The sequence below is a fragment of the Pteronotus mesoamericanus genome, unplaced genomic scaffold, assembly GCF_021234165.1.
Source record: "Pteronotus mesoamericanus isolate MK-2021 breed Mesoamerican mustached bat unplaced genomic scaffold, CSHL_Meso_final scaffold_31, whole genome shotgun sequence".
Taxonomy (NCBI): domain Eukaryota; kingdom Metazoa; phylum Chordata; class Mammalia; order Chiroptera; family Mormoopidae; genus Pteronotus; species Pteronotus mesoamericanus.
In genome coordinates, this window is record NW_026555312.1 from 27175264 (window position 1) to 27319442 (window position 144179).

The 144179-nt window shown below is 39.9% G+C and overlaps 3 protein-coding genes and 1 pseudogene across 8 annotated transcripts; 1 reads left to right on the forward strand and 3 right to left on the reverse strand.

The window, feature by feature from the left end:
• Positions 1-10013: 10013 nt before the first annotated feature.
• On the forward strand, positions 10014-14809 carry LOC129085543 (tubulin beta-2A chain-like). Its single transcript, XM_054591963.1, is given in 5 exon segments — positions 10014-10183; positions 11577-11685; positions 12031-12141; positions 13578-14254; positions 14256-14809. Coding segments are annotated over 5 exon segments (1338 nt in total). The 5' UTR covers positions 10014-10126; the 3' UTR covers positions 14640-14809.
• An 89-nt stretch (positions 14810-14898) lies between these two features.
• Positions 14899-47916, reverse strand: BPHL (biphenyl hydrolase like). 5 transcript variants are annotated; one of them, XM_054591968.1, is made up of 8 exons: positions 47716-47846; positions 42676-42822; positions 37938-38041; positions 35428-35594; positions 33810-33963; positions 26093-26228; positions 22901-23020; positions 14899-15718 (listed from the first exon to the last, which is right to left on the reverse strand). In XM_054591968.1, exons 2-8 carry the CDS (start codon positions 42678-42680, stop codon positions 15631-15633), a joined length of 774 nt encoding a protein of 257 aa, XP_054447943.1. In that variant the 5' UTR covers positions 42681-42822; positions 47716-47846; the 3' UTR covers positions 14899-15630. The 5 variants fall into 5 exon arrangements, with proteins under 5 accessions (XP_054447943.1, XP_054447942.1, XP_054447941.1 ...); XM_054591967.1 differs by having other exon boundaries at positions 37929-38041; XM_054591966.1 differs by lacking the exon at positions 42676-42822 and having other exon boundaries at positions 47716-47916.
• LOC129085745 (protein SGT1 homolog) lies at positions 43230-44747 on the reverse strand (annotated as a pseudogene).
• A 3757-nt stretch (positions 47917-51673) lies between the features above and the next one.
• Positions 51674-84707, reverse strand: RIPK1 (receptor interacting serine/threonine kinase 1). Of its 2 annotated transcripts, none has more exons than XM_054591969.1 (11): positions 84612-84707; positions 76642-76871; positions 75699-75855; positions 73349-73486; positions 71831-72059; positions 69728-69877; positions 63910-63986; positions 57902-57992; positions 56477-57037; positions 55369-55515; positions 51674-53649 (listed from the first exon to the last, which is right to left on the reverse strand). In XM_054591969.1, exons 2-11 carry the CDS (start codon positions 76791-76793, stop codon positions 53363-53365), a joined length of 1989 nt encoding a protein of 662 aa, XP_054447944.1. In that variant the 5' UTR covers positions 76794-76871; positions 84612-84707; the 3' UTR covers positions 51674-53362. The 2 variants fall into 2 exon arrangements, with proteins under 2 accessions (XP_054447944.1, XP_054447945.1); XM_054591970.1 differs by lacking the exon at positions 84612-84707 and adding an exon at positions 80933-81054.
• Positions 84708-144179: the final 59472 nt, after the last annotated feature.

The following is a 144179-nucleotide window of genomic DNA, read 5'->3' on the forward strand; positions in this document are numbered from 1 at the left end:
TGGTTGTACACGGCTTCTCTATCCTAAAATAAACCCAAAGGCCTACCTCTCTTCTCTTGCAATGAACTTATTGCAACGAAGTTGTCCTTGGCCAGCATCCCTCTGCTGGCCAGTGAGGGGAAATGACTGATCCAAGACCTCACTCCATTCTTGATTTTTCTCTAAGGTAACTAACTGTACACACAACTGGCTCCTCCCTTTCCTCTTTCAACATTCACAGCTATGTCAAAACTCTCTCAGAGAATGCCTTCCCAACAATTTGTCTTCATATTTTCTAATCTCTTCTTTCATCTAGTTATAAAAACATTCTAATTATTTTCTTGTATCCAGAAAATGCTACTAATTGTGAATGATGGATGAAGCCAGTTTAAGAGCTTTGTAGGTCCAAGTTACCTTATTTTTGGAGGCACCACCCCATGTCATATCATGAATATTTACATTCCTATTTTGTATAATTTTTACATTAATTATAATTTATATGTTATGACCTGAAAGTTAAATTCCATTTGATTAATTGATGTGATATGTTCCATAGACATAATTTTAACTATTGCAGTTTTCATATTTTGGAGTTGTTACGGCCCCCATTCCCCTACCCCTGTCTCATCTCAAACATCTCCTTAGGTCTTGAAAACTAGTAAATGCTGTTCTTATAGTGCCTAATGGTAAAATTGACCTTGGTGATAAGATTAAAATGAGGAAGTATCACAGGTGGGCACAGATAACCAGGTTCTTGGTGATTGCGGACAAACCAGTGAACCGAATACACAGTTTATAGCAGAAAGTGAGAGAAAGCACATTTATTAAGCCACACAGAACATGGGAGCAGGCCAACTCTGTGCAGAGCAGAGCTGAACAGAGCCTAACAGACCCGACCTCAAGGGCTAGAAGGCTTTTATTCTCTTAGGGTGGGTCTCTCCTGGCTAGTTTTGGTGGGATTTTATTGTGCATGTAGAAGTAGTTATGTTATTTTAAAGTTACTGTGCATGCGGTCTCCCATGATTTCCTTGACTGGCTACTGGGAAGGGGGTCCCACAATGCTAATTTATTATAATGATATTATAATGAAGCAGGGGTAAGGTAGCATCTTCTGTGCAGGTGCGTCCTGATTTACTAGGATTCGGTGCTTTTCCAGATGCAGGAACTACTAGTCTTAGAACAGAGTCTCTGCTCTTTATCAAAGTTCTTTATCTTAGCCCTGGGGCACCTCTGGAGTTTCCTCCTTCCTGACTATCTCCTGCCTCAGAAGTAGCAAATGCTCCTTCTAATTAAGAGAAACAGAAGAGTATTGGCAGCATGTTACACAAGCATTAGACTGTGAGTGTTCAACAAAATTTGGTTTAATCATAAAATAAATTTAACAAAATCAACACACCAGATATTTGAAATGATGTCTATTATAATTTTTGTACTATATGACAATAAGGCATAAATAACTAATAACAAATATGCAGTAGTATTTCTACACAGATGAATCAAATATTTCCGGGGTTTAGATGGAAAACAAAGGAGGAAACCATGCACAAAAAACAATTCGGGGGGGTCCTCTGAGGGCTCCTGGCTGTACAACTGAAGAACCCCTGGGAAACTGGATCTTTTCATAGCTTTTTTTTAAAAAAAGGAAAGCCATATTTTGAGTGCACTTTTTCATAGGTAGTTGATGAGTTTGGTGGTTGCTGGTTGTTGCTCCCACCACAAAGACTATTCTTGAGAAAGCTGTACTGGCTATGCTGGTGGTGGAGCGGGTGGGAGGGGAGATGGGAAGATTTCAGTAACAGTTCTGGATGGGCAGAGATGAAGGTGGAAACCCTTTCAGAAGAGCAGTCCTGGGTGAGGGACAGTGACAGGAGACTGTGGGGGGGTGGGGGTGGGAGTAATGTAACCTCTGGGCAAGGCAGCTTTCCCCACTCCTCCTCCCCCTGCCCCTGCACCTACTTGCCATAAGCCTCTCCCAGCACTTTCAGTAGAAGACAATTGTTAGGCTCAGTGTAGCCTGACTGGCTTTCTCACCACGCAGAAGAAAATGCTGACGTCAACCTTACCAGTAATTGCCTTGAAAGAGAATAAAATCTGAGCTCTGGACCTTCTGTGAAAATGCCCGGCATCTTTTCGGTATGTGCTTGGCGGCTTGGCCCTGTGGAAGACAGCATGGTAGGCCCCACCCAGATTCTTTGGCAGCTCAGATTGTGGTGTGCAAAAAGCCTGTATGTAGAACATAGGTGGCAAGAAAGTCCAAACTTTGGAAAGGGGCAGCAACAGACTGTCTTGGGTGCCATGGCCCCTCTGGGCGCTTGTCCAGTCCTCCTGCTCTTGTGGGTGGCTGGGCTCAGAACCATCCTCAGGGTATGGGACCCCCACTGACCCTGCAGATCCTAGGGGTTCACGTGAGAATGACAGAGGCAGCACCAGCAAGGAACTAGGAAAATTCCTGGGCAAGTGGAATGGGGAAACTGAGACAAGAAAACTAAACAGGGCCAAACAGTTGAGCAGTGTACAGCCAGCTAGTGAATCGCAATACCTCATCTCCCCAAACCAAGGACACTTGAGAGTAAATAGTTTAAACTCTCCTCCCTAACCAGAGAATACATAGTCTCTCTGGCCATAAACCACAGGCCTCTGGGGAAGAGAGGAAGAGGAATCCTAATGCAAACAGAGAGGTACACCGGAACAAAGGAGCCAGCTTGGGAAGAAGCTTTGGATTTCCTTTTTGGCTCCTCCTCCCAAGAGAAACTGCACGTCTGTGCTCCCACCTAGAACTTTACCCCTCCAAAATTCCCGTACTTCCCCTATTAAATTTGCTTCTGAAAGTTCAAGTTAAGGCGGGTGTCAGGGTTTTAACCTGCCACCTTCTCAGGATGCTAGCCTCTGATATTAATAAAAGCACCATTATAATCCAATCCCTTTCTTTGCTTTTTGGCTGTGTGGTGACAGGAAACACAAGCCCTGGGCTCAGTTGCCCTTGGGTTTCAAGAGGAAGAACATTCAAACAGTGCCTCAGCTCGCTGCTTGGCAGTTGTGCTGCTTGCTCTGTTCCTTGCTGTGGGCAACCTCATGGGCCAGGGGTCAGAATTATAATACCAAGGTGTGTACATAATGTTATGGGCACAAAGGAGGGAGCATCACAGAGAAAGTGACATTAAAGCTGAGCCCTGATTTATGGAGAAGCGCTCCTGGGGTGGGGTAGGAGGGAAAGACTGGAAGGAAGACGAAGGGAGAGAAGGGAGGAAATAGTATTACTAATGGTAATAGCTAAAATTTATATAACACTTACAGTGGGTCAGGTGGTATTCTGAGTGCTTTCACATATTAATTCATTCAATCCTTGAAACAACCCCAGGAGATGCATTATTATTCCCACTTTACCGATGAGGTAATTGAAGCACAGAGAGGTTAAATAACTTGCCTCCGGTCACATAGTTAATAAGTGGCATAGTCAGGATTTGCTTCAACTTTGCCCAGGGTCTGTGCTCCTAACCAGTCAGGGAATGGGGCGGGGGAGTGGGGATGGGCAGGTGGGGGCTGAATGAGAGGAAATGTATTCCAGTTATGTGAACAGCCTCAGCTGTGTGAAGCAGAGACAGTTTGACCAGAAAACTGGATATGGCCCAGACACCCTACATTACAGGAAAACTGGTAGTTATTTAGAGAAGATTACATATATTTGAGAATTTGTAAGATTATGTCTGACTTAAATCATGGCATAATAAAAATATAGTATTTTCAGTCTTTATGTTGAAGGCAAAAATAATTGAATTTATGTTAAAAAGAAACAAAAACACCTGAACAGTCCATGAAAAGGAAGAAAAAGGAAGACAATACATCAAACAGGAATAGTGAAAAAAATACATTTAGAGCAAATGGGAAGACATACTTGTGTTCTTTAGTATTTTCTAAATCTTCAAATTTTGTAATCAGAAACTGTGTATATGTAAGTGTTCTTAGCATAATAAAGTATATTTGTATATACAATGTATGTGTATATTATACTCAGACATATATTTTCAATATTGAAATATCTAGATTGTCAATTCTAGTAAAAATAACGCATACTAGGACACGAGACATTCCAGAAGGTGGCTGAAAAACATTACTATACATTTACTCCAAATTATTATTGTGTGGTGCAAAAGGTTATAAACTGAGGGAGCTGACATTTTCAAAAGTAAATTAAACTGGAGTTCAGACTGTTTATGTTTTAGTCAGTCTTTTAAAAAAAAAAAGGGAGTGTCTAAAATGTTTTAAGCAAAATTCCTCCATATTCATACAGAGGTTTTTTAAATTAAATGCCTGAAAATGTGTGCTCACAATCAAAGGAGCAGGCAGTGCTGTTTTAGATGAGTTATATGGGAAAGAGAAATTGGGGTTCCTTATCCCCTGTGACTTCTATGAGGGCACAATCAAATAGTATGTGAGACTGTTCCAGAATAATTGAGACAATGTTATTTTTGAGATAGTTCTTGAGTTTTCATTATTCTACAGAGGAAACTGATGTCCTCAAATTTTCAGGACCCAAAACTAAACATATTTCAACTAGATCACATCTGTCATTTTAGAGATGGCATCAATTAACAGCATTAATTAGCAGCATTAATTAGCAGCATCATAATACTACATATTCAGATGGCAGTTTCACTAGAACCCAGTCACTGAAGGCAGCAGAAAAGGGCATGCAGCGAGAAGGATAAGATCCTGAGTCATTTTTTTTTTTAAAAAATTATTTTAATTTTTTGGATTTAATCTTTATTGTATTTTTTTCCATTACCACCGAGTCCCTTTATATCCTGCTCCCCCCAGCAATCACCACACTGTTGCCCGTGAGTCCTTTTTCCTTCTTGCTCATAGGTGGAGAGCAGGGTGACAACTAGTGGTGGGAGTTGGGGGGTGGAGGGATGGGGACAGGAAGGGGGTTTGAGCAAAAGGAAAAGGGACTGAGCCATTTTGTAAAAGGCATTCTGGAGCCTTGTTCCAGGAATGCACCCCTTCCCTCTGCTGTCTGAATTTTGTCACCCATCACCCCAAAGTGCCTTCAGGGAAAGGGTGGCTCAAACACTGTTGGTGAGAACAGTTCCAAAGCAGGAAATGAAATGTATCAACAGAATGTTTGTTCCTCTGCTCCCTCACCCTGCCCAGCAGAACCAGAAGAGTTGCTCCTTTTTAGACACAAAGAGAAACAGGGGGCAAAAAGAGTGGAGGGAAAACCACCCTTCTCCCAAAGCTCATCAAAAGCCTATTCCAGGGAAGGGAAGGACCAGTTTGCCTCATTTCCTCCTGCAATTACCTGCATGGGTGCCATGCAGAATAGCACTGCCGTGTGATGGCCTGGTGTCTGGAATAACCACATGGTGGAGGGAAGCAGGAGCTCACCACCCTCGGGTGAGCCACTTTAATTGGGGTGAGCATCACTTAAAAATCTGCCTGTGTGCCTCTGTTAGTGGCGAAATGGCACCAGAATATCACTGGCAATTGGACCTTAGGTCACCAAGCCCTGTTTGAGTTCTGGCTAAGAATTCAGAGCCAAGACTCAAACTATAAGAAAAACTTTATTTGGAAAGTCACAGGAGGTAGGAAATGTGAGCCAGTGGGGCATGGGCTTTGGAAACAAGTTACAGAGGCCAAAGGTGGGCACTTAGAGCTTAGGAAAGAGAGAGGTAAAGGTAATGTGCCTGGAGGGAAGAAGAGGTAGAGGAGAAGTGCTGCCCTGGGCCCTTCGGCTTGAGGGTATTTATCTGCAAGTCTTACCGGAGGATCCCAATAGAAATGTGCCTCAGCTTTCCAGCTGCATCCTTTCCGGGTCAAGGTCTCTGCTAATTGGTCGGTGCCAGGGGCATCATTAGTCCATGCAGGTGGTCCTGCTCTGAGCCATGACATCACTTGTCTGGTTTTGTTGCTTTTATGGGCCTAGAATTGAAACACAATTGAGGCCTAGATGTTATCCCTAGGGGCTAATGTTTAAAGGGGCAGTAGTGCAAGGGCCCAAATGGGAGTCCCATGAGGCCAAGCTTTGGCTGCTTGTTCCTCTTCCAAAGGGGCCTACCCCATGACTAGCGACATACAAAGGGAGGAAAGGCCAGGGAAGGGTGGGAACTGCATGACCAGTGATATGTCTTGGGAGGAAAAGTTACTCTTGGGGTAATGTCCTTGTTTTCCTAATTTTGCCCTTTGCTAAGCACCTGGGGCTTTCTGCCCTGGTCACCTTTTATACTTGGCTCATTGTCCTCGCTCTGCTCATGGCTGTCTTAGCTTCTGCCATACTCCTCTGATATCAAGGGCAGGTGATGCGGGAGGTGTGGGCAAACAAGTAAGCAGGCTGGAGTTTCGATCGAGTGGCAGGAGGAGGTAAACTTGGGACCAACATTTGCTGCCAGTAATCCACAGAGCAGGTAGTCCTTAGGTGCTTGGCCTGCTGTGATAAATGTTGTCACTTACTTATTGACTGCACATGCACTAAAGGTTCAATTCAAAGACATTGTCCCTCATCTTCACACATAATAAAAACAGATTTCCATATTTCAGATATAGTAAGAGAGGCTCTGAGAGGTTAGGTGACTTGCTTAACAACCTGATCAGGGTGCAGCAGAGTGGACACACTCCACCAAGGTGATCTACCCCAGCACAGGTGGGGAGATGCCCACCTGTTGGAGTCCTCATGTCCCCAGTATCATCCCTTCCTAGTCTTAGCCTCTGCTCTCCTTTGGTCCCAAATCCCTACCGTGGATGAAACCACAAAGGCCAAGAGGCAACTATCTCCAGAAAATCTTTGTGGAACTGTGTAATGAGTAGTTACCTGGAGCAGGGCCATTCTCCGAAGAGGCTCTGGAAGACTCCAGCTGGCCAGGAAGAGCCTAAGATGTGGGAGTTGGCAATAAAGGAGGAGAGCAGGTGGAGGCCCAACCCTAGGAACCTGGGAAAAGCACCCATGGGATGGGCTGTGCAGGACAGCCCAGCTATATGAGGAGGGGAAATAGGAGGAGAAAGTCTCGGAAACCCATATCACCCCGAGAGGAGGCCCCAGATGCTTACCTGTGTGCTGGGGGCACCCCAAAGGACTGGCTTTCAAAAGCAGGGGTGATGGAGTCATGATTTTGCCCACCCACCTCTGATATATGCTTATGATTAACAAGACAAATAGGCTTAGTATTTATGACAGCATCATCTTGAATTTTATGGGGCATTTTTGCTCCATTAACTTAACCTACTTTCATATGGGGCTTCTCATTTCCTGCTTGCAAAGCTGGTTGTGGGGTTCCTATTAATTATCAACATTTTATAGTTGGAGAAACTGGCCCCAGAGAGGAAGAGGAGGATGTGCTGGGAAACAAAAGTAGTTTTAGGTCCCTGCTCACCTAGCCCACTGTTAAGATCATCATCGAAAAGAATTAAGGTTGGGCCTTACCTCACCCTGACCAAGCATTTAAAACTCACCTGGTTTTCCCTTTGTAGAAGAAATCTAGGTGCCTTCATTTACTGGCTTTGTGGCTAGTCAGCTCTTTCAGCCTCCTTTCCATGCTAGGAAACTGGAATAGTAATAATGTTTGCTCTAGAACAGTGCTGTTTAATATAAATACAGTGTTGTTACTGGACAGGGACTGGGCTGGGAGTGGGTCTGCTTTGGCCAGCCTCCGGTGTGCGGGCTCTTGACTTGGAATCCGGGTGATTTTGAGAGCGCCTTTATTAAGGAATCCCTATCTTTTGTGACAGCATAGATAGAACTGGAAAATAATAGGCTAAGTGAAATAAGCCAGTCAGTGAAAGACAAATACTCTGTGATCTCACTTACAATGGAATCTAACAAACAAAATACACTAACAAGCAAAATTGAATTAGAGACATGGAAACGTGGAACAGACAGACAGTAGCTAGAGGGCTGGAGAGAGGGGCATAATGATGGAAAGAAGAGGAAGGGACTAGTCAAAGACCACGTATGAATGACCCATGGACATGGACAATGGTGTGGGGATTGACTGTGGGAACGGGGTGGGGTGGCGGTGAACTGGGCAGAAGATGGCAAAGGGAGAAATATTGGGACAACTGTAATAGCATTAGAATAAAAAATAATAAAGCTGGGGACAGTGAAACAAGGGAGGGCGCAGGGCAGAAGAAGCAACAAGAGAGAGACTAGGCAGGGCTGCGTTGACTCTCTAGGAACATTATGGAAAAGAGGTGAGCCAAAGCAGGGCTGCTGTCAGCTCAGTGGAGAGTCAAAGAAAAGCAGGCCTTAGGGACAGATTCAAGGATTTAGCCCAGGACATGCTGATTCTGCCTATTTCTCCCCTGGTTGCAAGTCTGGTGGGGTCCATTAGAGTTTAGGAGATGCATGTCTGTGAGAAGAGAAAGAAGGGGAAGGGAAAGGTGTGGGCGTGCTCCTGGGAGAGTGCGCCCTGTGTTGGTCTTGAAGGTTTTAAAGGCTGGGAGCTTAGGGGAGGTCTTAGAGAAAGATCTCAAGAGAATATACATCAGCTTTTCCAGGTGTGTCCTTTCAGGGTTGTGGTCTCTACTGATTGGCCAGTGCCAGGGCAGCGGGTCATTAGTCATCGCAGCTGGTCCTGGCATCACCTACCTGATTTTGCTGCTTTTCTGGGCCTTGAGTAGAAATACAGCTGAGGAGCTGAGGCCTAGATGTTATCTCTAGTGAGGAACGGGGACAGGCAGTTTAAACTGTTGGACCAGCAATATGCCAGGGAGGAAAGGCCACCCTGAGGGTGAGTGTCAGTTTTGCCCGTTGCTAGGCACATAGGGCTTTCTGCCCTGGTGACCTTCTGTTATCTGGCTTTAAATTGCTTGGCCAGTTTGTTTAGCTATCTGTGTTAGTTTCCCCGTTCCCCTTGCCAAGAAATTTTCCCAGCTTCTTACTGTCCTGCCTCAATGTGAACCACAGAAGTCACTGAAAATTTTCTGGTAGTCACTACTAGTCTAGAAGTCATTTAAAAAGTTAACAGAGACAAGTGAAATTAATTTTAAAATGTGTCCAAAATGTTTTGATATGTTAAATTAATATACAAAATCAGTAAAGGAATATTTTATATTCTTATGGAATCCATGGAATCCTCTGAGTATTTTACACTCAAAGCACATCTCAATTCAGACTATCCACGTTTCAAGTGTTCCATAGTCGTATGTGCCTGGTGGCCTTCGAACTGGACTGAACAAATCTGTAAGGTTGCTCTGAGGGTGCATGTAAGGAACCCGTACTTTGGCTGACTCGAGGCTTTTCACATTCATTCCCCTTCCTCTCTCTCTGACACACAGGCACGCAGCATTTTCCACATTTAAGTGGCTTTTACAAAGAACCAAGACCCAAAGTAGAGATGAGACAAATCCAGCACCTTGCCCCTTTTCCTTACTCTCCCCCAAACGGACCATTGTCCGTACATGTAGAGGCGAAAAGCCGCCCACCCTGCCATTCTCGCTTTTCTTGAAGACAGCTGCTTGCCCATCAGTTTTCACGGGGGAACCCCCACTCCTCTCTACCTTCAGGTCCTCCCGGCGTTCATATTGGCGGCGAATTCCCACCTGGAATAGACAGAGAACGAGGCCCAGAGTCCAGGGTCCTGCCCAGGATGCAGGAAACCTTAGCGAACTGCTGTAGACCCCCACTGAAAATTCTGGGTTCCGTATTCCGGAAGGGGGCTGGATGCCTCTCGCCCTCCGCTGGGAGGCAAAAAACTCTGATGGAGGCAGCTTTTCCCCCTGGTCGCTGGACCCAGGTCTCCAGCCCCTCTCAGGGATCCAGAATGAACAGGGTTGTGTGGGGATTCGCCTTTCCTTTACGACCCATTGCAGGGTAGGGCGGCACGGGTGAGTTGGAGAGAGAGCGGCTGGCTGGGTCGGAGGCCCTCGGGTGGCGGTTCTGGGTTCTCTCCGCCGACCTAGGTGGCGTGACTACCAGCCGGGGCGCTCCCCCGCACCTCGCACCGCGCCCCGGCTCCCCCTCGTGGTGCCGCAGTCTCTGGCGCACCTCCCCCCGCAGCTCCGCCTGCCATTACATCAAGGCAGGGCGGGCGGGTTCGTCGGTATAAAAGGCAGAGCTGAGGGGCGGTGAGAGTCGTCCTCGCTCCGGAGCTTGCCGGTCCGTGCTGCGCTCACAGTTCCGAGGCCCAGCGCTTCCACCCGCTCCGCAGCCGGCACCATGCGCGAGATCGTGCACATCCAGGCGGGCCAGTGCGGCAACCAGATTGGCGCCAAGGTGGGCGCGCCCCGACAGAAGGACAAGAAGGGGCCGAGAGTGGGCAGTGGGCCCGGAGGGTGTGGACCGGGGCTAGAGGTGCAGCGGGCCCCAAGGGTGCAGACCGGGAGGGTGGGGTGGGGTGGGGTGGGGTGGAGTGGAGGGGCAGCGGTTGCTGAGGGTGCGGCCGGGGCAGGGGGGAGGCGACGGTGGCCCTGGCGGCAGCCCGCGGCCCCAGTGGCGCATATTCGGCATGGCCGCCTGGGGGCCCAGAAAGCCACACCACCTGCTGCGATAGGCGAGGGGACGCAGCTGTATGTGCCTTTAATCAGGGCCCTTTGAAATTTTCTCGGAACCGACCTTTAATCTGCATGTGCTTGGCATTTCTCTGGGTGCATTAGCCTCTGAAATTCGGATAGACTCTCTGGCCATATTAATCCAGTGTCCTCATGTAGGACTTAATTTGAACGTTTTTTAAAATAGTTTGAATGGAAAAAAAAATGCAGTGTCATTGAGATGAGAGATATACAGAGACTACTTTTTGGGATACACAGACGAGAATGTTAATTTCCCTAGTATGTGCATCATCTAGACATGATAATATGTGACGCCAGTCTAGCTTCCAGTCTCCGAGGCGGCAGGTGACTGTGTGGGGGCTGCAATTACCCACCGCATTGGCGAGGATGGAGCAGTCATGGTGCATGGGTGTGGGCGAGGTCTGAACAAGGACGAGGTCTCTGTCAGAACCGCCATATTGCCCACCCCAACCTCCCCGCCCCCTTTCCTGCTGCAGATTCACAATGGAGCCTGTGCCCTCTCCAAGGCCAGCTCTGTTCACTGCCCCAGTCATCCTCCCAGGCTCCTTCCTGCGGTTCCCCACCCATGGCCTGCTGAGCTCAATTGCCAGAGGCCAATTTGGTTGTCAGTGGCATAAGACTGCACTGCATGGAGGGCTGGGTGGGATTTGTGCCAGGAGACACTGATTCCTATAAGGCAGCCACAGGGTGGGATCCAACTGGCTCTGGGTCCTCCCAGGACCCATCCATCAGCTCGGATGCCAGGGTGCCAGGGTGCTGGGACATCAGCCCTGCCTGGGGGCAACAGCCTCCCCAGCATCCACAGCCGCCCCAGAAGATCTGCTGTGCCCACCCTCCTCCCTCCGTGCCCCTCCCAGCTTTTCAGGCTGTCGCCATAATATGGCAGGTGCTCTGCCGATTTCCAAGCCCCTCAGCAGCCTCTGCTGGAGGAACGGGGCTGCACAGCTGCCTGGTCTGTCTAGGACTCCTTAACCGTCTGATCACAGTGGCCACTGTTCCAAGGACATGAGAGGAAGAAAAGGCCACCCTTGTCAATATTTATGATGCCAGGCCATCATGTGATGTGATATTGATACACACACATTTTCAATTTCCAGTTTTGGGAGGTCATCAGTGATGAGCACGGGATCGACCCCACTGGCAGTTACCATGGAGACAGCGACTTGCAGCTGGAGAGAATCAACGTGTACTACAATGAAGCTGCCGGTGATTACTTGAACGTCTCTTGCTTTTCTGTCAACCTTGCTTTCCATACTGTGGCACATGCAATGTGCTAGGAACACGCAAATGACAAAGAAATGCTGCTTGCATTCATTTTAAATGTCAACTGCTAAAAAAATACAGTGTAGTTCCTTAAGACTCCTGCATGTTTGCCATGACTAAGCATGCTCATTACCCGTTTTTAAAGCAGAAACGCTCCCCCGTTTTTGTACTTTTGTCTCACGTGCGGGAATTTCCCTAATGAATTCTGCTGGGAAAGGTGCAGAGAGCACTCCCTTGTCTGATTCCTTTGTGAACTGCAGGCCTAAGCCCAGCTCTTATTTCCTGCAGGTAACAAGTATGTGCCTCGGGCCATCCTGGTGGACCTGGAGCCAGGCACGATGGACTCGGTCAGGTCTGGACCATTCGGCCAGATCTTCAGGCCCGACAACTTCGTGTTTGGTATGTAGTCATGATCAAGGGAACTGGCCCAATGAGTCTTCTTCTGAAACACTGTGGAAATCACAGCTTATAGCATTGACGGCCAAGGTGGACACTATGTGCCCACAGGTAGCCCTGAGTCATGGCCTAGTTCCACCCAGCCCAGGGGCGGTGACTCTCTGGACAGCTCAACAAAGGACAGTGTCAAGCTGCAGAGGTCTGCTGTAGCCTGCCCACTACAGAGCAGCCTGTGAAGGGCAAAGAATAAAGGACAATGAAAAAGCTTCAAACAGGAGTTAATAGGCTACTGGTGATTTCAGAGCATCTCTGACGGTAGGTGGCCACTTCAAGAAGCAAAGGCCAAAGGCACAGGTTATGACCAGTAATCAGATCTCTTTCTCTCATTGCGCCTTTGCCCTTGCCTGTTAATGGGACCTAATTTAAGTTTTTATAGTGGGTTGGCCAAAAAGTCCATTTAGTTTTTTTCCATAAAACACAAGACACATTTTCACCAATAACTTTGTTGATTTAGATATTTTGAGGATGTGGGTTATCTCCCACTGTTGGCTTCTAATTGGTAGAGGCCAGGGATGCTGCTTAACATCTTAACATCTTCCAATGCATAAGACAGCTCCACAGCAAAGAATTATTTGGCCAGAATGTCAATAGTACCAAGAAACTTTACAAAGCACTTTTGACACGTTCAATCAGTTACATCCCTTTCTCTATACACTGCACAAATCTTTTTTTGTATTTCAGTTGTTTTTACCTTTCTTGAAACAATAAAGCATAAATATGCTGAAAATGTTGCCTTTCTTCTCCCATCTTCAATATTAAAATGGCTGCACAAAAATTCACTGATTTTGATAAACTTTTTTAAAAGATTATTTGTATTTATTTTAGAGAAGGGAAGGGATAGAGAAAGAGAGGGAAACATCAATATATGGCTGCATCTCACATGCCTCCTACTGGGGTCCTGGTCTGCAACCTAGGCATGTGCCCTACACAAAATTGAACGGCAACCCTTTGGTTTGCAGACCGGCACTCAATCCACTGAGCCACATAGCAAGGGTATTGATAAACTTTATTTTTAAATGCACACTGATGTGACAGCTGTCACAATTCAATCTAACGAAAGTGTTTCCAATGAAGTTAAAGGCAACTAAGCACTACTAGAGCCACTGTACAGAAAAAATGAACAGGACTTTTTGGCCAACCCAATAGAATGTTCTGTTCTTAAGAAGATAGTTTTGTTCAACTAATAACCTCCTTTGAACTAAACTTGTTCTGTTATGACTCCTGTGTTTTTGAGGGTCACTAATACAGAAAAATTTTCTATAAGTAGTAAAAAGTATCTAAAAGGCAAGAACTTGCTATTCTGAGTCTAGTGCAGAGCCACCATAACAACTTGAAATTTCTTATGTTTAGTGTCTAGTATTTTTCTTTCCCTCTGGCAGGCCAGAGCGGGGCTGGAAACAACTGGGCAAAGGGCCACTACACAGAGGGAGCTGAACTGGTAGACTCAGTCCTGGACGTGGTGAGGAAGGAGTCAGAAAGCTGTGACTGTCTGCAGGGCTTCCAGCTGACCCACTCGCTGGGCGGTGGCACCGGCTCAGGGATGGGCACCCTGCTCATCAGCAAGATCCGGGAGGAGTACCCAGACCGCATCATGAACACCTTCAGCGTGATGCCCTCGCCTAAGGTGTCCGACACGGTGGTGGAGCCCTACAATGCCACACTCTCCGTCCACCAGCTGGTGGAAAACACAGATGAAACCTACTCCATCGACAACGAGGCCCTGTATGACATCTGCTTCCGCACCCTGAAACTGACCACCCCCACGTATGGAGACCTCAACCACCTGGTGTCGGCCACCATGAGCGGGGTCACCACCTGCCTGCGCTTCCCGGGCCAGCTGAACGCAGACCTGCGCAAGCTGGCCGTCAACATGGTGCCCTTCCCCCGCCTGCACTTCTTCATGCCCGGCTTCGCCCCCCTGACCAGCCGGGGCAGCCAGCAGTACCGGGCCCTGACGGTGCCCGAGCTCACCCAGCAGATGTTCGACTCCAAGAACATGATGGCCGCCTGCGACCCGCGCCACGGCCGCTACCTGACGGTGGCCGCTATCTTCCGGGGGCCGCATGTCCATGAAGGAGGTGGACGAGCAGATGCTCAACGTGCAGAACAAGAACAGCAGCTACTTCGTGGAGTGGATCCCCAACAACGTGAAGACGGCTGTGTGCGACATCCCGCCTCGAGGCCTGAAGATGTCGGCCACCTTCATCGGCAACAGCACGGCCATCCAGGAGCTGTTCAAGCGCATCTCGGAGCAGTTCACGGCCATGTTCCGGCGCAAGGCCTTCCTGCACTGGTACACGGGCGAGGGCATGGATGAGATGGAGTTCACCGAGGCCGAGAGCAACATGAACGACCTGGTGTCCGAGTACCAGCAGTACCAGGACGCCACGGCCGACGAACAGGGGGAGTTCGAGGAGGAGGAAGGCGAGGATGAGGCTTAAGAACTTCATAAATACATCGTGCATTGTTAGTGAATTTCTGTTGTCCTCAGTCAAGCATGGTCTTTCTATTTGTATACTATGGTGCTCAGTTTTGCCTCTGTCAGAAATTCTAAGGTATCTATACTAATTATAAAGCATGTGTCTAAAATCTTGTGGTTTCTTTCTTTTTATTCTTTCACTAGACACTTCTTGAATATGTTTTTGGGTTTAGTAATTTTAACAAAACAGAATTTGTACATTTAAAAAAATTTTTTTTTAAATTTATTAGGGTGACATTGGTTAATGGGATCACATAGGTTTCAAGTATACATTTCTATGATACATGATATACATACTGCATTGTATCTACCACCCAAAGTCAAATCATGTTCTGTCACCATGTACTTAATGTTACTTAATAGTTCTATTAATAAAGAGATAAAAAATATTTTTTCCTCTTCACTGGCCCAAAGTGTGAAAGTAAAGGAATCCAGTAAAGGTAAGGGAGTGAATAGATTTGAGAATAAAGTAAACCTTCTTCTCTTTGCTGGAGTTTTATCAATCCTGTGAAAATCTAGAATTGAGGACCTTAGGCAAGGACTTTCTTCTATTTCTTTACCTGCTTTGTGCAATGATAAACAACTATAAAGACCAGTGACTGCTTGTACCTCTCAGATAAAAGGTATAGCATCAATTCACAGTGCCCTAAAATAGCAGGAGCACTGCAAGTGCTCATCTAACATTTATTTGCAAATAAAGTAAATCACCATAAGGAATTTATTTAAGACCATTGTACAGATTCACAGCTTAATGTTAGAAAATCAGATTTGATTTTCGTATGTATTAAAGCTAGAGGATGTTTTTAACGTCATTGTTCCTGCTGGATTAGGAACAGCTGTGGGGAGGAATAAAAGCCCGGGGGAAGGGGAGCTGAGGTGTGACATGCAGGGTGGGGGCCAGAGGCAGCAAGAGGCTGACAAGCCACAGGATAAAGAATCACCAGGTCACGTATTTATTTTAAGAAGTCTTCTGCTAACTTGTTGAATTCATCTGCAAAATGTAAGTGGAGGTTGTGTTTGCCTTCTGGCATCAGATGCAACCTGAAAAGAAAAAGTTCATGATTGATGGCACACCATTTAGAACCTCTCACCTCCCTAACATGACGTGAAAATCTAAAGTAAAAACTTGCCACATTTTTTTCATGACTGTGTTTGGGGAGAGAATGTAAGGTACATAGTATAACCTTTCCTGAATACTGAAGAGTAAAAGCCTGGAGTTTATGACCAACCTGGAAGTTGGCCTGACAGTAACAGAGCACACTCTGTACTTGGAATTGTATCATGTAACAAACAGTTTAACTGAACCTGCTAGAGAGTGGAGCATATGACAAATGATTTGGTGGTTACCTAAAAAAAAAACAACCCCAAATTCCATTTTAATAAGGTAGAGTTTTAAGAGAAGGTTGGAAAGATGGTAAAATAGAAAATGTCCAGAATCCACTGGGTTAGAACAGGAGAGTTGTTTGGGGCATCTATATAGTGGAAAAACCCAAATCGATCCAGCTACCACCAGACCCTTGTTCACGGTTCAAAATTACCGTCATTTTTGGAGAATTGAATAACTAAATACAAGCCACTAGACAAAGGGTGAATACGTGTTCCTTAGGGCTGTGTGGGCGGTGGCAGCCTGCATCAGCAACCCTTTTTTCTCCAGCTGTCACTACATGTCTTGAGACAAACCTCACGGTCCTCGTAAGGATTCTTCCTTTCAATAGGGTTGTGGTCAAACATGGCTGGTTGGCAATTTCTTTTATAAAGGCAGTCTTCTCTGAGTTGTGCATTTTACTTATTGGTTATAAAAGTACAGAAATAAAAGTTTTAAACAAATTAAAGCTTCTAGGGTATAAGTGCAAGCTTGAGCTGTGTCGTCCACAATGACAACTGGGCATTAAAAGGACTATATTGGTGCAAAATGCCAATTACCGCATTGGCTAATTCCCTGGTCTTTCATCACCTGGAGTCCAAAGGCTCTCAGAGCACTGGGGAGAACTTGGGAAAGGGCCCTGGGGAACAGAGCTGTCCTTGCAGCCCAACCACATGGGTGGGGGTGGGATGGAGGTACTGATATAATCAAGATCACTTACTTATAAGGAGGATAGGCTATATCGTTGGCATCTTTCTCAGGCTCTCAGGAAAGTTAATGACATTTACAGTAGCTAAAATGTTCCAAATTCAGTTTCAATGCTGTTCAGAAAAGAACGGCAGCCGCATCAACCCCAAAGACAGGATCCCAGTTGCCCTACATAAGGAACAGGGCTTGCAGGGACACTCAAGGCCTATCTTTTCAGGAGACAGAACCAACTGCCAAGGATGCTGAAAGGTCATAGAAGGGCATATCTGGGCTAACCTGCATGGTCTACACTAAGCTGGATTTGGAAGCAGAGACCCCAATCTGCCCAACCTGCAAGTTCTCCTTAGTGGATAGTCATGCTGCTTATCACGTGTCCTACCCCATTTTTAGGACTCATTCAGAATCCCTAATAAGGAGACACCAGCAGTAAATCCCTTCTTTTTAGCCTCAGTGCTGTCCGCATTCTTTCTATAGTAGTCTCTAGGTCTTAGAAAAAATAAAAACTAGGTCCCCTTCATTAAAAATATGGGAAATCTGTTCTGAGTCATCTACATTTGGACCTACATTGAATTATGGATGGATGAACACAGATGAGAATGTAAAGAAAATTGCTCTTCTCCTTGATACCTTCTGGGGGTCATTTCAAGTTCTTAAATACACCTCCCTTTAGGTCTGACACAAGAGTTGCTATACTTAAAGCCAAAGTGTGTTCCTCTTTGGGAACAGTACCACACTAGACAGGAGTAAATATATAAGCTGTGAAGGCAATGTAGCAACTCTATTGCTGACCAAGATTCTCACCCAAATAACAAAGGGGTCTAATCACATGATCCATGGAGAATGTTTTTTAAACAGCCACATTTCCCAGGAGAACTGGCAGGAAAATCCCTCATCACCCAACACATGGCTCAACTGGAAATTAAGGGGCCTCAAGGTGGTAAACAGAAGTTCCTATTTGCCAGGGCAAGTTCCTCATTGCATTTGGCACTTTTAGAAAAAGATGTGATTCTAGATCTTTTGAGAAATTAAAATGTCTAACCTTACAGTGTAAATTCAGTGGTCAGTTTACTTCTTGAAACAGTTCTTCCAGGATCTCACTCTTTACAGCCCAGGTAGCAAAGGAGAAATGATACTAGCATCCCTTCCTCAGTCGACCCTTCCTGTTTTCAAATTAAGCTCCAAGTGCTATAGATATGAACAAAGCCATAAATAATGTGCTGCAGCATTTTTCTCCACTTTGGATGTGATAAAACTCTAAATTAGTTATGAACCCATACAGTTTCCAGTAAGTCTGTGAGCATTTTTGTTTTAATTGAAAACCAAAGTAGGCTGTTGCCTGACTGCCTCCAAGAAGCAGCACGGGCTTTTTCAAGCCTTCAGACTCAAACTGAAACGTTGGCTCTTCCTGGTTCCCAGCCAATCAGAGTTAGACTGGAGCTATGTCTCATCTCCCCTGGGTATCCACCTTCTTGACTCTGCTCCAGTTTGCCAACTGAAGATCTGGTACTTCTCAACCCCTGTAACTGCGTGGTCCAATTCCTTATTCCTTATAGAAAATAAGTGTGTGTGTGTGTGTGTGAAAATAAGTGTGTGTGTGTGTGTGTGTGTGTGTGTGTGTGTGTGTGTGTGTGTATCCTATTGGTTCTGTTTCTCTGGAGAACCCTGACTAATAAATAAATCCACACTCCTCTACTAATGCTGAACATTGGGGCGGAGGGCAACTTGCCTCTGACCTATCAAGCCATACCCTGGTTTTCTCCTGGGCCCCCAATAACCTGCACCCACACCAGCATTCCATCCACAAAAGTGGCAGCTACTGTGTGCTGAGCTTTGTCTTAAATGTACAAATATGCACTCATTCCTCAAAAAAATATTTTAAATGGTGGATACTACCACCCACATTTTACAGACAAGGAAACAAGCACAGAAATACATGCTCACTCCCTAAATGAGTGACTGAGCCAGCATTCAAACCTGCCTGAGTCCTGCCGGCGCTCTTCACCACCACTGCTGTGAATGTCGCTCAGGATCCCAAAACACTGATTCTGCTGTCCAAGTGAGACTCCATTTTCCACCTCTCTCCTTTGGCTGACATTGGCCCCACATGCCACTCTCTGTGCACATGGGCGTTGCCCCTCATTCTTTCCCATCTGGTCTGGCTCTCTGGCCACAGCCCCAGAACAAGAAGTTTGACTCTATACCATTCTTTTTGGCCTAGAGCCACAAGTCAGTGATGCCTGGCCATCCACAGAGCCTCGGTCCCATGTGTCTCTGTTGTTCTCATATTCTCTTTCTTTCAACAGCTACTAGACTACATCCTGGGATAGGTGTTGATATGCTCAACAGGAGGAAAACTAAATTCACATGGTAATGTCAAAAGGTATAAAGGAGGAGCTATATGCCTTCAGATAGATAAGTAATTGGAGGAGGAGGAGAAAGTGGAGGAGGAGGAGACATTTGAGTTGCAACCTGAAGGATGAGTACACTTGGCCAGGCAACAAAAGAAGGTGAGCAGTAGAGGAGGATTCCACGCAAGGTGCTGGTCATTTGCAGCTGGGTCTCGAATGTAGACCCTGACCTCTGTTGAGCCTGTGAAGTCCTGAGATCTGAGCATGTCCTCAGAAACATACTATAATGGGATGAACTGCATCCTCCCAAAATTTGTATGTTAAAGTCCTAACCCACTGTACTTCAGAGTATGACCATATTTGGTCTTTAGAGAGGTAATTAAGTTGCCCTGGCTGGTGTGGCTCAGTTGGTTGAGGCAATGTCCCAGAACCAAAAGGTTGTGAGTTTGATTCGGGGCACATGCCTAGGTTGTAGGTTTGATCTCCTATCAGGGCACATATGGGAGGCAACCAATCAAGGCTTCTCTGTCGCATGGATGTTTCTCTTTCTTTGTCTCTTCTTTCCTCTCTCTAAAAAAGCAATGGAAAAAATGTCCTTGGGTGAGGATTAAAAAAAAAAAGAGGTAATTAAGTTAAAATGAGGACATTAGGGCCCACCCTAATATGACTGGTGTCCTTATAAGAAGAGATTAGGACACAGACACATAGAGATGAAAACCATGTGAGGACATAGGGAGAAGGCAGCTGTCTGCAAGCTAAGGAGAGAGGCCTCAGAAGAAATCACCCCTGCAGAAACGGTGATCTCAGACTTCCAGCCTTCAGAATTGTGAGAAAACAAACTTATTTATTATTTAAGTCTCCCAGTCTCTGGTATTCATTGTAGCAGCCTTAGCAGACTAATACACATAATGAGCAGACATGTGGTTCAACAAGCTATGTAGTCATAACCTCCTTTGAGATGTCAAAGCTCCACTGCTTCCCAGGGCCCATCCACCCTAACGCCAAAGAGTCTTATGGGTGCCAACCTCTGCTCAATGCAAATTCTCTGAAAACAAGCTGGGGCTGGCCTCATGGGTGATGCATGTCTGGTAAAAGGAGACACCCAAGCAGAGATGGACTAGCTAGACAGGTGGTGAGTGATGTCAGTGCTTTTCCGTCTCAGAAGGAGGGCTGCAGGGGACACACAGGGGCCGGGGCAGGACGAGGAGAATCAAAGGGGCAGAGTCTGCTCCCCATCACTGTTGTAATAAGAACAGCTCTTATTTAATAAGCGTTTGTTAGTAGGAAGGGTTCAATTGACTAAAAATAAATTTTAAAACCAGTAAACTTGAATGATCTCTAAAGCCTCTCTTTGCCTCCAAGAGATCCTATCATTCTTCTCCCACAGAGAGAGAGGAGAGACAAATTAACATGAGCAGGAAGCAGGCCTGCTGAACAACCCCACCCTTCATTAGCCTCCTTGTGAGGAGAGAAAGGAATTGGCTTCGTATATGCTATCTATTTCTTGGTAAAATCTTTGAGGGATAGACTGTGCCTTTAATTTTAGTTATAAATGTCCATGGCAAGGCAGTAAAATACTGAGTTCATCGGAGCTTGCTGCACTCTGAGCTGCTGCACCGTTGTTGACACGGGCATGGTGTACAGAATCACAGTACAACTTTGGTACCTATTGAATCCAACTTCCTTTTGTTGGTTCAAAATAAATCACACCTGTTTTAGGCAAATTGTGTCCAACATATAGGGCATTTTAGGAGAGGAAGGCAGTAGGCGTAAAATGCAAGCCAGTTTTAGATAATCACTGCTAATAACACTTTACCTTCAACTGATTTGTTCCAAAGAATATTGTTCTAAGGAAATGAACTTCCATAAAACAGTCCACGGAAACATTAATATCTAAACAGTAAGGGAATGTTTTTCTACCACTTTGATGTATTCTGCTGTTCGGAGATGGGTTTGGAACAGTATTCATACATTAAACTTTCTTGCAGACTGACTTTTATTGAACCTGGCTCTCCAAGGGAACACATGTCTTCATTATGAGAGTCAGCATACAAAAACCTGTCATCTGTGATGCTAGAAAACAATTAACCACATCAGTAAGTATATAATCCAGAAATCTTACCATGATATTAAAATAAGAGTATGTTTATCAGAGGCAGCTGTGTTGTGGGGGGAAAGCACTATAATAGGAGAAAAAAAAAAACCCCTAGGATTTGTCTTTAACAGGCTATGCAACCTGGGGCAATTACTTAGCATCTCAGCCTTGATTTTCTCATCTGTAAAATGGGGACAATATTTCTTTTTCATAAGTTAGTTGTAAAGTGTAATTAGATTTTACATGTAAAATGCCTTTTAAAATATAAAATGCTATATATAGAAATTATAGAGATTTATAATTATATTTTATTACAGAATAAGAAGCATGTCCCCCACACTTAAAAATTCTCTGGGAAATTTCTTTGTTAAAATATAGCATGGAATAGTATGATTAGGGAGTAGTGGAACTATTTCTGCATCTGCTTTCCTTGCTCAACTCTGGGAGCTCTCAGGGCAGCACTGGCCCATAGGCATCATAAATGGGTTCATGGAAGGAAAGGAGAGAGGGAGAGAGGGAGGGAGGAACAGAGGGAGTAAGAGGAGAGAAAGAGGAGAGAACGAGTGAGGAAGGAAGGAAAGATTTTTTAGGCTGCTAATGAAAGTCAATTTCAAAAGAACTCCATAGCAAAGACATCCTGAATAATGGCAGTATCTCTGAAATTAATACACAGTCTTTGAGGGCGTCAAGGTGCCCCTGGATGTCTATATTCCAGTATGATTGTTAAAAAAATGAGGTTACTATCTTCCAGTCACCCTCATTTCCTCTTTCAGGATACGTATCCATTGCATGTGAGGGAAATACTGAATTTATTCAACTTTGAATTTTCATCTTGATATAGCTGACTATCTATTTGGCTGGCAAAAGCTGGCTCCTGTATCAGCCAAAATGTTCAAAATATAAATTTCTGTTGACTCCAGACAAAAGTGTATGGAACTGAAAAACAAAAATTTTGCTTACATAGAAGTTTCCGTGATGTCCAAAGCTGGCTGGCAGAAACAAAGATGCAAAGAACAAGCAACATGTATCTACTATTTAATCAAGTGAGCCACCGACGTGGTTTGGCATATCTTGGTATTTTATAATTCTGAATAACAGGTTTATCATCTGGTATGTACATATTTAAGGCTAAAATAACAAAAAATTTACAACATAATTTTAAGTGGAAAAAAGCAACATCAGAGTTGAATATAAAATAGATTATTTCTATGTTATAAAAAAGGAGAAACACACAAAAGAGCTAGTAATAAAAGAATTCAAATGAGTGGCAAGGAAAAGGCTATTTGTTTCCTTTTTTGGGTTTTACAAATTTTCCTTATTGGGAAGGTAGTGCTTTTGTAATAATACTCTTAAAATTCCCAAATTATACAAAATTGTTTTAGTTAACAATGATTCCTATGAATGTAATTTGTTACCAGTGTTACAGAACTTAGTGTGTATTAGCACAGTTGCCTTTACAGCAATGACAAAAGGCATTTATCTGAGAATCCCCTTCCTTGTGATTACTGTTCCCATAAATCAGGGCTTTTTGTGTTCCCTATGTCTCTGGTACCCTGTATACAGTGGTACTGCTTATTGTCATTGGCAAATGGTGGTGGGGTACACTTTAAAAGACCCCAACCTTCATGTTTCTTTTCCTTACTAAAGCTTCTCCCATTTTCTTCAGAAGCCTTAGAGGCACAGAATGATGGAGCGGAGAATGGACTTACCGTGACCCCTTCACGTGTTTGTGTATGAAGTCAGCATGAAAACGTGGGACTAGAGGATCCTTTTCACCATGTATAATTAAGGTGGGGCACTGAACCAGGGGCAGCAAATGCCGGCAGATACTACCTGAAAAAACAAATGCGCGGAGAGTCGGCTTTAAGGTGACCATTTCACAAGGAAAGGAAAAGCTGAGAGCTGGGGCAAGTCGTACGTCCCTCCGGACCTCAGTGACCCAGCCTATAAACTGCGCTTTAAATTACATGGGGTGTGAGAGGCCTTCCAGCTCTAACATTCTACGGGTTTCCTTTTCTGTTTTTCTGATGTTTTTTAAAAATTTTATTTTAAAGCTCTATTAGTGAACGAGCAGTTTTGCCTGATTTAAATTCAAAATTCACGTAAAAACAGTAAGAAAAACAAACAAAAACCCACAACTCTTTCTATTACATAGAGGCAGTTCCAAGTCTGCACAACCACAGTTAGGTGCTTGGTCATCTGAAAAGCTCCTCCTGGGAACTAATGTCTTAAGCAGTCCTTGGGGTCCCAGCTTGCCTTCAAAGCTTATATACCCCACAATGAAGTTACAATTTACAGCTCCCTCTTCATCCCTCCTGCCTCTCTGACATTCCTGACTGATATACTTTTGAAAGATTAGAAGATTCACTCCCACACATAGGAACATTTCTAAGTTCCTGTCCCCTATCACCTCCCACCTGTGAAGTCTTAGTTGTTCCTCAGCCACCTGAGTTTTGGCCTTCTCCTTTGGTTGAATAGGGATAAATCATAGTTCTCTGGATGGCCAAGGGGCTAAAAAGAGAAGCCACGGTGCCGGCTGGCGCCCAGCAGGTACTCCACAGAGCCAGCTCCTTCCTCCTCCTGCCTTCCCCTGCCTGTGCCAAGAAGGAAGCACTGCAGCTCTCAGAAAGCTGGGAGCCAGCCCAGGGGCCACTGTCCCCTCCTCTTCAGTTGGGGGTTTAAATGAGATGACAGGTAGACCAGGGAAATACTTCTCTAGGTCTCTGACGCTTCCCCCTCCTGTCCCTGAGATGACACACATCTGCCAACTGTATACTCAGATAATTAAAGCTGGCATTACTGAGTGCTCACTATGTGTTAAGAACTGTTAAAATTATTTAATACCCATGAAACACTTGTGGTAGTTACATGTTTTAACTCATTCAGTATGTACAATTATTTGTAAATCAAGTACTTTTATTAAGCACTTACTCTGTACTTGGTACTCTACCAAAGTTGAACATACATAACTCATTTAGTCCTCAGAACAACTTTATGAGGTAGTTATTAGTATCCTTAGTTCTCAGACAGGAAATTGCAGCTTAGAGAAGCTAAGTGATTTGCCTGAATCCATTCTAACAGCAAGCCAAGTAGCAAAACCAGAATGCACACCCAGGCCTGTCTAACTCCAAACCTGTGCAATCAGTGCCTGCGCTAGGTTTCACACTGAAACCTGAGTACACAACCAGAAAAAAGGGCTCCTCTCGAATTAGGTAGTACAGAGGGAGGTAAGTAGTTCATTAACAATCTTGCTGTAAGATGATCGATACATTGCTAGATCCTCTGTATTATGACATTTTTCACACCCTCTCTCTCTTTTTAAAAAAATAGATTTTATTTTTAAGAGTTTTAGGTTTATAGGAAAACTGAGTGGAAGGTACAGAGATTCCCCACATATATGCTGCCCCCACACATGGCCTCCCTCACTACCAACATCCTCCAGAGTGGTACATTTTTTATAGTGAATGAACCTCCATTGACGTATCATCGTCAACCAAAATCCATAATTTCCCTTAGGGCTCGCTCTTGGTGTTATACATTCTGTGGTTCTCAACAAATGTATAATGATGTGTATCTAGTATAGTATCATAGAGAGAGCACTTTCACTGCCCTGACATTCCTCTGTGTGGCCATTCTAACAGGTGAAGAGTGGGATCTCACCTATTAGAGTGGTACCTTTGGTCCATTTTTTAATTGGATCATTTTCTTATTGTTCAGTTTTAAGAGTTCTTTGTATATCCTGGATAACAGTCCTTTATCAGATGGGTCTTTTGTAAATATTTTCTCCCCCTCTGTGGTTTGTCTTTTCATTCTTTTAACGGTGTCTGTTGCAGAGCACAAGTTTTTAATTTTCATAAATATAGGACATGTTTTTTAGCTCATATAATTCTGCTTCTACTTTTGGGCAATCTGACATTTTCCCTACTCTCTTAAGGAAAACATAAAGGTTTACATTTCACAAATTTGCCTTCTTTAATGGAGAACTGTCCGAGACATTGTTATATAGCAATTTTTTTTGTTTGCTTTAAAAGCCAAGGGAAACAGATTTCACGGACCTATTTCTAGGAGTGGATGCTGCATTTGAAGAGGACATATTTGCTCTTTTGAACTTAGGCCAAGAAAGTAACATTTCCAAATGTCCTGTTCATTATGAAGGTTTTGAAAGATGGCTCATTCTGGAAATTATTAGTTAAGAGATCAAACTGGTCCTTCAATCACAATGATTTTATGACTGAACGTGCTTCAAGATTAGATTTTAGCTACTCTCTATTCTTTCAGCAATTAAAAAAAGAAAAAGGAGACATTAAAAATGTAAATGTTTATATAAAATAATTTGGAATTTTTCTTAAGGATGTCAATTCTTACTGTAATTGGAAATCAAGTCAAGGCTACTGTTATGTAACTTAGTTCTGAAGATGGGAAAAGACTTGAACACTCTCTTCCTCATATTAATTCTACAGGGCTAAAGGTCATGAAAGAAAGTCCCTCCTTGTTTGTCCTAGGGTAACTTGTCTAAATGTGCAAAAAGAAAAAAAAAAGGTATATGTTGTAGCTTGTTTGTTTTCTAATTATTCTTTCTGAAATTAGAAAACAAAGACTATTTGAGGCTTCTGGAGAATTATTTTGTCATCACACACAAAGGATTAGAAGGAAAAAAGAACAGTCTGCTATTAAAGACTAAGCATTATAAACCTTTATACTACGTAAATCAATCTCTAGTTAAAGGCAGACTTAATACATAAGAACTTGTATTGTATAGAGTCACTAATATTCTCTGATCATATATCAGGGTGTAAGGATAGTGGTGAATCCATTAATCCCAGAGGAATTCTGGAACATCAGGGGAGGAACTCAAGCAACCTTTATAATCAGCAAAAGAACCATTAAATAGTTCATGTAACCTACCATCTGGAAGATGTTTAAACTGTTTTATGCCATCCACCCACTTTTCACAGGTTTTTGCAAAGTAGTCATACCCATATAGGGTTTCTAGAGGCTTTTTTATTTTTTCACTCCACTTAGAAACATCTCGGATACCTGAAAAATAAAAGTGTGAAAAGAATAGTTTTAGTGTCTTACTAAAGTTTATCTTTAAATATTCCAAGCACAGTCTGGCTCGGCGCCATTGCTTACTGCTCTGTCTGCCTAGAATGCTCCCCCAGGTTTCCAGATGGTTCTCTCCTCACTTCACCCAGGTCAATGAGGCCTGGTCTTCCTGACCACCCTCCCTCCAGCTATTCTGCTTAGCACGTACCACTACTTTGCAGTGTTTTCTATGTCCATGGCTGAGTGTCTGTCTCTCTGACTCCTCCCCCCATACAGAGTCATAACGCAGCCAAGTGGGTTGCGCAGCCCTGGCAAATACTTAAGGCTCTGCCCCTCACAATGTAACAGGTGTGCCAAGCCGAAGAAATATGACCCAAATGATAGAACAGATCAAAATTCCAGACAAAGAATTAAGTGACGAGGAGATGTCAACCTATCAGATGCAACGTTCCAAACACTGGTAATCAGGATGCTCACAGAAATGGTTGAGTACAGCTGCAAAATAGAGGAAGAAGTGAAGGTTATACAAAGCAAAATAAAGCAAAATATACAGGGAACCAAAAGTGAAGGGAAGGAAACCAGGACGCAAGTCAATGATTTGGAACAGGTGGAAGAAATAAACATTCGATGGGAACAGAATGAAGAAACAAGAATTTTTAAAAAAGAAGAGAGGCTTATGAAACTCTAGGACAACTTTAAACATTCCAACATCCATTTCCTTCTCTGCCAGAAGGAAAAGAGGAAGAACAAGAAATTGAAAGCTTATTTGAAAAAATAATGAAAGAAAACTTCCCAAATCTGGTGAAGGAAATAAACATACAACTCCAGGAAGCTCAGAGTCCCAGGCAGGTTGGACCCAAGAAGGAACACACCAAGACACATCATAATTAAATTACCCAAGATCAAAGGTAAGGAGAGAATCTTAAAAGCAGCAAGAGAAAAGGAGACAGTTACCTACAAAGGAGTTCTCATAAGACTATCAGCTGATTTCTCAAAAGAAACCTTGCAGGTAAGAAGGTGCTGGAAAGACGTATTCAAAGTCATGAAAGGCAAGGACCTACCACCGAGATTAATCTATCTAGCAAAGCTATCACTTAGAATGGAAGGGCAGATAAAGTACTTCCCAGATAATGTAAAGTTAAAGGCGTTCATCATCACCAAGCCCTTATTATAGGAAATGTTAAAGGGACTTACCAAGAAAAAGAAGATCAAAACTATGAAAAGTAAAATAACAACAAAGTTACAACTATCAACAACTGAACCTAAAAAAACAAAAACAGAAATAACCTAAGCAAACAATTAGAACAGGAATAGAATCACAGAAATGGAGATCAGTGGGGAGGGGGAAGGTGGAGAATGGGGGGAGAAGGTACAGAGAATGAGAAGCATAATTGGTAGGTACAAAATAAAAAAGGGGAGGTTAAGAATAGTATAGGAAATGGAGAAGCCAAAGAACTTACATGTACAACCCATGTACATGAACTAAGAGGGAGGAATGCTGGAGGGAGGTGGGGGAGCAGGGCTGAGGGAGAGAAAGGAGAGAAAAATGAATGGGACAACTGTAATAGCATAATCAATAAAATATACTTAAAAAAAGAAATAATATTAGGTATAGCAGAGAAGAAGAAACCCCAGTGGTTATAAACACATAGAAAGATTCTCAACCCTATTAGTAATAGAAAAATGCAAATTTAGACCTCCCCCAATAAAATAGCAAAATACCATTTTACAACCATATTACTGGCTAGTCTGGCTCTGAGCCAGATTGTGCTTGGAGGAAGTCTGATAATTCCAAGTTTTTTTGAGGATCTAAGTTAAGGTATCTCTTATGTTTCTGGTAGAAGTGTAAATTTATTACTTGCAAAACAAGCTATCAATTATAATGGGGTATATTTGCATTATACAATACTCAGCAATTTCATATACCCTGGAAAGACACTGTTACTCATATGCCTTGCAATACATGTACAAGAATGTTCATAACAATACTGGAAATAGAACTAACCATTGATAAAAGAAAGGGAAAATGAAATGTGACATGTTTGTTCAATGAAATGTGATACAGCAATATCATGAATGAATCTCAAAAATACAATGTTCAGTGAAGAGTGAGTCACCAAAGATGAGCTACAGTATGAAATCACTTTCTGTAGCTCAAAAACAAATTTATAATAAAATATATAATAAAATACATTTAATGTATTTGATTTATATATCAAATATATTACCATACATTAATTTAACATTAATATAATTTTAATATTTTATATAATATTTTAAATTTATACGTTTTATAAATTTTTACAAAATAGAGAAAGTCCCCTGTGCTAGGAAAGCCAAGACCTTTTAAGAACCAAATTGGCTGATATTCAGTATGGAGATATTTTTCTTGCTAAAATGTAAATGCCTCTACTTAGGACAGCAAGAGATCCTTAAAATGAATTAACTCATAGAACCAGGCATTTGGAGCAAGTGGAATCTATGGGAATGTAAAATCTAGGGCAAAACTTTAGACTCTGACAGGAAACATTACCTAAATGTCAAGGGACAGAGAAATCCAGCCACAGCTGAGGCAGGCCAGATGTTCATATCAAGCACTGTGCTCAATAACAAAGGCTTGCCTGGAAGGCATACTGCCCATTTGAATCCCAGGTCTTGCATTTACTAACTCTGAGACCCCGAGCAAGTTCCCTAACTTCTCTGTGCTATAGTTTCTTTATCTGAAAAATAGGAATTATAACAACACTATGGGATAAAAGCAAGTAAGTTAGACATGATATACATTAACAACAGTGCCTGGCATATCACAAGCACTCAAAAGTATTCTATGTAATACCCTGTCAGGGTAGCTCAGTTGGTTAGAGCATCATCCCGATAGACCAAGGTTTCTGGTTTGTTGTTCAACAACAAATCAATGTCTCTCTCTCTTCCCCTTCCTCTCTCTCTCTAAAATCAAAAATTAAAAAATATTCTATGTATTTATATATTTACTTCTGTCCTTTTTTTCAAGAGGAAGCCAGTTTACACCAAAGCATAATTTCCACCAAAATTTAGTAGTAATTATGTTTCATAATTAAGTTCCTAAAATAGCCATTTGAATCAAACTGTTTGCTGACCCAAAACAATTCTTCTTTCTATCCAAAAATAAACTGATATATTTCTTTTTGAGCATATAATTTGTGATAGGCACTAGACTCTTAATGAAGACAACATTCATTCGTCATTAATTAGTGAGTTAATCCAGTAAACATTATCTGAAGTCTGTTGTGTGTTAGTCACAACAGAGTCAAACTTGAGTAAGATGCAGTCACTGCTCTTCAGTCAAAGACTTACAAGCAACCATGGCATTAGAGGCACTAAGTGTCATGTGAGAGGATGTGGGATGACAGAAGACGGTTGGTGAGCTCAAGGAAGTGGCAGTGGTGGGGAGGGGGCTTCCTAGAGGATACACTGCTGTGTTTAAGTCAGTGAGAACAGAAATCAGCAAGCAAATACAGGAGCAGGAACAAATACGTGTGCAGTGACATGGAGGCTGAGAACCGTGGTACTTTTAGAACTTCAGGCATTTTCAGATGGCTGAAGAAAAAGATGAGTGTGTGGGGGAGGGGAAGACAAAAGTAGTAGGAGATGGACCTAGAAAGACAGAAGGTCCTGGGTCACTCAAACTCTGTGAGCAAAGCTGAGAAGTTTGAACTGACTTATCCAGAAAGCCATGGGAGGCCTTGAAGGATCTTTAAGTAAGATATAATGACATTTACACTTTACAAAATTCCTATCAGAGCAGCGTAGAAAGTAGGTTGAAAGGAGGTAAAAATGGGGACTGGTTAGAAAGGTACTGCATTGATCTAAGCTGAGACTGATGAGAGTGTGGACTTGAAGCCTGGCAGGAGGAACAGAAAGAGAAGATGGATGGCAGACAGAGCAGAGGAAGAGTGCAAGAAGAACGCAGAGGGCTAGATGACTATGTAAACACTCGGCCATTAGTCAGACATGAAGTGCCACCTCCCAGCTATGGCATCATAGGTTTCTTTACTTCTTTGATTATCTAAAACAGAGGCTCGGTAATAATTATTTTACAGGGACACTGTAGGGGTAAAAACATTAGTTCATAGCAGGTATTCAATAAATAGTAATTAAAAATATTATTTTGTGGGAAAAAATAGCATATTCCTTTGGGAACCATTTACCAAAATAAGAAATTTAGCAGGTAGACCAGCTTTGTGAAGGAAGACTGAGTCCAATTTTAGACATCCTGAGTGAAAGGTGCATGTGGGTCAACCAGATAAGAAAGTTGAATAAAAAATTGACTACCTGGGATTTGGGAGTTCAGTGAAGCCAAGAAATGACTGAAGTTACATGGGTTATTAAGAGTGAGAAGAAGAGCAGAGTGCCAAGGACGGTGTTTGGAAGACCCCAATGTCACAGCGCCCAGTAGAAAAGAGTGGACTTGTGTTAATATCCCCTCCAAAAAAACCAAAAAAACAAGGATAGGAGAAGGAAATTTAGAGATTATGGTGGCAGCAGCTTCAAGACAGAAATCTTCAAAAAGGGGTGAGATCAATATTATACACATCATATGTGTATTTTTAAATGCTGCAGAATGACCAAGGAACCAGAGGGCAATAAGTGTCCAATGGGCATCGTAGCACAGAAGCACTGTTTTCTCTGGACTGTGTTGGACGCCATCTAAGCACAAGTTAAGGAGAGACTGGGCAGACATAACAACATGTGTGCCACTGGAGTTCCAGAAGAAGAAAAAAATATTGACTAAGAAAAATATATCTGATACAATAATGACTGCAAACTTCCCAAATTTGGTGCCCCAAAATATACAAAGCAAAAACTAAAAGGAGAAAAAGACAAAAACACAATTATACTTGGAGACTGCAACATTTCTCTCTCCGTTACCGATAGAATGAGTAGAGAAAAATCAGAAAAGATATAGAAGGCCTAAACAATACCATCAGCCAACTTCACCTAATTGACATTTATAGAACACTCCACCAAACAGCAGCATAATACATACTATTTTCAAATGTACATAGAACATTTACCAAGCTAGACCATATTCTGGGACATAAATAAAATTTAAAAGAATTGAAATCATGCAAAGCATGTTTTCTGAACATTAAGGAATTAAGTTAGAAACCAATAACAGAAAGGTATCTGGGAAACCTTTAATATGTATAAATTAAATAATATTTCTAAATATCCATGGGTCAAATAGGAAATCTGAAGGAATATTAGAAAATATTTTAAACTGAATGAAAACACAACATATCAAAATTGGTAGGATGCAGCCAAAGCAGTACTTAGAGGGAAACTTATTGCATTAACTTTTTATATGAAAAAGAAGCAAGTTCTATCTAAATCAATAATCTAAGCTTCTACTTTGAGATTAGCAAAAAAAGTAAATTAAAACTCAAAGCAATCACAAGGAAGAAAATAATAAAGAGCAGAAACAATAAAATTGAAACCAGGAAACAACAGAAAGAAATTAATAAAACCAAAATTTAGTTCTCTGAAAAAAATCAATGAAATTGATAATCCTCTAGTTAAGCTGGTCAGGATAAAAAGAGAGATGATACAAATGATCAGTTTCAGGGAACAAAGAAGGGGTATCACTGTAGCCCTTATAAACTTTTAAAGAATAAAAAGGAAAAACAAAAGAGTAATGAGGAAATACTACAAACTACCCTAAAAGAATCCACTGGCTTTGACAACAAGGAGGTCATACTTATCTCAGTGAGAACAGTTTCAGTATGGGCCACAATGGGGGATGGGCCAAAATGCACTGGAGAAGGAATGAGAAGAGAATGTGTAGAAGCAGAGAGTACAAGCAACTCTTTCAATAAGTTGTGGGAAAGGACAAAGAATGGTAAGGTAGTAACTATAGGTAAGAAATACAATCTTTTGGAGGAGGAACCATGCCCAAATTACAGGCCAAGAGTAAAGATCCAGGGAGAGAAGTCAATGATGGGGGAGATGGAGAGAGAACCAGAGGCACCTTGTCCTAGAGGTAGTGGGAGGGAAAGGACCAGTGACAAAGTGGAAGCTCTTACTTTGCATAAGACAGACACGCTCCTCAGAACTAGGTGGGGATGCAATAAGGACAGGCAGGAGTACCAACTAAGATTGGTAATTAAATCAGACTTAATATTTAAGAGTTTCATTGTTCTTTACCAAAGAGAAGGACTGTCAAGAACTAAGATTCTACAATAAAACATGGCCATTAAATAGCTTACCTAAGTCATGTGAATTGCAGAATAGGTGAAAAAGACTATACTTGTGATATTCTAGTGCACAGGCCTGCAAACTATTTCTATAAATGACCAGAGAGTAGATATTTTAGGCTTTGTAGGCCAAGAGGCAAAATCAAAGATATTATGTAAATAAAGGAGAGAAACTTCTAATTTACCTTGCCCTGGTTGTCTGGAGTAGGCCATCTGGGAACCAAGAGAAACATACTCAGGACAAAAAGCTACTGGCCTGAAGAGAAGGGCCCTGGTGAGCAAGGCCAGCATGTGGTGGTGTTAGGGTAGCCTAGGTCCATTTCACTTTGTGCTTCAGGGACCCCCAGATCCTGATGCACCCTTCTCTCCTAAGAGCCCAGCAGTCTCAATGTGGCCAGCCTGCTAGAGGCTAAGCAACTCCTAAATTGCCAATGTAAACTCCATGCCTAGGTGCCTGGTTTTAACTAAGAGTTGCCAACATGTAGGCGGCCACCGGTACAGGCTCTGTCAGCAACACTGGGAGTGGAGGAGGAAATGGGGATGAAGAAAGACACTCAATATTGATCTCCAAAACTCACTGCGCGAGCCTCCTAGGCCTTACAGAAACAGATGGTAAGCTGGCTGGATTTAGTCCATAGGCCCCTGCTCTTATATCTTTAAAAACCTTAAAAATAAGACTGAAGGACAACCATAAGAAATGTGAATAGTACAAAAATTCTTTATCAAGATATAAAGTTTCATATTTGAATACAATGTTCCCTTTTGCATTTGCATTATTTTAAATGAGGTTATGTAAATAACACTTCACATCAAACCCCTCCTTCCTTGAAGTTCACTATCAGTAGTAGAAAATGTAAATACTAATTTAGCCCTTTCCTGAGTCACATATAAATATTGCTTCTGGAAAGAGAAAGCTTTTAAACACAGACTGGTTCAATTGTATTACTTTTCCGAGAAATTTTTCTGTCTACCTTAGAACTGAGAACTAGAAGAGGATGAGATATAGCCTCTAAGTAAGTATCAAAATGAGAATCAAAGGGGAGCCCTGACCCGTGTGGCCTGGTTGGGCATAATCTCAGCAAAAGTGAAAGGTACTGGTTCAATTCCGGTCAGGGTCCGTGCCTGGGTTGCAGGTACAGTCCCTGGTCAGGTGATGCATGAGAAGCAACTGATTGATATTTCTCTCCCACATCAATGTTTCTCTCTCTTTCTTTCTTCCTCCCTTCCCCCTCAACCCCAACAAGTAAAGAAATAAAATCTTTTTAAAAAGAGAGAATTAAAAGGGAGAGGGAAGAGGAGGATGTTACTTGTCATGACATCTCCAGTTCATGGAACCTACCCTGATAAATCATTTCATCTTCCTCAGTCACATAGGCATTGGCTCCCCAAATCACCATCTTGTGGATGTAAGACGGGTATTTTGCAGCTGCAATGAGTGCAGTTATACCACCATCACTCCACCCCAGCAAAGAGAACTTCTTAAACTTCAGTGTCTGTGATAAATACAAAATGCACAGCACAGGTTATTGCTCCTCTCTGTTAAAAGAGCCCAATAATCAATAATTAACAGAATCAATATAGCTGTGGGGTTTGGAGTATCAATTGGCAATTAATGAAAAATCCCAGAGTACACCATTTGATGTCAAAACTGTTTTCTCTCAATTAGTTTGGTGTAAATATAATTGTCATAAAAACTTAAGTCCATAGTATTGTTTCAAATTTTGAAGGAATTACTTCGCATTGGATAAAATCTCAAGAAACTGGAAATAATGGAGATCGGCTGTCCTTGGACATGACAGAGGACACCTGAGCAATGACTTTGAGAACAGCTGTGTAGATTAGAAAGGGAAACTGGATGAAATGAAGTCATCACATCTGGTAAAGTGACTAATTGCAACATTGTGAAGAAGTGGCTGGAGGAAGTCTGGAAGAGAATGGTGTCATGGGGAGGTTATGTGAGTCCTGGGGGGTGAATCATCCAGGCTCTGAAAACAGGTTTCACAGGGAGAATGAAAAAAGATGACATCTGAGAGATGCTGTCTAGAGGTAAAGGTTAAATAATTGGGAAAATTAAGTTAAAGAATTGGGATAACTACTATGGATAAGAACTTGGCACTGTCTTGTAAAATGAAGCTGTGCATCTTCTATAGCCCCACAGGCCATCTCCTGAATATGTATGGAACTCTTGCATATGTGCACCAGGAGACAGGTCCAGGATGTCCAAAGCAGCATTGTTATAGTAGCAAAAAAAATGAGAACTAAAATGTCCATGGACAACAGAATGTTCACTGCACCGCTGTTTATAATCACAAAAAAAGAGCAACTTAAAACTTAAGTTATTGCCCTGGCAGGCTGGCTCTGTTGGTTGGAGCTTTGTCCCGTTCACCAAAAGGTTGTGCGTTTGGTCTCTGTGGTTGGGGCGTGCACAGGAGGCAACTAAAGGATGTTTCTCTCTCACATCAAGGTTTCTCTCCCTCTCTCTAAAATCAATAAATGTATCCTCTGATGAGGATAAAAAAATTAAGTTATTTATCTACCATTAAAAGAGAGATAAAATAAGACACAGAACTTCCATACAATGAAAAACTATGCACCTATTATAATACTGCTGTAAACTTATATTTATTGACATGGAAGTATCTCCTTGAAAAATTGTTCAATGAAATAGTAAGTTGGAAAAACATTAGGTACAGTATCGTGCCATCAATATAAAAATGTGTATTTACATATGTAATAAGACTGGCCAGAAAGGCAGAGCCTCAAATTCTTCATGGTGGTATATCTACACAGTTGGATTGTGGGACATTTCTACTTTCTTTTTTATATGAATTTGAACTTTTAAAATTTTCTATAGGAATCACATGGTATCACCCTTGTAGAAATCAAAAACAAAAACAAAATAAATGAAGACATGCCCAGCCATCCTCCTCCCTTCGGCTCTTCTCTAAGAGACCCACCTTCATCAAATCAACAGCATCTTTTGCATCCCTTTCAAAAAAATCCCCTGGGAAATCTCGATCTGGGGGTCTGGAATGTCCATATCCTCGGGGATCCCAGGCAACCACTGTGAAAAGCTTCTTATTTAGGTTTTTAATCTGAGGTCCAAAATCAGTCTCTCCACTTCCTAAAAACAGTGACTTCATTAATTCAGGTGAATGCTTTTATTGTTTCAAACACATTACTGTAAAAAAAAAAAAAAAGAATTACAATCTTAAAACAAAGCAAATAGTTTCTACTCAAAGTTAGATATCAGATTGTAATCAGCTCAGGAGTCTTGCAGCCATCCAATCCATTCACTTCGCAATCCTTTCCCTGGGGAGCTCAGACCTGTCTCTTATGGCCCCCTAGTGGCTACTTTAAGAAAGACAGATGCTTTGGTCCTGTATTATTAAAGTCCCCCATTTTTGGCCCCTCTTCAGCTTCATCTTCCTTTAAAAAACAAATCATGAAACTGCGCAGAAATAGTCTTACTGATACGATATGCTTCTGGATTATTTTTTGCTTTTCTTTTTTTAAGTGACTGTTACAAGTGAGAGAGATTCCAATATCTTTAGAGAAATTTATGAGATTTGATCCAAGTTATTCAAAGTAGAATTCTAAATCCATAGATTTTTTTTTTACTAAGCTACTGTGAACAGCCCAGAAGATTTTTTATTTTTTGCGGGGGGGGCGGGGGTGGTTATAACTAGAAACTAGAAAGTTAAACACAGAAATGAATGAGAAGGGCAGGGTGTAAAAGAAACAAATCAGTTTATTGCACTAAAAAATTATAGAGCAGCATATGTTAACAAGTCAGTGGTGGACTTGACTGGCAGTTCCCAGCCTGCCCAGCAGCCATGGTCACTGTGGGCACACACACATAGAGCTCTCCTGTGCGCTGTTCTCACACCCACTCGGCGTGGTATGAAGGCCAGTTCCTCGAAGGGCCCAGTCCAGGGGCAAATCAGTACTTTATTTTTAAGGTCTGCTTGGTTTCTGAGGATCCATAGCTCAGACCACAAAGAGATACTCAACGTCTTGCTTGATAAACTAGCTATTATTAGAAACTGTCTTTCAAGATGGTATAGTATCATTTGACAGAAACATTGTTCTGACAAGATATACCTTTCTCACCATCAGGTAAACCCTTCAGAAAACCCAAGCTAAAAACATAGATGGCTCTCAAGCTCATTCCTACTGCTCTTATGGTTCCTGAACTGGAGGGACTTGCCCATGGGACTGCCGCAGAGGGGCAGGAGGTGAGAAGGCAGGAAAAGGAAACAGTCTCACTCAAGATCTATTTCAGAAATAACAACAGTTGCTTCCTGGCACACAGGTATGCATTTGAAGACTAGTGCAAAGAATACTAAAACCTGAAAGAATTTATTTTAAGGAATAGTCAGCCCTATATGACACTTGAGAAGGAAACACATCAACACTGGTTACCTGTAGAGAGGGAACTGGGTGCTGGGGACATGGGATTTGGAGAGGCAGTGTCACTGTTTGACTTTTGGATTTTTGAATAAGGTTAATGTTTTACATAAATAAAAATTAAATTGTCAAGTTTTTTATACCTGGATCATGACTGCAATCTGGAACAATGGAAATCCAACCTGATCAATTATTCATTGCTTTTCAGATAACTTTGGCTCAACATCAGCCATTGTAAGATTAAATGTCCTCCTTTATTACACAGCTTAAAGAAAAACAGAACATACTAAATGCTGTCTAAACAATGATGCCTCAGTAGCCACAATGGCACCATAATCAGCTGAGGCTCAGTCAAGTGGAACCATCAAGTAAATGAAAAATTTTAAGAGAAAGAAACAAATCATAAGAAAATAAGTATCAATTGGGATTATTAAACTAAACAAAACAACCCAATGCTAAAACCTGTAAAACCAAATTTGAGATGTCCTGAGATCACTGGAAAATTTCTTCCTGAACATCTAAACTATTTATCTGTAAAATAAGATAGAGATTCAGCTGGCTTTACAATACTCCATTCATACCAATCTAATTTTGATGTCCAAATAGTCTTCCAGCTCAGTTCCCCTCTTAGCTCTTACTTTGATGGGACACACAGTCCACCACGAAGGGCCATCAATCCATCTTTCAGCACTGAGAGTCTCCCATCTGGGAAAAGCCTTAAATCCAGGGAAACTGGAATGGCTGTCACCCACTCATCTTTTGTCTTCATCTAACCCTTCTTCCCACACCCCTTTCCTTGACCCCTAGCATCCTCCCAAACTGTAGGCAACGGAACTATATACTGTACTTCCATGGGAAAAACCAGGTATTTAAAGGAACTAAATAATACATATAGCAGAAGGTTATCTTTCTAAATCACCTAATATTAATTGTAGCAAACATTACTGAAAGCATTTCCATAAAGCACTAAAATTAATAACCAGTATCTGGCAACTATATCGTGAAAGCATCATCGATTACACAGCATGCAAGAACATTCCATTAAAACCTTCCAGACCCAACATTCCAGGAAGCAGCAAGACTGCATGCTCGCCCTCTCCGGTCCGCTGATAATGCAGGTGGACACCATTCACAGCCACTTTGGCGGAGGTTACTGAGGTGCTAGAAAAGAAAAACCCCATCCCCAAAGAAAAATTATTTAGCAGCGCCAATGTAATATCACAACACTGACTTTTTATAGACGTGAATCAGCTCCAGTACCCTTTTCAGGCTTCTCAGACTATTTTGATTTGCACTTCAGTTTTCCAAACCTAAAAAAAGGACGTGAGTTTGTATCTTTCCTACTAGACTGCAGATCTGGACTGTGTCTTCATGTCTGAATAGCCAACAGCGCAGCCCAGGGCTTACCAGCGCAGCCGAGAGGTTTGCTCAAATCAATGGCCCCACAGGCCCACAGGCACATGCCCGGTGAGCTGGAAGCCGGTGCTTCGAAGTGTAGGCTTTGATGTGGGAGCGGCACACAAGAGAATGTCAGGGCCATCACCTGAGCCTTTGCAGGTCTAGAGGAGCTACCTGCACCTGCAGATGCCTTGGCAGCATTCCCAAGGATGAGACAGATCTCACGGGTCCACAGGGATGGCCTTGATCTCAAGGCTGTCTTTTAGGCATATGATTTCTCACATTCTCTAGCCAACTACCTAAGGGCTCTAGTTAGGAATGCTTGTCTGCTCTGATATGGCCAAACTGTTTTTTAAGTTGAAATATTGAATGTTAATTGTTGAACAGCTGGGTCCATAAGCTCTCATCTCAAGAGCCTTTCTCTTGCCACTGGCCGTCCTTGGCCCCAAACCTCCCATGATGCAGCATCTAACTGTACATGCATAGCACAGAGAGCACCTTGGGCCAGGGCTACCACCAGGCTCTCTTCTGGCTGCACATGTGCCGTGCCAGGTTTCTATTCTTTCCTCTTTTTTTTCGTATACCAGTTTTTACTTTTTGAGGTTTTTTCTCTTTTTTATTTTCTTTTTTGCTCAATCCCACCACCTCTTACTCCTCATGCTATAAAGATTTTTGAGGGGCCCGAGTCCTTGCTTGTAAAAGTAACTTCATACAATGAGGATGTTATATACAATAAGAAGGCTGCCCCACCCTCACACCCAACTTTGTCAGTGTCCAAGCCAGTGAATTGCCATGACTGGGTGTTGCTATCTTCAGCCCTCTAGGGACCCAGGAGTCAGTTCTGAGGCACTGGCTTAAACAGGCTTCCCTTCCTTCAGCTTTTCTCTCTTTTTATATGTTAAAAAATAAACAACCCTCTAATTTCCTTCTGCACTTTGTTGTATCTGTGCTTTGATTCCCCATTCCAAATTTCTTTTTTTAAATTATTATCCCTATTCCATAGTCTTTTGGTTGCCTAATAACATAGAAATAAAACCAGGTAATTAAGAATTGGGCATGATAGCAACTCAATGTCAGAGAAGGGTTATTAAGGCAGAAGGCTTTGGAGGTAGCTCTAGAGAGACAGAGAAATCACATCAGGGTTGGGTAGGAGTATCTGGAGAAGACTGAGACAGTAGCATTTAAGATGAACTTCCAAGAATATGGTGGGAGGATCATTCTAAAAGAGGAAATAGCGTGATCAAAGGCACAGAAGCAAGGGACCTCTGTGAGGACAAGGCAGTGTTCAGCTTGGCAGGAGTGTGGGGGAAAAAAGAGGGAGCAAATTCGGAGGGTGAACCATGGAGGCGTTTGCAGCTAGGGGGAAAGAAAGTCTTTAGAGCATTGCCATCAGCACCCTGTAGGTGACTACACCACAGGCACCTGCCATTCTCATGGAGGCTGCCAAAACCTCTCATCAACTGTCAGTTTGGGGAAGCAGGACAGAGGACTGTTTATAAACAAAAGCAAATCAATTTCAAATATAAGAAAAAAAGTTTCATTTTAAGAAACAATATTTATCGAATGACCTATTTTCACATAAATACAATTGAAGTGGGCATAGCATTTTTCCTGCAGCTTATCAAGGGGCCACTTAGGTGGCAGGCAGGCCTCAGATACACGTGTGGTGGAAGAGCGTCAGCTGCAGACACCAGCCCTTGAAGGGCCCTGACATGTGCTTATTACTTGAACCACATTCAAGATACCAAATTTTCCAAACTCTCAGGTAGGAAAAAAAATAGAAAACTTCAGAAAATTTAAAGCACAAAAATAAATGCCTTTCCTTAGGCTGTCCATTTGTCTCTTCCACTACTTTCTCCTTCCTCATAATCACTCCTCTAACCCAGGTGTTCTTAAGCAGATATGTTCATTAGAATTACCTGTGAACAGTGAAAAATATACCTACCTAGGACAATCCTGGAAGACCATCATTCAGTAACTGGGGTAAAACCCTGGCATGTACTCAGATTATTACATATTAAAAGTACTGGTAAAATCAAGTATTGGCAACTGTGAAAGGAACTGGGTATTCATAGACTCTTTTTCTTCATCTCCTTAAAGCAGTCCCTTTAGTATATTTTGCAATGCTGGTTTGGTGGAGGTGTATTCTTTTAGCCTTCTTTTGTCTGGAAAACTCCTTATTTTGCCTTTCATTTTAATTGAGAGCCTTGCTGGGTAGAGCAGTCTTGGTTGCAGGCCTTTGCTTTTCATGACTTGGAAGATTTCTTGCCATTTCCTTTGGGCTTGTAGTGTTTCTATTGAGAAGTCAGCCGCTAGCCATACCGGGGCTCCCTTATATGTTACTACCTGTTTCTCCCTTGCTGCCTTTAAAATTCATGTTTGTCTTTGTCTTTGTGTTTGATATTTGCCATTTTAATAATGATGTGTCTTGGAGTGGGCTTCATTGGGTTCCTCTTGAATGGGACCCTCTGTGCTTCCTAGACTTGTGTGACTTTTTCTCTCCTCCGGTTAGGGAAGTTTTCCATCATTACTTTTTCAAACAGGTTCTCTATCCCGTTCTCCTCTTCTCTTTCTGGTATCCCTGTTACACAGATATTATTACATTTCAGGTTGTCCTGCACGTCTTTAAATGCCTCTTCATTCTTTTGGAGTCTTCTTTTCATTTTCTTGCTTTTTCTGGGAGCTTTTTTTTTACCTTGTCCTCCAGCTTACTGATTCGATCCTCTGCCTTATTTAGCCTGCTTTTGACTCCTTCTACTGTGTTCTTCAATTCAGAAATGATATTCCTCATTTCCTCTTCTCTCTTATTGATAGTTTCTATGTCCTTTTTCATGCTCATATAGTTTGCAGCAAGTTCCTGGTAGTTTCCCTATAGTTTTTGGTAATTCTCTCTGAGCTCACTGAGCTCATTGAGCTTCCTTAGAACCGTTGTTTCGAACTCAATATCTGATAGTTTACTTGTCTCTATTTCTTAGTTCTCTTTCCGGGGATTCCTTCTTTCCCTTTAACTGGGTGGTGTTTCTTTGTCTTCCCATTATTTGTGAGACTCTTCTTTTTTGCTTCTGCTTCCTAAATTGATCTGTCTTAATTTCCTGACTTTGTGGTGTGAACTTCTACGGTGAGACTGCTTTTTTTTTCTTTCTGGATCTGCCTCTGATGTCAGATGTTGACCCTGTCTGACCTTAGGCGTCTGTTCGAGACTTCCAGGAATCTACTATCTGTGGTTGTTTCCTTCAGCTGTTAATCTAGCCATTCTGCAATCCACAGGCCAGTTTAGAGACACCACCGGGTGGGGCATAGTCCTTTCTGGGGTTGGGGTTATTGGGTTCTCTCATGCTGTTGCCGCTCAGAGGAGTGGTCTGACTGAGCCAGATGGCTACCTCCGTATGGGGGAGAACTCAGCACTGGGATCCTGCTGGCTACTCTCGTCATTCTCTCCCCTAAGCCTCTATCCCCAGTCTCACCTCAGGTGTCTCCAGACCACTCTGTGCTCCTCTTAGCTGGGGATCTACTATCTGTGGCTGCCACTCTGTACTCAGCTGTCAGGCTTTAGCACTACTGGGCTAGGGCAGAGTCCTTCCTGGGGGCAGGGCTATTGTTTCCTCTCACTCTGTTGCCACTCAGGGGGAGTGGTCTCTGCCTGGGCATGATGGCTGCTGCCATATGGGGGAGAAGTCAGCACCGGGATCCTGCTGGCTACTCTCTCCATTCTCTCCCCAAAGCCTCCGTCCCCAGTCTCACCTCAGGCTTCTCCAGCCGACCCTGCCCCCGCCTCTGCCAAAGCCCAGGGTAAGTGGCTGCAAATAAAAATTTTGTGTTGGCCCTTTAAAAGGCTCTTTGCATCTCTAGCCGTCTGTCTCTGGCAGAGAGCAACCCTGCCATTTTTTGCAGCTGGTTGTTATCTGTGTACTTTTTGCACTCTGGTGCTGTAGGCTGGAGATCCCTGCTTATGATTTTGACCCCATTCTTCTCAGGGGGAACCAACTGGCTGTTTTAGTATCCTTCTGGTGCTCCCGCCTGTGGGCACCCCCCTCCCCCGCCTTTTAGAGTCTCTATTTTACTCCTTACCAGTCAGGTTGTGCTAATGCTGATTCTTCTGTCTGTCTAAGGTTATAAGGCTCCTCTCTCACTATTGTTCAGTTGTTTGTTCCAGGTGATTTCTCCACAATTTAGTTGTAATTCCAGGTTGGTCCTGGGAGGAAGTCAGTGTGACTTCCACTCACTCTTTTGCCATCTTGAGTCCATTTTTTTTTTTTTAATCCCCAAGAGATTCTAATAGGTAACCCAGTTTAAGAACTACTGGACTGAGTTCATTTCTTGGAGGAAAAAAATTCCTGTCTCCCTTTTAAAAACAGCCAGTGGAAAGGCATGCTCAGCTAAAAGAGCCTTCGTCTTACCTCATTTTTGTCCTTGACTCTTGTTGCTGGTTTTTTTTGTGGGAGGCTGTACAATTTTGAGAAACGGAAGAAGGTCAGGAGCAAAATAATGTCGATCAGTTCCTGACTGAGTGGGCTGAGCTACACCCCTCAAACAAGAAGAATTTTCTGTGGGTGGAGGTAAGAATGTGTAAATAATTAAGTAAGTTTAATTATTAAACTAAATAATGGTCTCTTTGCTAAGAGCTGTATCATATCATTCACTTTGCCATGTGATACACATTCTACTTACCAGGTTGTACCACTGAGGAACCTGAGGATTAGAAGGTTTGGGCAATTTGCCCCGGTCACACTGCTAGTAAATTGCAAAATCAAGATGAACATCTGAATGACACCACAGCCTTTGGCATTTTTTACACTTTGTTTAGAAATAAAAGTGGGGGCTATTAATAGTATACAGCTTCAGTTTGAAAGTTCTATATATTTTCTATATTTTATAGGTGTAGCTATTTCTTTTATATATTTTTTTTCCTAAGTAACCATTGGTTACAATAAAGCTACCACAGGACATGGATTTACATCACATTTTTTAGGTGAATATATGCAATACAGTGATAGCAAATTAATTTATTTAATATTTTTTTCCATTCCATATCATCAGGAGGATTGATTTCAACTTTCCTTGTACCTATACCAAACCAGATGGCACTCAAAACTGCACCACCAGACCCTATTAATGATTTTTCATGACATCTTTCATTTCAGCAGAACCATCTGAATAGATCTGCTGAAATAATCTGTTTGAAGTTGCATCTCCCTCCAACTTCTCATTCTTTTGTTCTTCTTTGACCTCTCCAACCAATTTATCCAAATTTCTTGTATGAGATGATGATGGATATGAGTTCTTTACAACTGCTATGAACTGTTTTGGCTTAGGCATGTCTCCCTGCCCCCCTAGCTTTCCCCATCTCACAGCCTCTGGCTTTTCATTTTAATTTCCATCTTTGTTGAAAGTATTTTAAATGTACTCTGTGTGGTATTATAGAATAAAAAAGTGTCAATTTCAAATTGTAATCCTCTCCAGTAGGAAATTTCACTAAAGTAGACAACTCTTTTTCTGAAAGTTCCACATTTACAATACATCATTCTTCTGAACATTCCTGATTGTAAATGTGATGATTACTTCAGATTCTGTTTGATACCAGTCATACTTGGTTTTTGACTGATGAGCCTCTGGGATACAGGCACCCTGGATTGTGACTCATTCTTAGCTTCTTGACATGTTTTAATCCAGACAATAAAATTAGCATCCACACTATTTAATTTGTGTCCTTCTGTAAAAGTTTCTAGACCAGCAGCATAGTTGTTTTGTTTTGTTTTTTATGGTATTCACATATCCCTCTTTCCAGCATAGCAGTGGGATTATTTGGATTAAGTTCAAGAGATTTCTCAATAGTATCACAATAATTCCCAAGATGGATATGACAAAAAGCTCTTTGACAATAATATTGTGTCATCTGGGTCCTGTTCCAAAGCCTTAGTTAGCTCTTCTAATGCCGCCTGGAGGTCCTCTTTAATCAGAGCATCTGAGAAGCCCTGAAAAAACCTCTGGGCTCTTGCAGGTCCTGCTGCTGCTACCACCATTCCTACTCTTGCTCTTGCTGTTGCTGGAGCTGCTACTACCAAGATATCCTCCATGGATTGTGATAACATACTTTTACGTCTTTTATATAGTGTATTACTATTCAGATATTCATATTTGTATCATTCCTAATTTTACCTATTAATTACTTAATTCTCATGTCCCTGGCCTTTTATATTCACTGTCTCAAATCCTCAGAACAATTCTGCAAGGCATGCAGCTCAGAGAGGTTAAGTATTGGGTTGGCCAAAAAGTCCATTTATTTTTTTCCATAAAATAAAGGACAGACTTTTCATTTTCACCAATAACTTTACTGATTTGGATATTTTGAGTATGTCAGCTAGCTCCCATGTGGTATAATGTTGATGGTTTTCAATTAATGTCTCAATTTGACCACTACTAACTTCAACTGGTCTACCTTACCACGGAGCACTGTTCAGTGAGAAATCTCCAGCACGAAACTTCACAAACCACTTTTGACTGTTCAATCAGTCACAGCACCTTCTTCATACACTGCATAAATTTTTTTTGCACTTTTACCTTTCTTGAAATAATAAAGCATAATATGCCAAAAATGTTGCCTAGTTTCTTCCATTTTCAACAATAAATGGTTACACAAAAATTCACTGATTTTGATAAGTTTTTTTGAATGCATGTTGATATGACAGCTGCCACAATACAATCTAACAAAATTGTTTCAAATGAAGTTAAAGACAACTAAGTGCTACAAGAGCTATCTTATGGAAGAAAGCCAGATAAACTTTTTTTGCCAACCCAATAACTTGCTTATGTTAATGCAGCCAGAAGTGGTAATGCAGTCATTTGAATGCCAGAGGCCCTATCTGTAACCTCGCAGCTGAAGAGGGCTCCAGCAGTGGGGCCACACTCACTCTTATGACTGCCAGGCCAATGGCGGTGGCAGGCGCCATGGGAGGGAGAGTCTCTGGATTTCTGGCAAAACATCCTGAGTGTGAACTTGCAAAACATTTTCCTCCAGGCAGGTTTTTGGGTTCTGTAAAGTATTAATATTGCAACTGTATGTAACATACAATTCTAGGTAAAAAAGGCTTTTTTTAATCTGACCCTGGGACAAACCACTTTATAGATTATAAAATAAGAAAGGAGCCAGCATTCAAAAAAACAGACTTAAGACAAATTTTTGGAACACCACTCAATCGCAGGTTGGGCACTGGCTGTTTCAGGAGTGCTTTTACCTACTTATACCAGGCTGCCGCCTTGTTACAGGATTAACCAATACCATTGCTTGTTTTCCGTGATTACATGTCATATTAATTTGTAACCACATTTATAAAATGGCAGTTCAAATTCCAGAGAAACTTGTTTTTCAGACATGGTTTCAGAAGAATGATTTGCAGTGCTAATGGATTGGCCTTCCTATCTGCAACCTTTAAATAACCTATCATAACTTTGATATTGGTAAACTCACAGTAACTTTATTTCAATCCCTTTCTGCAAACAGTAAATAGGATTAATCGCCATTTTTCAGTGTTAATTTAAATTGCCGAAGACATTGACATATTTTCCCATCTGTATCAAAACAGTTCTAAAAACCTTCTAAAATATCTAAAATAATAAAAAGAACCTAAATCAATTATGAAGCTCCTAGTCAATCACAACAGGAAAAATGTAAAACCAGTCAGATTTTTCCTCCTTTCTCCTTCCAAAAAGGTTTTCAAATGAGAAGTTTCCACATTACATAAAGTGAAGTTCTAAATGCCAGGTACCTATCTAGGACTTGAATTTTCTTCCTAGTCACGAATGGAACTTGCCCATATACACTCTGTGTGTGTGTGTGTGTGTGTGTGACAGAGAGAGAGAGAGAGAGAGAGGGAGGGAGGGAGGGAGGGAGGGAGGGAGGGAGGGAGAGAATGTAGGTAGGTATGGAGGAATAAAGTAAAGTAAGCTTCTTGTTTACCCACATTTTCTGCCTAGTATCTCTTGGGACCCAGGTCACCCATTTTTATGACAGCAAGTCAGAGATTGAGTTTTGATTTGTTTTTTGGGTATTGGTTTATCTCAAAATGTGTGTATGTGGGGGCAGGGATGTTAAAAAAGAGAGAGGTATATATCCTTGGGCATCTCGACAGGCCAACATCAGAACCTCTGGGAGTCAGGCCCAGGAATTTGCATTTTCTCAGTTCCTAAGGAGATTCTCCTGCATGAGGTCAGCAAAGAGAAGACTCAGGGACTTGGGCCCGTGATTCTGAAAGCTAACAGGTCACAGACATTCTCAGATTGGTTTTTGGCAAACGAAACATGAGAGATTATTGCCTCTTAAAAGACTGGACAGAGTAAGAGACGAAGGAAGGGGTTTGAGGTTGTAACCTCTGTCAAGAGCCTGTCTGTGACTAAACAAGTTATATTTCCTCCCTGGCTCCCTTTGTTACTGGAAAGGGGACCTGGCCCCGAGTGGGTCTGCCTCGGTCCTGCCTGCAGCCCATGGCTTCTTGACTTTGTGCAGTAAAGGTTTCACAAGTCCAGGTGATTCTGACAGTGTATTTATGGAAGCTGGGGACACTGACACAAGGAAGGGTTTAGGATAGAAGTAACAGGACAGCCTAGGCTGGGTGGCTTTGGCTTTCTAGAAAGTCAGGGACAAAGGGGGCTTTGGACACAGGTTCAGGGGGTTAGCCCTGGAGGAGCTGCTGCTGACCATTGCTCCCAGGTTGCAAGTCTCACTGGGGTCCCTTAGGGTTTAGAAGATGCCTGTGCCTGTTGGGGAAGAGGAGGAGGAAAGGGAAGGTGCAGATGTACTCCAGGGAGGAAGAGCATGTTGGGACCTTCATTTTAAAGGATTTTTAAAGACTGGGAGTTTAGAGGGGGTCTTAAGGAAGGATCTCAATAGAATATCCATCAGTTTTATGCTGATGTGCCAAAATGAGATTTATTCCCTCAACTTCATCTGTCTTTGAGTGTGGTTGGCACAAATGGCACTAACTGGATTTCTGCTATTATTTCCCGGACTAGGGTGATTTAAGCTATTTACCCTCTGGTTGGGGAGAAGTGTAAATCATTTATGCTTAAGTGTTCTTGGTTACAGAAGATAGGATTTTGTGATCTACTTTGGTATAAAATGCTTGGCTGTTTGGGTAAGCGTCACAGTTTCCCTGTTCTATTTGTCCTGGCTTACTACCTGTCTCATCTTTGGTCTGCATAACGAAGGGGTTGGGCTCTACCACTGCATCCTTCAAGGTTCCAGAATCCCAGAACGGAAGGCCCTGCACTGCTCCAGTGCTAAGGCCAAGTCAGCAGAGGGGAAGTCAGCTGCACCACACCCCCTGCGCCCGATCCCCCAGCCAGCTCGTGCCTTTCCCACAGAGTCCTCTCCACCCCCAACCCCCGCCCCCAGCGCGGGAACCGGGTCACGGGAGCTCCCGCAGGGGCGTAGGCGCCATTACCCGAAGGAGGCTTTCCAGTAGGTCAGGGGAACGTAGATATCGGACTTCAGAGCTGAGAGATGGAGCCGCAGACGGAGGGCACCCCAGCTGCCCAGCGCCATCGCCATCGCTGTGGCCTCAGGTGGCACCAACGCTGGGGAGCGCTTATGTGGAGCCCTACGGTCCTCGGGCACCCACAGCCTACCCCGCTGGCCAGGAAACGCGCATGCGCTAGGGCCGGCCGGGCAGCGCCGCGCCCCGCCCCGGCCGCCGGTGGCAGGCTTGCGTCTGGCTTTGCTTTCGCCAGCCGCCCTACTCCGCCCCCCGCCCCCCGCCCCCTCGTCTCCTCGCTCGCTGGGTTCTCGCAGGTCCCTGACAAGTAGGGGCTTGCGGTCCCTCGGGTACCTAGGACACAGATCCTATTCTCTTGGGTGCTAGCTCTAGCTGCAGAGGGCCCATCCCCATTGGGTCTGCCCGCCCCTGCGCTTTGCGGAGTAACCCGACCGGCAGTGAGGCGGGAAAACCCCACCACTTCAACCCTCACCCAGTGTGCTAGTAAGTGGAGGAGGGGTCTCTGAGCCTGGCTGTGAAGGTGGGGTGAAGTGTATTTGCTTCTTGATACGAGAATTAAAACATTTTTGTTCCTCATACTATCAGGAGCGTTAAGTTAGTTGGATATATTATTTCCTCTAAGTCAGCCAGGCAGCTGCTCAGCTCTCTACCGGCCGAACGGCCCAGCACTAAGGCATAGACAGGAGTCACGCACAGTAACTATGCTATTCACTCAGCTTTTATTGAGTGCAGGTTTACTCAAAGTAAAACATCAACATTAATATCCCACTCACACCAACAATCTTAAGAGAAATGTAACAAATACACAAGCAATCAATGGGGGATAATGAGCCCGAGCCCCAGAGTCTCAGTCTGCAGGTCCGGGAGACAGCACAGTGGGCAAGGGAGTTGTCAGCGTCTTGCAAGGAACGATCTCCAGAGCCAGGTGGGCAGCAGGACAGACGTTCCCAGTCCTGCAGGGCAGAGCCTCTGGCAGCTGATGCCAAGGGAGATCAGCGTGGCGCGGAGCAACACCCTGGTGTGTGGAACTTGGCTGTCCCTGCATTGGTCTGGAATCTGCCTCAGTTATACCTTGAACGTGATGTACTCCATCCTTCTGGGTCTTCTTTACAAACGTCTTGGCACCCCTGATGCCAATTGTGGAATTTCCCCAGGAGCACATCTATGGGTGGTCCCACTCTGTAGACATGACTATTCTGATCACATGTGCAGATATCTTATGTGTGTCTCTTTGCCAGACATGTCTGCTCTGACTTACATAGTTTCCCTCTTGAACCAAAGTGTCATGGCTGACTGACAGCCATTTTGATTGACATAAGTGACTACATTTTGCTCTATGTACTTTATGCTATTTTGATCAGCCTAATGCCATTTTATTGGTCCTGCTCTCCACACATACCACCTCACATTCATTAGAATGGCTATTAAAAAACAAACAACAAACCAGCCCTGGCTGGTGTGGCTCAGTTGGTTGGAACATTCCCCCCATAAACCGAAAGGTGTCAGTCTGGGCACATGCCTAGGTGTGTATACCAGTGGGGGTACCAATGAGAGGCAACCAATGGATAAAGAGACAACTGATAGATGTTTCTGCCCCTCTCTCTCTCCCTCTCTTACTCTCTCACTAAAATCAGTAAGCATGACCTTGGGTGAAGATTAAAAAAAAACAAAACAAACCCAGAAATTAATGTGTTAGGGAGGATATGGAGAAATTGGAACCCTGAACCATGTGTGTTGTTGGGAATGTAAAGTGGTACAGTGGCTATGGAAAATAGTATGTCCATTCATCAAAAAATTCAACATGGAACTACTGGACAATTCCACTTCTGGGCATATAACTCAAAGAATGGAAATCAGGGTCTCAAACTAGTATTAATACACCCAGTTCATAGCACATTATTTACAATAGCCAAAAAATGGAAGTAACCCAACTGTCTCTCAATGAATGAAGGTATAAATAAAATGTGTATACATATAATAGAATATTGTTTTGCCTTAAAAAGGAAATTCTGAAACTTGGGGACATGGTGCTCAGTGGATAAGCCAATCACAAAAGGACAATTACTGGATGATTCCACTACATAAGGTACCCAGAGGTGACAAACTCATAAAGATAGAAAGTAGAATGGTGGTTGTCAGGGACTGAGGGGAGAGAGGTAGTTTGTGTTTGATAGGGACAGATTCGGATGGTGGTGATGGTAGCACCGTGTGAACATACTTAATGCCACTGAGCTGTACACTTGAAAATGGTTAAGATGGTAAATTTACGCATGTGTATTTTGCTATGCTAAAATATTTTTTCAAGACCATATAATTCAAGCTTTAAAAAGGTTATAAACACCTGGACTTGAAGATTCAGTGGAGAAAGACAATACCCCTTTAATTCTGACTACCATTACACCTTCCCTTAACTGGCAATAATTTGCAGAGTGTTGGCTTGAATTAGTCAAGATGACAACAGCTTCCTTGCTTATTACATTATTTTTCCTCCAGGAGACCCACAGTGTTTTTAAATGTTACAGCCATGAAAGTTTCATTACGTGCAGTATCCTTACTGACCCACTGGAATTTCTTGAGTAATAAAGGCAGGTTTGGCTTAAGTATGGAATATACAGAAATATTTATGTTCTACATTCAACATAAATCCGTCATATCAAATTTCCTGCATAGAAAAAATATATATATATTTCAGCTGACTACTGTCATTTGAATTTCACAAATCTTTGGTGGGCCAACATTTTTTTATTTTTTCCTGAGATGTTGATTGGAATTTCTTTTCACAGATGACAAGGGTTAAAAATAATTGTCCACAATTTTAACACATCCTACTGGTAAGCAAAATGGTAGCACTATGAGATACCACAATTTGAAGTACACATTTTAGAACTAGTCTTTTATGTAAAATGCAAGTGTGCAGTTTAAAAAAGTAGCTACTATTTTTGCACCAGGCACCTTATGATGCATTATTTTATTTTATTTCTTACACCAACCATATGTACTTTGCCTTTTCTATTTATAGATGAGGAAACTAAGGCTAAGAGAGGTTAGGAAGCAGGCCCTAGGTATACAGCTAAAGAATGGCAGAGGGGAATTTAAGTCTGCTTGATCCTGTATGTGGATTACTACATATTATAAAATTCACTGTAGTAGCATTGCCCTTCGATGATTTGTTGTCAGAAGCCTATGCAATCACCATATAAACACTTGATTTTTAATATTAGAAAAACTGTTCTCTATAAATAACACACATTAAAATGTTCAGCAAAATACTATTTAAAACATTTTGTAAAAAAGTTTTTTTTGAAGACCCAACTTCATACCTGGACCCAAAGCAAAGATTATGACCATAACAAGAAGTGGGTAATCTGCAGAGTAAGACTGAGCTGGAAGTGTGTCCTATTTACCAGCGGTAACCTTAGGATCTAATGATCTCTTTTGGAACCAAGTATGGATAGTCTTCTTTTTCATTTTGTAGTCTGTGTCAACTCAGTTGGTTTCTGCTGAAGACTAGTGTTTTTGCAGTGCCTGAGCCTTGTCCTGAAACTCCTCAGATACAAATCCGACTGTTCTCAGCTCAGTTTTTAGAGTGTCAGGGCTGAAGCAAAGGCCTCTGAGCCACATCGGAAGGACAGCAGTACTGCAGGCTCTCAGTGCAGCGAGCTTTTCTACTGAGAGACAAAATGCTCTGGTCAAGACGCTTCTCCTCTTTTTACCATCTGCTTTTTCTCTTCTGCCAATAGCAGGCAGTGAAAAGAGGATTATGGATAGGAACTGCCAACCAAAGTGGTAAAGTCACAGTGGAGAACCCTAAACTGTCTCATTTATACAAACACATCATTTCAATAATTTATATTTAAGGTACAAAATTTTATTTTTAAAAAGTCAAAATACTTTTCATTTTTGCCAGTCATCATTGATCATTTAATCTCTTTGGAAGTTAAAGATTTTAGAACACTGTTAAGACAAGGTACACAGAATACATTTAGAAAATAAGTCATCCAGCCCCCACTAATAAGGCCTGGGACCCTTTCCACCTCCAGTCTTTCTTTTGGTCTTTTTGATGAACACTGTTTGGCAACTAAGTAGTGAGCCTGTGTATGGGCTGGTAACAAAACTGAGGTTCATTACTTTTTTAACAGAGCTCTTCTCAACGGGGCGGAGGGGGGGGGGGTGCGCAATTTGGCTTTCCTAGGGAACATCTGGCAATGCCTAGAAATAACTTTGTAACAACTGGAGATGGGAAGAGGGGAACAGTGCTACTGGCATCTCCTGGCTAGAGGCCAGGGTTATTTCCAAACATCCAACAATGCACAGGGCAGTCCCCCACAACAAAGTATTATCCAGCCCAAGATGCCAGTAGTGCTGGGGCTGAGTTCTGCTTGATGGCCCCACGTCAGGTGTGTGTGTGTGTTTATCTGCTGGGTTGGGCTGGAGGAGATTTAGAACGAGAACCAACAATTCTATTATCAGCCCACCCGACACTAGAATCCATTTGGACAGCCAGGCTGACCACACTGCACCACTCTCCTTCCCTCAGTGGCGTCCCTGCTCGCAAGGGCTGGCAGTGATGCTGGATGGCCCAGCTGGCTTCAGTCTTCGAGTTTCTCCATTTGTTCCTGAGTTTCATGTGGGCTTTGAAAGGCTGAGTGCTAAAGTCACAATTATCAGACTCTGAAGCTGTCCTTTTTTTTCACATTATAGCTCACAGAAAAAAGAGAAAATATTTCTACAGCACCCTGAGGGTAAACTGGAGAGATGTTTAACAGTGATCAGCCCTGAGGCTCCAGTCATAGCCAAGATAATATTCCCCACCTACCTGCTCCCTCTTCAAAGCACACAGGTTGGGAAAGTGCCTTAAGTGCCAGAATGCTAGGGAAGATTTCAAAAACTTAATCAAGAATTTTTGTGACTGTCACAATTAGTAGCAATTTCTTGCAACAGCTGCGTGGGAAAGTGATATTTTTATCTGTTTTTTTCCTCTTCTTGGTACACCATAAAATCCCTTCGGTTAATTTGTGGAGTGGAGGTTGCATTCAATTCTTGAAGCCTATAATGACTGATACAGAATTTGATACTGATGTTAACAGACCCTATAAATTTGGAATGAACTGTGGCTGTGATACCAAAAAACACCAAAATATTTGAAGAGAATTTAGAATTTTTCTGTACTTTGGTTATAACAGGAGCCTATGTGGAAAAAAGAGCACAAAATAAGGAAGTTACATTCTCTGAATTTTCTTTTGTTGCTCAAACAAAATTCCAAGAAACTGAATGAACAGCAGAACTGAAGGTTATGGGATAAAGTAAAAGAAAATGATCTTTTTCAAATATTTTTTCTTTCCATTTTCAAACCCACTTAGGCTTCTTTTTTTCATTGAGGCTTGGCCATTAATAAGTCTATCTGTTTAGTGGGTTGTTTGCTGTAGATTTCCTTCCCACTGTCCAGCTGCGAAATGCAGAAAATGATCTTTATGCATATAGACACAGGACCCGTATCTGTGAGCAAAGAATTCTGGATGATCTGAAGCAGCACACTTTCAGTGGATTACTCACTAAGTGAGGAGTTTATTTCATGCTGCCAAAGCTCCTTCTAGAGCTAGTTCTGGCTGATACATTTCAAAGTGTTCAGGAGGTCCAGTCTTGAACACTGATAGAGTGCATAGGCCAGCTTTCCCACTGTGGCCCCCTTATTGCCTTCCCTCATCAGCCACTTTTGAAGCATTTGGTAAACCTTTTCTTTTAATCCATCTCGCTCATAGTCATGGTCAATTTCATCAATGTGAGATTCAGTGAAGCCCAGTTTACGAGCACAGCTTTTCCAGCTCTTTCCTAGATTTTCCCTGACTGGGTCGAGGTGTTTATCAGTCAGACTAGTGGTATTATCTGCCAAAAAGAAAAGAGAAGAAGTCATCAAGCTGCAACCCATTTGAACATCCTACTTTCAAAAACCTGTATAAAGTGAAGAGTACCTAGAGTACAGTAGAAAAGATAACTTCTTAATTACATAGCTGTTGACTCATTGAGCGATGAGTCAACTAGCCCATTGGAGGAGTTTTTGTAAATTAGAATAGGGGAGCTCTTCCTCCTAGCAGATACATCTCTGGGCTACAGCTGATAGCTTTGGGATTAAAACCCCTGCCCAGCTATTAGGCTATTTTATACAACCTTAGCCAACAGCTCTATTTATAGTAGAGCTTTCTAATGTGAAGAGGAAAAAAACACCATTTTTTTTTCCTTTTGGGCATTTTCTACTTACATAAGGCCAGAATTAAGGTCACTCAACACCTGACCCCTTCTCCCAACAGTTCACTTCTACCTTACTTAATCAAGGAAACTGAGACCATCAAGTGCGAACCTACCTATTCAATTAAAATGCCTTCCCTGCCTTTTAAGGGATGAGGCATCTGTACTGTTCAAAGGTCTATTTCTGGATTCATCCCTCCCTTGCCCCAAATGATGTCTTCTCTTCTCCTACAGCCGTAACCTCTCTCTACTGGTTCCTCCCCCTTAGGCCTTCACAAAAATGACAAAAGGAAACAAAAGTATAAAATAACCACCAGAAAGTATATCCCGTGATCCTCATCCTACCTCAGTAAGTCGAATATAAAGGAAAAGGCATCTCATTTTTGCCCCTTAATTCACATTCTTTCCTTAGCTCCCCACAGCGCAGCTTTTATCATCATTATTGGATGTCACTAGTCCAAAAACCTCCCAAGATATTTGTCAAATTTTGTCAATACCTCTTTGGGAGAGGAAACCTTGGGTTTCATCAGATTATCAAAGATACCCTTGTCTCCCCCACATTTAGGAACCTCTGCTCCAGGTATTTTAAAGACTGTCGTTCAAAGGGACTAGATCAGGGATTGGCAAACTACAGCCTATGGATCAAAGCTGGCCTGCTGCCTGTTCCTGTAAACAAAGTTTTACTGGAGCACAGCCAGCTGTGTACATATTGTGTGTGGTCGCTATTGCACTACAATGTGAGTTGAGTAGTTGCAACAGAGACCTCAAGGCCTCTGAAGCCTAAGATACTTACTATTTAGACCTTAATATAAAAAATTTGCCAGTCCTAGGGTTAATCAGAAAGCTACGTTCTTAAATCGCTTTGTTTTGGCCTCATGACTGCTTTTCCCTGGTTCTGTTTTGAGATTAATATTAGGAGCCTGCATAGTGGAAGCCTACAAGAGAAAGTCTTCATTTTCATTACAGAGGTGCCATCGAAGGCAGTCTCCTATAGTTTACAAAACCCCTTTTGATGAGGACCTGGAGGAGCTCTCTCTCCTAGGTCTGAGTAGTAATATTAATGATGATGATTATGATAATTTAACATGTTTCTAGATCTTACTATGTGCCAGGCAGTATTCTGAGCTCTTTATACATATTGACTCATTTAATTTTCACAAAATTCATGAATTATATATTATAAATTTCCCCATATTAAACATAAAGAAATTACATGGTAATTACACAGATATTTTACAGAGGAAACATGGGAGAACCTTCAGGGAGAATAATCAGAAATTTTCGGATTCCATTACATCCCTCTCAACAAGTAAGAAAGTTGAAGGCTGTTAGATAATGGGCCCTTAAAGGGCATCTTACCAAACATATCTAGGTATATAAAAGCTGGCTCTTTCAAGTTCGTGTACATGTTGTCCTGTAACGGCGAACTCATTCCAACCTCCATATAATTCTTGTCTCCAATCTGAATGCCAGTACTGTTGAATATGGAATATTTTATAGACTCACCTGAATAGAGAGAAGCACACAGGTAAATACATCTAAATTGAAAGTAAGATAAGCCCTGTCTGGGTTGCTCAGTTGGTTAGAGTGTCAACCCAATACGATCATATGATCCAGCAATTCCACTTCTAAGTATATATCCCAAAGAACTGAAAGCAGGGTCACAAATAGGTATTTATACCCCCATGCAGCATTATTCACAACAGCCAAAAAGTGGAAGCCAATCAAGTGTCCATCAATAGGTGAATGGATACACAAAATGTTGGTGTATACATACCATGGAATATTATTCAGCCTTAAAAAGGAAGAAAATTCTGACATGTGCTACATGAACCTTTAGGACATTGTGCTAAGTAAAGTAAGGATATGTTGTGTATGATTCCACTTATATGAGGTACCTACAGTGATTAAATTCATAGACATAAAAGGTAGAAGGTTGGTTGCCAGGGCCTGAGAGGAGAAAGGAGAATGGGGATTTATTGTCTGATGAGTACAGAGTTTCAGCCTGAGAAGATGAAAAGAGTTCTGAAAATGTATGACGGTGAAGGTAGCCCAAAAATGTGGTTTTCATCACAAATGGTAGTTTTGTCCTATATAAGAAATAAAAATATTCAAGACTTACTTCTTATCTTCATAAAATAGCAAGCAAATAAAAGAATAAAGCAGATACCTTCACTTGCCTCAGAGATTGGGTATAATGGGACTATCATTCAGGATAGAGTAGGAGATGCCTACCAATTACAAAAACCTATAAACCAGCACTTAATAGACAGCTGCACTGAAACCTAACCAAACTGAAATATGCTCATGTCAAGTGATCTGATGGAGACTATTCCATGGTGGCAAGTTGCATCTGATAGCTGAAGACTCTGAACTTGGCCTTTGTTACCTTACAGTCTACAATAGAGCTGACAGTGTTTTATTTGCAGGAAAAAAAAAAAAAGATAAGATTAGACCTCCTGTTTACCTCTTGATGTCAGGGAGACAAATGGGATGGTGGGTGTGTTTTCCAGTAGGTTGGTCTCAGGCACTGGAGTTTTATGCAGGCTTGGTATATGGCTTGCATTTCGCCCATAACAAATTCTGGGACCTGCTGTTCCCAGATCCAATGGTGTTGTTCTAAAACCATGTGGATTATATGATCCATTGTTCCAATGTAGTCCTTGAGGTTGGCTGGTCAGTCCAACTGGTTGGTGTACTTCATTACCATGACTGGTTGCATTGGAAGAAGCAAGGCCTTTTACCCCTGGGTTCTGATACAGTTTTGGCTGTGCAAAAGGGTCATGGGAGACCCTTCGTCTCCTTTCCTCCTCTCTATTGTAACCCACATTTTGCCTGGGTTGCTGTTTTGTTTGCTTGTCCATGCGGCTGCCAAAAAGATGGTAATTGGCTTCCTCTTGGAGTTTACTCTGCAGTCTGAGGTCATTCTCCTCTTGCTGGTACTCTGGAGATGGAGCAAACCAGGACTCTTCCACTGGACCCATCCCGAGTCCCTGTGAACTATGCAGAGAACTGGGCTGTTCTGTGGCTGAGAAGAAATGATCAACATTGGAGTTTCATGAAACATTAAAAAGTAAAATGAAACCTGAGCTCCATGAGGTACCTCAGAGTAATATACTGTAAACTTTGAGAACAAGCAAAAAAGCATGTACTAGATGGCCCTCTTCTTTTATACATATTAAGCAGGAGCCCCTGCCTGGCAATGAGAGAGCACTAGGGAAGTCGTAAGAAGCAACAGAAGAGTGGGTGTTGCAGGAATGACCAAGGAAGAAAGGGACTTGTGATGCAGCAGAGAAGGTGGTTTCTCCTTGGTTGATGCAGGGTTGGAAAATAACAGCAGTGGCTCTATGCTAATCACTTTCCATAGATTCTTTCATTCTTTAAAAGCCCTATAAGAGTAGGAGCATTATCATGATATGATGGATGAGGTTTAAGAGGTTAAGTAATTTGCCCCAGAATAAACAGTTAATAAGTGACCAAGTAAAATTCTGTACTCTGCCCTCCCTTTTGTTGTAAGGAAAAAAGTATCCCTGCTTGAAAGTGAGACCAACCTCTCTGCTTATATGCTGGACCTCGTCATCCCTGACCTTCTCAAGGATTTACTCCTACATATATCCCCTTCTTTTTCCAGAACAATCACTTTCCCCGTATCAGATATATTAGGACTCTTATGTTCAGGATACTTTATCATTTTGGTGAATTCAATGTTACTTAACATTTTAAATATAGATATCTTAACTATTGAATATATTATAAGTTCTTTTAAGCTAGGTGTTAAGTTTTATAGCTTCTTCTGTTTCTCATATGGTTGTGATTAGTGTTTTAAAGTAGAGTGCATGAATGAGCAAACAAATAAGTGAATACACTGATTTCTAATCATAGTATAAGTTACCTGAATTTGACCTGCTTGGAGGTATTGCTACACAATCCATTTGGAGAGACTGCATTCTCTTCACAATTTCATTTTGGCCAGGATATTCTTTCTATAATAAAGAACAAAATACATACTTCAGTAAAAATCAGAAAAAAGTAAGTTCCAGAAGATTATTATAATAATAATGAATCTTTTCAGAAGGTAGAAATTTCACATAGCTCTTATGTTCAGTAAATATTAAAAACAAATGTTTTTCCCAAATAGCCAAAACAATCTTTAAAAAGCACAAAGTTGGAAGATTCAAACTTTCTTATTTCAAAACTCACTACAAAGCTACAGTGTGGTATAGCCTAAGGACAGACATATAGACCAACAAAACATATTGAAGAACCCAGAAATAAACCCATGCATATATGGTCAATTAATTTTGGACAAGGGTGCCAAGACCTTTCAATGGGGGAAACAATATCCACGTGTGAAAGAATGAAGTTAGATCCTTACCTTTAAATATACATAAAAATTAACTCAAAATGGATCAAAGACCTAAGCTTAAGAGCTAAAACTATATAACTTCAGGACATTGGATTTGACAATGATTTCTTGGATATGGCACTAAAAGCATAACCAACAAAATAAAAATAGATTTGTCTACATCAAAATTAAAGCCTTCTGTGTATTAAAAGACACTATTACAAGAGTAAAGAAAAGAATTCACTGAATAGGAAAAAAATATTTGCAAATCATATATATCTGTTAAGGAATGAATACCTAGATATTTAAAGAATTTACATAATTTGACAAAACAGCAACAGAACAACCCAATGCAAAAATGGGGAAAGAACTTAAAAAGACACTTCTCCAAAAAAGATATACAAATGACCAATAAGTACAGGAAAAGACTCTCAATTTCATTAGTTATTAGGAAAACGCAAATCAAATCCACTATGAGATGTACATGACTTCATACTCCTTAGAATGGCCATTATTTAAAAAATAAAAACAAAACAAAACCAAAACCCAGAATATAGAAAGTGTTGGTGAGAACACAGAAATTGAAACACTTCTGCATTGCTGATAGGAGTATAAAATGGTGCGGCCATTATGGAAAACAGTCTGATGGTTCCTCAAAAAGTTAAACATAGAATTATCATACAATCCACCAGTTCTACTCCTAGGTATATATGTGAGAGAAGTGAAAGCAGGGACTCAAAAAAATACTTGTATACCAATAGCAGCCTTATTCATTATAGATAAAAAGTGGAAACCCAAGTATCCATCAATAGATGGATGAATAAAGAAAATGTAATATGTACATACAACAGAATATAATTCAGCTTTAAAGAGGAAGTTCTGGTACAACCTACAGAATGGGTAAACCTTGAAGACATTATGCTAAGTCAGTGATTTTCAACCTCTTTCATCTCATGGCACACAAACTAATTACCAAAATTTTGCAGCACACCAAAAATATTTTGCTGATCTGATAAAAAAAAAACAGGTATAATTTTGATTTATTCACACTGATGGCTATTGTTGTGTTGGCTCTTGCCATTTTCTAATTTGACAATCTAAGGGAAAAGAGGTCAGTGCCTCTGACTAGCCAGGTATTGCATGTTTTAAAAATTCTGTGGCACACCAGTGTGCTGTGGCACAGTGGATGAAAACTGGTGTGCTAAGTGAATACACTAGACATAAAAAGACAAATACTGTGTGATCTCATGTCTGTGAGGTACACAGAGACAGAAAATAGAACAGAGGTTACCAGGGGATGGGGAGAGAAATGAATGTGGAGTTGAAATTTCTGTTTGGGATAAAAAACAATGGAAATGGATATTGATGATAGTTTCACGTTGTGAATATACTTAATGCCAGTGAATTGCATATTTAAAAATGGTTAAGGTAGCAAATTTTATGGTATGTATCTCATCACAATAAAAAAATTTTTCTATAAAAGTCATAATATTCATTATAGAAAATGTAGGGAATTATATTTAAAAAGAAACTTACACATTGTGCCTTCACTCCAAGGAAAAAATTAACATTTTGGTATTTTCCTTGGGTTTTTTTCCTAGTCATATTTACATTTTGCTCCTAACAGAGTACAAGCTACATAGGTATGTGGTCAAAAACATTCACTGAATGAACATATGAGTGATTTGGAGGAGAATGACAGAGAATATTAATTATGTGCATGATTTGTAGCATTTTGTATGTTGCTTTTTTAAGATAAGCCTTTTATTTTTAAAGTACATTTTATTGATTATCCTATTATAGTTCTCCCACTTTTTTCTCCCCTTTGTCCCACTCCACCCTGCACCCTCCTCCCTCCAGCACCCCTCCCACCCGCCTCCCCACCCCCTGGCTCTTAGTTCATGTCCGTAGGTTGTACCTGTAAGTTCTTTGGCTCCTCTATTTCCTATACTATTCTTAACCTCCCCTTGTCTATTTTGTACCTACCAATTATGTTTCTTATTCCCTGTTCCTTTTTCTCCATTCTCCCCCTTTCCCCTCCCTGCTGATAACCATCCATGTGATCTCTATTTCTGTGATTCTGTTCCTGTTCTAGTTGTTTGCTTAGTTTGTTTTTGTTTTTTTTAAAGGTTTTACTTATTTATTTTTAGAGAGAGGGGAAGGGAGGGAGAAAGAGGAGAGAAACATCAATGTGCAAGATATACATCAATCGGTTGCCTCTCACACATCCCCAACTGGGGACCTGGCCTGCAACCCAGGCGTGTGCTCTGACTGGGAATTGAACTGGTGACCTTTCGGTTCACAGGCTGGCACTCAATCCACTGAGTCACACCAGCCAGGGCTGTTTTTGTTTTTGTTTTTTAGGTTCAGTTGTTGATAGTTGTGAGTTTGCTGTCATTTTACTTTTCATAGTTTTGATCTTCTTCTTAGATAAGTCCCTTTAACATTTCATATAATAAGGGCTTGGTGATGATGAACTCCTTAACTTGACCTTATCTGGGAAGCACTTTATCTGTCCTTCCATTCTAAATGATAGCTTTGCTGAATAGAGGAATCTTGGATGTAGGACCGTGCATTTCATGACTTTGAGTACTTTCCAGCCCCTTCTTGCCTATAAAGTTTCTTTAGAGAAATCAGCTGACAGTCTTATGGGAACTCCTTTGTAGGTAACTCCCTCCTTTTCTCTTGCTGCTTTTAAGATTGTCCTTATCTTTAATCTTGGGTAATGTAATTATGATGTGCTTTGTGTGTACTTCCTTGGGTCCAACTTCTGTTAGACTCTCTGAGCTTCCTGGACTTGTGTGTCTATTTCCTTCACCAAATTGGGGAAGTTTTCTTTCATTATTTTTTCAAGCAAGTTTTCAATTTCTTGCTCTTCCTCTTCTTCTTCTGGCACCCCTATGATTCGGATGTTGGAATATTTAAAGTTGTGTCGGAGGTTCCTAAGCCTCTCCTCATTTTTTGAATTGTTTCTTCATTCTGTTCCTGTTGAATGTTTATTTCTTCCCTATGCTCCTATTTGTTGATTTGAGTACCAGTTTCCTTCCCTTCACTGTTGGTTCCCTGTATTTTTTTATTTCACTTTGCATAGCCTTCACTTTTTCCTCTATTTTGTGACCATACTCAACCATTTCTGTGAGCATTCTGATTACCAGTGCTTTGAACTCTGCATTTGATAGGTTAGCTATCTCTTCATCACTTAGTCTTTTCTTGAGTTTTTCTCTGTTCTTTCATTTGGGCCATATTTCTTTGTCTCAGTGCACCTGTAACATTGTAAGGGCCGGAGTCTTAGGTATTCACCAGGGAAGGTCAACCCACTTTGCGGCACTGTGGCGCTGTATGCGGGGGAGTTGTCAGAAAGGGAACAATGCCAGCTCTTGGGTGGCTTTCAGTCACTTCTCCTTATACCCACAAGCAAATTGGGCCCTTCTGGTGCTAGTTCCTGGGTGGGTAGGTTTGTGTATGTTCTAGGACCCTGTGGGTCTCTCCAACAAAATTTCCTGTTGAGGCTGGGAGTTTCTCCTGCTATCACAGCTCCCACGGGTTTTCACAGTTAGAGGTTCTGAGGCTTTCTTTTCCCATGCTGGAACCCTGGGTTGTGTGGTCTGTCTCACTCCCCAGTTGTTCCTCCCAATTTTTCCACATGCAGATGTGGGACCGTCCAGTCCTCCAGCCACCACCTTGCCTGCCTGGTCTATCACCTTTCCACACATCCTCTCGACTCCAGCTGCCCATCTCCACCCCATCTACTGGTCTGGATGAATGTTTCCTCTTTAACTCCTTGATTGTTGGACTTCCATACAGTTTGATTTTCTGGTAGTTCTGGTTGTTTTTATTTTTAAATTTGTTGTTGTCCTTCTTTTGGTTGTATGAGGAGGCAAAGTGTACTTACCTATGCCTCCATCTTGGCCAGATAATTTATGCTCTTGTCTTATTATTTACTGTTCTCTATTTGCTCCAGGTTTATTTTGCTATCTTCTCCAGAGGGATGCTTGGCTAATTAATTTTCAGCATTTCATGTATATAGACAATTTTTACTAATAAGTACTCCTTTGCAAATTCTGCAAGCTTTAATATGTAGTGCTTTGTTAGCTCCAAATATTATCTAAATTTCATTATTTTTTAACCCAAATGGTATTTAAAAATATATTTCTTAACTTCAAACCAATGGGATTTTCTAATTATCTTTTAAGATTAATTTCTAGCATAACTAAAATGTAGTCAGAGAATGCAATCATTCTTTACATGATTACAATCCTCAAACTGGTTGAGAGTTCTTTTATTTTCCAGCACATTGTCACCTTTTGAGAGTGTTCCATATGTTCTTGAAAAGCCTTAACAGGTGTATTCTGCATTTATTAGATACATTATTTTATATATTTCCATTAGGTCAAATGTGGTAATTATGTTGTTCAAATTTTCTATATTCTTACTGACAATTTTTTTCCTGACAATTAGAGGGAAGTGTATATTAGTATCTCCAACTATGATTGTGGATTTGTCTATTTCTTGAGTTCTGTCAATTTTTGCTTTCTGTATTTTGAGGCCCTGTTTTTATGAGAATATACATATTTGAAGTTATTATTATCATCCTGATGAATCGAACCTTTTATCATCATGAAATATTACTATTGTGATAATGCTTTTCTGCCTTAGTCGCTATCTTTCATGTTGTCCTTTTGATTGCTTTTTTGGCTTGCATTAGATCTCTCTTTTAAAGTATAAGAGCCTGGCAATTATTATTACTATTATTCTTATTTTTTATTTTTTGGCAATTCTTGACTGTCCAGGTTGTTTTCTTATCTTTTGTTTTTGTACTTTAAAATTGCTGTTTGCCTTAGTATTTTAATTATTTTAGTCTCCTTTTCATGATTCTATCAGCGTGTTGCTATAAGACTTATAATAGCAGCTTTTTTCCTGAATGTGTGTGTTGGGCTGCTATTATGTTTCTGTTCCTCTTTGTTGGTTAACTGGTAAAAATCTTTGACATACCTTTCTCACTCCAGACTTCAAATCTACTGCTTCAGATCAAAACAGACGCTGCTCCCATTTTTTGCTTAGCATAAGGGAATGAGGGTGAGAAGCCAACTTTAATGACTGGTATAACTGCAGATCCCAAATAACTGTCCCTGTCAGTGTCCCAGGTGACCATGATGTTTCTTTATATTAAGACTTGCTCCTCCATTTCTTCTTCAGCATTAAGTTCTAGGTTAGCTTTTCTTTTTCTGTAATATGTTTCAGCAAATATAATTCTGTTGCTTTTCTATCTTTCAAGAATTCCTCAAAATGATTAATCCACTTCCTATTTTATTCCAGAGTAGTTGCACTTTTGTTTTCATATTGCTATGTATATTTTCTCTATTTCATTAGTTTTGAAGGAGGAATGGGTCCAGAATGCTAAGTTGATATCTGCATAAAATTGTTAATTTTGTTTTATGTGGTTACCAAGCTCACTTACCTCAAATCTCAGTAACAAAGTATATTGCTTTTATTTTCATGATTCAAAATATACACTTTGATATGTTCACATTTTTAGCATCTGCTATGCTACCTACCTTTAAACTCTTCACATCCTCTTCTACATCTTCTTTTAAATGACGTAAATAAAAAGGTCTAAATTTTTCTTCAATGCCTATATAAGAAAAACAATACTTTAAACTTCTTAAATATTTTCTAAAATAATATTAAGTGAGCTATTGTCTTTGAATTACTTACCTTAATCTGTGGGAAAGCAGTAAAATACATTGTAAATGCCAAAACACTGACTTTCAGGAAAAGACTAACAAGATTAATAACTTGGTAGACAGAACAAGGGATAGTATAACATTGGAAATGAAGAGCTGCTGCCTAATAACATGTAGTGTCTCTGGTTACATAGCATAAAGCCCTATCTAATGTGAGTTAACCTCCAAGTGAACAAGGGTGGGTGGACTCTTTGTTTTTTCCCCTCTGGCAGATTTACCATAGGATGGAATACTCATAATAAGGATTTCATATAAAGAGTTAGAGCTGTTGGCCTTAAAAGAAAAAAAAGCAACTATCACTTTCTGGAAGATGCAATAGATGTACTTTTTCTTATTTCTCCCTCTAAGTAAAATACAAACCTTGAGTTATTCTATATAAAACAAACATAAGAAGACTCTGAAAGGAGGAGAGACAAAGGCAGATCAGCTAGGGACTTTGTGGTCCGAAAAAAAACATGAAAATGAGTTCACTGGGATTTCTTTTTTGCCTCAAAGAGTCCAGACTTAGACCTGAAGAAGCTGGCAACTTGACACCAAAAAAATCCAGCAAAAGCCTGCAATTTCTAGCCAGAGGACTAAGCAAGGGGCATCCTAGCAAGACAGAAAACCTTTAGGCAATAACCACACTCCAACTAAAGGACAGAAAAAAACTGTTGCTCCATCCCCACTCCTAAGCAAAGACTGACTGTGAACTGAGACTTCAACCTCATGAGAGAATAATAGGATGCCCTAACACGCCAAGTAGAGTGATGTCAGTAAGGTCTAAATAGGAAGCCAGGACTTTCCTTTCTGCCAGATGGTAATGAGCCCTCCACTCCTGTGGTGTAAGTGGACTACAATGGCAGACTGGACTTGACCCTCACCTTGCAGTAACAAAAAACCCCTTCTCCATCCTAATGGGGAAGTGTCAGACAAGGCACAGGAGGGAGTCAGGACTTTCACCTCCATTGTAGTGTCCATGGAGAACATGTGGACTCTGTGGGACCTTCCACACCTGACCAGTAGTAACAAGAAGCCCCCTACACCTCAGATGTTAACAGGGCTAAGTGGAGAATCTAGACTCCCCTCAACATGGAACTACAGGGTGGCAAAACCACTGCACTGCCAAAACCATGTCAGATAAAACTGAAGGCTGAAAGAAGATCCAGAATCTCATACCATAGTAAGAAAAAGCATAACTTTCAATAGAAAAACCACTCATCATACGAAGAACCATGAAGATCTCAAACCGAATAAAAAAGACAATCAAATGCCAACACTGAGATGGCAGAGATTTTAGAACTACCTGTCAAAGGCTTTTAAACAGCCACAATAAAAATGCTTTAATAATCAATTACAAACAAGCTTGAAACAAACAAACAAAAAAAACAGAAGGCATCAATAAACAAATAGAAGATATAAAAGAAATTTTGATAAAACTTCTTAACTGAAAAATTCAGTAAACCAAAATTAAAAGCTTAGTGGATGCGCTCAACGTGAAGGGAAGAGAGCAAAGTCAGGGAATTGGAAGACAAACTATAAAAATGACCCAGTCTGATCAAGAGAGAGAAGTAAACTAAGAGAAAAAATGTAAGGGATCAGGCACTTGCGAGACTATAACAAAAGTAGTAGTATTTCTGTCATCAGAATCTTGGAAGGAAAGGAAAAAAGAACTCTAAGTTGGCAAGAGACATAAACCTATAGATTTGAAAAGCTGATTAAAATTCAAACAGAATAAACCCCCCAAAATCCAAGATAAATAACAATTAAACCTCTGCAAAATAAAGAGAAAATAAAAATCTTGAAAGTGGTCAGAGAAAACAAATACCTATAAGGAAAATCACAATTGGAATGGCAAAGTAGATGAGTGGATAAAACAACTATGGAACACTCACACAATGGAATACCATTCAGCCATAAGAAAGGAGAAAATTTTACCCTTTGCAACAGCATGGATGGACCTGGAGAACATTATGCTAAGTGAAATAAGCCAGTCATGGAAAGACAAATACCATATGATTTCACTCATATGTGGAATCTAATGAACAAACTGAACTAACAAGCAAAATAGAGACAGACTCATAGAAAGAGAGCAGAATGACAGCAATTGTGGGAAGGAGGGTAGGAGGTGGAGGGGATTGAGCAAAAAGGAAAGGACTAATGGACATGGACAACAGTGTTATGATCGCAGGGGTGGGAAGTATAAGGAGGTTAAATGGTAATGGAAAAAATACAATAAAAAATAAAAGTTAAAAATTAAAATTTCAAAGAAAAAAAGAATGACAGAAGATTTCTCAGCTGAAGCCATGGAGGCCAGAGGAAGTGGCACAGTATTTTTTAAGTGCTGAAAAATGAGCCATCAACCTAGAATTCTACACCCAGCAAAAATATCCTTCAGAAATGAAAGGGAGATCAAGACATTCTCAAAGAAAAACTAAGAGAATTTTTCTCCAGCAGACATAGCACAGAAGAATGGCTAAAGGAAGTTCTCTACACAAAAAGTGATAAAAGGAGACACCTTGGAAAGGAGGAAGCAAGAAAATGTGCAATATGATAAAATAACACATATTTGGTCTTTTCACCAGCTCTTGTTGGCTCTTGGCAGGGAGTTCACCAAATCCCTGGAACCTCCTAAATGATAAAAATGTCTACATTTGCTAAAGAGATGGCCCCTGGCTGGAGAGGTGGGTGTGTGGGGGGGAAGATAGCTTCAGAATGGAAGCTCTCATCAGAAATGCCTCATCATAATTACAGAGTTGGAACTTTCAGCACTACCTCCTGACCTCCATGAAGGGAAGAAGGACTGAAGATTGAGTTCAGTCATCAATGATTTAATCAACTGGGCCTAGCCTATTGAAGCCTCCATGAAAATCTCTAAACAGAGTTTAGAGTGCTTTTGGGTCAGAGACTATATTGAGGTTCTGGAAGAGCGGTACCCACAGGTTAAGGCAAAGCTCTTAAGTATCCTTACCCCGCAAATATTTTGCTTTATGCCTCTTCCATTTGGCTGTTCCAGAGTTATATCCTTTTTAATACAGCTGCATATAAATCTATAGTTATCTCAGAATAAGAACATCAATTAAGGAAAAGTGAAAAAGAGCCCTGGCTGGTGTGGCACAGTGGATTGAGTGCCATTCTGTGAAATGAAAGGTTGCTGGTTCAATTCCTGGTCAGGGCACACACCTGGGTTGTGGACCAGGTCCCCAGTTGGGGGCATGTAAGAGGCAACCAGTCCATGTTTCTTTCACACATCGTTTTTCCCTCCCTCTCTTTCTCCCTCCCTTCCCCTCTCCCCCTCTTTCTAAAAATAAATAAATACAATTTTTTAAAAAAGTGAAAAAGAAGCGAGAGAAAGGAAACCTTGCCAGGAGAATATTGAAGCTGACTAAGCAAATAAGAAAATAGGCAATTATCAAAGTATCCTTCTAATCCTTCGGTGGTAAGTAGTAGGTGGAGCTTCATTTCTATTTTTTCATAGCAGAAATATGAGGGCAAAATGCTTTACATGCTCCTAAGTGCTTTTCCACTATTTATTTTTTCTTCATCTGATTTTCTTCTTTCCTCTTCCTTTAGGATCCTAGCAAGATCCTTGGTAACACAGGGGAATGGGAAGAGGTGCAAGCATGTGACAAACCCATATCCTTACCTTCTTTCTCTACTACAGGCCCAATCTAAATGACTATATACATATCCAAAGATGCCAGCTACACAAGGGGAGGGAAAAGAAATAAAAGAAGCTAAGGAACAAGAAGGCCAGTGCAAGCAACCCAAGTTGTATCCCTCGACAGATGAATGGATAAACAAAATGTGGCATTTCCATACAGTCAGCAATAAAAAGAAAATCCTGACATGTGCGCAGATTAATCCTGAAGCTACTATGCTCTTTGAACTAAGCCAGCGATAAAAGGACAAATACTGAATGACTCCTCTCATAATGAGGTACCCAGAGCAGTCAAATTCATATACAGAAAGTAGTATAATAGTTGCTAAGGGCTGGGGGAGAAGAGCACTGGGGAGTTAGTGTTTAATGGGTACAGTTTCAGTGGGGAAGATGAAAAGGTTCTGGAGATAGATGGTGGTGATGGTTGCACAATAGTGTGAATGCCACTGAACTGTACACTTAAACATGGTTAAAATGGTAATATACAAAGGTCTGTTCATAACGTATCCAGCCATGCATGATGAAAAGTAGAGACGTTTATTGAAGAAGGTACAAGATACAAGAAATATTGTACATAGGACAATGATGCCTCAGTCTCCTTCAATGTAGGCACCTTGGGACCTCACACAATTTTCCCAATCATCAGCTGCTCTGTCATATTTCCTGAATCTCATTGGCAGTCTGAAATCTCTTTCCTTTCAAAGGTGATTTTAATTCTGGGAAAAGACAGAAGTCGCAGGGTGCCCAATATGGGCCATAGCAGGGATAAGTCACCTGGGGGATTTGATTTTTCACCAAGAAACTCTGCAGGAGACATGATGCATGAGCAGTTCATTGTCATGATGAAGCTGCCAATCACCAGTTGCCCATAGCTGTGGCCACTTTCGTTGTATTGCATCTCTCAACTGATGAAGAACATTGAAGTAGTACTCCTTATTAACTGTTTGGACTGGAGAGGTATACTCATGGTGAATAACGTTTTCCTAATCAAAAAACACAGTTAACATGGTCTTGATCCTCCTGCAACTTTGCCACACCTTCTTTGGTCATGGAGAACCAGGCTACTTCCATTGGGATCATTTCTGGATCATAGCCGTAGACCCACAATTCATCTCTGCTTATGACCTTCTTGAGGAAATGTGGTTCATTAGTAGCACTTTGAATCAAGTCATTAGCAACTGCAGCTTGATGTTCCTTCTGCTCTGGCAGCAGAAGCCATAGAATGAATTTTGCCATGACACGTTCCATGCCAAGATCCTGCATTAAAACCTTGGACACCATCATATGAGGATTCCATAGTTTTTGGAATCCTCAGATCAGCTTTTAGTTCTTGCATTACCAGTTGCCCATCTTTGCTGATTGCAGCTCATACACAGGTGTTCTTGTTGCAGGACTTCCAGAATGCTGATCACTTTCAACAGATTTTCAACCATCTTTGAAGCATTTGTCTCACACTTTTATTTGTGCTGCACTCACCACATTGTCTCCAGAAGCCTTCTGAATCATCCAAATAGCTTCCACAGAAGAATGTTCAAGCTTAATGCAAAATTTGATGCAGAATCATTGCTCTCCTTGTTCAGTCATTTTGAATGCAATCGCCACACATGCTCATTCAAAGGATGTCTATTGCCCCCAGTGACTAGTACAAGTCATTATTGTTCACGCATGTGCATTCCAGGCCACCTTCCCTGGCTGCCAGGTTACATCAATGTCATGCAAAATTCTCTTTATATTAATAATGGCTAGACTTTTTCTGGACAGACCTCATATGTATTATGTGTATTTTAACAGTTTTTAAAAAGTTAATTTAAAAAAAAAACATGCTTTTGGCATGGATGGCATCTTTCCATTGAAGAAAATGTTTAAAATCTAGAAAAGCAGTTTGAAATCAAAAGTGAAACTCAATTTCCTGAAGATTCAAAGCAACTTCCTGATACTAAGAAAATGGTCACACTGATGACTGTGCTCAGTTATAAAAGATGCCCTTACCAGCAAACGTTGGCCGTACATCTGGATCCGCTTCCCAGCACTGCTTCATGAGGCTGATGATCTCCTTTGGGCAGTACTCAATGATGTCCCCCTCATCTGGCCTGTTCCCAGATTTAATGCACATTACCAACTGCTGCTCAGAGATAGCATCTATAAAGCAAAGAGAAGCTTAAGTTTAGACTTTCTTTCAGATCCTGCTCCTCTCAGGCTGGGAGGTGACAGAACTTGGACAATGCCACAAATGTCTCTCTGCCTAGGATATGCTTTTAGTAAAGCTGCCTTGTCTGGTTGGGGCAGAATGGCCCTGTGGCAAGGAGCCATAAAATATTTTAATTTCTGTAGATGAAAGAATTCACAAGAAAGCTGCCTCCTGGTAAAACAAATGGAATATTAATGAAAGTGACTTAAAATGTAGAGTGACAGTCAAGAAGTAAGTACAAGGGGCCTGACCAGTGTGGCTTAGTTGGTTGGGCGTTGTCCCTCAAAGCAAAAGGTTGCCAGTTCGATTCCCAGTCAAGGCACATGCCTGGGTTATGGGTTCTGTCCTCAGTCAGGGTGTGTATGAGAGGCAACCATAGAGTTTTCTCTCTCACATCGATTTTTCTCTCCTTCTCTTTCTCCCTTCCTGTATAAAAAATAAATAAATAAAATCTTAAAAAATAAAAAAGAAGGAAGTATAAGGACTTTTACTAGAAGGTCGGAGAAGGCTTTGTTGAGTCCAAAAAAATAAGGAGTTATCCAAGTAAGGAATGGGGAAAAGGACTCTGGGGATGAATGTGGGCTAGGGAAGTAGGATACAAATAGATTGGAGATTCCATAAATCATGATGTATCCCAGAAATTATGTTCGGTGTAACTGAGCACATTGACTAAGGAAAGAGAGATAGGGCATAAGGATAGAGAAAGAAGCAAAACCCAAATTAGATAGGGCCTTGCAGTCCATACTGAGGAATTTGAACTTTATCCTTAAGGCCACAGACAGTCTTGGACAGATTTTAAACATTTTAAACAGATGAGTGAGATGGCCATATTTCCTTTGGGAGGACAGCTGGGCTGCAGTATGAATAGTGGATGTATACGAGGAGCATAGAGCGGAAATACAGAGGGCTTGACTAAATAAAGTCCAGCGGTGACAGAAGTGGATGATTCAAGATGTATCTTGAATTATATGTATACTTTGAATTTGTAGGCTTCAATATCTGACTGGATGTGGGAAATGAGGAACAAGGCTGAGTCTGTGATGACAAGTGTTTCTGGTTGCACAAATTTGCAGAAAGATGGCGATGCCATCACTGAACATAAAAAGAGCTGCAAAGCTGGGTGGGCTACAGGGAGAGAAGGCAGAGGATGAATTTGTTTGGGGGGATGTTGTTTGGGGTTCCTCTGGTACATGTAATAGATCTGACTAACAGACAAGTGGGTATCTAGGCCAGGGCTAGAGATAAAAGATCTGAGAGGCATGGGCAAAGAGGTGATCATTAAACAATGAGAGCTAATTATCACCCAAATAAGAATGGATAGGAAAACATCCATTAGTTTAGGCACTTAACAGACTGAAGAATGACTACTTACGTATCTGTTCTCCTGCATGAACCATGTCTGTCTCATGTTTACATTCCCAATTCTGATTAAAGTGCCCATACATGTTCTGATATAATTCTTGAATGAAGGAGTAAGTGAATGGATCAAAGTATGACATGTATGCTTTGTAGTACAAAAGGGTAAGTCCTCATAAGTATAAGCAAGCAAGCTTTCTTGTCCAGGAAGAATCCTGAAATTTTACAGCACCTCCCAAGCTTAGATGCATCATCAAAGCTCCTATTTGTCCTGTGACCCCCAATTCCTAAACTGAGATTACTTATTCAGTCAATAAAAATTTATTGAGCACCTGCTATGTTCTTGGCACTGTGTGTGTAGATACTTGGGAAACAGAAGTGAATAAACCAAATGTGGTCCCAGCCCCTATGGAGCTTATAGTCTAGTGGGTAAGACAGACATTCAATGAACAAACAATTATAAATTTTAACTGACTTCATTGAAAATCATTATTTTGTTTAACAATTTTGATGAACGCCCAAATCCCACTTCTTTATAAGTGTCTTACTTTCATATGGCTCCTTATTTGCAAATATTGCCCAAAGTACTATGGCAAAGCTGTACACATCTGACTTCTCCGAGGGCCTTGCATTGATGTCATTCAGGTGCTCAGGAGCCATGTAGTAGAGGGTGCCGCCATTTTTCCTAGAGAGACTATTCACTTTTCGCTGCTCATTATGTTCCTCTTTAGTCAGCTTACTCCATGTCTTGAAGGAAGCAACACCTAGATCAGCTATCTGCAAGCAATAAAACCAATAGGATTGTTCTGTGAGGGCTATATGCAAATCGGATTTGTCTTTAAATTTGGGGTTTATCCAACAGATGTAAGGCACACTGGATAGGGTTAAAACAGCTACTTCTAAACACTCTTAGAAACTTTGTATTTCCCCATTCATCTAAAAAGCCTCCTCTAAGAAATGTCTATGTAAAATTCTGGAATCTCAATTCTTATGTAATTTTTTAAAACACAGGAAATTTGCGGGAGGGGTTGGTGGGAGGGGAAGAAAGGAGGCAGAACAGAAGGCATTTCTGACATGAACAACAAAAGGTGTGTTCTAATTGCTCATTAACTCTGCATGTTTTTCAGCTATTTCTGGAGCCAGGGAAAAAAGAAGTATTTTCTTCTCAGTTGACTTGCATAGCAGACAGTGACTAGGTACTGCACCTTCTTTTTCCCAAATGATGTCCAAAAGCCCATGGATGTAAGTTTCCAAGGATTCCAAAGCCACACTGAGGACAAGGGCTGGGGTGCTACTTGTTTTGAGTTGGTAGCCTGAACCTAAGAAAAGATGGGTCGGGGAGGAGGAGAAAAACAGACAAAAAGCAGAGAGAAAAACACGAAGGTCAGACACAAAACACAGAGAGAAGTGGCTGGGAAAATGACAGAAAACAGTTAAGGAGAAATCAAAGGTGACAGTTTCACTTTTGCCTCTAGGAATCCAAGCATTTGGGGATAAATTTTGGCATGTGGTTATATAAAATCCACAGACTCTAAGAGATGCGCTACTAATGTAATGAAGGAAGCTTCTTTTTAAGACAAGAATAAAAATCTGTCCAGGAATAGAATGAAGTGCTAGAGGCAGAGCCTTCCAGCAGAGTCGGACGCCCGTGAAGGCAGTCCCGGAGGCCTGCGCCCCCGCCCCCCCCCAGCTGCTTCCCCTTTCACACCTTGGCACTAGGATTCCTGCTGCGAGAGCCAGTCAGTTTTGACAGCCCCACCTAGTTAAACCTTGCTCTTGAGTGGAAAACAACAAAATCCCTTTCTTTTGTTTCCTTGTTTTCAAAAAGAAAGATTAAAAAATGCAGATGAAAGTAAATGAATACGTAAAAACTATAAACTCTTATCCCATGTGTATCTTCCTTTTCAACCCTTGGTAGAGCCTTTGGGCACCACAACCACCAATTAGAAACTGAGCTAGGTCTTCCTTTAGAGTCCCCATGTATGAAAATGGATTTACAGTGAAGAATTAAAGCTAAAATTGCCTCAATCTTCTACAAACCTTTAGATTACGGTTTAGTGGTTTACCTTAATGTGAAAGTCGTTATCAACCAGGATATTTTCAGGCTTCAGGTCCTTGTGTATTACACCTTCTCCATGTAAATAGCACATTCCTTCAATTGTCTCCAGAATTATCCTTCCTTTTACAGAAAGGGGGATACTGATCTAAAACAAATAACATTAAGCCTATGAAACTGAATGGTAATCAAACAGGCCAAAACAACTGTTTCATTCCAGAGTGGGGTCTGCACCCTAGGATACTTACCAGGTTGCCTTCTATCCTGCTCTGCAGCACTGCTGACATTCTAAGTCAAGACCCTTTTTGAGGAAAGAGTTCATCCTAGGTGCTAAGGGCATTAATGGTGTGTTTTTCAATGTAAAACTAAAACTTCCATGACAATATGGTAATATATAAAAATGCTAACAATTAAGCTCCTTGAGAACAAGTCATCATCATCATTGTAATTTAGGATGTATGCTTACTACTTAGCATGATGCTTGGAATGTTTGGTGAATGAATGGATACATAGACCAAAAAAATAACCCAGACATTCTCTATGGTACACTAATATGATGTTCTACTATGTATTAAATATGTGAAAAATGTCATGGAACTATGTGTATGAAATAATGTTAAAAGAAGAAAGAATACAAGGGAATGTGCTCACACTGGTTAGAAACATGTAAAGATTAATCTACAAGATAACACAATGTAGTTAATTCTGAAATGAATTTAGTATCTATTTTGTGATTTGTTATCAGGTACCTCAGGTCTTTGTAGAGTCTCAGGTCAGTCTTACAATTGGATTCTAGTTATATGAACATCTATGTTCATACAGAGATTTCCAGTTTCTAGTTAGAGTAGTTAAGCATTAGATTTGCTTAATATCAAAACATACTCTCACTCTGTGTGTACGCACACACAGTCTCTAGTTTACAAACAGGCTGTTTCCTAAAAATTTATGTGTATGTTGGTTGTTGGTAAACAGGAAAAAAATGTAAATGATGGAAGTCAGATTCCCAAGTCAACCCCCAAACCATATCTGACTCATAATGTAGCTGAACTACAGTATCTATACTGATCGCTGCCATACAAAAAATGGCCAGAGATTTTCCCATCTTCCATGGTATATCTGAAGACTTAGGAAAACATTCCAAACAAGCAAAGTAGATCCTCTTCTCATTTCTCTTTCTGCTTCTCTCCCTCCATCCTCCTGGCTTTCTTCTTGAGCTCCAATTAGTGCACCTTATCTTTGCCTGATCCCCAGAAAGTCTACTTAGTTCATGCAATTGATTTAGTTTTAGGGCGAGGGCAATCTGATCAAATGATACTACACTGTGTACAAGTGACTATCTTTTATCTGTCCCACAGGTATTTATGAGAGATGTCTGTGACTTAAAAAAAGAGCTGATACAGCTTCAGCAACTGTGAGGTCAGGGGAGAAGATGAGAAAAAGGGGAACTAAAGACAGTCATATCCCACCACTCCCACAGGCAATCTACGCTTTGCCAAACCCAGTTATTTGCAGTTTCCCAAATTTGGCACACCCTTGTTCTTTTGCATATGCCATTCTCTCTGCCTGGAACACTTCCTCCCTAATCCTCAGCTTCAAAACCTCTACTTGTCCTTCAGATTTTGGCTCAAACATCCTCCTTCCGGAATCATTTCCTATCTATCCCATGCTAGGGTGTGTGCCTCTCCTCTCTGTTCCCATAGCACATGATGAGGTTGTTTATCAAAACTTCGCACACCATTCCCTTACCTACGTGACCCCTTTACTTGTCTGTATATTTGCTACTTCCTAAGCAACTAGCACAAGGTCTGCTCCTTACAGAGACATAAACTTAAAAATGCTTTTGAGTTATTTGGTTTGGTAAACTTTTTATTTTCCTGTTTTAAGTCTCACTTATCCAGTGTTGTTGGCTCTAATATTGTATGCACATTTATGCTACACCTCTCTTAAACGGTATCGTGTGCAATCATTGATATTCCTTCTTCTCATACAGGCCTTCATAGGATACATTCTTTAATCAATCAGTCAATATTTAATCGTTACCTACTATGCATATACCCCACATCAGACCAAGTGCTTCATGAAGACAGGGCCTGTCTCTGAATTGTGGATCTTAGAGTAACTGAAAAAAGGGACATGGAAAACTGTCTACAGCGACTGAGAGAAGGGCAAGATCACCCCCTGAGCAGGGAAAGTCAGGTAGGACTTAATGAGGGATTGACCAGAAAATCCAAAATATCTAGCAATTCACAAAAGGATTATTTTACACCAACAAGCTACAAAAGAACATGAAGCAATAACCCTAACAGACAAGAGCACCCAAGTCACCATGCCTGTACCAGGCGTGGCAAAGGGCCCTGTACCTCAGCTTTCAGCACGTGCATCAGGTTGCCCTTTTCCATGTACTCCATCACAAGACAGTAGTTGCCTTCCTCTATGATGATGCCCAGCAGCTTTATCACCCGCTCATGTTTCAGCCTGTGCATCATCTTGCCCTCCTCCAGGAGGGACTCATTGTACCTGTGGGAGGAAAAGGTGCTGAGTTAGCCCCTCTTCCCTTTGTTCCCCCAACAAATGCAGTACATGTCTTCAAGGCATTCCTTTGCATGTGCTTTTCTCACTACTTGTTTGTGTACTGAGCTCTGCCAGGCACTGACTACAAGCTTTAGAAGGCAGAGTGGTTGCTCCTTCCCAGTGAGCGACAGTGAGTGTTCAAGAAATGTTAAATTGGTGGGCAAATAAGTGAACAGCAAAGCAGCAATGACACACTTGCATGAAATAAGGACTGTGCTGGACAATATAATAAAAAGTGCAGCCTTTCGCATAACCATTCTGGCAAGAAGAGAAAGAAGTAAAACGACACTACCAATTGTTTTCAAGAGAAGGTTCCTGGAACCACTAATTAATGGACCGCTTTTTTTTTTCTGTTCCATACTTACAACTAGTCTTTACCAAAGATGCGATGCAATTCTGTCTTTACCAATCCCTCCCATTTCCTTTTCATTGCCTTCCTTAGCGCCCTTGATCTCCTTCCTTTTCTCTATTTCCTTCCCTTTATTTCTCTTCCATTATTTACCAGCTGTAAACTTTCCACTAACCAGCCTCCAAATCCTTATTGGTAATACAGGGATAATAACCACCTTGCAGGGTTATTTGACATGAAGCCTGTATACTGAAACTTACACCATGGTCTGTCTGATTCTAAAGCCTGTGCCATCCTTACCCACTGCCTGCTCCTGCACCTCCACAAACACTGCTTCCTAAGGCCAGTCCGCAATTTGATCCACCGCCCTGTTCCCAACTCACTCTGTGCATTTCGGCCCCGTGTACACCTTTTTCAGTATTACGAGTCCATGGGATCTGTGTAAACACAAAGACACCTCTCCGAAGCCCCCACTGTCTAGATGCTCCTTCTCTAGGAAGTCACTGGATTTCATCTTAATGTCATCCAAGGACATGTCTGGTTTCCTTCCAGATGCTTGGAATGCTCAAAAATACACCACTTTTTTTTTTTTTTTCCACCTCAGAGCTGTTCCCTGTAAAGAAAACAAGAAAACATCTCAGTGCAAAAAATTCATTATTCAAAAAACCAGGTGTACCTTTATTTTTTGAGGATAGACTCACAGTCTCTATGATGAACTTTCTTTCATATTTCTAAGAATCACAGAAGACCACAATTTTTATTCCTTAGACTTTCATTTCTGGCAACAAACAGGACTAGAAAATTTTGAAAGCCCTCCTGATACAAAAGACCTATTATGTCAAGAAACATAATGCAAACATTTCAATGCACAGCTAGGTTCAGCGGAAAGGAGAAGCAGCACAGAGACTGAAAACGAACAGGGTACAGGGCCAATGCCCACAGGGAAGCTGCTATGGACTGAATGTGTCCACCCCCAAATCCCTATGTTGAAGTCCTATCTCCAATGTGATTGTATTAGGAGGTGGGGCCTTTGGAAGGTAATTAGGTCATGGAGGTGGAGTCCTCCAGGATGAGATTAGTATCCTTGGAAAAGAGAGTTTTTCTCTCTCTCCACTATGTGAGGACACCATGAGGGGACAGCCCAGGAAGTGGGCCCTTGCCACACGTGGATCTGCTGGCACCTTGATGGTAAACTCCCCGGCCTCCAGAACTGTGAGAACAATGTCCATTGTTTAAGCCACCTAGTCTGTGATTTGTTATAGCAGCTGACTGATAAGACAGTGGCTTTCTGGGGCACTCCTAACCTTACCATCCAGAGGTCAGAGTTTAAAGCCGAAACAGCGACAAGAGCTGAGGTCAGGGAATGCAAGAAAAGGGGGTTGAAAAAAAGATTCCCCCCCTTAATGTGGCACTCCTTAATGTGCTATCCTACCCTTCAAGGGAAGGATGGACTAGGAAAAAAAAGCAGTCCACTAGCAAAAAAACTTGTCTTAGACTGGGCACAGCATGTAAAAAAAAAGTCTCTGTGTAAATTCATAACTTTGGGCCTTCTCTTAAGTAGATTTGAGCTTTGCATCTAGACTCCTCTATAGCTAGGATCCCCCAAACTAAGAACTTTTACATATAAAGAGATCACAGATTAATGGCATCCCTGGATTATAAGGCTAAAGCAAACAAAACACAATCAAGCCAGGCCAAACAAAATTCCCAGAAATAAAGAATTAAGTTAACATGAACTCCCTTTCCAAAATTATAAAACACAAAAGAAAAAGTTCATCATGAACCAGACTTAGTAAGTACAACAAACAGCAATATTAGGCACCAAAGAATTTAAGGTAATTAAGCTACTAAATAGCTTTATATTAATTATGAACAAAAGAATTTAAAGAATATAAAAAGAACAATGCACTATATCAAAAGAATAGGGAGATGTAAAAAGGATGAGGATTTGGAGAATTTATACATCAGTACTATAAAATATACAATGTATACAATCTCAAAACAGAACTATTTGCTTGCTTCATTTTTCTCTTCTTTCATCAATTCAGTTTCCTAAACTGAAATGACAAATAAAAATCCATGGGGCAACACAATGAGATACTACTACCCACCCACAAGAATATTCAAAATTGAAAAGGCTGACACCACCAAATCCTGGTGAAGATATGAAACAACCAGAATTCCCATACATTGTTGGTGGGGATATAAAATTGTACCACTTTGGGAAAAGGTCTGGTAATTTCTTATAAAACTAAACATATACTTACACAATAACCCAGCAATTCCAATGCCAAGAGAAATAAAAACATATGTCCCAAAAGACTTGTGCAATGTTCATAGCTAATTTATTCGTAATAGCTCCACAATAGAAACAAGTGTCCATCAATAAGGGAATGGGTAACACATTACCTTCCAAAGGCCCCACCTCCTAATACAAGTGGAGAGAGAGAAAAACTCTCTTTTCCAAGGATACTAATCTCATCCTGGAGGACTCCACCTCCATGACCTAATTACCTTCCAAAGGCCCCATCTCCTAATACAATCTCTCTCTCTCTCTCTCTCTCTCTCTCTCACACACACACACACACACACACACACACACACACAACCTGTGGTATATTCATACAATGGAATACTGCCCAGCAATAAAAAGAAATGAACTACTAATAATACATGCGATAATGTGAAGGAGTCACAAAAACATTGTGCTGAGTAAAATAAGCCTTACACAAAAGAATATATACTGTATAACTCCAGTTATATGGAGTTCTAGAACACTCAAACTAATCTGTGTTGCTACAAGAACACTGGTTGTCTGGGGCCAGGGTAAAGATTGAGAGGGATGAGGCACAGGGGAGCTTTCTACGGGAAAGATAGTGTTCTAACATCTCAGTGGGGGGTTAGGGTTATACAGGCATAAGCATTTGTCAATACTCAGCAGGTAATACTCAAGAATTGCAGGTGAATTTTACATCAAAAGAAAAATCTGTAAACATACTGAACTCTAGTTAGGGGTATGCACGCTGAAATATTTAGAGGGAAATAAACTGACATCTCACATTTACTTTGCAGATACACTGGTGAAGAGAGAAAGGGATAAGTGATGGATGGTTATGTGATAAAATAAGCAGGGTAAAATGAAATGGTGGATATATGTGAGTTCACTGTGAAAACTTTCAAACTTTGCACTTTGAAATCTTCTGTAATAAAATGTAGGGGGGAGGGAGTTTTCAAAAGTCTGTGCAGTGGCCTGGGCAGTCGGGCTCAAGTAACCAACTTTCTACACCTTGTACAAAGGCTGTGGGTGGGCCCTGCCACCCTGACCACGGGCACCTATCAGCAGAGGCCTTTCTTTCTCTTACATGAACTCTAGCCCTATGATTTATTAGCCCTGTGACTTCAGTACTTTACATAAGCCTCCATTTTCTCATTTTCAAAAGGAAATGACTGCCTCACTGGACCAGTAAGTATTACATGAGAAAAAAATATTTGAAAACTCATTTGTTGCCGGCTTTATGGCTCCGGCTATGGTTGGCCCAGATGCCCACATTCATCCCCATTTCTCCCATTTTACTAGGCTTTGACAATGGCAATGTGCAACTGTGGTCCCTCTGCTCAGCAGTTCTCCTGACTAATCCTTGTGAGAATGGGCGGGGGTGGAGGATGTAAGAAATAAAACATATATTAGTATTTGCTTTAGGCCTCCTTTTTCATTTCCTATAGATTCCCTGCAGCATGCAGAGCCCATCTTATTAGGGCAATTTACCCCACACTCCCCCTGCAACCTCTTTAGGGTACACTCTCCTGGCTAGATGCTGCTCATCCTTCAGGTCATCCTTTGGCATATTTTCAGGGAAGCCATCCTAAGTCTTCCCGTTAGGTATTTTCACAGCACCCTTGAAACAGTTAAGATAGCTGTAATTTGAGAATTATTTCTAATTAAGCTCACAGAAGGCAGGAAACTCTTGCAGTCTCCAGTGCCTAGTATAGAACCTGGCACGAGGTAGTTAATCGTTAAATGAACTTTTAAAAGAACTATTTAATTGTCCCAAAATGAAGGACACAGTTAAATGAATTATAGTACATTCATAAAATGGAATATATAGCCATTCAAAATTGTAGTCTGTAAGTTACATATACATATGTACAAAAAAATGACATAACAAAAGATACCAAAATGTTAGCAGGATTATATATGGATGGCAGGATGATTTTTACTTTCTTCTTTACAGTTTGTATTAGAGTCCACAAATTTTCTACAATAAACACAATTACATTTATAATAAAAATTATTTTAAATCCTCACTTGAGGATGTTTATTGATTTTAGAGGAGGGGGGAGAAGAAGGTGGAGAGAAAGCAACCCAAAACCTTTTGGTGCATGGGATGATGCTCCAACCAAATAAGCCACCCAGCCAAGGCTAAAATTTATTTTTTAAAGGAAATAATTCCTTCACTCAAAAGTTCTTTATTCTTAGGCATCAAAGTAGAGATGACTGATGTATGTACAATGATGTTCCCAGGAACATTACAAGGATCAAAAAGCATATAGAACAATTTACATATCCAGAAGAAAGAGTAAGTTATGGCCCATCCATACTCTAAAATATATCTAGCAGGTTTCAAAAATGATGTTTTATGTGAATGCGTTATGCTGTATTTTAAAAATACTCACAGAATAAAGAACCAGAAGGAAGTACAACCATGCTCTTAACTATGCCCATCTGAGTATAAACCTCAGTTTTATGGGTTGTATTTGTTATCTCTCCATCAGCCCATGTCTTGCCTCCTCAAATCTGCCAAGACAACAAAAATAAAGAGCCTCCAGCAAGCATGATGGAGCTCAAGTGAAGACCTCCAGGTGGGTCTGCTGTACTTTGTGAGTTGGTTCCCATCCCAAATCAATTCTTACAGTCTTGCAATTTGCTGGTTTAGTCTGATCTTTCTTAATCTCATGCATCTTTTCTGTTGTTTCAAATGACTTCTTTTGTTTTCACTCTTTTTCCCCATGAACAATTCAACTTTATAAGCACTTAATATCTTAGGAAGGCCTTGTGAATCTAGGCAGGTAGAAACCACTTTATAGAGCCACGTTACACAGTAATCAATAAAAGCACACTGGCCTGTTACATCATGTAATGACACCTAATTTCAACTAATTGTGTCCATTTCAATGGGATAAATGGATATTAATTCAGGGACACAGAGAAGCAAATTCCCCTCACCCAAAAAAAATTGATTAAAAATTTCAAGAAATTTCACAAATTATCTATAAGGCAGGGGGAGTCTATATATCAAAATATGTAGATCTATATTCAAATATGTTGGTCAATTATGCCTCAATAAAACTGGGGGGAAATACAAATAAATAATTAATACCCCTCAAATAGACAGAACTAATTTATGATATTAACAGTCAGAGTAGTGGTTACTACCAGGTGGGAGCCAGGAGGCAGTGAATGAGAAAAGGCATAGGGATGGGTTTCAGGAGTGATTGCCATGTTCTAATTCTTAATCTGGGTAATGTTTACTTTGTGATACTACATAGAGCTGCACAGTTATGATCTGTGCACTTTTCTCTGTATGTTATACATAAATAAAGAAGTTCTTAACAGGATTTAAAAATATCCATATTTATCTTTCAGTGGCAGGGGATGATTTTTTCCAATTCAATGATGACATAATGAGCCTGACAGAAATGTTGGTTGCCTACCTATTATTGCCCCCTGCCCCGCTTTTCCCTGCTAATAGAACTCTGACTTTACTCATATATCTAACATGGACTTCTCTCATTTCTTTTGATTATGCAGCTTGATGTTTTACCTAGATAAACAAGAGTTCTGAACAAGGAAAAGCCAAATGATAAACAAAACACAAGACTGAAAGAGTTTAACTGCAGTATCTTGTACATTAGCAGGTTTTGATCCCGTGAAGTAAGTTTTAGTCTCATTATTGCAAATAAAGAAACTAAAATTTGGAGTTAAATGCTTCACCTAAAGTAGCAGATCATGGGAAAAACCTTTGACTCTTCACTCAAACTTCCACTATTAATTCACAACATGCTATTTTGTGTACATAGCAAACAATAATCTGTCTTTGTTAAAATCATATGCAAAGACCTAATCTGACAGTCCTGCTCACTTACATTAAATGAGTATGCTACAGTCAGAAACAGGGGGAATGTACAGACTAAATTTTAAAAACATGAAAATATATGGTTCAAAATCAATATTCTATGGGTTAATACAATCATTTTTGCCAGAGTATAATATCCAACCACAGCATGGAAAAGCATATTTTTCAAATTCCCAGGTCATATTGGTGGTATTAACATGTTATGGATTAATATGCCTCAAATAATAGCTTGCCATTTTGGGAGTTTGTATTTTAAGAATTTTTATCAATTCCACCCTGACTGGTGTGGCTCAGTGGGTTGGCCATTCTCCCTCGAACAGAAAGGTCACCAGTTAAATTGCAGGTGAGAGCACATGCCAAGATTGTGGGCCAGGTCCTATGTTAGGGGCATGTGAGAGTCAAGATGATTGATGTTTCTCTTGCACATCAATGTTTCTCTCCCTCTCCTTCTCTCTCCTTTCCCTCTCTCTAAAAATAAATATTTTTAAAAAATTTTTATTAATTCCTATTAAGATTCACAATCCTGAAAGTAGAACATATCTCCAGTGGTCAATATAGTGCAGACTGAGGAAAATGAAAATTAAAGTCATCTTTATTGCTGTTTTATCAGTAATACTAATGAGATGCCCTAAATTTTAAAGGCTTAGTCTTCACTTTTTGTTTGGAAGAGCTAGTTTTCCACATTTGTATGACCACAATTTCCTTCTTACTCTAGCATCCACCAGGTGGTTACCAAATCCAGGTTAAATACTACTAAGTCATTCTGCATTCCAAAGTTCACTCTGAGCCTTGATTTCCTCAAGTGTAAAATAGGGAAGAAAGGACTTCTGCAAAGTTGGTTGATTATAACAGACTTAGGCTTTGTCCAAAATAAACAAGAATCCTGAGCAAGGAAGAGACAAACCATCAGCAAGACACAAATCGACACCCAGCGTGTTCTTTCTCTCTCTCTCTCTCTCTCTCTCTCTCTCTCTCTCTCTCTCTCTCCCCCCTCCCTCCCTCCCTCCCTCCCTCCCCCCCCCCTTGTGGGCTTTTGTCAAATGCTTAGAAGGATGGAATTAATACTCTTCAAAGACCTGAAGAGATTCTGTAGCACTTCACAGAAGCAAATGCCACTGACCACTGAACAAGGCCCCTAGGGTTATGACATCTGTCCCTTTTGTCAATGTGGCTGTTGACCCTTCTTTCCCTTTTGCTAGCACACGTCTAAGATTATGTGGAAATGCTTTTGATTGTGTTTGCAACCCGCTGTAGCCCCAACTACCAAAGGGTCCTTTCAAGGATTGGTAAGAAGTCCCAGACCGAGACACCTACTTAACCCTATGACGGCGACAGCAGACACGACTGTAACTTACTGAAACTGCAATGGAAGCCCATCATTCCTACCAAGATAACAAAAACGAAGGTTGTGTTCCAATGTCACACCGCTGTCGTGGCCCCAGGACAGGTCTCCGCCTTTGTACGGATTTATACCGAAAGCTCTCACGAGCATGGTAGCGGCTGAGCCTTGGACAGACAATTCTGCGCCCGACTTCTGCATACTGTGGCGGAGGTTTCTAATGGTAGATACTATTTCCTATTTTCTTTCGTCCTCCCAGCTTGCTTTGAAACAGAGAAAGCCAGGATCCCTTGGTTGAAAGATCTCCAGGGTTTTAAGACTGAGTACAAGCCCCCGGCGGCCTACTCCTAGCGGGCGGGAAGAAGCAGGGGCGATCTGCCCGCCTACCCAACTTCAGGAATCTAGGTTCACTCAGTGGAACTTCCGGGGAAGCCACGGGTCACGCCCATCATAAGACTGGCCAGTCACCGCCCGACTTGGGGCACTCTGTCTCCGTCCACCGCCCACCCACCACACCGGAAGCCCCGCCTCGCCTGAAAGTGGAGTCTGGCGAACTAGGTGGCCGCTGGTACTGTCTCCGCGCAGACGCACCCGAGAGTTATTTACTTTCGTTTCTGCAGTAGACTTCCCCAGGTCCGGGTGAGGAAAGAAAGAGCTGGGGAGATCAAGAATTACTCCGACTTCGTGGCAGCTTCTCAGCGGCGGACTGAGGAAGGACGCTTTAGCCTTACGGAGAGTCAAAAGAGAAGGATCGGCTAGCCCGGGAACACCAGACAGTAGTGGCCGCCCCGCCCCGCGCTCACCACGCCTAGCTCCGTGGGCCCCGCCGCCAGCCGCGCCCCCTCGCTCCCTCGCCGTGGTGGGACAGCGCGCTCTGCACCTGGAGGTGTGGGCTGCGACCGCCGTGTGCCGGGGAGGTCGGATCCGCAGTCTGCGCCGTCAGTGCGTCGAGTGAGCGACCCAAGGGCGGGCGGCGATCCTCGGGGCGTGGACTCCTCGCTCTGCCTCCACCCCCTGCCTCCGCAGAGGAGGAGGACAGGGAGAGCGCCCGCCCTTCGGCCTGTGGGCCTTGTACCCCGAGGTTTGTCAGCCAAAGCATCCTGGCTTTACTCTGTTTGAAAGAGAGTTGGGAGGCAAGAAGGAAAGAGGAAATATTACCTAGTTCTAGAAACTTTCCGTACGGGGGAGACGGAGCTTGGTCCAGTAAAAGGCGCTGGGTTACCCAGGGGGTGGGAGCCTAAGCACTCAGTTTAGCAACCGTAGACCCTCATTTTAGCAACCCTAGGCAAAGTACCGTTTTCTTTTCTATTCACCTGTAAATTGAGGGCAATAAAGTCTCTGTGGGGCTGTGGAAGGAGAAACGGTGATATTATTTTGCAGAACTTTAAAATGGTGATTGGGAAGTCTCAAGCAAAATGGGAAATGCTTGCTATCATGCTATATTAAAAAGCAAATTGTACACACTGCAATGATTACATATTGTAAAAAGGTATATTCAAGTGAATGAGAAACCACAAACTGGAAGAAAATATTTGCAAAAGACATAGCTGATAAGGACTGTAACTAAAAATACCGTACATTGGACCCTTAACAACTTTGTACTGTGTGCATTTACTAATGGGGATTTTTAAAAATCCGTTTTTAGGTGGACGCATTGCAGTTCAAACCCACCCTTTCAGGAGTCAACTGTATTTCCATGTTTGGAGGGCCAACCTAAGTTATACCTGGATTTTCGACTGTTTCAATGGTGGGTGCCCCAACACCCCTGCTTCTTGTTTAACGGTTAACTGTATACTAAAAACTTAAAACTCAACAATTAAGAAAAGGAACAACCTAATGAGAAAATGGGCAAAAGATCTGAATAGACATCTGATGGTACAGATGACAAGTAAGCATACGAAAAGGTGCTCACCATTATAGGGAATTGCAAATTTGGAAGGGAAAAAAAAGGGATACTCCTGTTACATATTTACTAGAATGACGAAAATCCAAAATACTGACCATACCAGATATTAGGATGTGGAACAACAGGAATTCTCACTCATCGTTAATGTGATTCAAATTGGTACAGCCATTCTGGAAGAAAGTTTGACAGGTTTTTGGGTTTTTTTGTTTTTAAGCTAAAAAAGTCTTAACCACAAGATTCAGCAACCACTCATCTTCGTATTAACCCAAATGAGTTGAGAGCTTATGTCTATGCAAAAGCCAGCACCTAAAGGTTTATAGCACTTTTATTCCTAATTGTCAAAACTCGAAGGCAACTAAGACTGTCCTTCAATAGGTGAATGGGCAAAAAACTGTGGTCCACCCTTACGGTGGAATATTAGTGCTAAAAAGAAATGTGCTATCAAGCCACAAAAAGAGATGGAGGAACCTTAAATGCTTATTTCTAAGTGAGAAAAAAAAGAACCTGAAAAATCTCATATTATCCCAACTGTTGAGTTGGCCAAAAAGTCTGTATGGTTTTTTCCATAAAACAAAAAAAGCACATTTTTCATTTTCACCAATAACCTTATTGATTTGGATAATTTGAGTATGTTAGCTCTCTCCTGTGTGGCATAACATTGATTGTTCTCAGTTAATACCTCAATTTGGTCTCTATCCACTTCAAGTGGTCTACCAGACTGTGGAGCATTGTCCAGCGAGAAATCTCCAGAATGAAACTTTGCAAACCACTTTTGACACATTCGATCAGTCACACCACCTTCTCCATACATTGCACATATCTTCTTTTTTGCATTTCAGTTGTGTTTTTACCTTTTTTGAAACAAGCATAATATACCAAAAACGTTCTATATTTTCTTCCATCTTCAATATTAAAATGGCTACACAAAAATTCACTGATTTCGATGTTTTTTCTTTATTTTTTAATTATTTTTTCTTTTTTAAATTTTTAAGTCATGTTTATTCTATTACAGTTGTCTCAATTTTTCCCTCTTTACCCTCCTCCACCCATCCCACCCCCACTCCCGCTCCCACAGTCAATTCCCACTCTGTTGTCCATGTCCATGGGTCATTCATACATGTTCTTTGTCTAGTCCCTTCCCCTCCTTTTCACCATTGTCCTCTTTCCCCATCCCCTCTGGTCGCTTTCAGTCTGCTCCATGTTTCCATGCCCATGGTTTATTGTGTTCGTTAGTTTATTTTATTGAATAGATTCCACTTACAGGTGAGATCATATGGTGTTTGTCTTTCACTGACTGGCTTATTTCATTTAGCATAATGTTCTTCAGTTCCATCCATGTTGTTGCAAAAGGTAGGAGTTGTTTCTTTTTTTTAAAAAATGCAGACCGATTTCATTTATTTTTTAAATGTCAAGATCCATTATAAAATATTAAATTTAAAACCATTATAAAGTCTCGGCAATTAAAACAACATGACACTGGCACAGAAATAATCAAGTAGATCAGTGAAATATAATGAACATTCTAGAAACAAATATATATATCTAAGTGTAATATATGATGAAATTGATATTTTAAATGAATGGGTAAAATAAGGCTTATTCAACAAATAAGGTGCATAGACCACTATTACTTGAAATAAAACAAAAACAGAGCCCTGTTTCACAAATTATACAAGAAATATTCAAGTGAGTTAAAAATCAATATGTAGAATCTAAGGAGTTTTAGGAGAAAATAAAAACTAATATTTTCCTTACCCTGAAGTAAAATATTCAAACCCAGAAGCTATAAAATATTGACAATATGATTATATTAAACATTTAAGACTATATAGTAATATATAAAAAAAGTTAAAGGACAGATAATAGAATGGGAAAGTATTTGCCACACATCCAAAAACAGGTTAGTAGTTGGTTTTTTTTTAAGAGAAAAAACTACAAACCTTTAATAAATGGCTAAAGAATACCAAAAATCATTTAAAGCTTTTTAAAAAAAAAATAGAAATAGGCAAGAAATATACAAAACCAGGTTTAGTTTCAGCAAATAAGGAACAATTAAAATAACATCATTGTCAGATTAATACATATTAAAAATATTGGTAATATCAAGTATTGGCAACTGTGAAAACTGGGTATTCATAGGCTCTTTTTCTTCATCTTAGAGCAGGTCCCTTTAGCATACTTTTGCAGCGCTGGTTTGGTGGAGGTGTGTTTTTTTGAGCTTTTTGTCTGGGAAACTCCTTATTTCACCTTCCATTTTAATTCAGAGCCTTGCCGGGTAGAGCAGTCTTAGTTGCAGGCCTTTGCTTATCATGACTTGGAATATTTCTTGCCAGTACCTTCTGGCTTGTAGTGTTTCTGTTGAGAATTCAGATTCTAGGCCTACTGGGGCTCCCTTATATGTTTTACCTGTTTCTCCCTTACTGCCTTTAAAATTCTCTGTTTGTCTTTGATATTTGCCATTTTAATGATGATGTGTATTACAGTGGGCCTCATTGGGTTCCTCTTGAATGGAACCCTCTGTGCTTTCTGGACTTGCATTACTTTTTCTCTCCTCCAATTAGGGAAGTTTTCCATCATTACTTTTTCAAACAGGTTCTCTATCCCTTTCTCCTCTTCTTCTCCTTCTGGTATCCCTATTATATATATATATCATTACGTTTCAGGTTGTCCTGCATTTCCCTCAATGTCTCTTAATCCTTTTAGAGTCTTTTTTCATTTTCTTGCTTTCTGGGAGCTTTTTTCTACCTTGTCCCCCAGCTCGCTGATTCAGTTCTCTGCTTCATCTGGCCTGCGTTTGATTCCTTCGACTATGTTCTTCAATTCATAAATGGTATTGTTCATTTCCTCTTGTCTCATTGATACTTTCTACATCCTTTTTCATGCTGATATAGTTTGCAGTTTTTCTGCAGTATTTTGTAATTGTCTCTGCACTCACTGAGCTCATTGAGCTTCCTTAGAACCATTGTTTGGAACTCAATATCTGATAGTTTACGTACCTCTATTTCACTTATTTCTCCTTTTCCTTCGAGTGGGTGGTATTTCTTTGTCTTCCCATTATTTGTGATACTCTTCTCTTTTGCTTCTGCGTCTTAAGTTGATCTGTCTTGATTTCCTGACTTTGTGGTGTGAACTTACATGGTAGGAGATCACTGTTTTTACTTTCTGGATCTGCCTCTGATGATGTCAGATGTCATTCCTCTCTGACCTTAGGCAGTCTGTTTGAGACTTCAGGAATCTACTGTTTGTAGCTGTCCCCTTCAGCTGTTAATATAGTCACTCTACACTCAGCAGGCAGGCTTAGAGACACCACAGGGTGGGGCATAGTCCTTCCTGGTGGCGGGGTTATTGGGTCCTCTCACGCTGCTGCCACTCAGAGGAGTGGTCTCTACCTTAGCAGGATGGCAGTTAGACTGTGCCAGAGCTGATTCTTCTGTCTCCAAGGTTATAAGGCTCCTCTCTCACTACTCTTCAGTTGTTTGTTCCAGGTGATTTCTCCACAATTTAGTTGTAATTCCAGATTGGTCCAGGGAGGAGGTCATTGTGACTTCCACTCACTCTTCCACCATCTTGATTCCTCCTGATAAATTTATTTTTAATGCGTGCCAAAATGTAAGCTGTCACAAAACAATCTAAAAAAATTGTTCTGAAAGCAGTTGAAGACAACTAAGCTCTACTAGACCGTCTATGATAGAAAAACAAATGAACTTTTTTGGCCAACCCAGTAAAACATTCTGAAGAAGGCAAAATTGTGGAGGCAGAAAAATCATGGTTGTCAAATTTGTGTGGCAGGATAGATGAATAGGTGGGGCAGAGGGGTTTTTAGGGCAATGAAATGCTGTATAATACTACAATGGTGGGTACATTATACCTTTGTCAAAACATAAATATACAACAGAGTGAAACCAAATGTGAACTATGGACTTAATAATGATGTATCAGTGTTGTTTAATTGTTAACAAATATACCAGACTGCTGTATGATGTTGATAGTGGAAGAGGCTCTGTGTTTTGGATAGCTTGGGGGATTTGGTTAGAATATGTGGGAATGCTCTTTCCACTTATTTTTGCAGTGAAACTAAAATTTCTGTAAATTATAATGTTACATATATATGATGAAAGGGGTACCTATTCATTTAACAAATATTTCTAACTATTGTATATCAAGTATATACTAAATAGAGGAGTATCTGATGGTAGATACAAATGATACAAAAAGACATTCACCCAGTCAACATTTACATAGCACCTGTTTTAGGCTCCAAAGACTCAGTTGTGAACAAATCAAAAATCTCTACTCATGAACCTTACATTCTAGTGGGGAAGATGGATGAATGAATTACTGAATGAACTATGTAATATGTTAGTAGTGAGTGTTAAGAGAGAAAAAGAGCACCAAAGTTGGATAGGAGATGTTCATGTATCTGTGGGTAATGTACCACAATTTTCGATGGAGTATCTAGGAAAGATCTCACTGTAGCCCTGGCCAGTGTGGCTTGGTTGGGGGGTCATCTTGCAGACTGAAAGTTTTCCAGTTCCATTCTTGGTTGGTACACGTGCTTGGGTTGCAGGTTTGGCCACTGGTCAGGGCACATACTGAAGGCAACCAATAGATGTTTCTCCCCCTCTCTGTAAAAAAGAAAACAAAACAAAAAACAAAACACCTCATTATAAAGGCAATATTTCAGTAAACAGCTAAAGGAAGTTGGAGAGTAAGCCATGAGGATACCATGGGGATATTCTGGGGACAAGCATACAGGGCAAAGAAAGGGAAGAGAAAGGGCAAAGGCTCAGAGATCGGAGCAGAGGGAGGAAGTACCTGTGGAAGGAACAAGACATAAAGTAGTACTGTAGGATAAGGTAAGAAAGGTAAGGCAGGGAGTAGGGAAGATTATGTGAGAACTTGTAGATTATTTCAAAAAGTTTGCCTTTTATTCTGAACGAATTTGTTCATTGGAGGGTTTTGTGCAGAAGAGAAGCATGCTCTAAATTACATAATAGGATTGCTCAGGCTGCTGAGTTGAAAATATACTAAAAGGAACAAGAGCAAAGCAGGATGACAAGTTTGGAGGTTATTGCAGTAATATAGACGGGATGTGGATAGCTTGGATGAGAGTAATAACAATAGAGGTAATGAGAAATTGTCAGATTCTGGATAAAATATGAAGGTGAAAATGACAGGATTAGTTTAGAGACCAAAAACGGTGTGGAAAATAAAATAACTGGAAAATTTTTGCCTGGAGCATAACTTGAAGAACAAAGTTGAATAGTGTGAACAGCGAGTTTGTGAAAATACCAAACTCTGAACATGTTAATCTGAGATGTCTATTAAACATCTAGGTGGAGGTGTCAAGTAGACAGGTAGGTATATTAATATGGAGTTCAAAGAAGAGGTCTAGGTTGAAAATGTAAACTGCAATGTCATGAAATTGGTACCTAAAGCTATAAGGCAAGATATCAAGGGAGGAACTATAGATAGAAAAGAGGTCTGAGTAATGAGTCCTGAGGTCCTACAGTGTTTAGAGATTGATCAGATGAAGAGCAGCCATCAGGAAAATAGAGAGAAACCACATTGGGGATGGGATCTGTAAGAGAGTGATTAGTTGTGCCAAATGCTACTATGTCAAGATGGAATGAGATTCACCATTGGATTTGGTAACCTGGAAACTGTCAAAGACCACAATAATGTAAGTTTCGGTGGTATCATGGGAGTAGATTCAAGAAAATGTTGGAGGAGATGGGGAGAAAGCTGAGAGACTATGAGTATAATTAGGTCTTAAAAGGAATTTCTCAGAAAAGGTAATGGGATTAATAGAGCAATAATTGGAGGAGGAAGTGGTGTAAAAAATATTAGGATCCCACATTTATTCTAAGATACTTCACAGTCCATTGAAGAGACAACTGTTCCATAAAAAGTGTTATTTAATAAGGGGGAATGATGGAGGTATGTGCCAAATGTTATGGCAACAAGAAAAGGTTCTACTTGAGAGGATAATAATTCTACTCAAGAGAAGGGAATCAGGAAAGACTTCACAAGGGAAGTCCCTCAGGTTGAATCTTAGAATATGAGTACAGAAATTCCTACTCTGGTCTTGGCAGAGCATATAGAATGAATTCTTCCATTGAGAATATAATGGAACATGGACAAAATAAGTAAAATGACTGTTTGAAGGCATTGGAGAGCAACTAACACAGTGCCCTAAAGAGGCTATTGTCCTTGAGAAGAAAAAAATGTAAAGTGAGCTCCATATTCATTCACCACAGCTTTTTCTCTGAGGTCATTTCTAATTCTGTGTAAAGGATAAAAGAGCCCAAGAAGAAAAGTATCAGTCTCAGTCGTTGAGCAGGTCAGAGTCTGGACCTTGAGAAGCAAAATCTTAGGAGGAACTAAGGAGAAATAACTCCAAAACTGTCCATTGAAATTATACTCCAGTGATTGGCTGATGACTAAGCTATCCATAAGTAGGGACAGAATCCAAGAAACCCAACAGGCAAGAGCAGGCCAGAGGCTAAAAAGCTGAGAAGAGTTTTCAGTAGCTTCATAGTATTAGGGAAATAGATGTTTGGAGCTCAAGCACGGCCAAGCTGGAGGGGCCCTGCAAAACACTCTAGTTCTTCTATTGATAACTCAGAGAAGGGACAGGCCTAATGACTCAGGACCATGCCTGTCTTAACCTGCCTAGATTGGGTAGCTGAAACAATACATTCATTTTTTCACTGTTTCAGAGGGTGGAAGTTTGAGATCAGGATGCCATCCATCATGGTTAGTTTCTAGTTAGGTCTCTCTTCCTGGCTTGCATGTGGCCAACATCTCCTGTACATTAACATGTCCTCTTCTGTGTTCATGTGTGGAAAAAAAGAAAGCTCTATGGTATGTGTTTTTATAAAGGCACACATCCCATCATGAAGATTCCATCCTCACAACCTATCTAAACCTAATTACCAGCTGAAGTTCCCATTTATAAATACCAGCACACTGGGGGTTAAGGCATCAACATAAGAATTTGGGATGGGGACACAATACAGTCCATAGCAATGTCCTCAAAATAAGAACATGACTCAATAACAAAGTCATAATAGTACAGCTCTAACACAGCCCAGCTCTAACCCACCTAAAAGAGGACCACAGTAATTTGCTAGTAAGTTACTATTTATTTGCCAGAGGAAACTTAACCCTTTTTGAACAAAGACAGCATCATTCTGCATCTCTACATTTTCTCATAATCTCTGACATTCAATAAAAAGTATGAAATATACTAAAAATAGAAATTTAAAAAAAAGAAGAAAAAACAAGAGAAATAGTACCACTGGAAATACAGATAGTGAATAATCAGACAGGGACTTAATTATGATAAAAATTTTAAACAAACTAGATGAAGTAATAGAAAAGACTCACCGGAAGTCTGAAAGCTATTTCAAGTAAGTCAAATGGAGATTCTAGAACCTGAAATATATTATACTTGAAGTTAAGAGAGCAAATGGATGGGTTTAAGAAGCAGATAAAAACAAAGGATTAGTGAACTAGAAGGTGGGTCAGTAAAAAATATCCAGCATGAAGAACAAGAGAAAAATAGATAGACCTAGAAAGAAAAGAGGATGATAAACACATGGAACATGATGTAAAGCCAAATATGTGTGCTATTGAAATACCAGAGGGAGAGAACTGGATAGGAGACATACATGAAAAATTACTGGCAAAGTTTTAAAAATTTAATGGAAAGCATTAAACAACACATTAAAGAAAATTTACAAACCCATGCAAGATAAATATTTAAAAAAAAATCATACCTAGACACAGGTTAGTCAGTTGGAAAAAAAACAAAAATAAAATCTTAAAAACAGCTGGAGAGAAAAGATCTATTACTTTAAAGGTGGTAAGAGCATTACAAATAACTGATTTTTTAACAGAAATTGAAACCAATAAATTGTCACCTTTAATGTACTGATAAGGGAAATAAATAAGTATCCTGTATTTTGCCATGCATAATATACACCCATGGTTTTGTGTGCATTATACATGGGGTTATTATACCCATTATTATGCCCATGGTATGTAATCATTATACCCACATATACCCACATCCTTATTTTTCCCTCAAAAATTTGGGCAAAAAGGTGCATATTTATTATACATGGAAAAATACAGTATATATAGTCCAACCTAAAATTTTATAACTCGCTAAAATATCCTTCAAAAAAATGAAAGCAAAATTAACTTTTTTTACCCCCAAACAAAAACTTAAATGATTTCTTGCCAGAGGAGCTGGTTACAAAAAAAATACTAAAGAGAGTTTTATTGGCTGAAGGAAAATGATCTCAGAAATCACACAGTATGACAGGGAGAAAAAAAAATACTGAAAAGCATAGAAATGCGAATAAATAAATGTTGAATGTTTAAAACAATAATAATGATGATGCCCTGTAGACTTTAAGTTGTACGTAAAAATAAAATACATGATAACTGTACAAATGGACAAGACATGAACAAATGAAATTACACTATCTCTAGTTTCTAGCATTGTCTGTGCAATTGTAAAAATACTAATTTGTGTACTACATATCTCAAAATACATAGAATAATTTCTACAAGATTAATATAAAAATGTGTAAGTAAAAAGCTAACACAGGGAAGATGGAATAATAGAAAATATTTTAATAATTCAAAATCAGTCAAAGAAAAGGAAATAAAGGAACAAACACAGATGGGATAAATAAAAGGCAAATAGCAATATGGTAAGCATAGATTCAATTCTGTTAATAATAACATTATATGTACACAGTTTAAACACTTCAGGTAAAACACAAAGAATACCATGCTGAGGAAAAGTGCAAACACCAACTGTACGCTGTTAAAAATAACCCACATTTTAACTATAAGGACAGAAACTTTGAAAGTAAAATAATGGAAAATATATATGGTGAAAACACTAACCGGAAAACAACTAGTGTAACTATTCTAATACCAGACAGAGAAGAAATTAAAGCTAGAGATATTGTGTAATAATAAAAGGGTCAATTCAATAGGATTTTACCACTACTCTAAATCTGTATGTGACCTAATAACATAATAACATAACATAACATAAAACATAAATAACATAAAAATATATTGACAGAAAAAAATAAGAAACAGACAGATCCACAGTGATAGTTTGAGGTTTTCTGTCAACAAACTTCTGTCAGCAATGGATAGAAAAAGAAGACAAAAAATCCCCAAATATAAATAAATTGATTATCACAATTCTAAATAATCTACAAATCAGGAAAATATTAAAATAACAATTAGAAAGTACTTTGAGCTAAGTGATAATAAATATATATGTGATATATCTATTGTGAGATGAAACCAAGCTCATTCTTAGAAGGATATCTCTTCTTCTTTTTTAAAAGATATTATTTATTTATTTAGAGGAGAAGGGAAAGAGAAAGAAAGGGAGAGAAACTTCAATATAAGATAGAAACATTGATTGGTCACCTCCCATCACAGCCTGACCAGGACCGAACCTACAACCCAGGCATGTGCCCAAACTGGGAATCAAACTGGCAACCTTTCACTTTGCAGGACAATGCCCAACCAACTGAGCCACACTGGTCAAGGAGTTAGAGGGATATTTCTGTCTTGTAATGCATATATTATAAAAATATGAGAGGTTGAAAATCAATTATTTGAATGTCATCTGAAGAAGCTCCAAAAAGCTGTCTCTACCTTTTGCCTCGGAGGTGACCACATGGCTGCCTTCCTCTGTTGCTACGATGGTGCTCCGAACTGGCAGAGCCGCATCTCAGAGATGTCAAAAAAGATGTTTTGTTTAAGAGATAGAACTTGACAGAGATGTTCTGAACAAGTTCAAGATTTTGCCAAATATTGTAAGGAGTCTGGAATCCTTATGGTACTAAAAGGTCAGAAAGAAAATTCTTACTGTAATTAATGATCCTGCCTTTTATGAAGAATGCAAAATGGAATACCTAAAAGAGAGGGAATAATTCAGAAAAACTGAAATTCCTACCAAGAAAAGGCTACAGAAGCTTCCAACAAGAGTGCAGGCAATTTTTCAAATGATACTCAGTAACTCTATTCATGGAAATAACTATTACTTAAACTAATGGATTTAAAGAAGTGTGTTTGCTTTATCCTAAAATATGAAAATACTAATTTTATCTGATATAGAGATTTTTTTTAATTAAATAGTTGCAAAAAGAGCAGGAAATTAAACATAGAAATATAGTGAGATTCTAATAACTTTAAGAGAATAAATCATTGAAATAGAAACATACAACAGAGGAAATCATCACGAACAAAAGTTTGTCCTTTGTAAAGATTAAAATTAGTAACTCCCCAGCAAGATCAGGTCTGTCTCAAAAGAGAGAGAGAGCCCACTGATATCAGAAATGAAAAAAAAAAAAAAACCAATACAAAATTTAAAAGGATTAAAAAATAAGAAATTATTATTAACACTTTAATACCATATATCTAACAATGTAGATGAAATGGAGAAATTTATTTAAAAATACAACTTGCTGAAATGATCAAAGAAGAAATTGAATATTGGAGTATTCCTTTATCTGTTGAAGATATTGAATGCATCATTAAAAATCAAAGAAAAAAAAACAAAGAGAAGTACACACTCAAAAGACTTCACTGGCAATTTTTTCCTAACCATTTAAAGAAAAAATAATAAAGATAATACATAAACTTTTCTAGAGAATAGAAAAGGAGGAATCTTTCTAAATGTTTCTAATAAGACCCACACAACCCTGGTAGCCAAGTTTGATGAAAACAACACCAGAAAAGAAAATTAGAGTACAATATATCTTATTAACATAGATGCAAACATTTCTTAATTAGATATCAAATTAAATCTAGTGGTATGTTAAGACGACAACAAACACATCACAATCAACTAGATTTTATTCCATAAATGCCATGTCAAATTACAGCAAGTTTAACATTCAAAAATCAAAGCAATTTACCACATTACAGAAGAAAGAAAAAAATCATATGATCTACTCAAAAGATGCTGGAAAATGATAGAAAAAAATTCAAGACTTGTTCATGGTAAAAACTCTCAGAAAACTAAGAATACAAAATAACTTTTCTAATTGGATACAGAATATTTACACCAATTTATAAACAACATCATAGTTGATCATGAAATATTTAACACTTTTCCTTGCAATCAGGAGCGAGAAAAGAAAGCCCCCTATCATCACTTTGGAACTGTACTGGAGGCTCTTTAAAATTAGTGATTTGGATTTCTTTGAATATATACCCAGAAGCAGAATTCCTAGGTCATACAGCAGTTCCATTTTTAATCTTTTTGAGGGGCTCTCCATAATACTTTCCATAGTGGCTGAAGGAGATACCCTGTCATGCAGAGTCCCCCCAGCCACTGCAGATGAGTAAATAAGTCATTCCAGAGACTATCAGCTGCCAGGAAAAGGGGGTGGCAATTCCCTTTAGTGGAGACTGCCCCGAGCCTGTGTTTTTATTAAGAACCACATGCGCAGGGGTATATAGAATGCATGCAAAGCTTATCAATTAATGCCTAAAGGCTATGTTTACAGAAAACAGATAGAGATCATAGATAACAGTTGGAGGAACACAGATATTTGCCTCAGGTCAGGGTCTGGTAGAGAGGGTGGTGCCTATTTGGCCCTGAAACCTGGGAAGCTAATCTCATCCTATGCTTAGACCCTGAACATCAGTACTCATCAACTCAAGGACATTCTTAGCAAAGTAAGTTTCATAGGATTTAATGCATTCCTTTTCCAGGCCTGATTGCCACCAGGGAACTGCCTGATCAAGTTTAGGGCTATACCTGCCTTTAGTATTGTTTCACTGACCCAGTCAGGCCAGTGGAGCAGAGCAGCCAAGAGGTATGAAGACTTTTTTCAGATAGAATGAGGACTCCGGCCATGACAAAGCCAAGGGGTGAGGGTCTATTGCCCCTTCTCCATGTCCCTCATGTCCTTCCCTGATGGCCCCTATGTGACTGTGCCTGTCTTAGGTTGCCACTGCCATCAAGGGGGTCTTACCTGTCATTGACTAACCAGCCATTCTCTGGGGCCAAACAGGGTGATGACAGGAGAACAGGTTTTGTCTCCTCAGTGGCCTATTTTCCCAAGGCCACCTTGCCCAGCTCCACCCTTGGGGCCCTCTCACCTCTCAGCAAGGCTGCAGTCCCTGAAACCAGACAGGATGGTTTCCAACTCGTGGCTGCATCAATATGCATTCCCACCAACAGTGCACAAGGGTTCCCTTTTCTCCATATCCTCACCAGCATTTTTTTGTTGACTTATTGATAATAGCCATTCTGACAGTTGTGAGGTGATATCTTATTGTGGTTTTAATTTGCATTTCTCTGATGATAACTGACACTGAACATCTTTTCATATCTGTATTAACCATTCGTATGTCCTGTTTGGAGAAGTGTCAGTTCAGGTCCCCTGCCTATTTTTTAATTGGCTTGGTGTTTTTTGTGGGGAGGAGGGGTTGAGTCTTCTAAAAGTTTTATACTTTATATTTAATATGTAGAGAAACTATTGAGTAACTTTTTGTATAAGGATGTTTAATTTCAACCAAGTTCCTTTTTTTAAAGATAAATAACCAATTTTTTCAACATAGTTTCTTATAAATATCCTTTGAATGACCTTTTTACATTTCCCAAAACTCAATTGTCACATACGGTTTAAGTTCCACACATAAACAGAATGGAAGTCTTTATTCCCATCATTACAACAAGAAAAAAATGTAAACAAACTGAAAATAAACAATTTATTTAGACCCAACAAAGAGTTGAAGTTATAGTGCAAACCTCCACACTGAAATCTAGAGAGGCAGAAGCATATAGGGAATCACAGCCAATATCAGCGTATCTGGAGCAGATACTGCTGGAACAATGAACTGGTAAAACCATTAAATAGTAATGTTGATGAATTACTGGAGGATGAATGTGGATTAGCTTGAGAGTAAGAAACTATTGACAGCTCAATTTTGGGGGTACCCAACACTTTCATGATTTTTATTATCAGAAACCCCATCAGGTTCTCAAGGTAAAGAACCAAGAAAATAACTTCATGTTTTTGACAGAGAGAGGGGAAAAGAAACCATTTTGAAATCCAAGATTTCAACATATCAAAGACTTGCTCTCCAAAAGAAACACCTTTTCCAGAGCCTTATCTACCTGGGGGAAGGAAAATCCGTCCACTTAAAACTGAAAGGCTGCAGTCTCTGAAACCAGACCGGATTTAATAATAAGATTATTATTAATAAGATTATAAAATGCTTTCCCTCCTCACACATTACCACCACATCAAAAGGGTTCCAGTATAGTAACAGCAGATTACAATGGAAAGATCTACAAGATACAAAATCAGTATGAGAGAGAGTTCTTAGGAAAACCCAAAATAGCAGAGAAGAGTGCTATTTTGAAAGACATTGTTTATTTTCAGTTTGTTTACATTTTTTTCCTTTTGTAATGATGGAGAAAAGGAAACTAAAGCCTCTGGTACCTATAGCTTCAGCAAATGTTTAACACTGCCCAACCCCCTAGGCAGATTAACAGAAAACCTCACACTAAAGACATATTTACATCATGTATTTTACCTTGTCCACTATGTCCACTATCAACAGAAAATTACAAGGCATGCTAAAAGACAAGAACAAAGATAGGCTGACAAGATAAAGCAAGCATCAGAATCATATGAAATGATTTTGAATCACTAGTTAGGAAATTTATGCTTAATATGGTACAGGGATTAATAGGAAAAGTAGAAAACTTTCAAGAATAGATGGTAATTTAAGTAGAGAGATGGAGAATATATGAAAGAATCAAAAAGAAGTGCTAGCAATCAAAAACACTAATAGAAATAAAGACTGCTTTCGGTGGTAGACTTCTGGCCAAGATGGAGTCATAGGTAGATGTGCTTTGCCTCCTTGCACAACCATAAGAAGTGCTATGGGGAGCACTACGTGGGGCACTTTTGGATCTGAGGGTTATTATCAGGAGCCAGCTGAGGAGGGAGCAGGGCTCTGAATCCCACAGAACCAGTCCCAGGGTTGTCATGGATGGGGGGAATAAACACAAGTTGTCGCAAACACTTTTCTCTTTGCCGGGAGGGGGGACGTAGCTCTTCTCTCTGGTGGAGAAGGCCCCGGACCCCCATGTCCAAAGGTTTTTGAGAACCATATGTGCAGTATACAACAAAGCTCATCAATCAATGTCAAAAGGATATGTTTGCAGAAAACAAATAGAGATCATAGATAACAATTGGAGGAACACAAGAGATCTGCCTCAGGTCAGGGTCAATGAATAATGTAGATCTCCTTCCCAGCATGAGCCAGTTATCATAACTTTTGAGGAAAGAACAAAGCATGCTTAGAGGAACTTACTTCCAGGCTTGATTGGCCCCAGGAACCGCCTGATCCAGTTTAGGGTGTTACCTCCCTTTAGCATTGTTTCAAGCCTGAGCCAGGCAGGTGGGGCAGAGCCACCAAGAAATAAGGAGACTTCTTTCAGATAGAATGAGGACTCCAGCCATGTCCAAGCTGAGCCAAGGGTGCGGGCCTTTTTGCTCTTTCTCCTTGTCCCCCAAGTCTTTGTCTGCTGCCCATACAAGCTGATGTCTGTCTTAGGTCACCTCTCCTTGAGAGAAAACTTCATCATCAACAACCGACCATCACGGGGCCAAGCAGGGTGATGTGAGGAAGGCAGGGGCTGCACCCCCACCATGGGAACGGGTTTTGTCTTCTCAGTGTCCTGTTTTCCCAAGGCCTGCCTGATTAGCTCCAGCTTTGGGGCCCTCTCACCTATTGACAAGGCTACAGTCCCTGAAACCAGGTGGGATGCTTCCCAACAAAGAAAGATCATAACTAACTTCAAAACAAAAAGCAACCAAACTGCCAGAAAATGGAACTATATGGAAGTCCAACAACCAAGGATTTAAATAAGAAATATTCATCCAGACGGCTAGGAGGGGCAGAGACTGGGAGCTGGGGTAGAGAGGATGCAGAGTGGCAGCGGCAAAGCAGCTGCAGCAAGGCAGCAGGAGCAGTGGCTGATGGAAAGGGTGGGCCCATATTCACATATGGCGGATGAAAACCCGGATGGACATCTGAGGAGCAAGCAATCCCTGCACCAGCCCAGATCGCGCAGCCCAGGGTTCCAGCACTGGGAAATAAAGCCTTATAATTTCTGGCTGTAAAATGGAAAGATCTACCACAGGTTTTGTCTTCTCAGTGTCCTGTTTTCCCAAGGTCTGCCTGATTAGCTCCAGCTTTGGGGCCCTCTCACTTATTGACAAGGCTACAGTCCCTGAAACCAGGTGGGAAGCTTCCCAACAAAGAAGGATCATAACTAACTTCAAAACAAAAAGCAACCTCACTGCCAGTGAGGGTAATGGTGGCAGAAGAAACTACTGGTCTCTCAGGAGAGCTCATTTAAAGGATCCACATGATCCTAGCATGCACACAAGCTCACCCACTCTGGATAATACCACCAGGGTGAGAGAGGAGCATCAGTCACATACGGGAAGTTGGGAAAGTGACTGGAAACAGGGTAAGAGCCGAGTAAGTGGCATTGTTCCCTCTCCAACCCTGCCCCCACATACAGTACCACAAAGCATGTTGCTCCACCCTGGCAAATACCTAAGGCTCCACCCTTTTTATAATGTAAAAGGTGCACCAAGATGGGGAGTCAAAGCAGCTCTACCTAATACACAGAAACAAACATGGAGGCTGCCAAATTGAGGAGACAAAGAAATATGGCCCAAATGGAAGAACAGATTGAAACTCCAGAAAAAGAACTAAGTGAAACAGAGATAGCCAACCTATCAGATCCAGCATTCAAAACATTGGTAATAAGGACGCTCAAAGAATTTACTGAGTACAGCAAATGCATAAGGGAAGAAATGAAGGCTACACTTGGTGAAATAAAGAAAAATCCACATAGATTCAACAGTGAAGAGAAGGAAGCCGGGGTTCAAATCAATGATTTGAAACTTAAGAAGAAATAAATAGTTAACCAGTACAGAATGAAGAAATAAGAATTCAAAAAAAAATGAGGAGAGAATAAGAAGACTCTGGGACATCTCAAACATGCCAGCATACAAACCATAAGGGTGCCAGAAGGAGAAGAGGAAGAGCAAGAAATTGAAAACTTATTTGAAAAAGTAATGAAAGAAAACTTCCCTAATTTGGTGAAAGTAATAGACATACAAGTTCAAGAAGCACAGAGAGTCCCAAACAAGTTGGACCCAAAGAGGGCCACACCAAGATACATCATAATTAAAATACCAAAGGTTAAAGATAAAGAGAGAATCTTAAGAGCAGCAAGAAAAAAAAAAAGAGTTATTTATAAAGGAGTTCCCATAAGACTATCAGCTGATTTCTCAAAAGAAATTTTGCAGATAAGAGTAGACTGGCAAGAAGTATTCAAATTGATGAAAAACAAATGCCTACAATGAAGATTACTCTATCCATCGAAGCTATCATTTGGAATGGAAGGGCACACAAAGTGCTTCCCAGACAAGATAAAGCTAAAGGAGTTCATCATCACCAAGCTCTTATTATATGAAATGTTGAGGGACTTATTTAAGGAAAAGAAGATCAAAACTATGAATAGTAAAAGGACCACAAACTCACAACTCTCAACAACTGAATCTAAAAAATAAACAAACTAAACAAACAACTAGAATAGGAATGGAATCATAGATATAGAGGTCACATGGAGGGTTATCAGCAGGGTGGGGAAAGGGAGAGAATAGGGTAAAAGATACAGGGGTTAAGGAGCATGATTGGTAGGTACAAAATAGGGGGATGTTAAGGATAGTATAGAAAATGGAGAAGCCAAACAACTTATTTGTATGACCCATGGACATGAACTAAGGGAAGGGGGATTCCAGGAGGGAAAGCAGGTACCAGGAAGAGGGAGGAAAGGGGAAAAAATTAGGACAACTGTAATAGCATAATCAATAAATTATACTTAAAAAAGAAATGAAGACTTTTTGATGGGCTCATCAGTAGATTTAACATGACCAAGGAAAGTGAGCTTGAAGATATGTCAATAGAAACTTTTCAAACTGATATGCAGAGAAAAAAAGACTGGAAAAAAAGGAAATAATCTAAGAATAATAGAACAATGATAAATAACATATATGTAATTAGAACCTCAGAAGGAAAAGAAAGAACAAAAGGAACAGAAGAAATACCTGATGTAGTAATGGCAGATTTTTTTCGAAAATTAATGACATATACCAAACCACATGTCTAGGAAGCTCAGAGGATTTCAACAAGGATAAACAGCAAGAAATGAACATGTAAGCATATCATATCTAAACACAGAAAACCAAACACAAAAAGAAAATCTTGAAGCAAAGCAAAGTTAAAATAAATAAACAGTTTTGCCTATAGAGAAACAATGATAAAAATTCCATCTGTAGTGATGTTAGGAAAATAGCAGAATAGAAGGCTCTAAGTTCTTGTCTTCTATTAAAAAGCTTTTTTAAAAAATAGGCTGAAACTGTCAGAACCAATTTTGTGAGAATGTCAGATTCATAGCATCCAAACAAATACAGAAAAAAGAAGAGGGGACTTCAGAATGGTGCAAATTCTTTGTGAACAATTTGCATGATCTTTTCACATACTTCCCCCTGAAAACATTCAGAAACTAAGAATATGAAGAGACACCCCCAATCTTCCACCACCATGACCTCTCTTGGGGTCATTGGCATTTTTCTCCACTGTGCAGTCTCTCTCTTGTGTCTGGAGCTCCAGCATGAGATCCCAGACCTAGGGTGATGAAGATTTGGTGCTTGAAAATGAGAGACATCTTTTGAAGCATCAAACAGAAAAGCAGCAAAGAGATGGAACTTGCCTAAGCCTTTGACCAAAGTTTCAGCACCTGCTGAACAGCCCATGCAGCAGAAGGTTCCAGACTTACCTGAAGAGTCTCCTGAAACAGCTGAAGAAGCAATCACTGCTGCTTTCCAGTGTCCAAGTGGAAGTGTCCTGAGAAGAAGGTTTTTCAGTCCTGCAGTTCACAGGTTCTATTTGACTAGATCATAAAAATTGGATACTACACATCCCTATACAGCCTTTCTACTTCCTTTCCCAGAAGGCCTCTGGAAGTGGAGCAAAGCTGGTCACTGAAAACATAGGAATAACTGTCATACTGTAACTCGATGTGGAAGAAAAAAGCCAGAGAAGTGTAAATGAGAACTACCTGTTCTACACAAAATCAGTTATGTCATGACCTTACAGGACAAGAAAAGATTCATATTAAAACATGCTATACCTTGCTTGAGCTCAAAGCAGTAAACACTTTCATGTTGATATCCATGGGACTATATGGACATAAAAGGTTAGAAAAAGGAGGGCTCTCTGCATATAATAATTTTTGGAATGTGCCATTTGATAATGTATGAAATGAGAATTAGGTAAAAATGTAAACAATAGGGGACTCAATAATTTATTTTTTTCTGATGATATCATTTATCATTATGTTGAAAAGAAAGCCATGCGATTTTGGTTTCTGCCACTTCAATCCATCTTAATCACACTATATTTCACAGCTCAGTGAAACTCTTCCGAGTCTTACAAGTAGGAATGTTTACTCTGCCATCTTTCTAGGAATTAAAAACTTTAAAAGAATATTCAAAGCTCCTTAGAGTTTTAAACTTCTTTTTGATAGGTATGTATTAATTTTTACTTAACTAAAGTTTGAGATTTATATAATTTTTCCTTGCATTAAATTGCAATATTTACAAAGTTTCGGGTGGGCTAATATTTTTTAAAAAATAAAACAAAATATGGCATAAAAGGCAAAAAAACTTCCTCAAAATGATAAACTGCATTTGTGAAAAACTCACACTAAAATTATACTTGATAGTAAAAGACTGAAAACTTTCTCCATAAGATCAGGAACAACACCAGGATGCTCACTTTCACCACTGCTATTCAATACTGTACTGGAAATTCTATCCACGGCAATAAGGGTCACCTAAAATTAAAAGGAAGAAGTAGACTAATCTCTAAGTCACAGATGATACAAATGTATATATTTAAAAGTCTCTGAAAATCCAAAAGAAAGCTACCAGAGCTAATAAACAAATTCAGCAAAGTTGCAGGATACCAAACTAACACAAAAAATCAGCTTTGTTTCTGTATACATGCAATGAATCCCAAAAAGAAATTTAAAATGTAGTTCCATTTACAATAGTAAAATTTTACAATAGTAAAATTGTAAATGGAAAGAATAAAATACCTAAGAATGAATTTAACAAAGAAGGTGGAAGGCCTGTGCACTTGAAAGTATAAAACATTGCTGAAAGGAATTAAAGAATATCTAAAAGAATAAAAAGACATGCCGTATTTAAAGGTCTAGAAAGACATTATTATTAAGATGTCAATACTACACAGTATGATATACAGGTTCAATACAATCCCTATCAAATTCCAAAAGTCTTTTTTTATAGAAGTGGAAAACCAATTCTTAAATTCATAAGTAATTGCAAGGGCTCCATAATAGCCTAAACAATCTTGAAAAAGAACAGAGTCAGAAATTCACATTTCCTGATTTAAAAAACCTTACTAAATGTTACATCAATACAGTATGGTATTGTCATTAGGGTAGACATAGAGCTCAACAGAATAAAGAGGTCAGAATTAAACCAATATATCTATGGCTAATTAATTTTTGATGAGGGTTCCAAGTTCATTAAATAGAGACGGAATAGTATCTTCAACAGGCGTTGCTGTGACAATTGGATTTCCATGTGCAAAAGAATTAAGTAGGACCTCTACCTCAAGCCATATAAAAATTAATTTAGAAACAATCAGCAACCCAAATACAAAAGCTAATACCGTAAAACTCTTACAAGAAAAATGTAAGTATAAATTTTCATGATCTTGAGTTTGGCAATGGATTCTTAGACATGACACCAAAAGTATGAGCAGCAACAACAAATAGATTGTTTAGACTTCATCAAAGTTAAAAACTTGTGCATCAATTACATTACCAAGGAAATGGAAAGGCAACCTACAAAGTGGGAGAAGATATTTGAAAATCATAATGTTAACAAGTGTTTAATATCCAAGATTTATAAAGTACTCTCACCACGCAACAAAAAAAGATGACCCAATTTAAATATGGACAAAGGATTTCAATAAACATTTCCCCAATAAGATATCTAAATGGTCAATAGTCATATAAAAAATGCTCAACATCCTTAGTCACTAGGGAAATACAAATCAAAACCATAATGAAGTAGGCAAACATGGCTCTCCTCCTCACACAACCACATAAAAATTACAACTAAACTATGGAGCAATCGTCAGTAAGAACTGTCAGGAATCAAGTTAATGGACATCTAACAACTATACAATTAAAGAAACCACAACCATACTGGTAGGAGGGGTGGAGAAGTGGAGAAACAAAATAAGGTGGTCCCACACCCATGAGTGGTGGATAAAAATGTGGAAGGGATATATTGAGAGCAAGGAGTCCTAGTGCCACACCAGGCCCCTCAGCCTAGGGTTCTAGTGCCAGGAAGACAAGTCCCCATAATGTCAGAGTGTAAAAGCCAATGGGATATTAACTTGTTGGAAGAAACTCTTAAGAGTCCCAAGCAGTTCCCCTTAAAATCCCACACTCAGACTTATTCAGAGTCACTCCCTCTGAGCTCCAGCACTGTGGTAGCAGCTTGAAAGGCACCAGTGACATATGGGGAGGAACCAAAGTGTCTGGCATCAAGGTGAGAGCTGGGGGACAGCTTTCTTCCAGAGAGAAATGTGGGCAGAGGTCATTGTCCCCTTTCTGGCCCTACCCCCACAGAGTAACAGAACTGGCGGGCGGGTGCCACATCTGAGACTCCATTAACCTGGCTAATGCTGTTTGTCTTGCCGTGGAGGCCCCTGAGGCTCTGCCCTACTCAAATTACAAGCCCACCCAAGCTGTTAACAGTGGGCTTTTCCATATGAATGGGTGGTCTTGGCTCATGCTTCACAATTTCCTAAATTCTCTCAAACAAGCAATAGTCAGCCACCATGAGCACCCATCCCTCATACCTCTTTCTAAGTGGGCCTGGCCCAGAAGTAGAAGCAGCAAGCCTATGTTAACAGCTAGACTTCACCTGGGAACCTCCAAACACAGCACAAGTAGCAGCCGTCTCAGATTGCTTTATAGCTCATGCAGGTGGCCTCAGGCAGAACACAGATGAGGATGGACCTTGGCCTGCACCATCTGGGAAACCCCATGGCCCATGTACCCATTAGACAGCTACAGCCTGCCCCCATACAGCTGATCCTCCACAGAGGGCAGAGATTGGTGGTCAGTGGTCACAGCAAGTCCCTGCAGTTGACCGGCCTGGGTAATTCCCTCCCATTGATCTGCCAACAGCAATCAAGTCTCAACCTTAAGAGGAGAGTGTACACAGCCCACAAAAAGGGTGCACCTTGAGTACCCAGCTTAAATGATAGAAGAGACTGCTGTTGGACTCTATAGGACAGTTACTAAATTAGGCCATGCTACCAAAACAGGTAATCATAACAGTTCTACCTAATACTAGAAACAAACACAGAGAGGCTGCCAAAATGAGGAGACAAAGAAGTGTGGCCCAAATGAAAGAACAGATCAAAACTCCAGAAAAAGAACTAAACAAAATGAAGATAAGCAATCAATCACATGCAGAGTTCAAAACACTGTTTATAAGGATGCTCAAGGAACTTAGCAAGGACCTAAACAGCATAAAACAGACCCAGCCAGAAATGAAGGATACACTAATTGAAATAAAGAAAAACTTACAGGCAAGCAACAGTAGAGTGGATGAAGCTGAGAATCAAATCAATGGTTTAGAGCATAAGGAAGCAAAAAATAACCAATCTGAACAACAAGAAAAAAGATAGAATAAAAAAAAAAACAGGACAGTGTAAGGAGTCTCTGGGGCAACTTCAAGCATTCCAATATTCACATCATTAGGGTACCAGAAAAAGAAGAGAAAGGGCAAGAAATTGGAAATCTATTTGAAAAAAAATGAAAGAAAACTTACCTAATTTGGTGAAGGAAATAGACAAGCAAGTCCAGGAAACATAGAGAGTCTCAAACAAATTAGCAATGAGGTCCACTCCAAGACACATCATTATTAAAATGCCAAAAGTTAAAGACAAAGAGAGAATCTTAAAATCAGCAAGAAAAAAGCAGTTAGTGACCTACAGGGGAATTCCCATAAGACTGTCAGCTGATTTCTCTAAAGAAACTTTGCAGGCTAGAAGGGGTTCAAAGTCATGAAAAGTGGAGACCTGCAGTCAACTTTGCCCTACAAGGCAAAGCAATTGTTTAGAATCAAAGGGCAGATAAAGACCTTCCTAGAGAAGAAAAAAGTAAAGGAGTTCATCATCATCACACCATTATTATATGAAAATGTTAAAGGGACTTATTTAAGAAAAAGAAGAAGATTAAAACTATGACTGATAAAATGGCAATAAATAGATACCTATCAACAATTCAATCTAAAAAACAAACTAAGCAAACAAGGAGCACAGGGACAGAATGAAGGATACAGAGTGTTTTGATGGTTGCCAGATGGGAGGGGGTCTGGATGAACGGGTGAAGAGGTGAGGGGATTAAGAAGTACAAATAGGTTGTTACAGAATAGCCACAGGGATGTAAAGTACAGTATAGGAAATAGAGTAGCCAAAGAACTTATATGCATAACAGATGGACATGTATTAAAGTGGTAGAATTGCTGGAGGGAATGGGTGATGCTGAGTGGAGGGGGGCAAAGGAGAAAATATCTGGGTAACTCTCATAGCATAATAAATAAAATATAATTAAAAAAGAAAAAAGAAAAGAAAAAATATTTGACACAGGAAGCAAGAGCATAAAATGGACTGAAAAGAGTCTCTTCAGCCCTGGCTGGTGTGGCTCAATGGATTGAACACTGGCCTGTAAGCCAAAAGGTCACCAGTTTGTTTCTCAGTCAGGGCACATGCCTGGGTTGTGGGACAGGTCCCTAGTTGGGGGCACATGAGAGGCAACTGATCCATGTACTCACGTTAATGTTTCTCTTCCTCTCTTTCTCCTTTCTCCTCTCTCTAAAAGAAAATAAATAAGACCTTCTTTTAAAAAAAAAAAAAGAGTCTCTTCAATAAATGGTGTTGGGAAAATTGGACAGGCACATTTCTACTTAAATCTATTATTTTCTTCCTTCTGCTTTTGTTAAGTATACTTTGCTCTTCTTTTTCTTATTTTTTAAGATGTATGCTTAGGTTATTGATTCAAGATCCTTTTTCTTCTTTTCTAACAGTAAGCACCAAATGCTATAAATTTCCCTCTAAGCACTTCTTTAGATACATCTCATATATTTTCATACATTGTATTTTCATTTTCTTTTAGTTCAAAATAGTTTCTAATTTTTCCTCAAGATTTCCTCTTTTACTATGGATTATTTATGTGTGTTGCTTAATTTCCAAGTGTGTAGTAGTTTTTCTATTGACTGCTAGTTTAATTCCATTGTGGTCAGAGAACACATTTCAATTCTTTTAAATTTTTTTTAGAACACAGGATATGGTCTATTTCAGTGAATGTTCTATGTATAATTGAGATGATGTGCTGTTGTTGGATGGAGTGATAAATATGTATCAATTAGGTGCAGTTGGTTGATGATTATTTTTGGTTATTTCATCTTTTTGCTGATTTTGTCTCTAGTTCTATTTCTGAGGTAAATCATTTCCAATAAGAAATCTGTAGTCATTTGAAATGTTCTTCCCCTATAGACAATACATTATTTTCCTTTGGCTACTTCCAAATTTTTATCTTTAGTTTTCAATAGTTTCATTAGATAAATTCATTGTCATATATCTGAATATGAGTAGCAGTTTATGTTGTTTGGGGTTAAGTTGTAGGTTTATCTCTTTCACCAAATTTGGAAAGTTTTTAGTAATTACTTCTCCAAATACTTTTCAGCAATGTACTCATTCTCCTTTTAGGACTCTAATAACACCAATCTTAGACCTTCTGTTTATGTGCCTGAGGTCCTTGAGGCTATGTTCACTCTTAAAAGTCTTTTCTTCATCTACCAATACTATCAAATTCACTAATTCTTTTCCATGTATTCTCCATTCTGCTACTGAGATCTTATTTGGCTATTGCATTTTGCAGTCCTAAAATTTCCATTTTTTTCTTTTTTATATCCTCCATTCATTTACTGAGATTTTTTTTTTACTTTTCCATTGTTTTCTAGAATATTTATGATTGATCATTGGAGAAATTTTTTAAAGATTCTATTTATTTTTAGAGAGAGGGGAAGGGAGGGTGAGAGAGAGGGAGAGAAACATCAATGTGCGAGAGATAGATTAATCCCTTGCTTCTCATATACCCCCTACTGGGGGCATAGCCAGCAACCCAGGAGTATGATTTGATGGAGAATAGAACCAGCAAGCTCTTGGTTTGCAGGTTGGCACTTGATCCACTGAGTCACACCAGCCAGGGCAGAATTTTTATAATAGGTATTATAAAGTCCTTGTTCCCATGCAAGCTGAGATTTGGTTCTTGAATGTGAAGTAGTTTTGGACTGTTTTCTGGCTAGTTTGAATATTGTGTTATGAAACTCTGGGTCTTATTTAAATTCAATGGAGAATGTCGTTATTTTTGTTTTAGCAAGTAATCAACCTGGTTAAGGTCAGATCACAAATTCTAAGATGCTTTCAGTGTGGTTCTCATGTCAGTTCACTTCTCAAAGACTTTGCAGTGTTGCTGGGATCTTTCCTCTCTGTATGCTACTTAATGGCTAGTCTGTGACCTGTGCCGAAGTTTATCTTTTAGTTCAGTTCTCAAAGTTTTTGTAGATTGATTGGGACCAGATCTACATGTCTGTAGTCCAGGGTTTCATACATAAATTTACAATGTGGTTTTCCTACACTCTTCTCCCCACACCCCCATGATCTCCCCAGTACTTTCTGCTGTGATGGTCCTTCTATTTCCAGTCTGCAAACAGAAAGCTGGGGCTTTAATTGCCCCCACTCTGCCACATGACTTTACAAGTCCACCCATGTCCAGAGCCAGGAGACGGTAGGATAGAAAGCGGAAGAGAGCAACAGAATTTGTACCAACCTTGTGGGACCACAGTGTCACTGATTGGAGAGGAAGGTTTTAGCTATTGAAGGCTCTATTTCTTGTCACTGCTGGATTGCTTGTAGGCTGAGTCGCCAGAAGAGAAAAGAAAATGGGGGATTTCACACTCACCTTAAACATTTGGAATTTCCTTTCTTAAATTGCAACACAGTCTTCTCCTGGGGATTTTTCTGTCTTTAACCTATGTCTACTCCAGGATTTGGGGCTGTGTTGAGTTCAGGCTTGGAGTACTGAAGGGGAACAAAATAGTAAACTCATTGCCAGGTTTGTGGTTCTTTTAATTCTGGTATTTTTCCCAAATTTTCTTGCTACTGTTCAATTTATTGTCCTGCAAAAACTTCTTTAAGCACTTTTCCAAGCTTTATAGATGCATTCAGTGGAAGAGACAGGGAGGGTTGTGCTTATTTTGTCTAATCCAGAACAATAAAACCAAACAAAATTTCATCTTCAGATGATTTTACTGTAGAGTTCTGCCAAAAAATCAAGGAAGGAATGATGTAATTATTAATCAGGTTAATCTAGAATGTACAGAAAGAAGCTGCACTCCCCAACTCATTTTTTGAGATTAAGTTTTATATTAAAGTCTGGCAAGGACAGGAGCAGAAATAATATTATAGGCTAATTTGACTCATCAACATAAATGCAAAACTTTAAAATCAATGATTAGCAAACAATTTATCAGGATATAAAAGAGATAATACATAATGGCCAAAGTAGGTTTCCCAGGAATGCAAGGCTAGTTTAAAATCAGGAAAGCAGACACAAGGTGGCAGAGGAGTAAGTGGAAGCTACATTAACCTCCTCCCAGGAACAAACTGGAATTACAGCCAAATTATAGAAAAATCATCCTGAATAACCAACTGACCACCAGCTGGAGAGAAACCTTATAACCATGGACAGGTGCAAGAAGCCACATCACCACAAAAAGAATGTTATGGAGAGTGGAAGAGGAGGAGCAAGAGGGCTGACTGGGTTATCATGGGCACAGCTAAAATGCTGGAGGGATACTTCTGTGGCTGGGGGCTTCCCCTTGAGAAGGGTGGTGTCTAAGCCCCAAGCTGGGCTCCCCAGCCCATAGCACCAGAACCAGGAAAAGAACCCAAATAACATGCAGCTGTGAAAAGCAGCAGGGTTTCTGTTCACCAGGGAGAGACAGCTGGAGATACAGAGAGCCCCCTAAACAGCCAACACACAAAATTCTGTTTGCAGCTACTGCCCTGAGCTCTGGCAGAGATGTGTGAGCAGAGTCTGGGTCTGATGACTATGTGGAGAGAACTGAAAGAGCAGCCATGAGGATCCCTGTGTTGTCATTCCCCATACTGCAGGAGTCGTCTTTCTCAGGCAGAGAACTCCTCTATGAATGTCATCATCTTGAAGGTAAGCAAAACAGGCACCCACAAGAATTCTTCTGCCCCACCCTGTGGTGCTTAAGCCCTGATGTTGAGGAGTACAGCTGGAAGACATTCACTGATTAAACCTATAGAAAGCCTGCAGGCAGAAGTGGACCACTGGGAGATCTGAGGCTTCAGCTGACCCTCCCCCAGGCCAGGTGCTGATAGAAGCCAGCCTTGGTGTGCAGCCTGGTTCTTAGTGCACGCACCAGGGTCCAGCAGAGGGAGCCACAACTATGGTTCATTAACAGCTCCAAACAGGTTGTCCAGGGACAGTCATATGCAGGGTCTGACTTAGGACTGCACCAGAGTCTTGCAGACCTACTTATTATATAGACGCAAACACAAAGAAGCAGCCAAAAGGGAAAACAAGGAAAATGTCCCCAAATGAAAGAACAAGAGAATTATCCAGAAGAACTAGATGAAATGGATGCAAGCAATTTATCAGATAAGAATTTAGAGCAGTGATTATATACTCAACAGCATGAAAAGACATAGAGACCATAAAAAAGGACTAGTCAGAAATAAAGAATGCAATTACTGAAATAAATAATATGTTGGAAGGAATAAACTGTAGGTTAGATAAGGCGGAGGAGTGAATCAGTGATTTGGAAAACAACATAGGAAAAAAACACCCAAGCAGAGAAGCAAAAAGAAAAGGAATTTTAAAAAATAAGGAGAACTTAAAACATCTGGGACAACATGGAGCATGCCAACCTCTGCATCATGAGAATACCAGAAGGAAAAGAGAATCAGCAAAGGATTGAGAACCTATATGAAGAAACAATTACCGAAAACTTCCCTAATCTGGTGAAGGAAAAAGACACACAATTGCAGGAAGCTCAGAGAGTTCCAAACAACTTGGACCCAAAGAAGCCTACACAAACACACATAATAATCAAAATGGCAAGGCCTAAAGAGAAGGAGAGAATCCTAAAAGCTGCAAGAGAAAAATAGGTAGTTACTGCAAGGAGCACCAATTAGATTGTCATCTGAGTTCTCAATAGAAACATTTCAGGCCAGGAGGGAGTGGCATGAAATATTCAAGGTGATGAAATGCAAAGACCTATAACCAAGGCTACTTTCCCCCAGCAAGGCTATCATTTAAAATCAAAGGAGAAATAAGGAGCTTCCAGACAAGAAAAAGCTAAAGGAGTTTGTTAACACCAAACCAATACTACAACAAATGTTAAAGGGCTTTCTTTAAGAAGGAAAAAAAGAGAAAGGAAAAAACCAAAGGAAAATAGTCTAACAATAAAAAGGCACTAAATACATATCTATCAATAATTACCTTAAATGTAAATGGCTTAAATGCTCCAACCAAAAGACATAGGGTAGCTGAGTGGATAAGAAAACAAGACCCATATATACAGTGCCTACAAGAGACCCATCTCAGATTGAAAGATACATACAGACTAAAAGTAAAGAGTTGGAAGAAGATATTTCATGCAAATGGGAAAGAAAAATATCTGAGGTATCTGTAATAACATCTGACAAAATAGACTTTAAAACCAAGACTGTAGTAAGAGACAACGAAGAACACTGCATAATGATAAACAGAATAATCCAACAAGAGGGTATAACTCTAGTGAACATTTATGCACCCAACATAGGAGCACCTAAATATGTAAAGCAAATCTTGATGGACATAAAGGGAGAAATTGACAGAAATACAGTCATAGTCAGGGATTTTAATGTCCCTTTGACTTCAATGTATAGCTATTCCAGGGAGAAAATCAACAAGGAGACAGTGGCCCTAAACAACACAGTAGATCTTAATGATATTTTCAGAGCTTTCACCCCAAAGCAGCAGAAAATATATACTTTTCAAATGTACATGGAATGTTTCCTAGGATAGATCACATGTTAGGACACAAACCAATCTATATAAAGTTAAGAAGACTGAAATTATATCAAGCATCTTCTCAACCCACAGTACTACAAAACTAGAAATCAGTCACAGGAAGAATACTGAGGAATACACAATGACATGGAAACTAAGTAACATGTTATTAAACAATGAAATGGTCAACAAAGAGATGAAGGAAGAAATCAAAAGATACCTACAAACAAATGAAAATGAGAACACAACAATTCAAAATCTGCAGGATATAGGGAAAGTAATCTTAAGAAGGAAATTCATAAACAGCATGATACTGCATAAAAACAGGCACATAAATCAATGGAACAGAATAGAGAGCCTAGAAATAAACCCACACCTTTATTATCAATTAATATTTGACAAAGGAAGCCAATGTATATAATGGGCTAAAGATAGTTTGTTCTACAGTAGTGTTGGGAAAATTGGACAGATATGTACAGAAAAATGAAACTAGACCATCTTATTTTACCACACACGAGGGTAAATTCAAAAAGGATTAAAGACTTAAATGTTAGGCCTGATACCATAAAAATTGTAAAAGAAAATAGGCACCAAAATCTCTGATATTGCTTGTAGCAATATTTTATCTGATATATCGCCTCAAGCAAGGGGAAAAAAAGAAAAAATAAACAAGTGGAACTGTATCTAAATAAAAAATTTTTGTACAGGAAAAGAGCATAGCAACAAAATAAAGAAAAACCCACAGAATGGAAGGACATATTCATCAGTACATCTGATAAGGGTTTAACATCCAAAATTTATATAGCTCTTACAAAACACCACCAAAAGAAGACAAATAACCCAATTAAAAACTGGGCAGGGGACCTGAATAGACACTCTCCAGAGAACATACAGATGGCCAATAGACATATGAAAAGATGCTCAATGTCACTAATCATCAGAGAAATGCAAATTAAAACTACAATGAGATATTATCTTACGTCTGTCAGAATGGCTATCATCAATAATTCAACAAACAAGTACTGGTGAGGATGTGGAGAAAGGAGAACGCTTTTACACTGTTGGTGGGAATGCAGACTTGTGCAGCTGCTACGGAAAGCAGTATGGAAACACCTCAGAAAATTATAAATGGATCTGCCTTCTGACCCAGCAATTGCACTTCTGGGAATATACCCAAAGAAACCCAAAACACCAATGTGAAATAACATAGGAGCCCCTATGTTCTTTGCAATTTTATATATAACTGCCAAGATACGGAAGCAGCCCAAGTGTCCAACAGTAAATGAGTGGATAAAACAACTATTGGACATTTACACAGTGGAATACTACTCAGCTGTGAAAAAGAAAAAAATTTTACCCTTTGTAACAGTATGGATGAACCTGGAGAACCTTATGTAAGTGAAATATGCCAGTCAGACAAAGACAAATACCATATAATTTCACTCATATGTGGAATCTAATGAATACATGGAACTAACAAGAAAAATAGAGACAGACAGCTAAAGGTGAGAGTAAGATAGGGGGCGGAGGGATTGAGCAAAAATGAAAAAGGACACATGGACATGGACAACAGGGTGGTGATTGCTGGGGGAGGAAGGTATAAGGGGACTAAATGGTAATAGAAAAAAATACAATAAAAATAAATAAGTAATAAAATAAACCAGGAAAGCAATCACTAAAATGTACTACAAGAAGAGATTAAAATGAAAAACATGATCATCTCAAAATATGCAGACAAGAATTTTATAAATTCACAACTGTTTGTCATACTAAGAGTGAATCCCTAAAAGCTTTCACTTTAATATTTGTAACAAGATAAGGGTACCCATCTATTGCATTGAAATTTTCCCTAAAAACACAAAAATACAAAAAAAGTAAAAGAAAAACAAAACAGTCATTATTCACAGATGACTGATGCCTTGTGGACACGAGAGCCCACAGCACTGAGAGCACACAGAGGGTCCCCATAGAGAAGTGTGATGCTGCATGTCCCACAGGGGACATTCAGAGCAGAATACACACTCCCTGTGATGTGTAGGAAGGGCAGGGAGAATCTAGGGGTCATCTCTGATGAAGGAAAAAAGCAGAGATAAGAATTCCCTTCCTTAGTTTTTTTTTAAACTGACATTGGACAGTGTTTTGCCTTAAAACAGGCTTGCTTCTGCTGTCTTTAAAAAACTGAGTCTTTCAATCATAGTTCCCCTTCTGCAATGCAGCCCTCTGCGTGTGAAGGCATCCACGGTGGGCCTTTTGCATTACCTTCATGGAACTTGGTGGGCACGAGGAACCAACACAAAAGAATATGATACTCTCTAGCTACTGCTTTCGCTGAGAGTAATCAAGTATTTGGTCTCTGACCAGAACTTCTGCCGGCATCCATGAAACAGGATGTAACAGGCTAATTTGTTAGCTTGCAGATATGGTAAAACTTTAGACTTGCCCAGTTCTTGAGAATTACATAGTATTATTTCTTACATATAAAGTTTTTCATGACCAGGTTTTATATGTTGTGCAGAACACCATACTTACTTTTCCTACTAGGTTTATGCTGTTATTGCACATCAAGATGACACAAAATAGTTTGTTTAATCAACCTATATTTAGGATTCATTCCTTCATTTAAAAACATATAACTTGTTGATGATTTTAAAGTAATTTTTGACAATAAATTCTCAAGAATGTATTGAGTATTAAATGCACCGAATATTTTCTACATAAATTGTCTTGTTATAAAAAATAAACTGTTTTGTTAGAGAAAAGTTGTCATAAAAGAAAAAATGGTAATAGTAGAAGAAAATATAACTCTAAGATCACAACTATAATTAAAAATAATCATAAACAGAGAATATGTTACCCAGATTGTATCATGGGAATATGAATCCAGGTATCTTCAGAATAGTCTTTACAGAGTTAGAAAAATTTGATTGTGCTGTCCAAAATATAAAGCTCACTAATTCATGAAAGTTCTTTACCATTTATCATAAAGCATTTATTCACATCATGAAATGCAGCAATCTGGGTGTAGTCAGGAGACAGAAAGCACACAATAGGTTAAACAGGAGAAGTTTAAATAAAAGAATTATTCACTCTTATTTTTAAAAAGTGACTATAAGATATGTCATCTCTATAAGGTTCCCTTGTAAATTGTGCTACTATGAACATTGGGATGCATAGATTATTTTAAATTGGTGATTTGGGATTCTTAGGGTACAATCCCAGGAGTGGAATTGCTGGGTCAAAAGGCAGTTCTGTTTTTGTTTTTTTGAGGAAATTCCAAACTGCTTTCCACAGTGGCTGCACCAGTCTGCATTCCCACCAACAGTGTACTAGTGTTCCCTTTTCTCTACAACCTCGCCAGGACTTGTTGTTTGTTGATCTGTTTATGATGGCCATTCTGACTGGTGTGAAGTGGTATGGCATTGTGGTTTTAATCTGCATCTCTCTGATGAATAGTGATGCTGAGCATCCTTTCATATGTCTCTGGGCCCTCAGTATGTCCTCCTTGGAGAAGTGTCTGTTCAGGTCCTTGGCCCATTTTTTTAATTGGATTGTCTCTCTTCATGGAGTGGAGTTGTGTGAGCCCTTTCTATATTTTGGAGATTAAACCCTTGTCTGAGGTATCATTGACAAATATATTTTCCCAAACAGTTGGTTCCCTTTCCATTTTGCTGATGTTTTCTTTACCATGCAGAAGCTGCTTATTCTGATGAAATAAGAGAACCAATTAAAGAAGGGAAGCTTCTTTATTTTGATGAAGTCCCATGTTTATTCTTTCCTTTATGTCCTTTGCTTTAGGAGACATGTTGGTGAAAATATTGCTACATGGGACATCTGAGATTTTCCTGCCTATGTTCTCCTCTAGGACTTTATGGTTTCTTGACTTATACTTAAGTCTTTTATCCAACTTGGATTTATTTTTAGGTATGGTTTAATTGGTGGTTGAGTTTCATTTTTTGGCATGTAGCTGTCCAGATCTCCCAACACCATTTGTTGAAGAGGCTATTGTTACTGCATTTTATGCTTCTGCCCTGTCTGTCAAATATTAATTGAACATAGAGACATGCATTTATTTTTGGATTCAATGTTCTGTTTCTTTGATTTATGTGTCTGGTCTTACACCAGTACCAGACTGTTTTGATTACAGTGACACTGTAATATAGTTTGATATCAGGTATTGTGACCCCTCTTATTACTTTCTAAGAATTGCAGCTGTTTGGGGTCGTTTAAAGTTCCATATAAATTTTTGAAATTTTTTTCTATATCTGTGAAATATGTCATTGGCATTTTAATAGGTATTGTGTTGAATCTACAAGTTGCTTTGGATAGTATGGATATTTTGATGATGTTAGTTCTTCCAACCCATGAACACAGTATATGCTTTCATTTATTTGTGTCTTGCTTAATTTCTTTCTTCAGTGTTCTGTAGGTTTCTAAGTACACATCTTTTACCCCCTTGGTAAGGTTTATTCCTAGGTACATTATTTTTCTTGTGCTATAGCAAATGAGATTTTTTTTCCTGATCTCTGATTTTGATATTTCATTGTTGGTGTACAAAAGTGCCTTTGAATTCTAAATATTGACTTCGTATCCTGCTGCTTTGCCAAATTCACTTATTAGATCGAGTAGTTTTTGGTGTAGTCTATAGGGTGCTCTATGTACACTGCCATGTCATCTGCAAAACAATGACAGTTTTACTTCATCCTTTCCAATTTAGATGGCTTTTATTTCTTTTTCTTGTCTGATTTCTGTGGCTAGGACTTCCAATACTATGTTGAATAGAAGTAGTGAAAGCAGACATCCTTGTCTTGTTCCTGATCTTAGTGGGAAAGCTTTCAGTTTTTGCCCATTGAGTATGATGTTGGCTGTAGGTTTCTCATATATGGTCTTTATTATGTTGAGGCATGCCCCGTTTACTCCCCCTTTGCTGAGTGTTTTTATCATAAATGGGTGCTGTACCTTATCAAATGTTTTTTCCACATCTATTCATGTGATCGTGTGATCTTTGTCTTTCCTTTTGCTTATGTGATGTATTACATTTATTGATTTGTGAATATTGTACCACCCTTGGATCCCTGGGATGAATCCCATTTGATCATGGTGTATGGTCTTTTTAATGTATTGCTAGATGAGGTTTGCCAATATTTTGTTGAGGATTTTAGTGTCTATGTTCATCAGCGATATTGGCCTGTAGTTTTCTTTCTTTGTTGTGTCTTTATCTGGTTTTGGGATTAGGATGATGCTGGCCTCATAAAAAGAATTTAGGAGTCTTCCTTCTTCTTGAGTATTTTGGAATAGTATGAGAAGGATAGGAGTTAGCTCTTCCTTAAATGTTTTGTAAAATTCTCTTGTGAAACCATCCAGTGCAGGACTTTTGTGTGCCAGGAGTTTTTTGATTACTGCTTCATTTTTCACAAGCTGTTAGTTGTTCAGGCTTTCTGCTTCTTCTTGATTCAGTTTTGGAAGATTATATTTTTCTAGAAATTTGTCCATTTCACCCTGGTTTTCAAATGTCTTTGCATATAATTTTTCATAGTAATTTCTTACAATCCTTTGTATTTCTGTGGTATCAGTTGTAATGTCTCCTCTTTCACTTCTGATTTTATTTATTTGGGTCCTTTCCCCTTTTTTATTGATGGGTCTGCTTAAAGGCATGTCAATTTTCTTTATCTTTTCAAAGAACCAGCTTCTGGATTTATTGATCCTTTGAATTGTTCTTTTCATCTCTATGTCATTCAGTTCTGCTCTGATCTTGATGATTTCCTTCCTACTACTTGCTCTGGGATTGGTTTGTTGTTGTTTCTCCAATTCTTGTAGATGTGGTGTTAGATTGTTTATTTGAATTGTTTCTATCTTTTTTTATGTAGGCCTGTACTGCTATGAACTTCCCTCTCAGGACTGCCTTTGCTGTGTCCCATAGGTTTTGAACTGTTGTGTTCTCATTTTCATTTGTTTCCAAGAACTTTTTGATTTCTCCCATGATCTCTTTATTGACCCATTCATTGTATAATAGCATACTCTTCAGTCCCCGAAAGTTTGAATGTTTTTGAGTTTTTTTCCTTGAGGTTGGTTTCTAGTTTTAAGCCTTTGTGGTCCAAGAAAATGCTTGTTATGATTTCAATATTCTTTTATTTGTTGAGGTTTGTTTTGTGTCCTATCATGTGATCTATCTTTGAAGATGTTCCATGTGCATTTGAAAAAAAATGTGTATTTTGCTTCTTTGGGATGAATGTTTCTATATGTATCAGTTAAGTCCTTTTGATCTAATGTGTCATTCAGTTTCGCAATGTCCTTGATGTTTTGTTTGGAAGATCTATCCGTTGTTGACAGTGGGGTGTTAAAATCCCCTACTGTCAGTGTGTTGCTGCCTGTCTTTCTTGAAGTCCTCCAAGATTTTCCTTATATATTTGGGTGCTCCTATGTTTGGTGCATATAGGTTTACAATGCTTATGTCTTCCTGATGGATTCTTCTTTTGAGTATTATGAAGTGTCCTTCTGTATCTCTTTATGGCCTTTGTTTTGAAGTCTATTTCATCTGACAAAAGAATTGATAACCTGGCTTTTTTTTTTCCTGCCCATTTGCTTGGAATATTTTTTTCCAACCCTTTACTTTCAATCTGTATAGGTCCTTTGTTCTGAGGTGGGTCTCTTGTAGGCAGCCTATGTGCAGGTCATATTTTCTTATCCATTCAGCTACCCCATGTCTTTTGATTGGAGCATTTAATCCATGTACATTTAAGATTACTATTGCTAAGTACTTATTCATTTTTTCCCTTTGTACCCATGTTCCTCTCTCTCTCTCACTATTTTTCTTCATCTTCTTAAAGCAGTCCCTTTAGCATATCCCGCAATGCTAGTTTGGTGGAGGCGTATTCTTTTAGCCTTCTTTTGCCTGGGAAACTCCTTACTTTGCCTTCTCTTTTAATTGAGAGACTTGTGGGGGAGAGCAGTCTTAGTTGCAGGCCTTTGCTTTTCATTACTTGGAATACTTCTTGCCCTTCCTTTCCAGCTTGCAGTGTTTGGTTGAGAAGTCAGCTGCTAGCGTTATTAGGGCTCCCTTGTATATTACTTCCTGTTTCTCCTTTGCTACTTTTGAGATTCTCTCGTTGTCTTTGATATTTTCAATTTTAATCATGATGTGTTTTGGAGTGAGCCTCTTTGGGTTCCTCTTGAAGGAACCCTCTGTGCTTCCTGGACTTGCATGACTTTTTCTCTCCTCCAATTAGGGAAGTTTTCCATCCTTACTTTTTCAAACAGGTTTTGTATCCCTTGCTCCTCTTCTCCTTTTGGTATCCTTTTCTCTTCTTCTCATTTTAATATCTTCTTTTGGAACAGATATTATTACTTAATGAATTTCCCTTAATACCTCTTCATTCCTTTCAAGTATTTTTTCATTTTCTTGCTCTTTCTGGGAGCTTTTTTCTACCTTGTCCTCCAGCTCACTGATTCAATCCTCTGCTTCATCTAGCCTGCTTTTGATTACTTCTACCGTGTTCTTCAATTCAGAAATTTTATTCTTTATTTTCTCTTGTCTCTTTTTGAGAGTTTCTATGTCCTTTTTTCATGCTGATATAGTTTGCAGTAAGTTCCTCATAGTTTCCCTGTAGTTTTTGGTAATTTCCACTGACCTCATTGAGCTCATTGAGCTTCCTTACATGTAAGCATTGTTTTCAACTCAATACCTGATAGCTGACTTGCCTCTATTTCATTTTGGACTCTTTCTGAGGATTCTTCCTGTCCTTTTGATTGGGGATTGTTTTTTTATCTTCCCATTATTTGTGAGACTCCTGTAATTTGCTTCTGCTTCTTAAATTGATCTGTTTTGTGTGTGTGACTTTGCGATGTGACCTCACGATGTGACCTCTATAGTGGGAGACCTGTGAGATTCAGTGGTGCAATCTTCTTGATCTCCTGAACTTGATACTCTTGGGATGCCTTTCATGCCATTTATGTTGGCTCTCTGAAAGTAATTGGATTCTGATAGTTGTTTGGTCATTCTTTGGTGGATCCTTTCCTCCAGCTGGTTGACTGAGGTTAACTCTGCCTACTATGTCTTGTGTGTTGTTGTGCAGGTGCTGTCATAACAGAACCACAAAGCCTAGGAAACAAACCCACATCTGCAAAAATAACTCCCCCTAAGCTAAAAAAAATGAGCTTACCCCTGAGGTAGGTATCTAGGAAAGGTCTGGGAGTGGAGTTGGAGGCACCTATTTCTGCAGAGCTAAAGGAGTACATGGGAGTCCCTTAAATGAACTGGCCTGAGCCCACCCTGAACCTGAGGCTTACTACATGACCTGCCACCAGAGGGCAGCATATGTACAGACTAGCTGCCTAGGCTCAGCTGCAGTTCTTGGGAGTGAGTCAAAGAAAGGGTCAGCTGAAAACCAAAGGTCTTTTTTTCTACAGGCATGCGCTCAGAGTACCCCAGAATGAGCAGTATACAGTAAGTGGCTTTACAGCAGAACAGGCCAAGCCAGATGATTAGAATGAGTACCTTGGGAAGGTGTTGACTTACTCAGGCCAGTTATCAATTTGGGAATCAGGTGAAAAACAAAAACAAAAACAAGACCATGTAACAATCACCAAGGTAAATGGAGACACAGAGGACTTTTCTTAAATTCCCCAGACTGGTAAGGTAGATTGTAAGCCTAAATGACCTTGATGATCTCCTCTGGGCAATTCCAGGTCCAAGCTGGCCTGCGTTGTGGAAGGAGCTGGGTTGATGTGAGGAGGGTGTCCTTGAGTCAAGGCAGGGGACAAGGTCCCTTTAGCCATAGTTAATCTGGAGACTTAGAATTTAAAGTTTGTGATTCTGGTGGTTCTGACTAAGCAATCATATTTGTGAGTACCATTTCTCGATGTACTTTACTAAATATATGCATATACTTAACACTACACTGCAATCTGAAAATACCTGACTTATCCCATACTGAGAAATATTAAATATATTTAATAGGGGAAAAACAATCCTGAAACTTCTCCAGATTAGCTTCTTGAATCTTATCTTGCTCCTCAAGTATATCTCTGGCTGCAGAGCTTTTCTTACAGCCTCCTTGTCCTTCTAACTCATAATGAAGAATCTGGGATGGGAGAGAGTTCCTGGGTAGAGAGATACGGCACACACCTAGGTATTCTGGCTCCCAAGCCCAGTGGGCATCCCAAGCAAGTATGAGATCATCCCCAGCAGACAGGGCTAAAACAACCCTGCCTCTTCCATTCCACATATGTTCGTTGGAGTTCTAGTGTGTGCTGGGCATGTAGGGTTTTCTAATCCTGGCTTGTATTCTCATGATGTACACAGTATCTTAGAAGGATTGGATGGATAAAAAAGAGCCAAAATATATGTAGCAATGTGAGAAGAAGGAGCTGCCTGCTTAACCAGCTATTTCATCCAATCAACTTTGGAAAACAGCAATTTCAGCCAGAATCATTCACAACAAATAATCAAAATCCAAGGCAATGGTGTGTGAGGAGGAGGGTGAGGAGATTAGCTCCACTGAGGGTGAGTCAAGAAGACTTCCCAAGCAGGACATTCTTGAATGGAATTTTGAAGGATGCCTAGGAATGCCCAGGGGGATGAGTGGAAGAGGTGGCAGAAATGAGGCCATTGAATGCAAAGCACTTGACTGTACTGAGAGTTCCCCTCAAGCACAAGGTCTGTGGATGCCAGGGCTAGACTGTGCCGGAGTTTGTGGCAGGCAAGGGAGGCTTAGGGAGCCTTTATGAGAAAGCAGACTAGGGGCTGGTAGGGCCATACCATGGAAGGTCTTGGACTTTATTCTGGAACAATGGACAACAACTGAAGATGTTTGTGCCAGAAGATTAACTTGGAGCATCATCATATTTGTGTTTTAGTGACATCCTTTGGTAGCAATGTAGAAAGGGTCAAGGCTGCAGGTTGGGTAACCAGTTAGGAGACAAGTACATAACAATAAAAACTTATAGAGCCCCATGTGGCCCAGCCTCATCAGGGTTTCACCTTAAGAAGCAAAATACAACAGCTAAAAGTTATTTTTAAGAATAACTTTCTTAAAAAACAGTTCCAGTCTTTACTTGTGCTTCCAAAAAATGATAAAAGGAATGCAATTCAAAGCAGGTAACAACACAATGTAGCAGTTTTTCCTCTTCAGAGATCTACACTCTGAAAATGTGAGCAACTGGAGGGTAGGAATACATTGCCTTGCTTTCTCTTAGCTTTTAGAATAGCATCTGGAGCTCAGTAGCCTCTGTGCACATATTTTTGACTTCATAGTGCAGCCTCTCACACTGCAAACCCAGTTCTTCCCAACTTTGGCCCACCTGGCCTACCTCCTTCTTCCCAGTTTCCCTTCTTTGCACCACAGGAACTTGGAAACTCGCCTGGCAAGACCAGGCTCTTCTCAGGGGCTGGTGGAAAGCTTTGAAGATAAAGATGAAACCCTTTTGTGACAGAGAGGCTGAGAACACTTAGGTGTTAATGACTTTTTCCTCTATCTCTACTGATGTTCTCCAGATGAGAGATGGTAAAGGCTAAACCGAGGCCCTGGTAATGGAGAAGAAAGCAAGGATGGCTAGGACAGACTTACAAGAAAGCATCTACAGTACTGCTCCCTGCAGACTAGAAAGCTGGAGCGCCACCATGATTAAAAGGAAGACTACTTAGATTTATTCCCTGAACATGCATGTGGCCCTGAAAGTGGCTGAGAGAGTTACTGTTTATTGAACACTTACTCCATGGTAGTAAGCACTCTATTCTAAATGCCTTTGGCACAGAAACATTTTTAAAGTAACATACATAACCCCCATGGGGTCATTGTTATTTCCATTCTACAGATGAAGAAACTGAGGCAGTGAGAAGATAGGTGATTTGCCTAATGTCACAGAGCCTGTAAGTAGCAGGAATGGGACGCAAGCACAAATCTGTACAGTTTCAGAGATCAAAATCATTAAGCTATGGTGTATTTGTTTAGGACTTTACAAATACTGGTTTGTCTTGGGGTAGGAAATTAGAATCTCTCCTAGTATCATACTTTTTTTAAAAACTCCGCTGAGTTGTCTTCTTTTTTTAACCTATTGTTTGGGTAGAAAAAGGAGAACAATGGTGTACAAGATAGTATATTTATGAAAAAAACTATCAGTGTTATTACTTTAGGTAGATACATGACTTATTAGCTAATGATATCAGACAATTCTATATTGGTCAATTGACAATTTTTTCTTTTTTTTTTTTTTTTTGTGCAGTTACTCTATTTAGAGATCTGTACTAGACACTGAGAGAATCTTTGAGAAAGGCAAACAGGAGCTATACAAATTGTTTGTCCTAATGGGATTGGTATAGTCTTATAATGTTGAAAATCTACCTCAGCCCATAAGCTTGGCTGACTAATTCTTGGGACGTGGCTCAAATGGCTCATTGTCTGCACTTGAACCATGGGTGTATATTTATAACTTTGAAATGTTAAGGGGAGGGGCCCGTTGTTCCTTTCCCCAAACCCCCATTCCTGGTCCTTATCTTGCCATTCAATATATGGTTATAGTTGAACAATTCCTTATGAGGAAAGAAAGGAAACCTTTAAAGAAGGGATTAAAACCTTGATCCAGTAGGTCACACCTTTCCCTGTGTCTCTTGGCTCAAAGTCCAGGGCGTAGAGATCAGAAATGTTGACAGTGCAGCCCCGCTTGCTCAGTTCATCCATGGCCACTTTCTTTGAGGATCCTTAGACAGACCTGGGTTCTTGGTGCTCATCCTCTAATCGCTCATAGTGCTCATAGATGATGAGCACTTACCTAAATCAGGAAAAGAAAAAATCTCTAAGGGGGAAAAATTCCTCCTGGTTATAATTTAAGATAGAGAAACTATTAGCAAATATTTAAGTGTATCACCACATTTAAAGTGGAGAAATAAGATTTTTAGTGCATACTCTTTTAAAATAGTGATCACTGAAACTGTTTTAAGTAGAAATTTACAACATTCTCTTTCACTAGACTTTACAACACATGCAATTTGAAAATATGATGAAATAAATTATATCCTGTTAGGATGAAACAAACAAACATTATTAAAAATCTCACCCTGGTTGGTATGACTCAGTGGATTGAATGCTGGCGGGCAAACTGAAAGGCCATCAATTCAATTCTTGGGTTCGATTCTTGGTCAGGACTCATGCCTGGGTTGTGGATCAGGTCTCCACTTCAGGGTGTGTGAGAAGCAACCCTTCTCTCACACATCGATGTTTCTCTCCCTCTCCTTCTCCCTCTCTTCCTCTCTCTCTAAAAAAAAAAAAAATAGATAAATCTAAAAGAAAGTATTTAAAAGTCTCATACAATTTGAGTATTCTAGGTGAGAGGTTTTAACCCTGTTCTTGTGAAAACAAAAATTGTTGATGATGTAGGCTGAATAACAGGGGAACTGACTTTTGCCCTCAATCATGGCCACACCCTGAGAAATATCAATCTGATTATAAGAATGAAGTTATGTTTTCTTTGTTTTCCACACCTATACTAAACCCACAATGGAAAGAACTGGCCTAAGATCCCACAAGCCTGAGATCCACTGTACTTCATGTGGTGATACAGGTAACAGAGAGACATTGAGAACCAGTGATGGCTCACAAGCATCACTTGCATCCTGCACCACCCCCACGCCTCCCCCACAGAATGGAGTACTATTATTTCAGGAGTCTCCCTGAGATTTTTCAGCCTTCTGGAAGGCAGAATGAAAAACACCCTCTGTGCCAGAGGGATTGCAATAAAGGTCAAATGCTCAAGTGTGAGCCAGAGCAACTACAATTAAAATAATAAATCCTTGATTTTGAATGATCTATTAAGCCCTAAACAGAAAATATGTACATAAAGCTAAAATAATCTGTTTCAGGTCATTCTACTAAGATAGGAATAGGAGAATCAAGCAATGTTATCATTAAGGTTTTTAATCCTAGTCTCTTGAAATTATGTTTCTTACCAGCTATGTCTTAGAAACTATTCTTTTCCCTGAAGAAAATTTTATTTATAGCTCAAATCTGGATTTTGCAAAATGGAGGATCTCCTAATAGCTCTAAATTATCTGCCCACCTTAACTTCTCTGTCCTGAGGTGGCTTCAGCTGGAGAGAGGCCTGCTCTCCATGGAGGAGGAGCTGTGGGAGAGGTCCAAGGTCGTGGCAGAGCCCTGCACCACCTGCTGCCTGAGCTCACGGGAAGGCATGCGACACAGCCAGCCCCACATCAATTGCACCCCGAATCATCTGCTCTAGCGGTGTGAGACACAAAACCTTAATTTTCTTCCAGTTAATACCATGAATCCCTAAATGCCCTTATTAACTTGACTCCGCCCTTCTACCCTAAATTCACAAGAACCATAGGGGTTTTCTTAGGCTTTTGCTTCCAAATTTGGTAAGTGAGAGACTTGGATAGTCTAATCTGTCCACCAGCACTGGTGCTCCTGACTCTGCCATTGTGTGGTCACTGTTGAGTTTATGTCCTGCACAACCTCATGACATTTGCCCACTGGGGTAGTCATGCCCTAGCTTGTTCAGAGCCCTTACAGCCCCCAGGTATCCCCAGAGTGGACTCCAAAGGGGCAACACTTTCATCTCACATTCACTCAGCCATGTCCCCAAAGTAGTTGGCACAAAAGTTTTGTAAAACAGTAAGTATCTAGATTTACTTTTTTATTATTATTACTTTCTTATAACAAACAATTTCAGAGGTGTGTCCAAGATGGCAGCTAAGAGGACATGAAACTCACCCCTCCACATGAACACACCAAATGAGCATTTATATTTAGAGCAATCCCTCCTCAGAGACAACTTATGGACAACTCAACAGCTTCAGCACAATAAAGAAAAGAAATGCTTGGGTGCCTAGAGATGGGAAAGTGCAGGGTCTCTACAGAATCTGAGGGAACCAACCAGGATTGGATGAACCAATGAGTGCCATTGTTTGCATTCCCCCTACACTTGAATAACATAGGTGGGAGCTCTATCCAAGTGCTCTGGGTGACCTGCGAGGTTGCAGGAGTATGTCCCTAATCATGCCACATCCTTTGAACCAGCTCCAGTAGGAACAAGAAGGCACCATAGTGGATACGCACAGGGCCCCTCACCTGGAGCCAGATCTAGTAAGTCCAACAGGGTAATGGGGCTCCCCTACACCAGGCCACTGCTATGCATACTCACTGGGTGCCACCCCACCAAGAGCAAAAGTAGAATCCCCTGGGAGTCACAGTGTACACACTACTGGGCAACCCTACCTACACAGAGTGAGAGAGAATTGGTGGGGCACGGAAGTGCTCATGTCCGTAGGACAGTCCAGCTCAGGCAGGGCTTCCACAGCAATCAAAGCAACAGGCCCTGCTGGCAAACTAAATGCTCCAGTGAAAAGACATATGGTGGTTGAATGGATAAAAAACAAAACTCATCTATATGTTGCCTAAAAGACACTCACTTCAGATTGAAAGACACAAACAAACTGAAAGTGAGGGGATGGAAAAAGATATTCCATGCAAACAGAAACAAAAGGAAGGCTGGGGTAGCAATACTTATGTCAGACAAAATAGACTTTAAAACAATGGCTATAAAAAGAGACAAAGAAAGATACAACGTAATGATAAAGTGGTCAATCCAAGAAGGAAGTATAACAATTATAAATATCTATGCCCCTAATATAAGAGCACCTAACTATATAGAGCAAACATTAATGAATAAAAAGAGAGAAATTAACAGTGATACAATAATAGTAGGGAACTTTAATATCCCTCTAACATCACTGGACATATAATCCAGACAGAAAATTAAAAAGGAAATAATGGCCTTAAATGTCACATTAGACCAGAAAAAATTAATAGGTATTTATAGGACATTTTATCCAAAAACTGCAGAACACATATTATTTTCCAAGTACACATGGAACATTCTCCAAGACTGTCTCCAAGACACATATTAGGCCACAAAACAAATCTCAAAAAATTCAAGAAGGTTGAAATCATATAAAGCTTTTTTTCTAGCAAAAATAGCATAAAGCTATACATCAACTATAAAAAGAAAACTGAAAATAAAAACACACACACGCAAATATGGAGGCTAAAAAACATATTGCTAAATAACTGATAGATTAAAGAGGAAATCAAATAGGAAATCCAACAATACTTTTGAGACAAATGAAAATGAAAATACAACCTTCTAAAGATCTGGGGATGCAGCAAAAGTAGTTATATGTCGAACCTGCACTGCCAGCTATAGGGAGCACGCCGCCACGGAGGACCGCTGCAGAGCGCAGCACTCCCTGAAACCTGAGGGAAACCGCCTGGGGCCAGCGGAGGTGGGAGCAGGGCTCTGAAACCCACGGAGCCCGTCCCGGGGTCGTCACAGATGAGGGGAACAAACACAAATGTACAAACACTTCTCTGTTTGCCAGGGGAGCAGATGGGGGCACTTCTTTCCTACCAGAGAAGGCTGTGGCACATCTCCCTAATGGGAAAAGCCCTGTTGCCCCTTCTTCCAAGGCTTTTATTGAAAATTTTATCAGTGGGGTATAACAGGGGAGCACACGTATACTCATTACATTCCCAAGATAAGTTTCAGAGAAAGTAGATACCTTTAGGAAAACAAGTGACAGGAAATCAGTGATTTACGTAGGTCTGAGAGGGAACAAGAATCAACAATAAAGACTATCATAAGGGGGAAGTAGACTTAAAGGTGTCTTAAAGATATAGGGTAAAAGGTGTAAATAAAGCAAATGTCTTGGCAAAGAAAGGGATCTAAATAATGTGAATGTCCTTTGCAGCATGAGCTGACCAGAGATTTGAGGGAGGAACAGAGCACACTCTATAGAATTTATTTTCAGGCCTGATTACCCGGGATCCGCCAGATGTGATTTAGGGCTGTTTTCTCCGCCCTGCCCCCGCTCCCCCCGCGCCCCTCCCCCCGCCCCCCCATTGTTTCAAGCCTGAGCCAGGCGGGGGAAGGAACCACCAAGAGATAAGGAGACTGCTTCTCAGCTACAGTAAGGACTCTGACCCTGTCCAAGTCAAGCCAAGGGGTGTGGGGGTCTTTTCGCCCCTTCTCCATGTCCCCCAACTTCTCATCTGCTGCCAAAATCGGGCCAGCGCCTGTCTTAGGTTGAAAACCTCAGCGCCAGGTCCCTCACCCGTCATGGGCTAATTGACCAGCCATGGCAAAGCAGAGAGGCAGGGACTATGCCCCTGCCAGGGGGGAAGAGGCCAAGTCTCCTCAGGAGCCTGTTGTTCCAAGGCCTCCTGATTATCTCCAGCCTTGAGGCCCTCCAGGGTATCGGCAGGGTTACAGCTTCTGAAACCAGGCCGGCGGTTTCCCAACAGTTGTAAGAGGGAAGTTCATAGCTATTCAGGCTTACCTCAGTAAAATGAGAAAAATCTAAATAAACAATTTAACTTTAGACTTAAGGAAACTATAAAGAGAAAAACAAACAAAACCCAAAGTAAATAGAATAAAATAAATAATAAAGATGAGAGAAAAATACAAATTAAGTAGAGACTAAAAAAAAAACCTCATACAACAGAAAAGATCAATAAAACTAAGACCTGGTTTTTTGAAAGAACAAATAAAACCAACAAACCTTTAGCGAAACTTATCAAGGAAAGGAGAGGAAGAGCCCAAATGAATAAAATCAGAAATGAAAGAAGTTACAAGTGACACCACAGAAATAAAAATGGCACCTAAAGAAGTCTATAAACAGTTAAATACCAATTGAACAACCTAAAAGAAATAGATAAATTTCTAGAAACATTCAGCCTTCCAAGATTGAACCAGGAAGAAACAGAACTGAACAGACCAATTAGAAGAAGTGAATTGAAGCAGAAATAAACAAACTCCCAACAAACAAAAGTCCAGGACCAGATGACTTCACAGATGAATTCCAGCAAATATTTAAAGAATTAAGACCTGTATTTCTCAAACTATTCCAAAAATTGAAAAGGAAGTAATTATTTCAAATTCATCCTATGAGGACAGCATTATACTCATACCAAAACCAGACAAAGACACTATAGGGAAAAATAAAAGAAAGAAAATTATAGGCCAATATCTCTGATAAGGGTGGATGCAAAATTTCTCAATAAATACTAGCAAACTAAATTCAACAATATGTAAAAAATATACACCACGATCAAGTGGGATTTACTTCAAGATGCAAGGAAGACTCCATTTCAACAAATAAATTAATGTATATACCACTTATAAAATACCAAGAATACAGTGGAAGACAAATACCATATGATTTCACCTATAAGTGGAACCTAATCAAGAAAACAAATAAGCAAGCAAAATATAACTAACAACATTGAAATAAAGAACAAACAGACAGTAACCACAGGGGAGGGGGGAAGGGGATAACAGGGGAAAGAAGGAAGGAAGTCATCAAAGAACATGTATAAAGGACCCATGGACAAAGCCAAAGCAGGGAAGGGCTGAGGGTAGGAGGTGGGGGTGGGTGGGGTGGAGTAAAGTGGTGGTGGGAAAATGAAGACAATTGTACTTGAAAAACAATAAAAAATGGGAAAAAAACCCCTACAAGCCAATAATAAAATAACATGTTCTCATCTTAAGAGAGGCAGAAAACATTGAAAAAATTCAACATCTATTTACAATAAAATTTTTCAACAAAATATGTAATATGGAAACCCCTCAACATAATAGAGGCTATGTACGACAACATCATATATAACATTACTAACATCATATTTAATGAAGAACAAAGCCTTTTCTCTAAGATCTGGAACAAGACAAGACACTCTCATCACTATTATTCAATATAGTATTAAGAATTCTAGCCACAGCACTAACCATTATGGCTCAGTTGGGCATTGTTCTGTAAAGCAGAAGGTCATTGGTTAGCTTCGCAATCATGGCACATGCCTGGGCTGCAGGTTCAGTCCCCAGTAGGGGAACATTTGAGAGGCAACCAGTTGATGTTTCTCTCACACGTGGATGTTTCTCTCCCTCTCTTTCTCTCTCCCTTCCCGTCTTTCTAAAAATAAATTAATAAAATCTTTAAAAAAAAAAAAAGAAGTCCTAGCCACAGCAATCAGACAAGAAAAAGAAATAAAAGACATCCAAATTGGAAAGGAAAAAGTAAAACTGTCACTAAATGCAGATGACATGATACTATAGATAGAAAACCCTACAGACTCCATTAAGAAATTATTATAAGTAAGAAGATTAAGGAAAAGAGTGAGAAAGAGAAAAACACAGGTACAAAGAGAAAAAAAAGAATAAGTTTCTATCAGTAATAACTCTCAATGTAAATGGACTAAATGCCCCAATCAAGAGACACAGGGTAGCTGAATGGATAAGAAGACATGACCCACACATATGTTGCCTACAAGAGATCCACCTCAGAGCCAAAGACCTACACAGATTGAAAGTAAAGGGATGGAAAAAAATATTCCAAGCAAATGGGCAAGAGAAAAAGGCCGGGGTTGGCATACTTGTATCAGACAAAGTAGATTTCAAAACAAAGGCCATAAAAAGAGATCCAGAGGGGCACTTTATAATACTTAAAGGAAGAATCTATCAAGAAGACATAAACATTGTAAACTTATATGCTCCCAATATAGGAGCCCCCAAGTATAAAGGAAATTGTTGGATGACTTCAAAAAAGATATAGACAGCAACACACTGATAGTAGGGGATTTTAACACCCCACTGTCAAAAATGGACAGATCTTCCAAACAAAACATTAATAAAGATATTGTGCAGCTGAATGACACACTGAATCAAATAGATTTAACTGACATATATAGAACCTTACATCCGAAAGAAGAAAAATACACATTCTTTTCAAATGCTCATGGAAGTTTTTCAAAGATAGAACACATGATAGGACACAAAGCAAACCTCAGCAAATTCAGGAAAATTGAAATAATACCAAACTTTTTCTCGGACCACATGGGCTTGAAACTGGAAATCAACCTCAAAGAAAAACTTCAAAAACTTGCAAAGTCATGGAGACTGAACAGTAGACTATTAAACAATGAATGGGTCAATAATGAGATAAGAGAAGAAATAAAAAAGTTTCTGGAAACAAATGAAAATGATCACACAACAGTCCAAAACCTATGGGACATAGCAAAGGCAGCCCTGAGAGGGAAGTTCATAGCAATAGAGGCTTACCTAAAAAAGATAGAAACATTTCAAATAAAAGACCTCACACGACAACTTCAAGAATTGGAGAAACAACAACAAATAAATCCCAGAGCAAGTAGAAGGAAGGAAATAGTCAAGATTAGAGCAGAACTGAATGACATAAAGACGAAAAGAACAATTCAAAGGATCAACCAATCCAGAAGCTGGTTCTTTGAAAAGATAAAGAAAATCGACAAGCCTTTAAGCAGATTCATCAAGAAAAAAAGGGAGAAGACCCAAATTAATAATATCAGAAACGAAAGAGGAGAAATAACAACTGATACCACAGAAATACAAAGGACTGTCAGAAACTACTCTGAACAATTACATGCCAAGAAATTTGAAAACCTTTATGAAATGGACAAATTTCTAGGAACGTATAATTTTCCAACACTGAAGGAGGAAGAAACAGAAAGCTTGAACAGACCGATAACAGCTAGGGAAATTGAAGCAGTAATCAAGAATCTCCCAGCACACAAAAGCCCAGGGCCGGACGGTTTCACAGGAGGACTTTACAAAACATTTAAGGAAGAGCTAACACTTGTCCTTCTTAGACTATTCCAAAAAATCCAAGAGGAGGGAAGACTTCCAGACTATATTTATGAGGCCAGCATCACCCTGATCCCAAAACCAGATAAAGACCCTACAAAGAAGGAAAACTACAGGCCAATTTCACTGATGAACATAGACGCTAAAATCCTTAACAAAATATTGGCAAACTGCATCCAGCAATACATTAAAAAGATTATCCACCACGATCAAGTGGGATTCATCCCAGGGATGCAGGGATGGTTCAATATATGCAAGTCAAGAAATGTAATACATCACATAAATAAAAGAAAGGACAAAAACCACATGATCATCTCGATATGTGCAGAAAAAGCATTCGATAAGGTACAGCACCCATTTATGATCAAAACACTCAGCAAAATGGGAATAAATGGGGCATTCCTCAACATAATAAAGGCCATATATGAAAAACCTACAGCCAACATCATGCTCAACGGGCAAAAACTAAAAGCTTTCCCACTAAAATCGGGAACACGACAAGGATGTCCGCTTTCACCGCTTCTTTTCAACATAGTATTGGAAGTCCTAGCCACAGCAGTCAGACAAGAAAAAGAAATAAAAGGCATCCAAATAGGAAAGGAGGAAGTAAAGCTATCATTGTTTCCAGATGACATGATAGTGTACATAGAGAACCCTGTAGACTCTACCAAAAAACTCCTCAACCTAATAAGTGAATTTGGCAAGACAGCAGGATACAAAGTCAATATTCAGAAATCAAAGGCATTTTTGTAAACCAGCCATGAAATAAAAGAAGAAGAAATCAGAAAAAAAAATACCGTTCGATATAGGAAAAAGAAAAATAAAGTTCCTAGGAATAAATTTACCAAAGAGGTAAAAGACCTGTATGCAGAAAACTATACAACATTAAAGAAAGAAATTAAGGAAGACACAAATAAATGGAATCATATACCGTGCTCATGGGTTGGAAGAATTAATATCATCAAAATGTCCATACTACCCAAAGCAATTTATAGATTCAATGCAATCCCTATTAAGATACCAATGACATATTTCACAGAAATAGAACAGACATTTCAAAAATTTATATGGAACCATAAACAACCCTGAATAGCCCCAGCAATTTTGAGAAAGAAAAACAAAGTACGAGGGATCACAATACCAGACATCAAACTGTACTACAAAGCCACTATACTCAAAACAATCTGGTACTGGCACAAGAACAGACCCATAGACCAGTGTAACAGAATAGAAAGCCCAGAAACAAGCCCAGGTCTATATGGGCATCTAATATTTGACAAAGGGGGCAGAAGCATAAAATGGAGCAATAATAGTCTCTTCAACAAATGGTGTTGGGAGAGCTGGACGGCTACATGCAAAAAATTGAAATTGGATCATCAACTGACACCATACACAAAAATAAACTCAAGATGGATAAAAGACTTCAATATAAGTCGCAACACCATAAAAGTGCTAGAGGAGAACATTGGAAGAAAACTCTCAGATATCCCATGCAGCAATTTTTTCACAATATGTCTCCTAAAGCAAGGGACATAAAGGAATAAACAAGTGGGACCTCATCAAAATAAGAAGCTTCTGCACGGCAAAAGAAAACATCAGCAAAATGAAAAGGGAGCCAACCCTATGGGAAAATATATTTGCTAATGATACATCAGATAGAGGTTTGATCTCCAAGATATATAAAGAACTCACTCAACTCCACTCCAAGAAGACAAACGATCCAATCAAAATATGGACAAAAGACCTGGACAGACGCTTTTCCAAGGAGGAGACACAGAGGGCCCAGAGATATTTGAAAGGATGCTCAGCATCACTAGCCATCAGAGAAATGCAGATCAAAACCACCATGAGGCATCATCTCACACCGGTCAGAATGGCCATCATAAACAGATCAACAAACAACAGGTGCTGGCGAGGCTGTGGAGAAAAGGGAACACTAGTACACTGTTGGTGGGAATGCAGACTGGTGCAGCCATCGTGGAAAGCAGTGTGGAATTTCCTCAAAAAGCTGAAAATGGAACTGCCTTTCGATCCAGTGATTCCCCTGCTGGGACTGTACCCTACAAATCCCAAAACGCCAATTCAAAAGAACCTATGCACCCCAATGTTCATAGCAGCACAATTTACAATAGCCAAGTCTTGGAAGCAACCTAAATGCCCATCAGTAGATGACTGGATCAAAAACTATGGCACATTTACACAATGGAATACTACGCAGCAGAAAGAAAAAAAGAACTACTAAACTTCGCAACAGCATGGATGGAACTGGAGAGCATTATGCTAAGCGAAATAAGCCAGGGGGCAAAAGACAAATACCATATGATCTCACCTATAAGTGGAACCTAACCAACAATACAAAGATGCAAGGAAAATAAGACCAACAACACTGAAAGGAAAAGAAACCAACAGAGACAAGAGGGAAGTAAGTGGGGGGGCAGGGGAAAAGGAAAGGATGGGGAAAGTCAAGGAACATATAGCAAGGACTCATGGACAAAACCGAAGGGGAAGAGTTGAGGGAGGGAGGGAGGGGGCAGGGAAAGTGGTGGGGGGGAGGCAGAGACAAATGTATTTGAAAAAATAAAATAAAATTAAAAAAATAAAAAATAAATTAATTGAAAAAAATAAAAAATTGATATAATAAAAAAATTATTATAAGTGATAAATGATTTCAGCAGGATAAAAAGTTATCATACCAAAATCCATCACATTTCATTATATTAATAAAAAATTATAAGAAGGAGAAATCAAGAAAAACAATCTCATTTATACCCATATGAATAAAAATAAAATACCTAGGAATAAATTTAACCAAGGTGAAGCAAAGCCTGTACTCTGAAAACTATAAGACACTGAAGTAAGAAACTGAAGAGGAAACAAATGAAAAGGTATACCATAATCATGGATTGAAAGGATTAATATGGTTAAAGTGTTCATATTCCTTAAAGCAATAGAAACATTCAGTGCACCATCCATTAAAACACCAATGATATTCTCAAAACTAGAAAAAGCAATCCTGAAATTTATGTGGAATCACAAAAGACCATAGAAGTCAAAGCAATCTTGAGAAAGATCAATGTTGGAGGAAAAATGGTCCCAAATTTTAAACTCCACTACAAAACAACATGGTACTGTCCCAAAAAGAGACACATAGATCAATGGTAGAGAATAGAGAGCCCAGAAATTAACCCTCACTTATATGATCAGCTAATCTATGACAAAAAGGTCAAGAATGTACAGTGGAAAAATGACAGTTTCTTCAATAAATGAAGATAACTGGACAGAAACATGCAAAAAATGAAATTAGACCACTCTCTCACACCAGATACAAAAATAAATTCAAAATGGATTAATGACTTACATGTAAGACCTAAGACCATAAAACTCCTAACAGAAAACATAGGAAGTAAACTCTTTGACATTGCTCTTAGTAATATCTTTTTGGACAAGTCCTCTCAAGTAAAGAAAACAAAAAGCAAAAATAAACAAGTAAGATTACATCAAACTAAAAAACTTCTTCACAGAGCAGTATACCATCCACAAAACTAGAAAACAACTTACTGAATGGGAGACTATATTTACAAATAATATATCCAGTCAGAAGTTAATGTTGAAAATATATAAGAAACTCATAGCTCAATAACAAAAATATAAATAACAATCTGATTAAAATGAGCAGACAGGATGAATAGATACTTCTCCAAAAAGGACATATACATGGTGGACAGAAGAGGCAGACTCTGAAAGTCCCTGTCTGGGTGACAGCTGAGAAGGAGGGCGGACTCTATCCTGCAGAGGGCACTCCAGGTTGTCACAGATGGGGAAATAAAATAAGTCATCCCAGACACTTTTCTCTCAGTCTTCCAGGAAAAGGGGCAATACTTCCCTCTAGTAGAGAATGACCCAAGCCCTTCTCTTGAAGTGGCTTTTATTGAGAACCATATGAGCAGGGGTATATAGCATGATTGCAAAACTCATCAATCAATGTCAAAAGGCTATGTTTACAGAAAACAAATAGAGATCATAGATAACAATTGAAGGAACACAAGAGATTTGCCTCAGGTTAGGATCTGGTAGACAGGGTGGTGCCCATTCAACCTTGAAACCTGGGAAACTGATCACATTCTATGTTTAACCCCGAACATCAGTACTCATTAACCCTAGCAAAGTAAGTTTCATAGGATTTGATGCATTCCTTTTCCAGGCCTATTGTCCCCCGGAGATGCCCAATCCAGTTTAGGGCTGTGTCTGCCTTTTGTATTGTTTCAAGCCTGAGCCAGGCAGGTGGGGCAGAGCAGCCAAGAGATAAGAAGACTTCTTTCAGATAGAATGAGGACTCAGGCCATATCAAAGCCTAAGGGGTAAGGGTGTTTTTCCCTTATCCTTGTCCCCCAAGTCATTCCCTGACAGCCCCCATGTGACTGTGCCTGTCTTTGGTTGCCCCTGCCATTGAGGGGTCTTACTTATCATTGACTAACCAGCCATCTTCCAGGGCCAAGCAGGGTGCTGTGAGGGAGGCAAGGACTACACCCCTGCCAAGGAGACAGGTTTTGTCTCCTCAGTGGCCTATTTCCCCAAGGCCTCCTTGCTCAGCTCCAGCCTTGGAGCCCTCTTGCCTGTTGGCGAGGCTATGGTCCCTGAAACCAGGCAGGATGGTTCCCAACAAACAGACATATGTAAAGATGCTCAAGATCACTAATCATCAGGGAAATGCAAGTGAAAACCATAATGAGATACCACCTCACACCTGTCAGGATGGCTATTATCAAAAAGTGAACAAATAGCAACTGCTGATGAGGATGTGGAGAAAAGAAAACCCTTGTGCACTGTTTGTGGGATTGTGAATTGGTGCAGCCACTGTGGGAAACAGTATGGAGGTTTCTCAAAAAAAAATTGAAAGTAGAACTACTATATGACCCAGGAATCTTACTTCTGGGTATTTATCTGAAGAAATCCAAAACATTAATTTAAAAAGATACATTCATCCTTCTGTTTATTGCAACATTATTTACAATAGCCAAGCAATGGATGCAATGGATGAAGGTATAAGATATACAATAATATATATAATTTATACATGGATGAACCTAGAGGGTATTATGCTAACTAAAATAAGTCAGAGAAGGACAAAAACCATATGATTTCACTTACATGTGAATTCTAAAAAAAAAAAAAGCCCACACAAACAAAACAAAACAAAAATGTAAACAAACAGATTAAAGTGGTGGTTGCCAGAAGGGAGGGTGTGAGGGAATGGATTAAAGAGGTGCGGGGTAATACAATCAGTAATATTGTGATAACTTTGCATGGTGACAGACTTAGTGGGGTGATCACATTGTAAGGTATATAAATGTCTAATCACTACATAGTACACCTAACACGGATATTATATTGCATATCTAGTTAAATAAATAACAAAAACAATTTCACATATATAAATGTTATGTAAATATGACTTAAAGGACAGTAAAGTGAATACTCAAAAATCCACCATTTACTTAAGAAATAGAACATTAATATACTTTTAGAGACCTGTGTGCCCCCTTGCCATCACATTACTATTCTGAAAATTTCTTTATCATTCTACCACTTTAGTATACAGGTTTCGGCAAAAATAACGCCCCCTTTTTATTACAAAACCATGAGCATGTAACACTGTAACGGAACAATATCACACTCAAGCACACCATATGACATTTTGGGTGAAATGTTCAAGTTAAAACTATAAATTATTACAACCATATTATTAACCTACCAACCATACTCAAGCAGGCGTTACTTCTGCCAGACCCTGTATATTCCCAAATAATTTTTATTTGGCATTTTTATGTTTAGTCTAAATGATATTCTGTAACTTGTTTTTTCTATTTAACTTTACGATTATAAAATGTATACTCTTCGATGTTTGCCAGTAGCTATTTTTTTAAAAGTAGGTACTGTCAAATGTGTAAATACACAATTTTACACAGTAAATTTTCTAAAATTGCATTAACACACCTACCAGGCAGTGTATACCTTTTTCTGCTGACGTCCTTCTCACTAACACTTGCTAGTATTTAAACTTTTAGATTTATGACAGTCTTATGGTTGTAAAATGGTATAGTATTGTATATTTAATGTACATTTCTCTTTAAAAATTAAGTTGACATCTTTTCTTAATGTTAATTGGTCGGAAGTGCATCCTCTTCTAAGAAATTCATTGCATTTTGTGTGCACATGTGTATGTGAATGTGTTTTTTTGGTCTCTTATATTTTGAAATTTAGCTCATTGAACATTCAATGATATAAATATCCTTAAAAATACTATTTAAGCTGTAACCCATAAATTTTGATAATGTAAGACTTTAATTATTATTTAGTTCCAAATACTTTTAAAATTTTACATTATAATTTCAACTTTAATCTACAAGTTATTGAAAAGAGATTTGTCAAATCTCAAATGATGCCATTATATGAGTTATTTCTATTTTATGATTTCTGATTTAATTATGAAGTAATGCCTGCTTGAGTATGATTGGTAAGGTATGTGAATGTCTCACTCCAGATGGACAGCAACTTGAACATTTCATCTAAAGTGTCATGTGGTATACTTGAGTGTGATAGTGTTATATTACAAATTACATGCTTATGACTTTGTGATAAAAGATTTTATAATAAAAAAAGGATATTTATTTGTGTCAGACCCTGTATTTTGGTCAGAGAATGTCTTCTGTATGTTACAAATCCTTTAGAATTTGTAGAGGTCTGAATTTTTGTGATTTTTTACATGAATGTTTGAGAAAAATATGAATTCTCCTAATTCTGGATACAGTAATTTTTATATAAGCATCAAAACAATTTTCTTTACATCTTTATTCTTTTAATTTTGCCTGCTTGAACTACCATTTACTAGGAGATGTATGCTGAAATCTCCATCTCTGACAGTTGATTTTTCCATTTCTTTTTATAATTTAATATTTGCTTTAATAGTCTAATGCTGTTTGTTAAATGCATACAAGTTTAGAATTGGTATAATTTCTTATGAATCAGAACTTTTATCATTACACAGAAACCTTTTTTATCCTTAATAAGAGGTTTGGTCCTATTGCCTATTTTTGATATTAATACAGCTATCCTACCTTCTTTGGGTTGTATCTGCATGGTATAACTTTTTCCATCATTTTATTCTCTTTTTTTCAGATTTTATTTATTTATTTTTAGAGAGAAGGGAAGGGAGGAAGAAAGAGAGGGAAAGAAGCATCGATGTGAGTTGCTTCTCGCACACCCTGAATTGGGGACCTGGCCTGAAATGCAGACATGTGCCCTTTCAGGGAATCAAACCAGCAACATTTTGGTTTGTGGAATGACACCCAACTCACTGAACCACATTTTCATGGTCATCCTTTTACTCTTAATCTTTCTGTATTTTTGTTTTAGATGTATCTCTTGTAAGCTACAGATTGTTAATTTAAATTTTTTTATCTAGTTTAACTCTGCCTTTTAACTGATATTTTTGTGTATTTACATTTTTTGTGACACAACTATATTAGGATTTTTTTCATCATCACATTTTGTGCTTTCAATTTATCCTGCCTTTACTGTTTATTTTTTGTATCCAGTCTTATTTTATTTTGTATGATTGCATTTTTCTCACTCCATTCTACTAATTTGACCCTTAATTTCCACTATTTTAATGTTTACCCTAGAAACTTGAGTATACATATTTCATTATAAAAGTTGAAGTTGATTAGTAACATTATCCTCCTTTTTGAAAAGTAAAAATTGACTGTTTTAATTTAGATTTTGTGCTCTATTTTATATGTCATTTTTGTCCAGCACTTTAGTACTACTGTTTTTAACCCTATAAATCAGACTATATTGTTACTGTTTTATATAGTAATTGCTTAGATTCAGCCATGTTTACCATTTTCTATTGTATTTCAGATCTTCTTTTCTGCTGAAATCATTGCCCTTCTAAAAGAAATACAACGTTTAGAAATTTTTTAACAATGTCTGTTCATAGCAAACTGTATTTTTATATATTATGAAATGTCTTTATTTTACTCTATTAATTGAAAGAGAGGTCAAACTTTGGTGGGTGTAGCTCAGTTTATTGGATGTTGTCTCACAAACCGAAAGGCTGCAAGTTTGATTCCCAGTCAGCGCATTGGTCTAGGTTGCAGGTTAAGTCCCTGGTCAGGGTACGTACAAAAAAGGCAACTATTTGAGGTTTCTCTCCCTCCCTTCCCCTCTCTCTAAACTCTCCATTCTTCTCTCTCTAAAAGCAATGAAAAATGTCCTCAGGTGAAGATTTTCTAAAAAAAGAGAGAGGTCACCATTTATAGTTATCTTTTTGCAACACGTTGATGGTACTATTCTACTGTTTTCTGGTTTTCATTGTTTCTATTGAGAAATCAGTTGTCAGTTAAATTGTTGTTCCTTTATGCATAATCTCTCTATTTTTTCCATTTTTCTTTTATGTCAAGCAGTTTCACTATGCTATGTCTGGGCATAGATTTTCTTTTCCTTTTTCCTGCTTAAGATACATGGTACTTATTAAATCTGAGTACTAATATCTTTCATAAATTCTGAAAAATTCCCAGCTATTGTATTTTTCAAAATATGGCAATCATTCTCTCATTCTAAAAATCCAATTAAGTATGTAATAGCTCTTTTTTACCCCAATCTCTATGCTTTTTATTCTATCTTTTATCCTTTCTATTTTATTCCTTATTTATTCAAATCTATCTTTCAGTTCACTAATCCTCTTTTCATCTGTGTCTAGTATACTTTTTAACCTATTCACTGAGTTGATTTTCAAATCTATTTGATCCCTTTAGAATCTCTCTTGTATGTTGCAAAGTGTTTGATTATATTTTTATTTCCTTAAGTATTGTTATTTTGTGTTATGTATCTCATTATGCCAATATTTGAAGCTCATGGCAGATAAAATCTATTCTTGATATTTCTGCTTATTCTCAGTCATGCAGTTATTCCTCATGTGTTTGCTAATGTTGGGGTCTTTATTAGGCTGATCTTATTTAAGGGGAATTTGGACATCCCTGAGATGATGTTTTTCCCCAGAGCAAATTTATGTTTACTCCTTCCTGTACTAAGAGTTGTCATCATTTGGGACCACTCAGTTTCTTTAGATTTCCTCTTACTCTGTAGATGTGGCTAGAAAAACATGCCATCCCAAGATCCTATGATACAGGAGATATTTATTTTCTACTCAGAACCAAGATAGATAGGTTAGCTTCCTAGCTCCCTTTCAGGACACATGTAATTTTCTACCCACCTTCTCACAAGGGTGCTCCCTTTATGGAAGGTCTCAATTCAGCTGCCTACATTGTACAGACCCAAGGTCTGGTCTCTCGCTCCTTTTTGCTAGAGAATTGATGTCAGCATGTGACCCTGAGGCATCCTAAGTTTCCACATTTTCTTACTATTCTGCTGTCAACAACTAGTTAATACTTTGTTATTGTGGTGCAAGGTTGGTGGCTGGGGGTAGGGGTGGGGAGAGAAAGGTTTGGGGATAATCTTGGACATTTCCCTTAGTGTCTTATGATCTCAGCAGAGCATTTTAAAGTGATTTTGTTGCAATTTATCTGGCCTCTAGAAGTTGTGCTACAGGAAGACTTCAGAAATACTGTCTGCCACATATCATGAAAGTCTCAGTGGGGTTTTCAACCTCAACACTTTGTAAAAGAATCCTTGACCCTTAAAATGTTAGACCCTTGTTGAGCCAGAGGATCCAGCTCAGATTTCTCCTTTTACCACTATAACCTTCCCATTAAGCCTTTGAGGGTCATTTCTTAAAAATGGTCTCTGGTCATTGCTGCCCCAAATCTTACCCTGATCCCTCAACCAGGCTTCTTAAGCTGAGTGGTTCTGAGCACAGACTCTGGAAAAGGCTGCCTTGGTGTGAGCCTCAGCTCTGCCACTTGTAGTGGTGGGACTCTGGTCAACTGACTTCAACTCTTTAAGTCTCGGTTTACCCATCTGTAAAAAGGGAGATAATAATAAAAATGTACAGACTGGCAGAAATCATGCTGGGAGAAATCAGCACAAAATACAGGCCTTCCATCAGTGATTCAGGAGTTCCAGCAACACATGAAGTGATCCCTAAAAAACTTTGTCCTCAATGCATTTTAATGAAACAAATGACTTTATGAACTTACATTTCACTGTATCTATCCACTCTACAGAAGGAAATAGTAAAAAGCAAAGAGAAAACAGACATATTAGTTAGTCTACACAATCCAAGTCACGATCAGCCCCAGCACTAGACTATTGTGGATGCCAGGCAGTATTTCAGACTGTTTCTGGGACTTCAGGGAAAAAAATCACAACATGACAGGACTGAGGGTCTACCAGCATCTGGCACATTGGGTGGAATAACTATGGAAGGCCAGACTCCCCTAATTTCTTAGACAGGGAAACTGAGGCCCAAATAGGTTAATCAAATAGTTAAGGGCTCTCAGTCAATTACCTGGGATTGAACTCGGGACTCTGTACTGCCCTCT

Bases quoted from the DNA above. Each gene is read 5' to 3' on its own strand.
- BPHL (XM_054591964.1), bottom strand. From the start codon at position 47,822: ATGGCGATGGCGCTGGGCAGCTGGGGTGCCCTCCGTCTGCGGCTCCAT. The intron at 45,309-47,715 runs GTAATGGCGCCT...AATACTTTACAG, and splicing joins TACTGGAAAGCCTCCTTCGG to AACCCAAAAACCTGCCTGGA. The intron at 35,595-45,186 runs GTGAGTGTGGCC...CACTGTTTTTAG, and splicing joins TTGGCCTGGCAGTCATAAGA to GAAGTGGAGAGACTGATTTT.
- RIPK1 (XM_054591969.1), bottom strand. From the start codon at position 76,793: ATGTCCTTGGATGACATTAAGATGAAATCCAGTGACTTCCTAGAGAAG. The intron at 69,878-71,830 runs GTAAGACACTTA...TTTGCTTTATAG, and splicing joins AAATAAGGAGCCATATGAAA to ATGCTATCTCTGAGCAGCAG. The intron at 55,516-56,476 runs GTAAACAGGAGG...CTCTCTATTCAG, and splicing joins TGTCTCCCTGACATCAAGAG to GTGAGTCTATAAAATATTCC.